This window comes from Mesoplodon densirostris, chromosome 18, assembly GCF_025265405.1.
Source record: "Mesoplodon densirostris isolate mMesDen1 chromosome 18, mMesDen1 primary haplotype, whole genome shotgun sequence".
NCBI lineage: Eukaryota > Metazoa > Chordata > Mammalia > Artiodactyla > Ziphiidae > Mesoplodon > Mesoplodon densirostris.
The window spans coordinates 60690123-60829871 of NC_082678.1; the positions used below are offsets into that span (position 1 = coordinate 60690123).

The window sequence follows — 139749 nt, forward strand, 5'->3', positions numbered from 1 at the left end:
TGGACTGGAGGCACTTGTTTAATAACAGCTTGTCTTTGATAGAAACTGTTCAGGGCATCATCATACAAAGTTCCAGTAGCAGTGACGCCTACACGGAAGACTGGGAACTGCAAACAGAGGCTGGGGTCACCTCAGCGACAGCTGACGCTGTCCAACCAGAAGTTCGATTCTTGTTTTGGGGGGCGAGGAAGTAGACTGTACTAAAGCACTAGAACAATTTTTTGTCTGTACTTTCTCTTTAATTAAAAAAAATATTTTTGTTGGCGGGAGAGGGGGGTGTGCGGTAGAATTTCACATCACATCTGGAGTTAAAGAAGAGGATGGGGAAGCTCAGCCCTTCACCCAAGAATAACCCAGTCCTGACACCTCTACGCGTGGGAAGTGCTTCCCTCCGCACAGGGAGGACCTGAGCCTGCACCCCAGTGGGACTCCCTGCTTGAGATGGAAGAGGCCACTCAGAGGTGGATGCCTATCCAGCAAGAGCGCGGAAGGCTTCGCTGGAGTCAAATACCAGAGGGGAGAGGCACGCCAAGTCGAGGGCGCTTCCCCCAGTTTGGAGGTAGGGGCTGGGCTGCGCCAAAGGGACTGAAGAGCCCGGGGGCCACCGTGGCCTGTGCCTTCCGCTGAGGGCCTGAGAGGGACGCGACGCTGCCGGGCCCCGGGTCTGAGTCACGGGAGCCGGCCCGGCCGTGCCCAGCGAGCCCGCGCCAGACCCTGGCGTCCTCCATCTTCTCTCCTGAGCTCCCCCTGTTCCAGCTGCCTGAGCCACGGACCGCAGCACCACACACCCCCGCGGGGGGGGACGCCGCGCCCCATCCCCGCCCCCGGCCCCACCCCAGCCCCCCCGCGGGGGCCCTGACCCCACCGCCCGCCGGCACTGGCTGAGCTCCGAGGCGGCGAGCGGGCCGCGGGGACGCCCGGGAGGGGTCCGGGCCACTGGGGGCGGCGGCGGCCGGGTCGGGGCTCCCCCCCCGCCCGCGCTCGCCGCGGCGGTGGTGCGTCCCGGAGGTTACCGGAAGTGGCCGCGCTCGGCGCTGCCATGTTGAGGAGCCGCCGCTGCCGCTGCCGCTGCCGCCGCCGCCGCCGCCGCCGCTTTGTTGTCGCCTCCTCCGCCTGAGGAGGCTCCCCGAGCGGGGGGAGTGGGGAGGAGGGGGGTCGGCCGCTGCAGCCATGGAGGCCAACTGGACCGCGTTCCTGTTCCAGGTACTGGGGGCCCCCTCCGGGGGGGACACGGGGGGGACAGGGGGGCCGGGCCCGGGGCTGGCGGGCGGGCGGGCGGGCGCTCCTCCTCCCCTCCCTCCCGGCTCCGCTCTCCGGCCCGGCCTTAATCCCCCTTTGTTTTTCCGCCCGCCCGCCTCGGCGGAGCGGGGCTGCTGAGGCGAAAGGAGGCGGCCTCACGGGGTGCGGGGAAGAGAGCAGGCCTCGGGGTGACCCCCGGGCCCCCCCAGCACACAAACACACACACGCGCGCGCACACACACACACACACACACACACCCTTCCCTCCCGCCCCGAAGGGGAAGGGAGGAGGCCGGTCGCTGTCACCACCCGCGGCCCAGAGAAAGGAGGGCGCCGGGCCGCTGGATAGCACGGTCCGCTCGGCCACGGCGCGCCGGGCCCGGGCCCGCACCGTGGGGTGAGGGGGGTCCCCGGGTCCTGCTCACTCCCCCCCCCACTTCATCCATCTTTCCGCTCGCCCTCCGTTCTTTTCACCTCCCTGTCCTCTTTTTGTGTGTGTATGTTGACTTTCTGACAAGCCCCCCCGCTCGAGTCCCCGCGAATAGCGGGTATCCTTGGGCTCCCCGCCACTCCCCCTTCCCGCCGCCCCCCTCACGTTTACCCAGTTGGGGGGTGTTGTAAACGTGTATCCCCTCCCCAAACTTTTTTGTTGGATTTACGTGTTTTCATTCCCGAGCCTGTGCCGAGCCTTGGCAGCTGACACCCTCTCCCTCTGTCCAGCTCTCCCGCCGTCCCATCCAGCCCGGGGAATCCCCCGGCCGGGGGTGGGGGGGCGGGGGGGCCGGGACTCCGGGAGGCCCCACCTTCTCCTGGGGCGCGTTTCTCTCTCGTCCCACCTTTAGCGTTTTCTCCAACTAAGTGGGGGAGACGGCCAGTGGAGAGAGCAAAGTCCGCTTACAGAGCCCCCAGATGAGTCATTCGTGGGGTGTTGGTCTTCACTCTTTGCAAGAAACTTGAAGGTGACTGTAGCCGATGCGTTGGCAGTCCTCTTGCCCGCCCATCTGAGGTGGGGACCCCTATTTGGAAGACCTAGAACTTATTTTTTCCCCGCTTCGTTTCTGTTTGAAAACGAAGCACTTAATGGGCAGTAGTAATGAGCTCACGGGGAAACTTAGGAACCGGAGGTTAGGAAGCTCGTCACTTTAAGTGCGTTCTTCCCGCCTCTCTTGAGTTATTTTCCTTCTTTGAATAACTTCGTGAAATCCCACATACGTAGCTTGGGCGCTTGAGAGCTTTTGGAACTAACGAGGAACGGATGCAGAATTTTCAAAAAAAAATCCTCCCAGCCACTGGACCCATCCCAGTGGAGTTAATATAAGGAACTGGGTAATTCAAACAGTGCCTACTGTGTAGAGATGGTTTATTGTTTGAAGACATATTCTTTCAAATGTGAGTAATTTGATTTTTAAGAAGTAATTGAAATATATTCGGGCTTCTTAAAATTGAACATACCCAAAATTACGGAATTCACTAACTTGGCCCTTATTGTGATCTAGTATTGTTTTAACAAGTGCTTTGATGAGCTTGATAATGTGATAAGTCAACTTTAAAATGCATTGGAAAAAAATGATACATAACTAGCTTGCATCCAGGTTGGTGTAAAGGTGGCAAATGCCCTCTCTAGAAAAAGCTTTCAAGTGGTCATTTTAAAATATGGGATTAATGGGCCACTGCAGTGATTTTTCACATGAGGAATGATTTAGATTTACCATATTAAACGTGCTGTCAATGGAGACTGAAAAAAAACGAGAGTTCTTTATGTAAAGGAAAATCCCGTAACTAATTTTTGGAAAACTAGTTGAAAAATCATTTGGAATACTTTTATTATTCTTTTCCTGGGGAAAGCAAATGCCAAGCATTTAATGATCAACTTTTTAATTAGATTTTATATTATTTAATTTTTTTCAGCTATTAAAATCTTTTTTTCCACCTGATGGAGAAGTGTGAGAGCTAATATTTGATCCTGGGCTTGGCAATGTGTGCAGTGAAAATTGTTGGAAAACTTATAATTTAGAGCCGAGGACAGTTGAATGGGTAAAGAGAATATTTCAGTCTTTTCTCTGGAAAGGTATGAATAGACTTACTCAGTTCCAGTTTTAAGTAATTTTCACTGGGGAAATGGAGAGTTAAACTCTCTCATTTGTTTCCTGGAGCATCCTGTTGAATTTATATTTTCAAACAATTTAATACCTGCTTGCTTTCCAGATAACCTGGTGGAAAGTGAAAGCCATATCTGTTAAAGTGTTTGATGGATGATTCTCCTAACAGGACATTCAAGATATGACTCACTGAGGCCAGTTTCCTTCAGAACAAAATCTTTTACCCTCTGGCACTGGAGATTTCATGGTGCCATATCCTACCACCCTGGGTGATGAAATAACATTTCTGTTTTGTTTTTTTTGCCAGCCCCAGAAGAGGAAAGCTTGGGCAGGGTTAAAAAAAAGCCTTGCAGTTGAAAGAGATGGGAGATAAACTTAAAACTTTGGTTTGATGATGCTAGTCAAATAAAAGTCTACCCAGAAGTTATATATTTTTAAAAATCACTTAACTGAAGGCAGGCCGTGGTTGTTATTTTACCCTGTCTCTCCCTCAGAGAACAAGTTGGGAAAACCCAGTTCCCCTCTTAGAAGGCTTCATGTAGAAGTGTGGGGATCCTAGGAATCCTCAGAGAGTGATTCCCGTAGTGGGCGAGGCATTCTACAGCATTTCACCGGAGAAGCAGGGACCTGGTGTGACCCTCCTGTGAGAGTGAGCTTCAGCAATGCTGTAAAAATACTTTATGTTGCCACAGACATCTGAATTGGTAAAATGGCAGTAAGTGCTTTTAGTACTCCCATCGAACTAATGGTTGTTTAGAATTGAAAAATGCCTCTCAACACTGTAAGTCTGAACTTTGTCCAGAAGATTTGCTTTCCCTATTATCTGATCTGTTAGCCTTTGCAATTGTATATCTTGAGCTATCTTCAGCTATTAACCGTTTGTATACTGTACGGAAGCTTGGGCATCCTACAGCCAGGTTGGAAAGGGGGTAAGATTAGAGTCCAAATTCTATAAAGTTTTGACTGAAGTCACTTGGGTAGACCCTGACAGTTACAGGAGCTCCATAAATTAAATTAAAAGTGGACTGTAATTCAGTATGAGCACTAAGTCTAGAAAGATACTCATAAGTAAGCACACAATTTCTATGAGTACTTCCAGGACTCAAAGGAAGATTCAGTCAAAATTGTTAAATTGAAAGTGGTTAACTCTGGATATGGCACCTCCTGGTGATTTAGGGAAGTCTGGTTCTAGGCTTAGCTGTTGTGCTGCTATCAAGTGAACATGGAGCTGTGTGTGGTAGATGTTCTTATTCGTCAGGAGAGGAGCCCTGTGTGAGTGTGTCTGTGTGTCTCCATATTTTTTTTACTTAATGGAGTGTGGTGTAGAACTTAGATTACAGAGTGAAAAGGGTAAATAAGTGTTTAGAGTGTCTGAGATGATGGGATGGGCCCTTCCTAGGACACTGTATGCTTAAAATATTTGGAACTCTTACCTCTGAGTGCATGTATCCTTTTAGGATGACAAAACTCAAGCACAGGGGCTCGAGCTCGCTGTCAAGAGTTTCAGAAATAATGTTGATCAGATACAACGTATTAGGAAGAACTATTTCAGGCATTTTTTTCCGTCATTCCCTAAATGTTTATCGGTATAGAGGTATGGAGAATTTTGGAAGAATCAAAACCAAGTGAGTAACTGACTCATAAATACCAAGAACCTGACCCACAGTGAAATTTTGGTTTCAGTGCAGCTAAAGAAAATTGCCAAACAGTGTCCAGCTCCCAGTTTTGGAGTGGAAAAGCACTTGATAACAGCCAATGTCCAATACTTTAACTAGCCCTACAACTGCTAGAAGAAGATGAAAATGAAAGGAATTTAAATTATTTATAGTTAGTTTGTTTTCTCTTACTAGTCTGGGTTTAGGGTTTGAACAACTAGTGTTGCTAAAGGCTGCAGACTTCTGGTGTAAGATTAAATGAACTGAGAAACAATTGGCAGGTGTTTGCTGGGGGCTGCCTTCACAGATGCCTTCCAGGATGATTAATAGCAGATTCCATTTCAACCAAATCTTTTAGTAGAGTTAAGTGGAAACTTTAAAAGTAAACTTAACCACTAGCATATGTATTCAGAGACCTAGATTCCTTGTATTACTTAGCAACAGCCTCTTTCCTCGGTCACTGAGAGTTTCTGATGGAAGGGGAGAGACATCTATTTTCCTAGGTAAAATAGACAAGCAGATGATTACATGTCTATATGTGTGTGTGTGTGAGTGTGTGGCTTGTGGATTACTGCAGTAAGGTACTGTTAAATAGTTAAGTCCGGAGTGTAATTTTTTTGACAGGTTATTTAAACTTGGTTTCAGCACTGACAGACTGATGCAGACTCATTTCATCAGCTGGTATGTCCCTTATGAACCAGGGTGGTGTGTCGTTTAGTCAGCTGTTTGAAAGCAAGATCACTGTCAGCAACCTACTTGCAAAAGTTTTGTGTCTGTGCAGTGATTTTAATGCTTTGTATGGGGAGCTCTGAGAGTAGCTAGGTGGTTGCTGGATCTCTGCTGCAGAGAGTAGCTTACAGGCTCCTTGATTGTTTCTTCGGGTCTCTGTTGTCTGAAGCATGTTGAATTTTGAAGGTCATCGTGAGAGGCTGAATTTCTGAAGTGTAAATGTTTGGTTTTAGGCCCACGAAGCCTCCCATCACCAACAGCAGGCAGCGCAGAACAGCTTGCTGCCCCTCCTGAGCTCTGCTGTGGAGCCCCCTGATCAGAAACCATTGCTTCCAATACCAATAACTCAGAAACCTCAGGCTGCTCCAGAAACGTTAAAGGATGCCATTGGGATTAAAAAAGAAAAACCCAAAACTTCCTTTGTGTGCACTTACTGCAGTAAAGCTTTCAGGGACAGCTATCACCTGAGGCGCCACGAGTCCTGCCACACAGGCATCAAGCTGGTGTCCCGGCCAAAGAAACCCCCCACCACGGTGGTTCCCCTCATCTCCACCATCGCTGGGGACAGCAGCCGAACTTCGCTGGTCTCAACCATCGCAGGCATCTTGTCGACAGTCACCACATCTTCCTCGGGCACCAACCCCAGCAGCAGCGCCAGCACCACAGCGGTGCCCGTGACGCAGCCTGTCAAGAAACCCAGTAAGCCTGTCAAGAAGAACCACGCTTGTGAGATGTGTGGCAAGGCCTTCCGAGACGTGTACCACCTCAATCGGCACAAGCTCTCCCACTCGGACGAGAAGCCCTTCGAGTGTCCTATTTGTAACCAGCGCTTCAAGAGGAAGGACCGGATGACGTACCACGTGCGGTCTCACGAAGGAGGCATCACGAAACCCTACACTTGCAGCGTCTGTGGGAAGGGCTTCTCGAGGTACTGCATTTTGCTTTGCTTTGTTTTCCATTATGGGATCAGTACGATCTCTGTGGGACCTAGAAGGTTTACGTGAGCGTAGATATTCGCAGGCCTGTGTTATTAGAAGAGATGGGTGACAGATAAAGTATTACACCTCCAGGTCTAATTCCAGTTCGGTGTGGCTGCCAAGTGGTGACATAGCGATTAACTGATGATTTCATTTAAGAAGTGCCTTGGTGGACTCAGGCCTTCTTTCGGCACATCAGTACTTCTTATCACTGCGAAACCATTAGTTTTCAATTCATTTGGGTGGCCGGACCCGAGATGCACTGCACAAATCAAAGAAACACATCCTGGAAGTTGGGATGACCTTGGAATCTCTTAAAACTTTTAAGAGAACGTTTTTTTCCATTTTTCTGTGGTTCCTAACATGTCACTAATCTTCATTTTTAAAGGCTTTTAAAGTTAACGTAGTAGCAGTTGTCTCTGGCAAGTGTTAGGACTTAAACTTTGGGTATTTTGTAATTGTAAAGAAGCAAGACCTAATATGATTTGATGTTGACTAGGAAAGAAAATTAACAGGTAAAGGACTAAGACTTTTGTTTATGGTGAGAGAGGTAAGGAGGCTTGCACTGGGGGGTGGGGGAGTTGGTAATTCTGCTGTCTTTCTTTAAAATGTCCCCCACCCCTGTCTGCCAAGCATGTAAGCATCACAGTAAGTAGCATTTCTCTATGTGTGTTCCATTACATCTCCTGTTGAAACTCTCTCTTTCACAGGCCTGACCACTTAAGCTGTCACGTAAAACATGTCCATTCAACAGAAAGACCCTTCAAATGCCAAGTAAGAGTTAAAATGACTTATCCTTAGTGTAGCACTTAATGCACATTATCCAGAAGGTCTGAGCCAGTCAAATCTCACCTTTCTTGAATAGTCTTAAAACCACTGACTCGAGTAAATGTGGTCCATTTGAATTCTGGTTTTATAAAATATAAATGACAGCTTCTGTTTCTGTGAGGCAAGATCATTTAAAAATGTAAATGTTGTTTTTGTTAAGCTACATTTCATTTTCCTTGGGCAACAGTATTTATTGTTATAAGAGAAAAAATTTATTGTCTTGCAAAGGTCGTTGTTTATTTGAAAAGAATGAATGAATGAAGTGCTTTAAATTAACTTCTGGGCTGATGATTGAGGTTGTTTTAACCGTAATCGAAGAAAATATGAACTTTCTCCCAAACGTTACCACTTACTGGATTTTTGTCTGCTGTCGCCAAATTGGAGCATTCTCTAATGACATAAGTTGTAGTAACGAAAAGGTTAAGAATCTTGCTAAATGAAATGACCGTGTTAGGCGTCAGTAATTCTGGTTTTTTGCTGGAAGTCTTTTTGTGCTCCTTTCAGTTAAATTTTGTTAATGACTGATTTTATTAAGTAAGTGATTTGAATTCTAAGAAAAATCCAATTGGAGGAAGGAAGCTAGTGTCATTGAGTGATTACCTGCCATGAGGCCTTGGGCCAGGCTCTTAATCCACCAGTAATTTTGTGAGGTAGGTATTATTTTCATTTTACAGATGAAATAAATTCAGATAGGTTAGCTAACTTGCTGAGTATTACATTGTTTAGTGAGTCAGGGAGCTGGATTTAAATCCGGGTTTAACTGACTCTACAGCTCACATCTTTTCACTACTCTGTTGATATTTTTTTCTTCCCCTCAAAATGTAAGAGTCTAAAAGTCACCAGGTGTTTTATCGTGAGTACAATTCTAGGTAACACATGCAATTAAAATTCAGCTAACTCAGTCTGCTTGCTGACATGAGTAGGGTAATACCCAGAATATAACGTACTTTAAAATGAGTAGAACAGGATAGTCTATATTTAAAAAAAGTTTTCCTCCCTCATGCAGACGTGCACTGCTGCCTTTGCCACCAAAGACAGACTGCGGACACACATGGTACGCCACGAAGGCAAGGTATCCTGTAACATCTGTGGGAAGCTCCTGAGCGCAGCATACATCACCAGCCACTTAAAGACACACGGGCAGAGCCAAAGTATCAACTGTAATACATGTAAACAAGGCATCAGTAAAAGTAGGTGACACTTCAAATTGTATTTCTTTGGCGTTTCAGATGGATGGAATCTAGATTTGTTTTTATAATATATTGAAGGTATTCTCACCTGCGTTCTCAGGACTGTATTAACGTTCACCTTACTTGTTTCCTCCTGTTGGTAAAGAATGCAAACACGCATCAATGGACGGTGTATATTAGTGTTGGAAATACACTTTACGTGCATGTATACAGGCAACAATGATACACTCTCCACTAAGTTTGCTTTTAATCCTGCACTGTCTACTGATAACGTCCGTGGTAGAAGAGCACAGTTTCCCTGCAGCTACTTTTCAGTGTGTCCCTTCGTCTATGGGGTTTGAATAAAAAGCCTTAGTGTGTTAAGCCTGTGGCAGCAGAAGCCATGCTGGGACGCTGCATCTCATGCCAGGCAATTTTGACTCTTGTTATTTAATGATAGGAAGATTCTCAGGCACGAGTGCCCCCTAACTCCTGATAGTATTAATAACATGTCCTTCATAACCTAAAGATGAAAGCAGTGTTACATAATTTTACTTCTCAAACCCAAATCTATAGAGAAAAGGGATAACGTACCCATTTGAACGTTTAAATGCTTTGCTTACCTTAAATTCAGAGTTGAAAAGGTAGACTATTCCAGGGACTTGTGGATAAAATTCAATACTTGCATTTACCCAGGCTTTTTTCTAAGATCTCCCTAACCACCAGAAGAAAGTGTTTTCCTAATTCTGTATTCTATTATATATGTACTTCATGCAGCAGAAACATCAGATTCTCAGAATAGGTGGCCAAAAGTGAATGGGAAAGAATGGTTAAATGTGTTTCAATCTCATTCGGTTTTGCTTCTTTGTAAGTACATTGGGTTTATTATCTAGCATGTCAAACTTTGTTAACTTTACAAAAATTTACTTTTAATGTACATCGTTGTGGTCAGGTAACTAAGTATGTTACATATTTTGATGAGCATTGATTATTCCATGCTAATATTACCCAAGTTCCATTCTAAAAGATACTTGCTTTTTAATGTGGCAAAGAATTCTTTTATGTTGGTTTTCCCTAGCTCTCTGGATTTTTAAAATTTAACTCTTTTGACCAGGAGAGACACAGCAGCACAAAAGATGTACTATAGTAAAAAACTATCTGGTCAAATGATAAAGATCGTAGAGGCATGAGGAGTCAAAGTATCTAAGTTCGAACTTTGAAAAAAGAGCCACGCTTTTTCCAGGTAAATAGAGCGTTTCTGTCTTTGTCTTTGGAGCAGCGTGCATGAGTGAAGAGACCAGCAGCCAGAAGCAGCAGCAGCAGCAGCAGCAGCATGTGACGAGCTGGCCAGGGAAGCAGGTAGAGACACTGAGACTGTGGGAAGAAGCTGTCAAAGCAAGAAAGAAAGGTAAGATGAGGCATCCAGTGCTCACAGCGTGGCTGGTGTTTTTATCTAGTATGCCAAGTAACAAAGTAAAACAGCCACAGCTTAGAGAATTCAGCTTTATGGAAACACTTTAAGGAGATACTGTATGCTGGGAAAAAATACCTGGTAAAGTTATTAGCAACAAAGCTTCCAAGCTTCCAAATAAGTTTTTTTTTTTTTCTTTTTTTTTACTAGGAAATAAAAATTCTTAGTACTTCTTGTCAGGTTCTTTCTTTTGACTTAATTTTGTTACACATTTGTAGCCAGATTTGGTCCTTTGCTATGTACGCTCAGAGTTCCTTTTTATGTCAACCTCCATGCATTAAAGGCTCCTTTTTGTGTTTCTAAAATAGTCCCACTCTTAAAGGTAGATGAAATATCCTTATGTGTACGTAAGTTCACTTTCTTACAACTGTGTTATTTTCTGCTCTTTAGTGTTCTTTCTGAATTGTATTATTTATTACATATCTCAGACTCTGTAATGCTGATGTCTTTTTTCTCCGTCTCACCCTTAATCTAATTCAGTCTGTCACTGGGGCTGGCATTAGCTTAACATGTATGTACTTCAGTTGTTAGTGACTTTGTTACTAAAACTGGGAATGGTTTGCTTTTCGCTGATATATATCTTGTAAAGAAGCAGTTGGAGTATCAGTTTTCGGCACAGTTTTTTAACTTAGTAGTTGTAGCTTTGGCTTCTGGACTACTGTGCAGCCATTTCAGTTAAATCATTTTGTCAGTGTATCATGAGCCACAGGACAGATTCCTAAATTCCATTTTTCCTTCCCCACCCTTGTCATGTCTTACTGTTTTATTTTAAATTCGTAAGGAATCCCCTGCATGTAGGCTCTGCTGTAATTCCTTTGCTGTGTAGTTTCTTCCATCCTTTGCGTCCATGTAGTGCAGCTATTCCCTTCCTCAGATCCCTTCTAAACATCCTGTACTTGGAAAAAGATAAAAAGAATAGCTTTTCCATATATCTACTGGCATTGGAGGAAAAGAATGCAGCAGTTCAGATAGGCTTTCCACTTTGCCTCAGGTGCTGCTTATTCCTATCTTCCAAATGAATATTTGTCCTTATTTTGATAAAATGTTTTGTGATAAAGAGAAGGGGTGGAGAATGGCGGGTAGGGGAGAAAAATTTGTATGTGTGTATGTGCCGTGATAATTGCATAGTGGGTTGAAAGCATATTACGAAGGGTGTGTTTTGCTCAGAGAAGAAGTAAGAGTAAAAGTGTTTAAGTTACAGAAAGGGATAGGGTTAGATTAAAAAGAAAACGACGGGGAGGTGGGGAGATGGCACACCCACCATGTAAGTGAAAGCTTATTTGGTGAAAACAGGAGGAGAATATTTTTAGCATGCTACGGTCACCTCAAAAGTGAGTTGGTTTTCTCCCTCATTCTTTTCTTCTGCACTCTTCTGTTTGGTATTGTATTTCAGTGTGCTTGCACAATAAGACTCAGTTGTTTAGCTCATCTTCTGATCTGCGTGAAACAAAATGCTATTGTATTCCCATTTGTTGCATGAATCTCTTTGGAAACGACCACTGATGTTAGAAACTTCTGTGTTCATGTTAGTAAATGTCACGTCTGGGGGGAGAAGAGACTCCTGACCTGAAAACCTGAACTTGAATCAACATGTCCCTTTTAAATATTGGGCTTAAATAAGGTAATACAAGTTTCCAAACCTGGATGACAATCAGCTCGTCATCTCAGGAGCTTTTTAGATAGATAGATTTCCCCAGGTTCCATCTAAATCTCACAACTGAACTTCCTGGGAAGCAGTTTTTTTCAAAAAAACCTCCCTAGGTAAATGATTTTGATCATCAGCCAGGTTTGGGAATCCCTGATATAGAGTAGGGAGCAATGCCAGGGTTACATCGTGCTCATCAAGGAAGGGCTGCTCATTGACTCAAGGGTCCACCTGAGGTGATTTGACCATGCGTGGCCTGCGGGCAGACCTCCATCTTTAGTCTCCAATGCATTTCTCCGTTTTGACAGCCAAGTCACAGCCAGCACCCCCATCTGTCTTCTTACTGCACTTTCCTGACACACCAGCAGGTGGTGCTGAATTTTGTTGAGGGGTGGTGTAAGGGGTGTCGCCTCTGAGGGAAGTTTTCCTTAAGAAGTGCCCAGGCTTTGCTGCTAACAAAGACCACGGTCGCCCAGCTCACTGCAGGGTTTCCTAGCCTGGCTAGTCCCCCTTGGTATGGCTGGTGGTGTGGGGAATACGTACCGTTAAGTGACACCAGGCATAAAGTAGGTGATTATGTGAGCCTCAGAAAGAGAAGAAGAAACGGGAGCGGGGGGGAGAGCATAAACCTACTGAGGGATACTTGTTCATTCTAAACAGCGTTAAGAAACAACCAGGAACAACAGGATTATTTAACGAAAACGATTTTTCTAAGATCGAAATAAACAGATGATATTAAAACAGCTTGTTTATCCATCCCTACTTAATGGATTTTTAAAACCTTAACAGAATGTGGCTTCACCTCTGAGAAGGCTTTAGAGTACATAGCATCGAGGACACACACCTCTCTCGGCTAGTTACAGTGTGCCTTGTGAGAAGATTTCTCTGATTATCTGTTACTGTGTAACCGTCTGCCCAGCTCTGTGTAAACAAGCTCTTCCAGCCTGGCCTGTGGGTGCTTGGTTCTTCCCGGGAAAGTCTTTAGAATTCAGAGGAACTACATGGAAGTGGTAGTGAGAATACTTAGCCCTACTTGATATCTCTGCCCCCCAGAGTGCCTTGCAGAAATTACCTGATCTTCCAGCCTCACTGTGAGGTAGGTAAGTAAATCTAAACTCCAAACCAAAAGCACCAAGGCTAAGCCAGTTGCCTCGGTCTTGTGAAAGGCACAGCATCCGAAAAGAGATCTGCTCTCATGCTGGGATTCCTGGCCCCCCGTCGTGTGCTCAGAAGGCTCCTCCCTTCCTGTTGACCACAGGGTAGAAAACTATAATTTAATTTATTAAATGTTTGTCTTTTTTAATTAAAAGAAGTTGATTCAGAAACTGAATTGCGTTCACTGTTTTGAGAGTCTTTTGTCTTCTTGTTTTAGAAGCTGCTAACCTGTGCCAAACCTCCACGGCTGCTACAACACCTGTGACTCTCACTACTCCATTCAATATAACGTCCTCTGTGTCGTCTGGGACTATGTCAAACCCAGTCACAGTGGCAGCTGCCATGAGCATGAGGAGTCCAGTAAATGTTTCAAGTGCAGTTAACATAACCAGCCCAATGAACATAGGGCACCCTGTGACTATAACCAGTCCACTGTCCATGACCTCTCCTTTAACACTCACTACCCCAGTCAACCTCCCCACCCCCGTCACTGCCCCCGTGAATATAGCACACCCTGTCACGATCACGTCTCCAATGAACCTGCCCACGCCTATGACGTTAGCTGCCCCTCTCAATATAGCAATGAGGCCTGTAGAGAGCATGCCTTTCTTACCCCAAGCTTTGCCTACATCACCACCTTGGTAAACAGTATTGTAAAATCAAAATATGGGTTCAAGTAAATATTTACCAGCAACTTACTTTCAGTTTATTAAAGCAAAAGGTAAACCATGAAATTGGGAGATATATTACATTAGTTAATAATAGTGTAGTAGCATTATTCTCCAATTTGGCTGGGATTGTTCAAAGTAGGGTGTGTATGTCACTTATCACTGGACCACTTTAGTTTAATCAGAAATTCCTTTTAGCGGACAGCATTGCTTAAACGGGATAGTAGTTGGCAAGATGAAACGCCGGAATTAAAACCAATCACAAAAAAGCAAAACCCATTTCAAAATTAAAAGGCAGCATTACTGTTTTTGATCCCAAGAAATCATTTTATTCTGAACACTAGCAGAACTCTTCTCCCCATGTATACAAGGTGGATGGCCGATTTTAACCTGAAGTTCTAAATCCACGGATTGAGAGCTAGTGTAAAATTGTCTGTGTTTATTGTTTTTATGAGTAAATACATGCATTGTCATAATAAAATGCATTTCAGAGAATATGCATTTTACCTTTGGGAATATGTTAATTTCAGGCAGCATTCCCTATGGGAAAGGTGATACCAGCTCTGATATGCAAAGCATATGATAATTTATCATTCTATCTTCAACATATAATAGGGATTGTGACCTGATATTTGGAGATGTAAATATTGCTCAGCATACTAATCCTGATGGAATATAGCATTGTAGTTGACTTTTTAAAAAAATTCAAAAAACAAACAAACAAAATATACACATTGTGTTTTGGTAAGAAAAGGCCGCAGCTGACAGAGGAGAAGTCAAGCGTGCGGACAGGCAGACTCCTAGCAAACGGAGGCCGATGGGACTCCTCTTCAGGGGTCAAGGGGTACTTTGGAACAGTTAAAATATATTGCTTTCATTGGAAGACGCTGGAGGCACTGGGATGTGATATGCCCCTCTCTCTCCCAATCAGAGCCTGTTGATGTTTCAACAGGGAAAGGTGTGTTAGTTGCGCACTAGAGTTGATGTCTTATATTAAATTGTCTACAGTTTTTATTCTAACCACTAACTAGGTAGTATGCCCCTTCAGAACAAGCAGAGTGTATCTTCTTTTTTTTTTAAATGTCTCCTTCTGTTTCTTAAGTATTGTGCAGATTTGTTCAACTTTGTAAATATGGATATCACGTTTTTTTCTTTGAGAAAACACTTGTATCAGCTTTGTCGGGTTTTCAGGGAGACAGCTGTCTGCACTCCCTGCGGAAATCCAGCAATGACTGTGCACGTTAAGACATGTGCTTTTTATTGCTTAGCAGGATGTTTTATCTCTGTACATAAAGTAGAAACCCAAAGCTAGGGAGACAGAGACTCTACAGCATCATGCCACACATTAGTGTTTTTAAAGCATTGTGTTTTGAAAGAAAGTTACTAAAACCAAGACGCTGTGATTTTTCTTTTTAAGTTGCAATATGTTTTTGGGTTTTTTTCCTTTTTTTTAATCTTGCAGTTAAGAGAAATGGACATTAGTTGTGTTAATCTTGCAGAATGTTTGCAGGACTGACTATCAAACTGGATGACTTCCATTTATACCCCACTGTGTCAGTTCAAGCATCAAAATACCTTGCATCTGAGGCAGACTTCCTACATCAGGGACAGGTATCTGTGTGTCATTATACAAAACAGTTCGAGGGGGTTGAACTACATAGTAAAAAAATAAAATAAATAGTACTTAGTGTAAAATAATTTTATAAATGATCTTTTGTACTTTAGGACATTAAATTGTACAACTTTTGTATATATAAAAGCTTAGGAACTTTCTGTTTAGCAGGAAGGCAACACATTCCTACACTTTTAATGTATATGTTTGTTATAATGTCCATGTAAACATGCCCTATGTTTGTGCCTTTTAATTAGTTTGTCTCAATAAACAAAATGTAGAGAAAAACATGTAGCTATGACTTTGTTACAACTGTTCCTATCCACAGTACCAAAATGGTTTGTTTTTAATATGTAGAGCATTATGTGTGGACTACTGGAAGGACTCGTGTAGGGAAGGCCCGTGCGTGGCCCTGCTGAGGTCTGGATTGGGCAGGTCTTGGCCACATTTGGAGGAAGCCAGCGTTTCCTGGCATGCAGCCCCAGGACCGGGTTCTGGCTCTGCCTGCTGGGACCTGCCGTCTCTCTCTGGCTGGGCTGGCAGTCACAATCCTCCATGAGTGAGATGGCCCCAGCTTCCTCCACAGTGACCCAAGGAGCAGTCCTCAGTGGGGGCAGGTGTGGACCCTACCCCCAGGCTAGAACCCTGAAAGTATTAGTTCTTTAAAAAAAAAAAAAAAAAAAAAAAGATATATACTAGGAATGATTGCTTTATCAAGTCATTGTATAATAAACAGGAGTGAGACTTCATTGTATGACTTCAGTTAAAATAATATTTTGTATGCATTCTTTATTCACTTAAGCTTGTCTGCAATAATAAACCCACGTCGTGTCTTCTTTTGGGAGGGAGAGAGTCGGCAGGCTGGGGGTGGCAGTGGGCCACTGAAAGCAGGGGCCGAGTAGGTTGTGTGGTGAAATTCTCCTGTCTTGGAACTGGAATGGAGTTTTGATGCTGATGAACTGATTCAACCAAGTGTTGAAGGCAAGACGGCCACCGCTCACGAAAAAAGCAGAGAGTTTGTTTTTCTCTTCTGGTTGTAACTTGGTTGAGAGCTTCCCCTTTATCAGATTGGCAGCTAAACAGTTGTATTAGATCATCCTCAAATCTGACATCCAGCCTGTTACGCTCTAGGGCTCGCTGCTTGGCCTACATTTGCCTTTTATTGTGTATCCATTTCCCTCCTAAGGTGTGCTCCTAAACGAAGGTTTCTGTGTAAGCAGATGGATGATTTTTCCTGTCAATACCAGCACTGTATTACTAACATGCAAAAACTGCAGATTTATTTTGACAAATTAAAGTTAACCGGTCACAAATGTTATGATGGATTGCTTAATACCTCAGAAGCTTCACCATTTCACCATGATGACAGAGACATTTTTGAAGCACTGCTTCTCCAGGTGTACACGTCTTGATATTGGGCTGCAGAGAGAGGGAAGGACTAACGTCAGGCCAGTTTGCCCAGCGAGAAGGGCGTGTGGAAATGCACCAGACTGGCTGCAGTACGAGAAGTAACCTCCACCAGTCAGCTTGAGTGAAGCCTAGAGCAGGTGGGTTTCAAACGTTTCTCTGCGTGCTCTACACCCAGTTTCTTTACTTGAAAAGGGTTTTAGGCTGGGTTGCCTACCCATTGATGTTCAACTAGATTCATCAGATGTCTGCTGAGGACCAACAATGTGCCAGGCACTGTTAGGCGCTAAGGGGCATACAAAGGTGATTAAGACATGGTTGCTGGGAGGCTAAGAGAGAGATGACAAGCACCCAAGTGACAGTGCCCCCAGACAGCAGATCAAGTTGGATCTGACACCACCTTTTAAAGTTTGGGATACCTACATCTGTTTCATATATAATTGAGGCTTTCCAAACTTCCTCTTGATAATTGCTTTAGTCTCTTTATTGACTCAGTGAAAACAGCTGGAGGAAGACTTCCTTATGTTGCTTTTGTCTGGAATGGGAAGTGTTATTTCACTGAGTTGCTAGTTAACAGTCCTGGCTGTCCAGGTGTTGCCACTCTTCTCAAGGGGCCCTGCTGTTTGGTCCTCTCTGGAGAGACCTGGGTTGGGGATGTAGAGGGGATGGTGGAGGTTTTCCCTGTAGTATCCTCACGTATCGTTGCATGGGATGGTAATCACTTTCCCCTCCCAGGCTTAATAAATCTGGCCTTCAGTCCTGCACTCTTTCCTCTCTGAAGAGTCTTGTAGCCTGAAAGAATGCCATGTGTCCCCATTTGGGCCTGTAAGTCTCTCCCACAACTGATCTGACCCTGGCAGATTACTGGATAATCTCTCCCTGTCTTGTAAAAGTAGGGGCCAGCCAGATCAGTGCGTTATGCTTCACGGCTGAATACTGACTGAGTTTGTGCATTGATCTAGACTCCCGCTTCTCTTGGCTGCTCACTTTTGGGCAATCAAAGGCCCATGTAGTTCCCAAGAAAGGAATGGAGGGAGGGTCAAGGGCTCTGCTTTGGATCTTTGTGTGATCTAGCCCTCCCCTTGGACCAGCCCATCAGGGGTTGACTAGTTAGCTCTCTTCTTCCCAAGATAGGCACTTGACCCAGATCTTGGCCTTGGACCGTGAGGGTCAAGTATTCTTTCCTTGACAAAAACTGCCCTGTCATGGGAAGGGAATGGAGTTTCACACTTCAGATTCTGTATCACCACTGACTTGCATCATAGCTTCAGAAATTTTCTTCATCCCTGATGATCTTTAAGTTGACATCCCACCTCTTTCCCAGCTGTTCAATATCTCTTTGAAGAGTACATAGAAGAAGAAGAACTTAAAGTCACTCTTCTTATTGGAGTGAATCCTTTCTGATGTGTATAACTGCCAACCATGCAAGAAGAATTCTCTTGGGTGTTTTGGTAAATTTACATTGTTTATGGAGTTTTCTCAAAGCGAGGTCCACCTGCATTGGGCTGTGTCAGCCCTTTCACCTGAATGTCATTTTTTCCTAAATACACCTATAAAGAGCCTGGGCAAGAACTAACAGGCTAACGATGGACATTTGAGGACAACTCTTCATTCTGCCAGTGAGCAATTCCTTTGGCACAGCAGCTAGAGAGGACAAGGAGACCAAGGGAAATGGAAGGGACGTGCCCTTCTAGTGACTGGTCCAGCAGCTCTGTCTGGCAGTCAGTGCCCAGGTCCAAGGCTGGGAGGAGTCATGTACCAATTCCAGAGGCTGCTCATGGAGAGGGGAGCCAGCCTCAGAGACTGGGACAGGAAGCTAAGTCTTTGTCAACCTCAGGGGCAACTGGAGGCCACCAAAGCCATGGTTCTTCCAGAGTCAGCCTAAATCCACTGAGAGAGCAGGCTTGAAGGAGCCTGGATCCCCAAGGCCCTTGGTCGTGAGCCAAGAAATTCCTAGCTTTGTTAATGGTGGGAAAAGAGCCAGAGAGAAATCAGCTTTGCTTATGAGGTGAGGGAGAGAAGGGAAAGGGGGAATTTGGAGGTTCGAAGGAGGCCCAGGGAGGGGGGGGGGGTTTGGAGAGACTGTCCTCGTGCTTCCTGTGGCGTCACCTACCCCTGTCCTCCTCCCCTTTCCATGCATCTGCCCCGAGCTGGACATGATTACTCAGAGGACCCTGAGACAGGCTGCTAGTCTAAGCCAGCCGTGATGATTTCAGCTCCAGTCGATGGGCAGAAAAGAAGACATGCTCTTCTTAGCCAGAAAAAGAACCAAATCAGTAGCTGAAGAAACAGGCAAGATTCAGGTGATGAGTAGGGAATCCCCACCTGTGGTGGGGACCCAGGAGCCACTTCCAGCTGAGGAGGTAGGGGTCCCCCTTCCTGAAATCCTAGAGCTTCTTCCCAGGAGAATAGGCCTAGACTCCAGGGTGGCCTGTCCCACACAAGTGAAGTTCTGCCACTTTGCCAACACCAGAAACTGTGGCTGTCAAGGATGTCTGAGGGAGAAGACTGGGGAGAGGGTGGAGTTGTGGAAAGAGGAAGGAGACAGAACCTTTGTATATTCTGTCCCTTAGGCCTAGAATGTCCTCCCCCAAGCAACCCTCCAACACATTTTCTCCGTTGTGAACCACTGGATATCCTTCAAAGTCTAATTAAAATGTTCCCTTCGAAGCCTTCCCTGTAACTTGTAGGCAGTTGGTTCATTCCTCCTTGGTGTACAGGCAGAATTGGGAGATACCCAAATAAAGTGGAGGTGGTCCAGGGCCCCGCAGAAGGGAGGCTAGTTCCTAAGTCAGACTGTATATTCCAAATGTTTTGCCACATCCCCTAAATCTCTGGTTCCAAATTAGTGGGACCATGGCAACCTGCTGCTGACTTGCCCTTGTATCAATGAGTCCCAATGTTCAGGAAGCCCGAAACACAAGGCACCAAGTACCAAGGCCAGAAACAGCAGCAACAGGTAAGTGAGGCCCCCAGAAGATCCAGAGCAGGGCAAGACCTGGCATAAGGGACAGCTGGGAGGTGCTGTAATACAGCGTTGCAATTAAGAGCAGGGGCTTGGAATCTGACAGGCTGGGGTGTAAATCCAGGCTATGCCAGTTGGAACTGTGTGTCCTCGGGCAAGATACGTAACCTCTCTGGCCTCAGTTTCCTCAGCCGTAAGGCAAGGATGATAATAGTTCCAACCTAGTAAAGTTTTTGAAGGTCTAATTCATGTAAAGTGCTTAGTACAGAGCCTGATATAGAGGAAGGAGCCTCAGATTCAATATACCCCCCTCCCCGACCTGGTCCTCCTATACCCTATGTAGTAACAGCAACGTCAATTCCCTCAGAGGCACCAACTGCGTTCTCCAAAAGAGCAAAGGAGCTGATTGCCTTCCTTCATGGCTTCCCCATCTCAGACGCTGAGATTTTGAGGATTGGCATCCAGCATGGGAGCCAGAACCTCATCTCGGGAAGGAGAAACTTAGGTGGGAGACACATCTGACCAGCAGCTAACTGAAGGCTGCCCAACATGTGGCAGGGAGGGCTCAAGTTACACCGAGGGAATGGTCACCAGGTTGGGAGACATGGGAAATGTCAGGATATGTGCCTATCAGAGACGTCGTTCCAGCTCACGTCATTCCCCGACAGGCACTATATATATCCAGAGAAGTCGCCTGTACAGTTTCCCTCTGCAATCTCACCATCCTGACAGAGTTAGTTAGTTCTTACAGCTTGCTGCTAGCCTGGCACGGGCCTGACCTCCTTCCTTCCCAAGAGGAGAGGGAGCGCCACCACCTACCCAGGCAGGATGTGGAAGAGAAGCCTGATACGCTTCTCAGACCTGCTCGCTCCTAAATCAGCCCTCCTCAGCTCCAACCTGTTTTCCCGAAGGCGTCCTGGACTCGGCGCTCTGAGAGAGGAGCCCCGCAGAGCGCGCGGCAAATGTGGGTTTTGTCAGGGATAGGTCAGTCAACCTACTACGGTGCCCAAACTGCCAGGCCTAACATCCGATGCCCTCCACCGTTTGGCCAAATCTACTTCGCCTGCCTCGTCTCCGCGGTCCGCGCCCCCGACCCCGCCCAGGGTAGACCAGGGTTAGAGCGGAGGCAAACAAACAACTCTGGGCGTGTCAGCCCCGTCCCGACTAGAGCGTTGAGGAGCCGGGATTGGTTGATGTCTCCTGCGTTCTGATTGGTCGGGTGAGGGTGCTCCTTCATAGGGAGCATTGCTCCGCTCCCGCTGAAGTTTACTCCAATGCTGCTTCACTTTCTACGCTCTGCACAATAGTTGTGCACATTCTATGTAAATAGATAAAATTAAGTTCTATGATGTGCCTCGCAATATAGTGTTGGCCTCCTGAAGGATGGCCGAATCTGTCAGTTTATTGTATTCCATTTCCAAACCACACATGTGCCGGTGAATGGACAGAAGCTGCGGGAGGGCTGGGTTTTGCCTCTCCGGGGTGAGGCTACGGCTTGTCCCGGGATGTCGTTTGCTGCGTCAGCTTTTCAGAAGAGCCATTTTCCCAGCACCGATCCTTTCTATCATCTACACTTACGTTTCACATTTCCTTGCCTTCTGTCATGCTGTTCCATATGGTAGGAATGCTTTTCCCTCTCGTTCACTTTTTTTTTTTTTTTTTTTTTTTTTAATGTGGTTAAATATTCCTGCTCACTACCTCCTCTGGAGAAAAAGCTGATTGCAGGCCTTGGGCAGGGAAAAAACAAAGTGAACCTGGAAGAGTTCTGAAAAACTTTTTATTTGGAAATAATTTCAAACTTACAAAAAGTTGCAAAAATGAAAATAGTGCAAGAGACACCCGTATACTCTTTACCCACATTCACCTATTGCTAACGTTTTATCCCTTGCTTAATCACATATGGGCTCTCTCTTTTTATATAATTTTTTTTTTTCTGAGCCATTCCATGGTTTTATACATCATGGACCTTACCCCTAAGTACTTCTGTGTATGTTTCCTAAAAATAAAGATAAGCTCTTACACCACAGTCGAGTTATTAACTTTCTACATTTACACTTATATAATACTTTTATTTAATTTACCATGCATATTCCAATTATGATCTCATTATGTCCTTGAGAGCATCTTCACTCCCAGGACAAGACCTAGTCTAGGGTCAGGTGTTGCGTTTAGTTGCTGTGTTTCTTTAGTCTCCCTAAATCTGGACCATTTATATAGCTGGCTTTTCTTAAAAAAATTACAGACCCCTGCTTTTTCTTTTTTTAATACAACATTCTTCATTTTGTGTTTGTCTGATGTTCTCCGTGATTAAATTGAGATTATTCATTCTCAGCTGGAATACTGCTGAGGCAACGTGTCCTCAGGATATCATATCTAGAGGCACATGACAGCCCTCTGTGCCTCATAGGTGATGTTACTTTAAGATCAGTCAGTCAAGACGTTGCCTAGTTTCTCCATCATATAATTACTGTTTTCCCCCTTGCAACTAATAAGGAGTCTGTGGGGAAACACTTTAAGACCATTCAAATATCCTCCTCCTCATCAAAATTTCCCTCTAGATTTAGCATCTATTGAAGGTCTGATGCAGTCTTTATGGTGATGGTGGAAACATCTCTGCACAAGAAAGGATGGGAATGTATCAAAGAAGATGGGAATGTATCAAAAGAACACAGGAGCCAGCAAATGGCCAAATCCAGAACAATCTAAGCATCAAAATAAATAACGATATGGGCTTCCCTGGTGGCGCAGTGGTTGAGAGTCCGCCTGCCGATGCAGGGGACGCGGGTTCGTGCCCCGGTCCGGGAAGATCCCACATGCCGCAGAGCGGCTGGGCCCGTGAGCCATGGCCGCTGAGCCTGCGCGTCCGGAGCCTGTGCTCCACGACGGGAGAGGCCACAACAGTGAGAGGCCCGCGTACCGCAAAAAATAAAATATTAAAAATTTAAAAAATAAATAATGATATTAATAAATTATAAGCTCTTGGGAATTCCCTGGTGGTCCAGTGGCTAGGACTTGGCGCTTTCACTGCCATGGCCCGGGTTCAACCCCTGGTCCTGCAAGCTGTGCAGCGCAGCCAAAAAAAATATATATATATATATAAGCTCTTGAAGGAAAGGAAGAATCCATGAAGACATAAGTAAATGGATTAGTGTATCCTGCTGCTCCTTTCATTCTCGGTTCCGCTTTCTGGGGAAGCAGCCCTGCGGTGGCAGCTGTACCCCTTTCTGTTGTCACACCAGCTGTGCTGCTCCTTTGACCAGCCACCGTCGGGTGACAGTTCCCTGACTAGGGAATGGAGCTGCACTGAGCCCTGGGCTCTATCTCCCCCCACCCCAAAGGGAGCAGGCCCTGCAGCCTCAGGTGTGGGCCCTGGGCTGAAGGTCTGGGCCCTAGGAACCCAGTCTGGTCAGGGTTGTCGTGCTCCGAGGGGCTCCGTCCTGCCCCTTGGGGAGAGGGGTCTATCTTCCTTCTTAAAGAGACACCTGGTGAGTGAAATCTCCCTCAAAGATGTCACTCAGCCCTTTAGGGTCCTCCCCCCACCACCCTGGCCCTAGCTGTGCTATAACCCCAGGGAGGCTCTTCCGCTGAAGAACACGACATTCCTGCCCTTCCTCCTAGTGCCCAGAGCCCGGCTCAGGGGCTGAGGGAGTAGAAGTACCAGCTCCCTCTCTCTCCTTTCCTGGCCATTTACTGGTGCAACAGAGGTGCCCTCGCCCGAAGCACGAAGGAGCCCTCCCCAGAACTGCAAGGTCCGAAGGCTCCTTCTCCACCCGTGGCCCTGCTTCCCAAGTCCCCCAGGAATATGCATCCTGCCCCACCCCCAACCTCTTCCATGGATCTTCATCACTGGAGAGAATCAGATCTGAACATCTGGATGAAACTGATCGCAGGCAGACCTCCTTAGAATTAAAAGAATGACAATAAGTAAAACAGGCATCATTCATTAAGTGTATTAGAGTGACAAGGAACAGACTTGGCAGCCAGACCACCTGAGTTCCTCTCCTGCCTCTGCGAAGAAACTTGGGCAAGTTACTTAATCTCTCTGTGCCTCAGTTTCCTAGTCTGTAAACAGGGCCTAATGGTAGTACCTAGCACAGGGCCGTTGAGGAGTAAATGAGTTAACACTGTAAATGTTAACTGGTATTTTATGGGTTTAATTTATAATTATTATAATTGTTATCTCCAGGGGTATAGTGAAGTGCATGGGCTCTGGAGTCACAGGCTGGGTCTGTGTCTTGGTTCTATCACTTATTGCTGGACCTTGGGAACACTTTTGACCTCCCTGTGTCTCAGTTTCCACATCTGTAAAATAGAAATGGTAACAACGCCTGCCCCTTGGTGTTCTTCTGAAGGCTAAATGAGCTAAAATGTGCAAAAATACTTAAAACAGGGCTAAACATTGTAAACGTTCAAGAAAATTTATCATTTATTATTATTATTTTTAACCTAGTGGGGAGAAAGGTGATATTCTTATCATCATTTTAGAGATGAGGGGCTCAGAGAGGTTAAGTAATTCGCCCAAGGTCACCCAGCGTGTAAACGGATACAGCTGAGATTTATTTGTACCCTGGTCTGACTGGCACGAAAGTCTGGGCGCTGAGCCACTACGCTAGACTTAGTGGGGTTAGAGGGAGTTTAGGAGGAAGAAGGAATCTGCTGCTTCAAGCTGGGATTGAACATTTAACCTCTGTGAATGTTTAACTCCAGGCTGGCTTTCCCCAGGAGCTGGTCTGGTGCAGGACCAGGGGACCTCACTGCCTCAAACTCTTGGTATTGTCAAGAAAATAAAAATAAATGTTAATATTCTATTTTTAAATTCAAGCTTGTGCCTTCTCCGCAGATTCTTTAGTGTGGTGTTCCGGGCCATCCACTCTCACGCCCTCCTCACCTTTCCAGCTTCATTTTGCTATGTTACCCACCACCCACCCTGCACTCTGGCCACAGTGGATATTTACCCACATCCAAATATGCCTCAACATTCCCTCCTCCGTGCCTTTGCTTATGCTGTGCCCACAGATGGGAATGCCCTTACCCCCAGGTAAAATCTTTTTCATCTCCTGCCTCTTTTGCACAGCGAAAAAGCCAACTGTTCAAAGGTGCTCTCTCTGACCGGTCCTCCATGAGAATTAACCTTTTCCTTCCTGGGCAGCACCAGAGCCCTCTGCTTACACCTTGATCTTAGTAAGTGTCACACTCTGCCTTGTATTATTTTGCTAGCTGCTCCATACCCACCTTGCCCTTAGATCTGGAGTGGGGGTGAAGAAGGGCTACATACTGCTCATCTTTGGGGTCTCAGTATGAGTACATGGGAAGTCAACAAAAATAGTCGTGCAACTGGATTGAAATAGTCTAAGTTAGACAAAATTATGGAGGAAAGTTACTTATATTTAACTTTCCTCTTTGCACTCATATATAATGATTTTGTAGGGGGGGCCACACTGCTCAGCACGTGGGATCTGAGTTCCCCCGCCAGGGTTCTGCCAGGGATCGAACCTGTGCCCGCTGCAGTTGGAAGTTAACCACTGGACTGCCAGGGAAGTCCCCATACATAATGATCTTGAAAGCTATATATATGTGTGTGTGTGTGTATGATTATAAAGGAATGTATGTTCAGTGTAGGAAGTTTGGAAAATCTGGGAAAATATGAAAAACACTAACAGTAAAAGTTATCTATAAGACCCTCATCCAACAGTTGTTAACATGTTGGCCTGTTTTTTTCTGTTTATAACTAACTAAATAAAAATTACTAAATAGCCTCACATTGCATATACTGTTTTGTAGCTTTCCTTTCCCATAACATATTTTGGATATTTTAATAGACATTTAATATTCTTTAAAAGCAACTTTAAGGGTTGCACAGAGTTCCATTTATCTACACCTAATCTCCACCCCACCACCTTGTACAGGACAAGCTGACAGCTTCTGAACAGAAAGGCAGGACCCCTGGAGCCTTACAAACAGTTACCAATGAAGGGAAGACACATGGTTTTTGTAAGGGCAAACCAGGCATGTCTCACCACCTGTCAGAAGTCAGTTCTTTGGCAAATATTTACTCACTCATGGGGCCAGCCAGGCCTTGGGCTGGGAGGTGCGGGCACTGAGACAGAAGACACCCCCTACCTCCCAGGAGCTCGTTCAGAGACCAGCTACAATACCATGTGCTTTATAGAGGCTGGCGGGATGGACAAAGGGACGGCATGGGAACAGTTTGTTACACAAGGGCAAGAGGGTTCAAGGGAAGTGCTACAGGTATGACATTGGCAGGGGCACTCTGGGAAAGGGTAAGGGTCCCAGGGAATCCTTCTCTCAGGTGGGAGTCAGACTGGCAATCCCACAGGCATCCATTTAGTTATTGTCCTAGAAGGGGGTCATTTACTCATTTTGGGGGGCCACTGTTTCCACGTTTCACCCATGTGTTCTTTCAAAACCCAGAAGTGAAATTACCAATTCTTTAAAAGTTTCCTCTGAGTTTCTTAGTCAAATCAGTGAAGATGGAGAAAGGGATAGGATGATGCAGATTATCTGGATGTTTACCCAACTTTCTTTCCCACTTTGGGCCTTGTTAAGCTGCCTTTGGTGGTTCGAGGAGGGGAGGGGGTCCCCTGACGGCTGGGACCATGTGGTTGCTTCTAAAACCTCAGCCACACGCTCTTGTCACCATTCAGGCCTGCCATTTGTCCTGGGCTGGGAAACTCCCCAAGGGAAACGTCCTGTTGGGGGAAGGGCCTCCCTAAGGCATTTAAATTTCATTCTCCCAGCCCTGGGGAGTCACTCACATCTTTTCAACAAAGCAGAGACATCACCAGTCTATGCTTTAGAAAATGACTGCAAGCATTGAGTAGGATGGATTGAAAGGCAGGGGACCTGGTGGCCTGAGCTGTGGGAATGCAGAGGGGAAAGAGTCCAGAGAAATTCAGGAAGTAGGAAGCCCAAGTTTACTTAGGGCTGTGAACGTGCGAGAGGAGAAAGGCAGTGAGTGAAGTTGGTGGCTTGAGTGAATGGGATGTGCCCTCTCCCAGGACAGAGAATTCTGGCACAGGAGATGCAGAGGTGAAGGGTTCCAGAGCAGCCATGCTGAAGGTGACGCCGTTGTGGTGCAGCCTGTCCAATCAGGAGTTCAAGAGACGGGGCAGGTGCAGGAATGGGCCATCAACACACTGTTTATTATACCAATACCAGCACTTATTGAACATTTAAGGTGCACGGCACTGTTCTGGGCACTTCACGTGTGAATTTGTTTAATTCTCAGCACAATCTTTAGAGGTAGGCACTGTAGTGAGCCCCAAATACAAATCAGGAAACAGGCACAGAGGGAGTTAAGTAACCTGCCCAGAGTCATGCAGCAGCAGGTGGCACGGTCAGGGCTTGGTACCCACCCTACTCTCTTCCCTCCGTGAGAGCGCCCTGGGAATTGCAGGATTTATGGAAAAGTGAAGAGGACTGTGCCCTGGCAAAGCCCCTGAGGCAGGCAGAGCTGAAGTAATGAAGGAGTTGGTTGGAATTCCCTGGCGGTCCAGTGATTAGGACTCGGCGCTCTCACTGCCGAGGGCCCGGGTTCAGTCCCTGGTCGGGGAACTAAAATCCCACAAGCCGTGTGGCGTGGCCAAAAGGAGAAAAAAAATGAAGGAGTCTGTAGGAAAATCAAGAGGATAGGAGGCCTTGGGGGTGAGAATCCCCTCAAGGAGGAGTTAACGGCATCCCAGGTGACAAGCGGGCCCAAGGGTGAGGTGGGGAGGAGGCCAGTGGGTTGAAATGACTGGGAGCCGCTGGTGCGTCCTATGGAAAGGAGTCTCTGTTATGATGGGGAAGAAAGCTGGATTTCGAGGATTGGATGGGGACTGAGGAAGCAGAGAGAGGATGGAAGGTTGGTTTCTTCTTAGAGGAAGTCTTCTGATGAGTGGGCAAGAGAGAAATAGGGCAATGGCCTGAGGGTAGGGCAGGGTTGGAGTACGGGTGTCTTACCAGGGCACATTTTGTAGTGTTTGTGGGTATGAAGCGGGGCGGGCTGTGAGGGGAGGAGAGAAAGAACTGGTGGAGTTTCCCGAGGCAGACAGGAGCCCTGGGCTTGAAAGCAAAGGGACATCTCAAGCTCTGAGATGAGCATAGACAACAGGGGCCCAAACCAGGGTAGAGCCAGGGAAACAAAGGAAGGGGAGAGTGAGGAGGAAGGAACAGGACTCCATAACCAGTAGATTTCAGGGGAAGGGGCACTTCGGACTGAGGTTTCCAGCTGTGAAGCCAGGGTTGGGGTGGGGGAGGCTTGGGAAGGAAATGCTCCGGACCTCTTGCCTCCTTGCATTTGGGGTGTCCAAGGGACCTGCAGGTGGAAAGCCTCTGTAGGCAGCTGGATGTGAGGGGCTGGAGCCCAGGAGGGTGGGCTGGCCTGGGGTCCTGGGGAACATTCAGCTCAGATGCAGTGGTGGGAACAAGCGAGGTTACCCAGTGGGGTGTGAGAGGCAGGGAAGGCATCTGAGGAAAAGCTTCCAGGAAGACAGCTCGGAGAGGAAGAGTATGTTACCAACGCCTAAGAAGTGTTCTTCAAGGAAGAGCGTCCATTACGGTGATCGGTTTCATTTGATGACTATATGAGTGATACAGGAAAAGATTTTGTGAGCACTGGCCTCCCAGTGTAAACAGCAAAATCTCCAAGTTTGCAGGTACATTTTCCCAGCTCCCAAATGCCAAGGTGACAGGGAGAGAAACTGCAGAGGGATCTTGCAAGTAAGCAGAAAAGTGAGAGATGAACTGCACTGTGGGCAAGTGTAACATAATCTAGTGAGCAGGATAAATCCTGAGCTCTCGGTTACCACTTTGGGAAAGGAGACAGGAGTCAGCACGGAGGCATGGGTCAGTCCCTCCAGATTAAGGGTCTTTAACCTGGGGTCTAGGGACCACCTCCTGGGGTTTCAAGGGCCCCCCAAACTGAATGTACCACCAAGTGAAGGGGCCTGGGGACAGGTGGGTGGGAGAGAGGAGATCCCCGGGAGGGGTTGGGAAACTGGCCCTGGAGCTCAACCCCACGCGCTAGTTACTGCCGGGCCTCCCCAGAGGATGTGCTTCTGAGGTGTCTCCCTCTCCCAGGTTCCCAACCTGCTGAAGAAACTTACCCTCGACATGCAAATGATGGAAACACATGGGTGTCTGGGGCACTCTGGTTTGTGGTTTTTACCTTCAGATGTCTCTGTGGCTGAGCACATTGATTTGTCTCAGCCGGCTAGGGGACAGCAAGCCCTCAGGGGAGGAGGGGAGAGGGAGCTGTACCCTAAGATCTGTACCCAGATGGGCAAGTGGGCCTCTAAGGCACGCTTATCCAGGAGGAGGGTGCAGGCCTTGGCAAGCTGTCTGGGGGCGGTGCTGGAACTGCACTCTGGCCTTCGTCAGCCTCAGATCCCTTCCTTAGGTAGCTCCTCTTCAAAGCTGGATGCTTGGCAGGTCACCCACCACCTGCCCCACCCTACCCACCCCCCAGTTGGAGTCTGAAACTAAACCACGTGGAAAAGAAGAGCCAAAGTTGATTTCCCATTTATTAAACAAGTTCTTCTGTGGGAGATCTCAGCGCTCAGACGCCCCTGAAGTGACCTGGTATGTTTGAGAGGAGATGGGGAGATGGCAGGTGACATCTGATGGTGTGACTGGGTACTACTTTGATTTCTTGACCTCCTCCCCACCATCTCCTTTGACCTCAGCTTTTTATTTTGTTTACTTTCCTGAGCCCTTACTCCCGGGGGGGGGGGGGGCTCCCTCCCCTCCACTACAGGTGTCCCAGGTCTCAGATGCGCGTCCACATTCTGCACCCTCTCGGGCAGTCCGGCTCTTAGGTCTCCCCCGCCCCCAGCCGAGGTCTCTGGTCTCCCTCCCGGCGTCGCTCCCCGAGCAGGGTGGGGCAGGACGCCCCGCACCCACTCTGCTCGGGACCGAGACTCCCCGCTCACGCCCTTCGGCCCGCCAGCCGGGAGTCCCCGCGGCTGCTGCGGGGGTCCGGCGGGGATCCCCCTCGTCTTGGCCTGGCAGCCCCCGCGACTGCGTTACTGGCGGACCCCGATACCGCTTCCCTCCTCTCTCCGAAGGGTCTGCATCGGAGAGGGTCTGGGGACCGCCGCCCGGCCCGCTCCTCCCCGCGCAGCCCCACTTGTGGCCCCGCGGCGGCCGCGCAGGGACAGCTGCATTTCGCGCCGCCCGCCGCTAGGAAGCCGGCCGCGCCTCGCTTTCCCCGCCTCCCGCGCCCCAGCCGCGCCGCCGCACCCGGCCCGCCGCCGCCGCCGCCGCCGCCGCCGCCGCGGGATCGCGCCCCTCCCCCAGCCCCCGGCCCGCGGGGAGCGGACGCGCGCGCGGCTGCTCGGTAAGACCTCCCTTCGCTCCCCGCCGGCGCCGCCCGGCCCGCGCGCGGCCCCGACCCGGCCCGGCCCCACCTTCCCGGGCCCGGTCTCCGAGGCGCCGCCGGGAGGGCCGGGCGGGCGCGAGTTTGATTCCCTGGGCGGCCGCCGCGGCTGCCGGGAGCCCGCGCCGCCCCAGCCTCGTGCGGCGGGTCCGGCCCCGCATCCTTCCCGAGCCGCCGCCTCCTCCCGGGCCGCAGGCGCGCGGGGCGAGCGGGCACCTCGGGGCTGGGAGCGGGGCGCGCGGGGAGAGGGGTGGTCGCGGGCGGGCAGCGCGGGGAAAGCGAGCGAGGCCTCGGCGAGCCGGCGCCGCCCGGAGCCCCTTCCCCGGCCGCTCCCCCTTGTGTGTGTGGGCGCCCCTCCCCGCTTGGCCCGGGCCGGATTGGGGGTGGGGGGGCCGCTGGCTGCTTGGCGACGGCTGGCCGCGGGGGGGGCGGGGGGCGGGGGGCGCCTGCCGGGGCCAGAGGTCCTTTTAGGAAAAGGGGAGGTTCGCTTCCCGTCCCCGCCGATGTCACAGGTCGGCTCGGCTTTTTCTGGTTCCACCCGGTCCCCTGGGAGCTGCATCTCTCGTGGCTCGGCCAGGGAAAGTTCACCAGGCACTGTCCCCGCCCCTGCTCCCCCCGCCCCCCGGCCCTAAGTGCCCGGGGCTCTTAAGCTCCAAGGGGGTTGGTGTCGGCGCTAATTCTCTCTTTCCTCTTCATTTTCTGGTTGCATTGTTGTCTTACACCTAGCACGGGCTTGCCCGTTTCTTTTCCCGTTAAAAGAAGTTTAGTTCCAAGAAATGAAATTCCTGGAGAGGAATTTGATTTAAGTGGAGGGAGGTTTTAGATTTTCCTTTTTGTGGTGAGAGTGGAGGGTGACTGGGAATTTATTAAGTTGTCCTAGATGTGATAGAGGATACAAGACCTCACTCCCCACCTGACCCTCAGGCAGGAGCATCGCTGAGCACGGGGAGGAGGCCTTCCTGTTAGTTATCCTGCAGCACCCTGAGCCACCCGGCTCGCGAGAAGGGACTCAGGGAGGTGCTTGGGCCTCTCATTCCTTTTCTTTGCCAGGCATGCTCATCTTTACAGCCTGGGTGGAGCTGGCCAGGTGTGCCTGAAGGAGATGAGGGACACCAGAAATCCTCTCATGAAGGAAGTTGTGTCACCATGAGATTTGGCCCCCTTGGGATCAAGTGTGAAATGGGTCCCTCTCTGTTGTTGTTGGCAGTCGAGGCCTTTGGAACCTCAGTTTGAATGGAGGATGGCATCCCTGGGCTGGAGAGAGAAACCTGGCTTAGGTCACCAGGAAGCTGGAGGGTGTGTGGGGGACCCCACCCCAGCTCACGTTCTGCAGCTGGAAGGGATCAGGAGTGGGGCCTCGGGCCTGGGCACATCCTTAAATAGGAGAGAGACCTTGGACAGCTAGGATGGTCTAGGGAGATGGTATGATGGGGTGGGGGGGAGGGGCTTGGGGCCAGAGTTGGGGTTATGGGTCCCCTTGAGAATCCGGTGACAACTCTAACTGCCCCCTCCCTCCCTCTGACACGTGCGTGTGTGTAAGGACACATTTTGTATGCAGTATCAGAAGGTCACTGTGCCCCTTGGAACTGGGGCCCCTGTTGAGACCCCTGATCTGGAGTCTGTGGTCCAGCCTAGGCCATTCAGAACAGTTCCCTCCTTTGTGTCGGGTCAGTGAATAGTCCCAGGGTGCGGAGAGCAGACCTCTCAAGAGGGCTTTTCTCATGACCTTCCAATGCAACTTTGGGCTGTGGCCATGGAGACCTGGAAACTCTGGACCAGATCCCAGCTCCCTTCAGCTAGCCAGAGGATGGGGGCCCATGTGGTGGCCCTTCTCCAGGGGCTGATTTTGCTGTCTGTGTGGTGAGAAGGCTCTGGGCACTAACTGGGCCAGGGCCACAGAACTGTTGAATTAGAGGTAAATACAGGGACTAGGGTGAGGGATGGATATTCTGGTGTTTCAACAGAAGAGGAGCCAGGTGCTTTAATAGCCCCAGCTCCTTGGGGCCATGGGGTTGAGGTGGGAGAAGGTGCTTCAGTGGAGAGTGTAAGTGTGAAAGACAGTCCTCCTTTTGAGGAGGTCTTTGGGCAGAGCTGTTCCAGGCCAGGATCGAGGTGTTGTAGGTTCCTTAGATCCTTCTGGAATAGGCACGTCGGGGCCAGAGGGGATGGCTGTCACAACCCCGGTGCACCCCCAGGACACCTGGCCTTCCTTTTCTTTCTTAGCCAAAGCTCACTGGGCCCTGGGCTGCAGCTCAGGTGTTGGTGGCATTTATACTTGGGGATCTGGAAGAGCCTTTAGTAGGGTCTGCTGTCTGTGACTTCTCTGCTTGGTATTGAGAAGCCCTTCTTAGGTTCGAGTGCCCCCAGACAACGGTAGTTCATGGAGATTTTTCTTTGCCTAGCAAGCAGTGTGGAGCACGTGGTAGCACTCAGACTAGTTTGTTCCTTCAGAGCTTCCTACATTTACTTTGTCCTGATGGCTTTCCCCGATCCTGGCAATAAGCAACACAGGCAGGTGTATTCTGGAGGCTTGCGGGGGCAAGAAGCTGGGAGTCAGACAGGGATCACCTCTGACTATACAAGGTGGCCTGGAGGAGGTGATGTCTCCGTTTTGTTGGCTCTTAGACTCACAGGAAGTGAGAACCATAAAGGGCTTTGGAGACACTGTGGTCCAGTGGTCCCTGACTTGGAACTTGGAAGTTGTGTTGGTGGGGTGTAAGGGTCCCGTTGTGGTGACTAGAGATTCACATTCATCGGTGGCCAGGACTTGTCTGTCGGCCGCCACACCGGCTGCCACAGGTTGGTGAGTTTAGAATGCTGGTTATGTCGGCTCACTCAGTTCTTCTCTGATGCTCTCTGCTTTTAACCTCCCAGTAGGCATCTCTGATGAGTCAGAGTAATATAATGGACTCCTAATAATGCAGCTATAGCTCTTATCTTTAAAACAGGTCATAAATAATAAATAGAGTAACAATGCCTGTCAACATAAACTCCCTTTTCATAAAATGTGAAATGCACTGAGGAATGATTGGTGGGATGAAAACTTTCCAAATCCCTCTAACCTCCACCCCCAGGAGGCAATCTGGCCACTCTGTGCCCATTTCCATAATAGCTTAGTGGTTTAGAATGCAGGATCTGAAGTTACATACATATTCCCGGTTGCAATTCCAGCTCTCCATCTACTCTATGACTTTGTAGATGCTTCAGTTTCTCAGCTTTAGAAAAAATGAAAGGAGATCTATGCCAGACAGAAGCTGCTATTATTATTATTATTTCTTCACTGGGGTGCTAATATTCTGAGGCTTCTTATTGCTAAGGAAGATCTTTGGTAAAAACTAGAGGCTGAGGCTGGCTTTTGGAGGGGTGGCATGGGGTAGGGTGAGGCTTAAATTTTGAGCAGAGAGGAGATGACGAGCTGAAATGTCAAGGGGTGACAGAGAAACATAGCTGGGGGCAGGATGACCCGGAGTTCGTAGCTCTGCTGTGGAATCAACTCTCTCCCTTCTCTTTGGAGAATTTGCCCCCTAAGCTGGTGGTGGGGGGCGGTGTGGGGAGGATCATAATCAGTAAAAAGGGTTGAATGGCTTTTTATGTTAATGCTAATATTGGTCCTGGAGGAACCGGCAGAAGGGGCCTGGAGGAAGGGGGCTAGTGCGGGGAGGGCAGGCCCAATGTCAGTCAAGAGTGGAAGCTGCCAGGGGCAGGTCAGGGGTTCTGTGAAGCAATAGGCTTGGGAAATAATAATTCCGGCTCTCACTGAGCACTTGCTGTGGGTCAGACCCTGTTCCAAGTGCTTCTTGTGGATCAGCTCATTTCATCCTCACAAGATCCTATGAGATATTATATCTATTTTTCAGTGAAGAAATGGAGATATAAGAGGTTAAGTAACTTGACCAAGGTCACATGGCTAGAGACTGGCAGAGCCAGGATTTGAACCCAAGAGGCCTGGCTATAGAGCTTACATCTTAGAGAAGGTGTCAGAGAGACCCCTACTGAGCCAAAGGCTGAGAGGCGCGCGGGGATGCTGGGTGGGGGGATTGGAGGCGTTACGTGCTCTGGGTGAAGGGATGATAATGCAACATTCGAGCATCATTGGGACGTGCCTGGAGGGTTCCGCCTAGCACAGCCTACTGAGAACCACTGGCTAAGTGCCAGACATTCTCCTGGGGCCTGACCCTGAGTACAAAGGTCACTAAGACATGCCCCCTGCCTGGGAGATGGCTATAGTCTGTAGTCTGGTTGGGGGGATACACATGTCAGCCTAGAACTCCAGCTGCCATGGCAAATGCTGCCCTGAGGCGAAGCGCTGAAGAGGGGGATGCTTTTCCAGCCAGAAGAGGGGCTGGACAGGGAGGGCTTCCTGCAGGAGGGGGCACTTGAGCTGAGTGAGGGTAAAGGTGGCTGCTGCCCCATGGGCTTCTTTTTTTGCGGTACACGGACCTCTCACTGCTGTGGCCTCTCCCGTTGCGGAGCACAGGCTCTGGACGCGCAGGCTCAGCGGCCACGGCTCACGGGCCCAGCCGCTCCGCGGCATGTGGGATCTTCCCAGACCGGGACACGAACCCGTGTCCCCTGCATCGGCAGGCGGACTCTCAACCACTGCGCCACCTGGGAAGCTCTTCATGGGCTTTTGATCTGACCACAGAGTATATCGCTCTCCCACTCCATGAATTCTGAGTAGAACCAAGGGTCGAATTTTCTGGATCCTGCAACGCCCTTGCCTTATTTGGCTACCTTGATGCTTTTGTGGTTTTTAAAGTCATCTCCTATACTGCCTGCGGTGAACATGCGGAAGAAGAAATAAAAGTCTTGTAAGAGTTGTTGCTCAGAACGCAGTGATTCACTCTTGTCTCTCCGTACGTAGAAGGAGAACCAGAGGCAAATGAATGTAAACTGCAGAGGAAGGACTCGAGGAAGGTCTGAGGACAGTGTTGTAGATAGGATGCGAGATGTGAGAACAAGTGACACAGGAGCGGAGGGGAACGGCCATCCCCGAAGGTCTTTAGAGATGGGAACAAGTTCCATTTGTCTTTGTGGTTTGAGAGGTTTCATCTGGAGACAGGAAGATGAAGAAGAGGCCCCTCGAGATCTGTGTCTGCTCAGCGACGGGAAGGGATAAGGAGCTGGAGTTTTTGAGCTAGAATGTTGCTCACATCTGGCCTCACCCCTCCTTTTCCCATTGAAGTGACTGAAGAAAGCCCATCACCGTAAGTGGCTCCTTCATTAGTTCATGAGCCAAGACACAAACCACATCTGCCCAACAGCTGTGTGCTGCCCCGTGTCAATCCCTGTCAGAGGGGATGCATTCTGGGGGCACTCCGCAGCCCTACTGGATGGAGTCCACGCCTCGTGAAGAGGGCTGCAGGAGACCTGCAAGTAGCTGACCGCTTGTCTGGCTCTTAGCACTAGAGAAAAGCTTCAGCTCCTACTCACAAGATGTTTCTGAGAATGGCCCAGTCGGAACTAGCGGTCATCTGATTCACCCTCCTGGCCCAGCACCTAGGTGAGCTTCAGGCATACCTACAGGGCCTTCGGTAAACTTTGTTGAATGAAGAGTAAATAGCAGACGATCCACAAGTTATTACTCTTTTACCAAACACTTGTTGGGCCAGTACATTTACCATTTCAATTCTGTTTTGCCCAAGCCAACAACTGAATCATTACACGATGCCCCCAGCCACAGAGAAAGGCATCCCAAAGCATGCTGGGGGCCAGAGTGATGAACAGAACAGTTTGGGATTTTTCCCAAAACGTATAATTCTTTGAAAGGTTTCAAGGGCAGACCTTATGTTCATTTATGATGACTTGCTCTTTTTGTTTGTTTGTTGTAGTTGTCGTTTTTGTTCCCAGCATGAAAGCAAAGGCTGCATTTTTCGAATTCAGGAAAAGCATGTGGTCTAGCCATCTAAGCTGTGTAGCAAGCAAGATGGCTGCAGAGATCTCCAACGGGAGCAAGGCTTGCTCTCAGAAGAGAATCTGCTAAAGAATGAGCCAAACATGAACCGATGCTGGAAAATGAATTTAAAATACTGGGTGGTGAACTTTACTTCCTGGGGTGAATTTAAATTAACTTGTGCAAATTAAAGAAAAGCAGCAGCAGCAGAAAACCCTGTGGAGGATCTCTTGCTTCCTCCTGCCTATTCATTAAGGAAGCATCGCGTCTTAGCAGGCACCTGCAGAACTCTGTTTTTTCCCCGGCGACCAACACGCTAGATCTGGAGCTCCGAGGAGAAGATTCTTTATGGTCGTGTAGGGTGATCAGGCGTAGGGTGATCAGACGTAGGAAATCGTTATTTCACTTCGTTCAGGTCTGAGGTTAGTTTCGGTTTCAGGCTGTGCCAGGAGCTGAGTGAGAGAGAGAGAGAGCACGCGCGGGAGCCAGGGCGAGCGAGAGAAGTGAGCTGGGAGTCTCACCATTGGCTTCCACTAGTGGCAAGGCGGGTGGGCAGGGAACTCTGTGCTGAGCAGGGGGAGGAGGAAGATGAATCGGAGCTGGAGTCGGGCAAGGCGGCCACTGAGCATGTGTGTGTCTGTGGGCTGGGAGGCAGCGTATGAAGGAAGATAGCAGCAGGTGTGCACAGGGCAAAACCCCGCACAATTACAGGACTACTGAGCTGGGAGGTTGTAGGGAAGCTGTAAAACACGGATTACCTGGATGAGGTGCGTTTTCCATGAGCAGGCGCAGAGCTGAGAGGAAAGCCAGGTGTAAGTGTGCCACGAGGCCTACACACACCTTGTACCAGTATCCGTAAAACTTGCGTCTTCTTGCGTTTGAGTTTCCTTAAAAAAAAAAAAAAAAAAAAAAAGACAAATGGAGGTTTGAGAGCTGATAGTTGGGAACTTGCAGACCTTTGCAAGTTGGAGCATCTTCTAAGACGCTGTCTTCAAGCTGTCGTTTTTCCTGAGATGGTTTGAGGCCAGCCTGGTGGTTTCACAGGGCATCATTATCCTAGAAAATCAGCACTTTTCCTCCCCTGACCGGGTCTGGGTGTGGCAGACACAGATGTTTCATCCCACCGTAGCAGTGCTAAAGCGTCATCGCATTTTATTCCTCGAAGTCATAAATTCATTTTATTTCTAAAAGAGAGAATCACTGAATTTCAAAGCCAGAAAGGATTTCGAAGATCATCCAGATGGCTCCTAGAGGAATTTGTGGTCCTGGGTCATTAAGCACCTTGAAAAGAACTATGGTATGAAATTAAGAACTGCAAGTCAGACTGCCTGTGTTTGAATCCACCCTTGCTAGTTGCTGCTATGTTCTTGGGGCAAGTTACTCAAGCTCTCTGAGTCTTAGTTTCCTGACCCATGCGATGGGAGTAATAATATCCCCTAATGGTTGCTAATGAGGATCACTTATTAAGCCCTTAGCATGTGCTTGGCAAATCGTAAGCTCTCAATAAATGTTAGCTGCTGCTCCTGCTGCTGTTGCTGTTATTATTATTGTTATTATCATCATTTCATGAAATCACGTGGCTAGTTAGTGGTAGAGCCAGTGCTCCAGTGCTAAACTCTTTTTATTCCTAGTTCTCTCCAGCATGGCCATAAGGTGATTTCATCACCGCCTTGAAATACACAAAGAGCACTGATGAAAGTACTTGTGTAGAAATCTTCTAATGAATGAACGTTCATAATAGAGCTGGAAGAAATGGGCTCAATCCATGTATTAGATATAGTTAGACTTTGGGCATGAGGGCATATGTTTCCCAAATAATCTGTGTCCACAAACATCCTTTACTAGTGTTCAGAGGTTTCCTACATGCCAGAATGGTTACCTCTGCTGGAAAGGTTGGGGTGTTTCTCGATATTTTTGTTGAGCTCTCCTCAAATTGGAAACATCCATTTCAATGAGTTGTGGTGGCAAGCAGGCTTTTGGGAGTAATGGAAATATTTCTGTAGCCTGGCTGCTATTTATCAAGGGTGAAGACAGTGCATGGTTTTAAAAACGACGGGCTTGGTGGAAGTCTACACGTCTTAGGCCAGGCCTGCACAAATGCCTTCCCAAATGATTGCGCTGACCTTTTTTGCAAATTGCTGACAGCCTGGGAGCCTCTCGAGGGAACCTGAACTATTGTTGAGGTGGGTGTGATCCTTGGCCTTGAGGGGTCTTTTGACACCTTTGGTGAGGTGGTATAAGGCCGTTTTGGTATATTTTCTTGGAATATGAAAACAAATGGAAATTAATTTTGTTTGGCAAATCCTGCAACATTCCCTTGAGATACACTGCTACTCTCTGGGGCTTATAGAATTGAACTCTGTTTTTGATGCTGATCCATGGGACTTCTCAAATTTCCATGCCTGAGGAAGGGAGCGTGTTAAAGTGTGAAATTTCTGAGTGTGCGATTTGGAGTCCAAGATGAGAGATCCAGGCTGAGCTCTGCCATGTATGGACTGTGTCATCTGTGTTGTTCTGAGCAGATCACTTAATGTCTTAATTTGTACTTTTCTTGAGGTTAATCTATTATTGTACCCCGGCAACAAATGGCTTTTGAACACATCTGTTAACTAGAACTGGTAATAATAATCCCTGTTGCACTAGATGGTTGTGAGGGTCTAATAATGATAACATTTTTGTTACGTGTTTATTGCATGCCAGTCACCTTCCTGTACATTTTAAGAGTATATATTTATTTACTCAGCCCCGTATAAGTATAGTATTATTTACCACTTTCCATATGAGGAGACGGAGGCTCAGAGGGTTAAGTCACCGTGCCCAAGGTCACACAATTAGGTAACCGAGGAGCTGGGATCTGAACTCAGAAAGCCAGGCTGCTGAGTCTGTAGATGGTGTTTCCAAGAGGGCTTTGTTGTCGTGTTGTACTTCTTACTCCTTGACTGTTCCTCTTCTTATTTGACAAGCTGAGGGAGGGCTAAGCTGAGCCTGGAGGTAGATTAAGTGTACAGATCACAGTGTTGGAAAGGATGAGGAGATGGAGCATATGAGAGCTTTTTTTGGAGTTATAGGGAAACAGCTGTTTCTAAGTTTGGGACAGAGAAGGACATTTTCTGGGTGGATTTTTACGCTCTGCCGTGAGGGGCTGCGCTGTGGATTTAAGGGCCATGTGTCTCTTTGCTCTCCTATCCCGTTTTATTTGGAAGCCTGTCTTTACATCCCAACTCAGCCCTCAGCTGTGACAGCTTCAGAAGCTTAGAACTAACTGCCATGGATACAGATAGCAAATTCTTGAGACATGAAAGGCAAGGTGAAGGATGGGCTTTTTAGTGGAAATTCTTCTTTGTTATTGCTTTTCTATGAAATGCATATGGCGGTGAGCCATGGAGTGGCTGGTGTTCAAAGGAGAGAGAATTGGGAACTCGGGTGACTTCCTTTCTTCTCATGAGTTGACTTAAGAGAATGAATCATCCTATTCGCTTTCATCTTGGAAAAGAAGAAAGAAAGCACGAGGGAGTGAGGTGGCATTTGACTGAAACCAGAGGCCTTCTGTGTGGGTGTCCCAAGGTAGAGGCCGGGCCGACACAGAGGGTCTTGGTGGCTCGAGCCAAGGGTGAGATACCCCCAGGGGATTTGGGAAGGGCTCCCAGCTTTGTGCCACCCCACCTCCAGCCCTCTCCATCCCCGTGAGGCTCTGGGGAAGGAACAGGCCTTAAGGGGAAATAAATTGGGGGGGGTGTCATTTTTAAACGGCAAACCACTGGTGAAATTCATACATAGCAGTGATAATTTTGAAGATAATAATGTAAAAATTCATCACATACAACTAGACACTGCAAACGTAGTTTTTGACCTTTAGGGGCGTGAATGGCCACTTGGACTCCACCCCATGAAGGGGGTGGGGCCCTCCCTGTGCTAATGCCTGACTCCCCTGGGACATCTTTGGGGACCTCTTGTTCTCTTTAGAACTCAGATAGGAGCCTTCCAGGTGTGAGTACTCCCTGCCTGCCCCGCCTCACCCAGAAGCCGCCCTGTTTGTCTCTGAGTTTGCGAGGAAGCTGGGGGACACATCCTTTTCTGAGCCCCTCTTTGTGACCTTTCTGTGGACTGTCACTTGGAGTGTGAGCCGAGGCTGGAGTCCCCAGAGGAATTCAAAGTCCACCTGGGAGGGAGGGATTGCAAGAAAACCCCCTCAGATCAGCCCCCCTGGAAGCCCGGTTTAGGAATGGTGATACGGCGGCTGTGTTTTCAGACACCCTCTGGCTTCATGGCGAACTTTCCCCGGAGCGCTTGCTTTTCTCCGCTGCCCCCAGTTTGCCTCGTTTTCCTTCTCGCCGCAGCCGTCAGCAGTAGCTACCGCTAACAGCCCCCATGTGTAAGAGGACTCACTCGTTTCAAGCATTTCACTTCAGTCATTTAACTTAGTCCTGTACCAAACCATGAGCCAGGGATTATTGTCTTTTTAGATGCGGGGGCCAAGGCTGAGGCCTAAGGGGTAAAGTAACATGCTAAGTAATACAGCCACTTCCTGAGTGGGGTGTGGGTTTTTTTAAAACTTTATTGTAAAGATGTTCAAATATACTCCAGACTGAGAGAGGCTAGTACAGTACATTCCCACGGACCCATCACCAAACTTCTTCGCTCCTTGTGGAGAAGCCCCCGCTCCAGTGCTTCTGGGGCCGCGGCACAGAGCAGACACCTTTGTGTGAATTAGACGAAGGGACCCTTTCTCCAGGGTATGCAGCTTGGTAAGCAGAGCATAGGCTGGATTCCGGCCCCATTTGCCCCTTTGGATGGATGGGCACCTTGTGCAGTGAACAGCCCGCACAGCTGTATGTGGTGGCCCTCCCTGCCTCACTTCTCTCCTCATCTAGCTTTCGGCAGAAAGAGACACAGTGATGATTTCTCTGGCTCGTCCTCAACTACATGGGCTCAGGGGAAGAAAGCTCAGCTCTTGGGGACTTCGGGGGCCAAACTAAATTAAGCAGGCGTGTAATGCCCAGAGGAGATAACTCTTGCTGCAGAAGAGGGTGAGGGCAGATGAGCCGCGTCTTTTGCTGCTCCTGCTTTCTACCAGCCACCTGCTCTCTTGATGACTCCTCCTTGATGCCCTCTCCCCTCTGTTCTGTGCCCAGGGCAAGGGAGGCACTTGTGTGTGGCCGCGTGGCTGGCAGGAGGGGAGCTGGTAGAGCCCAGGGTGTGAAAACCTGGTGTGAACTCAGGCTTGGCTGCTACCCTCCCGGAGTCGCTGGGACAAGCTGCCTTTGCCTCCTGGAAGCTTACCTTTTCCTGGGCTCAGTTTAGCCAGTGGCTGGGTGGGAGGTCCTGCTTTCACACCTGTAGGACTGCTCCTTTCAGGGCCAAGGTAGGGCCTGTGGGTCACCAGATAGGGCGCATCTTGAGCAGAGGGATTGGGTCTTTTCACTACTGTGCTCTTGGCTGTATGGACATGTTACAGCATCTAGTCTTGATGTTCTAGAAATATTTGTTGAACAAATGAATGTTAGACAAACAAATACAGCACCCTGCAGACCAGATAAATGTGCTGAAGGGCCCTGGTTGAATGATTGGTGTTTTTCAGGAGAGAAGCTAGACTGTGCTGCAGTAATAATCAAACCCTGACATCCCAGTGGCTTGATACCATCTAGGGTTCATTTGTGCTCATGGAAAGTCTGACGTGGGGCTTCCCTGGTGGTGCAGTGGTTGAGAGTCCGCCTGCCCATGCAGGGGACGCAGGTTCGTGTCCCGGTCCGGGAAGATCCCACATGCCACGGAGCGGCTGGGCCCGTGAGCCATGGCCACTGAGCCTGCGCATCTGGAGCCTGTGCTCCACAACGGGAGAGGCCACAACAGTGAGAGGCCTGCGTACCGCAAAAAAAAAAAAAAGAAAGAAAGAAAGTCTGACGTGGGTTAGACAGCCCTTCCCCACCTGTAGCCACACCATCTGGAATATGGGGCCATCACTGTTCCCCAGCCCCTGGCTTTTAACTGCCTTAGCAAGGAACTGACACCTGTTACTTCTGTGTGCATTTAATTTGTCAAGAACTGGTCACATGGCTCCAACCTAACTGCAAAGGAGGCTGGGAAATATAGAGGAGCAAAGGGTTGTCTTCATGGTTTCAAAGGAGAGGATTTTGTATTTCTTGTCTCTGGCTTTAATCCACCGGAGTGCCTCCAGCCTAATCACTTATCCTCAGTTATAATTTTTTTTTTTTAACACTAACAAGAAGGGAGCACCTGCCGCTTCCTTTAATCCAGGGAAGGAGGCAAGAGATGGCACTGAAGGAGAGTCACGTCGCAGGGGTTTTAAGCTCTCCTTTACTACATTTTGGTCATGTGATATTCATTTAGTCACTCCACCTTTGTGAGCCTCTTTCCTCATCTGCAAAAGGAGGATAATTATCCACCCATCTGTTAGTTCAGACTCTACTGAGTGCAAGTAACAGAAGCCAGCTTGAGCTATTTGAAGCCACAGGGGAATGGAGGAATCAAAGGCAGGAAATACGGCTGGCCTCCCAAGTGCCTGGAACTGGAGGATGCCCCTGCGTCTGTGGATGTGTGCCGGATGTCATGGGTCCCCAGCCCCCAAATATACCCATCCTCCTTCCAGTAACTATCAGACTGAGTTGTATCTCAGAACCTTGATTCAAATTCCTGAGGAGAGAATCTGATTGTTCCTTTGTGTCAGCTGTCTCCTGCTGGTCCAAGCAGTGGTGATCAGGAACACAGGGTCATATAGTACCACCTGGCTTGGGGGCTTTCCCCTGTGAATGGGGGTGGGGGCAGTCCTCAGAAAGGTGCCGGTGCTTACCTAGTTCAAGGGTTGTCGAGTTAACTGGATAATGTCTGTAAGAGAGCTTTGAGAACTATAAAGTGCTGCATAAATATGAGCGGGCAGGGTGGTGTGGGATTTCTCGTCGGGAATCTTGGAGATCGCACTGCCCTGAACGGGGATGGGGGAGATTATGATGCTGTGGGAGAGGATTTAAGTTTTGGTGGAGGCGGGGGAGCTGTTTGTTGGAAGGTCATGGAGCAGAGACTGGAGGGAGTGGACAGGACTAGCGTGGGGCATCGCCAGGGGTCAAGCTCCGATTATAGGCCACTAGACCGTAACATTGTAAAAGAGGGAGCGCTTTCACCTGTGTAAACATGGATGCCTCGGTCGTTGAAACTGTGATCGTGGAAAGGGTGTTCGCCCAGATGATGGCATTTCGGTCCTCGTCCGACACTGCCCCAGTGGGCTGTGGGACTCCGGGCAAGGCTCTTCCCCTTTTTGGCTGAGCTCGTTCTGCTCTTCGAGGATGCTGTGTGCAGCCTATGCATGGGCCGTGTAGCATGGGGATTAAGGCTTGGAGCCTGGAATGGGACAGCTGGGTGTGAATCCTCCTCCACTTGCTAGCTATATGACCTGGGGACACTTCCTGACCTCCTCCAGTCTGTTTCCTCACCTGTGAAATGAGGATATTCATAATACCTACCTCATTAGGTTATTGTGAGGGGTATATGAAATGAAAGCTCAGTAAAATATTAGCTAACATGATTAACGGAAGCCAGAGCTGGCCGACGCCAGGGACTTGTGGCCGTGTGGTAACACTGTGTGCTCCAGGCCTCTTGAGTCAGAGGAACATTAGGACTGCGGGGAGGGAGGGTGGGAAGCTGGGGTGGGGCGCTGGGCATCGCCCACTAGAGGCAGCCTGGGGGGCTGATGCTCGGGGCTTTCTAGTGATTCAGTTCCTCCCTGGAGGCCTGTGCCCTCCTCCCCACCTGCAGCCGCTTCCCAGCCCTGGCGCTGGGTGGGTGAGTGGCTGGATTCTGGAAGTTCAGTGACCCCTTCCCTGCAGTCCTGGGAGGCCCTGGGTCTCAAACCAGATCCACGTTTGGGATTAAAGTGCTTCCCGTGGTGAAACTGCAGATCCTGGAGAGTTAAAAAATAAATGAAGAAACCCTTCCGACCACAGAGCAATTTGAGGGCTGAATTATTCAGAGGCCCAGCTCCCTCTGGCTTCTCGGAGGTGGGGCGGGGGGCGGTGGGAGGGACCGGGAGGAACGTGGGTCTGGCGAGGCTGCAGCGGCCCGGCTGCCGCCGTCAGCCCCGGGGTCCCGGCGGCCCGCGGCTTCAGGGGCCGAGCCCAAGCCGGCCCCTCCCGACCTCCCCGGCCGCTGGGCCCCGGGCACGGCGAGGATGAATGACAAAAAGAGGTCGTGCGGGCCCCTGTCCCCGTGAGCAGACGGCCGGGCCCTGGAGGCGCCGCCGGCCTGCTCCGGGGAGAGCCTTAATCCCCTTTCGTCCCCTTTAGGAGGATGTTTTCTGATTTGAGGGAAATCGGCGCTTCCAGCAGCTGCAGGGTGCAGGAGCGGGGTGTCGGGGGGGCCCGCAGGGCCCCGGGGAGGGGGTCAGGACGGGTGTCCCGGCGCTGCGCCGGCTCCGGGCTGCCAGGAGGACCGTGGCCATGGCAACCCCGGCCGGGCTGCGGTCAACACGGGCTTTCAAAGGGGGCCTTGTTCCCTGTGGGAGCCCTTCAGTTCCAGCCACCGGGCTTTTCAGACCCGAGGAGGAAAGGGGGGCAGCGGGGAGGGGGTGGCCTGTTGGTGAGGAAGTGTCACTCCGGGTCCCCTCCTCCCCCGCCCCAGGCTTGTTTCCTGGAGGCCCCAGTTTCCACAGCTCCTGCTTCTGGAGAATGAAAAGAAACGTAAGCATGAGGAATGTGTTCAGTCTCCAGGCAACAGGGTGTGTGTGTCTGTGTGTAATTGACGGGAGGGAAGGAAGCTTGGGGAAAAAAAAAAAAAATCACTATCCTGCTGGCCTCCAAGAATGGAAGGCCTCGGTGTCCTGGACCAGCGGTCCCCAACCTTTTTGGCACCAGGGACCGGTTTCGTGGAAGGCAGTTTTTCCACAGACGGTTGGGGGGTTTGGGGCATGGTTCAGGCGGTTGTGCGAGGGATCGGGAGCCGCAGATGAAGCTCACTCGCCCGCAGCTCACCTCCTGCTGTGCCGCCTGGTGCCTAACTGGCCGCGCGGATGGCTACCGATCCGCGGCCCAGGGCTTGCGGACCCCTGCCCTAGACGGATTTTAGCAAGCTAGCCAGGGCCACCTGAAGCAGGTCTTTAAGACTCACTCATCCTCTGGGCAATGAATAGCAAATGAGAAAATATCAGAGAAAATACTAAGTCATTCGTTCAGTGTCATGTAACCAAATGGCAATTTACATTCTTATGTATTAGCCAGTGACATTTAGTGAGAAAGCTGATCTTGGGAGCTTGAATAGCCTTTGCTGTCTTTGGGGGAGCTTGGCCGCTGGATTTCCCTCCCTTCATTTTGTCTTTAACTCAAGTTTAAAAATTGGGAAGAATGGCATGTCTGCTCTCTAAGCACCTATATCACTTTTAAGGTATTCTCTATACATTTCTTAATGACTGTGTGAATGATGAATGCATTTCCACTTCGGGCGGCTAGGGGTTAATAGCCAGATCTTCTCCCTTGACACTCCGTCCCTCTTTGGCCTTGTCCGAAGAGGTGGCCAGCAGGGGCAGCCTCAGGTGTGGGGACATGCGGAGGCAGGACCTAGACTTGACTACATCAGTTAACTGTTAACTCTGGCCAGGCCTCTGCCAATCAGCTCTCCGGATCCCCCTGGGGATCCTTGAGCGACGTGTGGGGAAAGATCCTAACCTTTCCAGCTCAGAAAGGAGCTGATTCTGGGCCTGCATTTCTTTTCAAGTCACCGTCAGCCAGAGGAAAACAGCGTTCAGTCAGGTAGACTGGAGTTTCTACTGCTGCTGCCCGCATTCTGGTCAAGAAAAGTGGGGGATCAATAAGCTTGAGTGTACATAGGTGGGCGTCTTGGCCATTTAGCACATGGTCCTCACACCCACAGGAGAGCGTGAAGGGGGACTCATTCAGAGGGTGGACACTGAGACCAAAGTCAGGTGGCTGCATTCTCATCGGCCCCCATCTCCTGTGTTCCCTCCTGCTTTTGAGGTTTGGAGGTTGTAGATTCTTCTTGTCATCTACTATTGCATCTGGGGGAGATGGTGCCATTTGAAGTGGCTTCTTCATTTGAAGTGGGGGTGGAGAGGGCTCAAGAACTTTCCAGACTCTTCTGATTAGCATAAAATAGGCACTGCATGGAGCATTGTCTGGAGCTTTGTGGAGAGAGGGAAATAAAAGATGAAGTTCATGCTTCTGGAGAGAGTCAGTCTAATGGATGAGTCAACCAGCACATTAAAGCAACATTAAGGGCCTGTAAAGTGACAGACATTCTTGTTTACGTATAGAATCTTAGACCAGAATCAGAATGTGTGTGGGGTGGGACCCAGGCATGGGTGAGTTTTAGAAGCTCCCCAGGTATTTCTCACGCACAGCCAGGGTTTCCGGCCATCCCTCTAGGGCAGTGTTCGCAAATGGGGATGATTTTGTCCCCTGGGAGACATTGGCAGTGTCTGGGGATGTTTTTGACTATCACAATTAAGGGTGGTAGTACTACTGACATTGGTGAGAGCATCTTGTAGGGAAATAGCACATGGCAGGGTTTGGAGGTAGGAGAATGTGGTTTGCTTTCGCAAAGAAGAAAGAGCCTCGTGGTTTCATGAGAGTCAGCTGAGATCCGGAGTTGGATTTTCAGCCCGATTTTCCCCAGAGTTGGGTCTGTGTCTTGTCCAGACACTTTTGGTTTGGACGTCAAGCCCCTCTGTGTTTGCTGTGTGTGTCAGTAACCCTCAGGCCTTTCTGCGCCCTGTTGTGAGTCAAGTCAAGGAGCCCCCGTCAGGTACCATCGGCCTCAAGTGCCCAGCCCCACCCTCGGACTGACTTTCCCTAAGTCCATGCATATGTGAAAGCTACTGTGCAGAAGCTCGCCTTCCCTCTGGCTCCAGGAAGACGCAGTGCCCCTTGCCTTAGTTAATGGCTTGGCTTCATGGCCCCTTCGGTCATTTATTCCCTACTTCTTAGAGAAGAGTGAGGAAGTGTCCCTCGTCTTTCGAGTCCATCATGGTACCTGACACATGACAGTTGCCCCATAAATATTTTTGAATGAAACAGTGAATCCCTGAATGAGTGGGAGATCTGAGCCTTTTACTGTGAATTGCCCCTTTAATAAGTACATGGTCCTTCAGTCCTTGGGCCATAAGTTGAATTAGGAGAGACAGATTGGTAATGAGGAGGAAAGTCTCTACGGTCAAGAGCTTCCAGGGAATAAGACAGGTAACCTGAAGGAGGTGGGAACCATTTCCCCTTGGAGTTCCCCTGCTCGTGGCCCTTTCTGGCCACAGGAGTGGCCACTGAGGAGCCATTTCTGCCCTCCTGGGATGACCCAAACACGCGTGTGTGGTAATCCTCCCAGGGCATCACTGGCCGAGATCCAGCTGCAGGGTGGCCTGAGCAGAGCTGAGGCAGGAAGCACAGTTTAATCAGAACACCTCCTCTTCTCGGGTCTGGTTATAGGTAGCAAATGCTTCAGAGCCGCTCTTCTCTGCCCTTAAGGCCCTGTTTCTGCAACTCAGGAAAAAAGGGCCCCTGGTGTCCCGGGCTCAGGTTGGGGTGGGAAAGCTGTGTTGCTGGGGCTGCCTGTGATAGGAACCCGGTCCCATGCAGGGCTTTCTGCTCCCCTCACAGCCAGTCCCGGGGGGAGAGCCTGTTCTTGGGCCCTTTGCTGGGCTCTGGCTGCCTTTGTCCGGTGGAGTTTCTGGAACCTGCCTTATCTGCCCCTGTGTGATGTGCCGTTAGAAGCTTGTTCCTCGAAGTCGGGTCCCCAGACCAGCAGCACCCACGCCACCGGGTGAGAAGTGGAGAGTCTTGGGCCCCACCTCGGGCTGCCTAAGTCAGTCTGCATTTTAACAAGAGGCCCAGGTGGTCTGTGGGCACGCAAAAGCCTGAGGAGTGCCTTGCTAGGAGACTGCTCGCCGAGGGGGACAACTGCGGGGGTGGCCTCATTTGAGTGGCACAGATGCCCGTCTTTGCAGAGCGCTTTAGGACAGTGCTTCTCAAACTCTGAGGTGAAGGACAGGTGGTTTATTTCATTCTTTGGGGGACGGATATGTGGCCCGATGAGCATGACCCTCTGCACAAGTCTTAACTGGTCTATGTGCTTTCCCTATTCAAAGAGGCAAGTCTGCCGTCGCATGCTTGAATGTGGTAGCAATATCAAATTGCTAGAAACGTCTCTAAATCCTTACTTACTCTCTTTTCCTGTGTGTATCTTGCCAAGGACCCACGACTAACAGTTTCTGAATGGTCTGCAGACCTGCTTTAAGTGGCCCCATCTTTGGGTCACATAGACTTGGGTTTGGTTCTGTCACTTAACTTGCTGTGTGTTCTTGGGCAGCTGTTTAGCCTCTCTGAGTCTTAATTTTGTCATCTGTAAGTCAGAGATAATAATGCCTTTGCCTCATAGGGCTGGAGTTAGGGTTAAATGAGGTAAGCGTGGGTGAAGCACAGCATGCGTGCTTGGTAATACCGGCTGTCAGTTGTGGGCAGCAGAAGCAGCAGCAGCAGCGGCATTGTTACTGTTTGCTGTCTTGGAGCTTCTGAAAATGAGGACAGTGGCTCCAGTTAAGGAATACCATTGCTTTCAGACAGACAGCTGTCTTTAAAAGTGTAGAAAATTAGCTTGGAACAGAAACTTTCTTCCCCCTGTGAATTTCTGATAGTTTGGGGCTGCTGGTAATGTATTTTCCTCTATGTGAATCCAAGCAAAACCAAGGATCAGAATTGGGACAATGTTGGAACTTGTTTTGCAGCGGTGGAAAGAAGTCATAAGCAGTGGGTAGGAAATCCCTTATCACCCGCAGGGCCGGACTGTTAACTCTTCCCTCTCCTCCCCCACAGTGTATCTCTTGGATACCCTCTCCCAAGCAGGCCGGGTGGATTTTCAGTGCTAAGTTGCCTAATTCTAAACTGCCCGTGCATCGTCTCTTTGCGGAGAAATTCAGCTTCCCGCTTGGATGTGTCATCAGAACAAGGAGGTGAAGTGAAACAGTAGAGGACTCCAGTTAGAAGGTCTGTGTTCTGGAGTCAACTTAGCAAGCATTGATTGGGGTATCACCTCGCTGGCCCATGTGTGTTAACCTCTTTTTGGGTTCCAGACCCCTCTGATAATCTAAAGAGAACTTTGACACCCTCCTTCACCCTGAGGAGTGTATGCACACCCAAACACATTAAATTGTGCATTTGATGTCGTTGGGGGGAGATCCCTGGACCTCATTGAAACCTCAAGGACCCTTGGCTAAGAAGCTCCACAAGGCTTGTTACTAGTGTACTAGAATATCCAAGTGGCAGGTTTTGGAGTCAGGGTGCAGGGGTCTGAATCGTTCCTCTGCTGCTTGCTGGCTTGTTGAACTTGGGTAAATTAATTATCTCCTCTAAGCCTCAGTCTCCCCATCTGTAAAGTCGGGACAAGGATAGTACTTACCTCATAGGGTAGTTGTGAAATTAGATGAGGTAATATTTGTCAAATGCCTATGTTGCATTATTACCGTTTAGCTTACAGAATGCCCCATTGCCCTCTGGAGGAATCCCACCTTGGTAGCAAGAAGGTGTGCCGTGCTTTTTTGAGAGCAAACAGTATTTGGACTGAGACCATGAGGCTCTCCTTTGGATGGGTGGGGAGTGGCCCCCTGACATACCTCTGGGAGATTTGGAGAGTTGGACAGCTTTGGAGCAAGGCTTCTAGAAGCCCTTGGCGGCCCAGATGCTCCCGTTCAGTCATTTCCATGTGCCATTGTTGGTTTTGGCTCCAGGCTGAAGATCCCTGCCTCTGGAGCTTCCCTGAAACTAGACGCCCGACCCAGAGGAGCAGGGAGGAGGAGGGGAAGGAAGAACAGAGAAGCAGGCTTTTTTTTCTCTCCTTAATTAACTCTGGCTCTTTTGCTCCCTGGGCTTTTGGGCTCTCGCAGCCCCAGCAATTAGTGGGAGTGTTAACTGGGGTCAGGGCAGAGGCCGGCCTTCAGGGAACTCCTGGGGACAGTACTGGGGAGAAGGAAGTGCCTCTCCGGCAGGTGTGAGGGCTTCGCCTCTGGCCACCTGGGCCGCTGCCCCCTTTTAGCTGAGCCACCCCCAGTTCCAGCCCCACGTTCGGGCTCAGCTGTCCCGGGAGAATAGCGAGGAGCTAAAGGATTCCAAACCTCGGCCCCCACCTACCGGGCCTTAATTACATCAACGCACAAAGCCGGGGTTGCTGCCTAGCCTGTCCTGGTGAACAATCGCATCCTGTTCTCACGGCCTCTTCTCCCCCAGCTGTGCCTCTCTTTCATCTCGGCCTCTTTCCCAGGGACGCGGGGCTCGTTCCCAGGAGGCCAGAATCTGGGTTCTAACCTTCTTCTTCCCTAGTCTCGCTGGTTTTGTTTACTCCTTTCTCCCTTTCCCTTTCCCCTCCGGTTCAGGAGCCCCATCCTATGTTCCTGAGGCTGCCCCATCCAGTCCTGTTTTAGAGTGTGTGGGTGAAGGGCTTGGAAAACAAGGCATGTGTCTGTTTTTGCTTCTAATTTGCATGTTGTCATGAGAGAGAAGCAAAATGCCCCCGCTTTATAATGACGCCACTAGTCATAATGACACCTTCCATTTGTTTAGAATTTGATAGTCTTAGAAATACCATCGCATGCATTTCTCGTGGATCCGCACACGTTTTGATGCATTAGCGAGGATGGGTACCTCCTCAATTAGCTTACACCTAATTTAGGGGAGTGAAGCGGCTTGGCACCAGCCCCATGGCTAGGAAGCCACAGAACAGGGACAAAACCCGGGTCTGGACCCGGGCGCTTCCTACCTCCTTGGCTTCCTGAGTGTGGGCCTTTTTCAGTCCACCCCAGGGTCTCAGCAGAAACGCCTTGGGCAGGAGGATGTCTGGGGCCCACCCCCGCCCCGCCCCGTCAGTGATGGTGCACTTGCGCTCCTTGCCGTGATGCGCTGTGAGCTGCGAGTGAGGGGCCCCTGAGAACTGGCATTTCTGGTCTCTCCGCTGGACTCTGCCCCTCCCCCAGCTTCAAGGGACGAGGACATCTTTTTTTCCTATTTTACTGTTGCTATTCCAGATACTTAGGTCTTTAAAAGCTCCAGAGGGCTTCCCTGGTGGTGCAGTGGTTAAGAATCCTCCTGCCAACGCAGGGGACATGGGTTTGAGCCCTGATCCGGGAAGATCCCACACGCCACGGAGCAGCTAAGCCCGTGTGCCACAACTACTGAGCCTGCGCTCTAGAGCCCGCGAGCCACAACTACTGAAGCCCGCATGCCACAGCTACTGAGCCTGCACTCTAGAGCCCGTGAGCCGCAACTGCTGAGCCCACGAGCCACAACTACTGAAGCCTGCATGCCTAGAGCATGCAACAAGAGAAGCCACCACAATGAGAAGCCCGCGCACTGCAATGAAGAGTGACCCCTGCTCGCTGCAACTAGAGAAAGCCCGCGAGCAGCAACGAAGACCCAACGCAGCCAAAAAAAAAAAAAAAGAAAAGAAAAAAAAAACTCCAGAGAAGGAGCTTCTCTAGTCCTGTCCACATTCCACTGTCTCCTGGCCCTGGCCCGCAGCCCAGGCAACTGACCCTGTGATGGAGACGTCTCAGTAAGCAGGACCTGTGGAAGCCGCTTTCTGGACCTGGGCTTCCCTGCCCAACTGGGTGACAGGCCTGCAGCCCATCCACAAGGCAGCAAAGCACAGGCGGCTGGGTGACTGCCAGGCCCCTGGGAGGATCTTTGCTTGCAGAACCCAGCCTGGTTCAGGCGGCACAGCCCCTGTAATTAGTGTTGTTTTGGCGACAGCTGGTGCTGTTCCTTCACTTTAAACCTCTTCCCTCCTTCACATTTGCACAGGGCTTAGGGACCTGCCATTCCCCCTCCAGCCGGCATTCCCAGGAGGCTCCTGAGCCCCATATGGTGAAGCTCAGCTCTCTTCTGTCCTTGTGCTGGTGGGGCTTCGCAGCACAGGCAGGAATCCTCCTCGGCGGGAGTCTCGAGGGACACTGGAGCCTGCAGTGGCAGCTGTCTGCTGCCCCCAGCGCGGGGCAGGGCACCCAACTGCACGCCTTCAGTGGCACCGTTCACCAGAGTCCTTTAGAGCACTTCAGGGGTTAAGGGGCTTTCTATTATGTTCCCTGGAGAATTCCAGCCCCTTGGGAAGGGTCCCCCACTGGCCCGCTGGCCCAGGCCTGAGCACCATAGCCCCGTGGCCTTGGACTGCAGACGTGCCTGTTCCATCTCATTGCTGTGAGCTGCCTCGCCTGGGCTGTGCCCTCTCTGCAAGTCTTCATCCTGACTCCTCAGACACACGGACTTTAGTCAGAATGTGCTCCTCTTGTAAATCAAGTGTCCTTCAATTAAAAAAAACCAATGTGCTCCTTTGGCCCCTGTGTAGTTTACATTCTATATTACTTTCCAGAAAAACTGGAAAATGCTTAATTTCCAACAAAAATGATCATTCTGATCATTTAAATGGTGCCACCAGTAACATTTGATTGTATTTCCCTCTGCTCTTTATTTTAATGTGCAGAGATTCTTAAAAAAATTAGTTGTAATCCTACTGATTACATACTTCTGTATGTGGCTTTTTCATGTAACACTGTAGAATGAGCATTCTTAGTGAAATGGTGTGGTTTTAAAACATTTTCACTGGCTACACTGTTGCTTCCTTGGGCATCCCCTGTTGTTGTTGCTGTTCCCCCCCACCTCCAGTTTGTCTTTATTTTAAGCCTCAGAACTTCACGGAGCGGGATGGTCAGGAGCCACTGTAGGGGTTGTGTGGGTGTAATATTAATCCAGAGCTGCCAGGGTGCTGGGAGGAGGGGCCTGGGGCCCAGTGGGACGGAGGCTCCCAGCATGGCCTCTTTGGCCCTTGGTGCCGTAGTCCTTGAACGGCCCCTGGCTGTTTCAGGAAGCCTCCACGACTTATGCAGGGGTGAGGCGGTGGAGCACAGGTTCAGGTTGGCCCTCAGGACCCATGGGCACATAAGTTGAGTTTCATTTCCAGCCTTGGGCCTGGCACGGTGGCCCAGGTGCCGGGAACATGGAGCTGTGCCTCAGCTCTGTGTCCTTCCTTGAGCTGTTGGGTTTTTGGACCCTAGCTGTATCCCACAGCCGGGCCTTCCCCTGAAGGCTCCTGTACTCACCCTGGAGTCGTCAGGTGCATTTCACCCTCCCCTCAAGGGCCTGGGGACCGCAGGGGTCTGGGCTTAGACACCTGAATGTCAGGACAGACACCAACCTTTTCTCCCAGTATCTCTCTCTTTTTTTTTTTTTTTTTTGCGGTATGCGGGCCTCTCACTGTTGTGGCCTCTCCTGCTGCGGAGCACAGGCTCCGGACACACAGGCTTAGCAGCCATGGCTCACGGCCCCAGCCGCTCCACGGCATGTGGGATCTTCCCAGACCGGGGCACGAACCTGTGTCCCCTGCATCGGCAGGCGGATTCTCAACCACTGCGCCACCAGGGAAGCCCTCCCAGTATCTCTTAACTACACTTCTGATGAGGATGATGATTAATAACAATGCTAACAAGCATCAGCCTTTGTCCTTGGAGACCCAAAGCCACTTTCAGTTCTGTTGATTTATACCCTTTTCCCTTTCTTGTGAAAGGGTAAGTTGAGGCATCTAGAGATTTAAGTTTTGAGCTTGGCTTCCGATCCTGACTCTGTCCTCTGTAAGTTCCATTACTTATCCACTGAGCCTCAGTCTCCTCATCTGTACAATGAAAGCAGTGATGCCTGACTTGCAAAGTTGACGTGAGGATCAAATTAGAGTATTTCTGTAAAATTCTCTGGCACATAATAGGTGCCCAGTCAGTGTTGGGTTGTTGATGTTGTTTAGGGTCACAGAATGCACGACCCTCAAAGCCGGAGCGACTTGCCCGTCCAGCCCCTTCCCAGCTCATGTTTCCCTGGAGTCCCTTCAACTGTGCACTTACCTAGCCAGCTCCAGGCAGGAAGCTTTCCTGCTTGGCTGATCAGAGGAGGCAGGCTGACCAGAGGTGCAGTTGTTTTCAGCTTCTTCTGGATGGGACACGGTGCCAGGTCGGGCCATGCCCTCCTACACCCCGCCAATCTGAGTGAAAGTAACTAGGACCCTTTCCTTCTGGCTTTTGTCTTAGACGGTGTTGAGAAGGCAACTCCACAGGAATGCAGGGCGCAGTGTCATGATTAACTTGCTGGTGTTCCTTTGTGGCCACGCTTGTCTGCAGGCTCTTGCTAGATCACCCCTACCTGCCTCACCCACCACCGCCAGAAAACAACACCATGAAGCCAAAGAGAGAGTCATCTGACGACAAACTCGGTTCTGGGTCCTTGTGCCCCAGTCTGAGGGCATATAGTTGACTGTCTACTTCCAGGAGGCAGTGAGCTCTAGCTTGGCTAGACAGAGCCAGCCTTTGAGACTTCCAGAGAAGAATCTTATAAACTTGCCAGCCATCTGCCCAAGACCTTGAGTTTTGGGTCCCATTCCTCCTGAGACCGTGAAGCAGTTACACTGGCATCACCTGGGGGCTAGTTGAAAATGCAGAATCTCAGGCCTCATGCTGACCCTACTGAGTCAGAACTTGCATTTTAGCAAGACCCCTAGGAGATTTGTGTGCACATTAAAGGTTGAGAAGCAAGGATTTAGAGCACAGTTAGAGTCACATTTAGAGTCACAGGTGCACATTAGAATCACCTGGAGAGCTGTAAAAAATGTACTGATTCCCTCGGGCCTAGTCCACACCACTGAATCAGAGTCACTGGGGATAAGATCTGGGCACTGGTATTTTTAAAAAAGGAAAAAACTTTCCTTAGGTGATTCTAGTGTGTGACAGGAGTGGAGAACTGATTTAGACAGACCCCTGTCTTTGGGATGGATAGTCCTGAATGAGATGATTATGATGGTAATAGTTGCTATTTACTGAGCTCCTACTCTGCATGAAAGGCTTTATTCTTATCTAGAATCTTCTTTTTAAACCCGAAAGGTGCCGGTTCTCTCACTGTCTTGCATATGAGAAAACTGAGGCTCGGAGAGGTGAAGATAGGTGCCTGAGGCCACGTAAGTATGTTAGGGCTGGAACTGCCTGCGTGGAGGCTTCTTTTGCCATTACTTCACTGTAGCTGAAGCTCATAATGGTTTCGAAGGGCCTGGTTCTCATTGGAAAATCTGACAGGGGATTCTTTTCTGGCTCAGTTTCAATGATACCTTCAGACTGTGTGGTTTTAGGATCATTCAGTTTGAGGAAAAGCACAGCAGCTTTTATCCTTCAGATCTGTGCGTCTCTCAGAATGAGGGGACAAGTTGCAAAGGAATGATGGAAAAATCTTAAGGACAAGGAGGTATTTCCAAAGGTCACAGAGAACCCGACCCAGCTCTGTTTATGTTAAGCTAGCTTTGTGGGTTTGAGCGGGTGCCTTTATCCCTGTGGACTCAGACTCCACCCCTCCCCCAAGACAAGCTAGGGGAGGACTTGCTGCTCTTTCCAGTTCTAAGATAAAAGTGGGGAAACTAAGGCATTGGCCAGAGTGAGCCGAACTGTGGACCCTCAGAGCATCTGGGAGGCAGTGCCGGGGCTGGGGCCGTGTGTGGGGAGGCATGGAAGGCACAGCAGAGGGGAGCATCTGTGCCCCAGCATGGCACCCCCGAGGCCTGAGCCTGCCGAGAAACCCGGCGAGGAGCAAAGAGAATGGGCAAGATGCTGAGAAACAGCCCTTTTTCTTTCTGTGTCTTGAACCACGTCCAAACCTAACTTCTAAGTTCGAATAAGGATTTGAAACTCAGCCTGGGGCTCCCACGGACGCTAAATCCAGGTTGCTGCGTGTGTCTTCCTTATAAAGTCATGGACTGTCTGCGTTTGGGGAATGGAATGAGTGAGGGGGAATGTCTCACTGCTTTCTTCCGTCGCTTTTCCTCTCAAGAAACACAGCACCCTGTTCTTCACACAGGCCTCTGGTGCATTGCGCTGCGCGGTTGATCCCTGCACCCATGCTGTGGGGCTTGGAAGGGTGCGTGGGGCGACCCCCCTCTATCGTGGGGGAAACACAGGCCCACAGATGCCAAGTGAGAGCCCTGCTGTCCCGAGGCAAATTAGGGGCAGAGCCTGGCCTTGCATCCAGGTCTTAGGACTACAAGGCCAGCAACCCTTTTCTTCTACCAACACTTCCCTAGGGATCCCCTTCCTGGCCTCCCGGGGAACTGTCATGCTTTTTATGAAAAATTGTGTAACCAATCAACAACTCCATTCTCTTTATTCAAAATTTCAAATAATACAAATGGCCTGAGACTTCCCTGGTGGTCCAGAGGCTAAGACCCCATGCTCCCAAGGCAGGGGGCCCTGGATCGATCCCTGGTCAGGGAGCTAGATCCCGCATGCTGCAACTAAGAGTCCGCATGCCGTAACTAAAGATCCTGCGTGCCACAACAAGGACCCGGTGCCGCCAAATAAATAAATAAATAAATAAATATTAAAAATGAAAAAAATAAAACAAATGGCCCCCCTTCCACCACCCCTTCTCCCCATCCCCTACCACTCCTCAGAGGTAACCACTGATGAGTGTTTGACGTGAGTCCTCCCAGCCCTTTTTAAAATATACCTTTTGCATGTGTCACTGATGGATTATTGTAACCCCTAACCACCTTGCTTGCTTTACTTGCCAGCTGTGTATATGCACGTGTGGAGAAAGCAAACATTCTAATATTGCCTTCAGCAAGATAAAACCAGGTTGTAAATCAGCTGGACTGGTGATCTAGAGCAGGGATTCTCCAACAGGGATGTGCATGGGAATCAACCGTAGATTTTGCTAGAATGCAGATTCTGATTCAGTAGGTATGGAGTAGGCCCTGGGATCCTGCATTTCTAATAAGGTCCCAGTTGGTACAGATGCCGCCAGTCGGAGGCCGCACTTTGAATAGGGAGGGTTTAGAGCACGGGCTCTGGAACTGAACAGACCCACTGGGCCTTTAATCTCTAGCCGACGGAGCTGGGCAAGTGTGTAAGCTTTCTGTGCTTATAAATCGAGGAATAAGAATGACACCTTACCAATAGGATTGATGTGAAGACAAAATGAACTGGGGCCTGTGAAGCACCTAGTCCAGTGCCTGGCACATAGTAAGTGCTCAGTAAATATCAGTTACTAGTACCATGTGGAAACAGAGACCGTCAAGTTGTCCAAGCCAAACAGAAGACACTTGCTGGTTGGCTACTATTTGGTGCTGTTCGTGCCGTGCACTTCTCTGTTATTCATTTAATGTTATCATCATCACATCAGGATTTTTTTTTTTTTTTTTTTTTTGGCTGTGTTGGGTCTTCGTTGCTGCGCGCGGGCTTTCTCTAGTTGTGGCGAGCGGGGGCTACTCTTCGTTGGGTGCGTGGTCTTCTCATTGCGGTGGCTTCTCTTGTTGCGGAGCACGGACTCTAGGCATGCGGGCTTCAGTAGTTGTGGCTCACGGGCTCTACAGCGCAGGCTCAGTAGGTGTGGCGCACGGGCTTAGTTGCTCTGCAGCACATGGGATCTTCCCAGACCAGGGCTCAAACCCGTGTCTCCTGCATTGGCAGGTGGATTCTTAACAACTGTGCCACCAGGGAAGCCCCACATCAGGATTTTTAATATGTCTCATATGGTATTATTCCCATTTGCTTATGGGGAAGCTGGGTCTCAGGGAGTTTGGGTGACTTAACCAGATCCACACAGCTAAGAAGTAGCAGAAATAAACTTACACCCTGGGTCCAGGTCGAATGCTTGTCATATGCACTGCAGCTGCCTTCTCTTGATAACCTATTACTCTCATGGCCCAGTGGGTGGTGTGGAAGCTACAGCCTCTGAGTGTGGCTCCAGGGAAGTAAAGACACAGGCTTCAAACTTTTTTTGCTCCCACACCTGCCAAAAGAATTTTGAAAAACTGTATCTCCTTACACATTTAAAACTTCACATATAAAATTTTTTTCTCATAACTTTAAGCAGAGCGTATTTCCAGGCTTATTTTGTCAAAGCCTAGAACGGCAAACTCAGCCCATACAGTTATGGAAAATGTCTGCCGTAATTCCAAACTGGCAAAGCTGGACCTCGTTGTTAGACCATCAGCCAAATCATGCTTTGTGTTGGAAAAACTCTGACTCCGTTTTTTGATTCAGATAAATGTGTTAAACAGGTGTCCCTGTGTCAGCTTCCTTCCTTCCTAATTCTAAAATAAACAGATGGGTAGATAAGCTAGAGAAGGTCTTGGTAAAATAAGGCTGCTCCCTTCTCAATATCCATCCTCAGGAGACTCCTCCCAGGAGTCCCTGCATTCTTTTTTTTTTTTTTTTTTTTTGCGGTACGTGGGCCTCACTGTTGTGGCCTCTCCTGTTGCAGAGCACAGGCTCCGGACGCGCAGGCCCAGCGGCCATGGCTCACGGGCCCAGCCGCTCCGCGGCATGTGGGATCTTCCCAGACCGGGGCACGAACCTGTGTCCCCTGCATCGGCAGGCGGACTCTCAACCACTGCGCCACCAGGGAAGCCCAAGTCCGTGCATTCTTGAGTTGTCCCTTTGTTTGGTGGCTTTTACCAGGGCAAAGCACCAGGGTAAAGTTGGGTGGCTGGGGGAATGGACCTTTCTTCGGGGAAGTGTTGAGAAGGGCCACCTCGAAAGAGAGCTGGTGGGTTCCGATGGTTCCCAGCACATTGGTATGTGGAAGGACACCACGGGGAAGTGGAGGTTTTGGAAATTGATTCCCTGAAGGCCAACCATGTCAGGAAGTCCCCGAGTTTCCCAGGTGTACCTTGATGGGCAGACCATTGAACCAGATGCCTCCTGGAGATGCTGCCTAGGCTTTTGCTCTGTGAACATCACATCGCTCAACCCAGAGCCTGTGGATCTCTGTGAATCTTTGGAGCTGGGACTGAGCCTGTTCCTCCCGTGGGCTCCCTGATGACAACCCTGGACCTTGCCCCACGTTTCTTCCCAGTTCCTCTCTCTCAGCGAGGTAGTGGGGGACTCACACTATACTGATGAATGGCAGAGAGGTAAACTGAGGCCCAGACCTGGTGAGTGACTTAATGGCCACAGAGCAGTCCACGCACCCCACCAAGAAAGCTGGCTGGCCTTCCCAGGGGAGGTATCACAAGTCAAACAAGCCTTGGGCGTGTCAGGAGAGCTGGTCCTCAGAGTCCATCCCCTGCTTCAGTGCAACTCGCTTGCATTCTCTCCTCCTCGGCATCTCTGTCTGTGAAATGGGCTGATGTGGCAGGCGTTTAGCCTAGTGTTCACAGGCTTTGAAGTTGGGCAAACTTGTATCTGAATCCTGGCTTTGCTATTTACTAGCTGCATGACCTTGGGCAAGTTACTTACCTCTCTGTGCCTGTCTCCACATGGGTAAATGGGAATAAGAATAATGTCTCCCTCATGGGGCGGTTGAGGGGATACAGGAGACAGTGGCTAGTTAGCATGCTCAGGAAATATTCTTGCTGTTGCTACGCTTGTTTCTTGTTCCTCGTAGGAATTATGAAAAAGACCGAGTGGAGTGAAGGCCTGGTTGAGACTCTCCAAGTTTGCCTCCCCAGGATGGCAAACACGTGCAAAGAGATGCTTCATAAATGTCACCTGATAAAGGGTGACACCCCTGCCACTTGCTGAGCCAGCCGCTGGCCTCCTGCCTTCCTGCTGCCGCAGGGCACAAGGCTGCCCCTTACTGCTCCCTGCTTTTCCTCGCAGCCTGATGGCCCCACCCCGTGGGGACCTGTTGGAAACTCTGCTGCCCGCCTGCTGTGCTGTGCCCTTCCCGGGGGGACGGGCCACGGGCACTCGGCTCTCTTGCCTTCTGTTTGAAAGCTGTCCTGGCTCGATTTCTCGAGGGCCTCTCCCGGCAAATGTTTTGGAAGCACAGTCTTGTCTCCACCCCGTAGGAATTTTGTCATCTTTTCTAACAAACTTCCAGCTGCAAGTTACTCCCTTCCCCTCCTCCTCCTCTGGCCCACAGAAGTAAATAATGAAACAAAGCAAAGCTCCAGTCTACCTTGGGCTCTGGCCCTTTCAAGGAATCCCTTTGTCAAGCAAAGAATCCTTTTGTAAAGTGAATAATGATTCACTTCGGACTTCAGTTTGGGTTTTTTTTGTTCAGGGTCTCTCTCAAGAGTGGGGACCAGGCTAATGTGTAGGCCTGGGGGCTGGGGGGGTGGTGCGCCTCCCTCTCTACCTACTGAAAGGGCTTCCGGTTTGGCTGCTGCCTTCTGATTACCTGTAATCCTTCCGATGTCTTCCTGTCAGGGCTCTGGCCTGACGACATGGATCACACTGGCCCAGAAGGTGGTGATGGTTTGTGTTTCTCGCTCTGTTTTGCTTCGCCCATCGTGTCTCCATGGAAACAGGCGCAGCCTTTCTGTTGCCCTTGCTTTGGGCAAATTGATGCCTGCAGACTGGGGAGGTTTCCTTGCTCTCCACCCTCTTCCCCTCTTTGGGATCAAAGGGGAAGGTGGGAACTGCACAGGGAGACTTGCAGTGGCCTGGAGCTCCCAGGTTGGGGGAGCCATAGTCAGTCCTCCAGCTGGGGACCCGTGCCTGGGCTTGGCCTGTGTGGTGGAGCCTCGTGCGTCACGAGGCCATGCGTGGAGCGAGTGCGCCTTGGTTTATAGACACTCAGCCCCCTCGGGCCCCCCTCCCCCACCCCGTACTCACAGCACAGAGGCAGATGCTGGCCACTTGGGGCGGGAAGCTGGTGGGAGAGCTGGCACCTGCTGATCCTCTGGTAGGAACTCTGCATGAGGCCTTTAACCTTTCCAGGCCTTGGTTTTTGAACCTCTTTGATACTGTGACCCCTTTTACCCTAAGGAAGCCCCACATCTGGGTAAACTGCAAAATCATTGCCATATGATTGTTCTATGGTAAATAGTAAATTCTGTGTTTGACTCAAACCAGTGAGTTGCCTGGTTTGAAATGAAACTTCAGAATTGGGAGCCTCTCTTTAGACTAGACTGAGCATTTTGCATGTGATCCAGGCCCCCAGGTGCCCCCTCCTCCTGCCCAGGGTGTCCTGCATTCCCGGGCTGATCACGGCAGGGAGACTGCTGTTCCAGGTCAAGGCAAAAGTGTTGGCCGGAGCAGCCCAGGGCGACAGCAGATGTGCTCTGTGTCCTCACGGACCCCCAGCAGCTCGGTAGCAAGTAGGCGAGGGTGGCCCACGCAGGACCGGGCTTCCTGAGCAGTTTTCTGCCTGAGCGGCTTGCCTGCCACGCTTCCTGTGGTCATCTCGGCCACTGCTGGCTCGACAAGCTGTGTCATCCAACAGAAACAGTAGGCTTTTATCACTCAGTACCACGCTCGTGCCAGCCTTACTTGTTGATCAAATACGCCAACTCCACGCTTCATTTCAATATCGGAACTCTCCACCCATCTGCTTGTCAGATTTAGCAAAGGATGTGTTTAACCTCAGATTTGTGTTGTCCAAAAGCCTCCCTTGAGACTGGAGCTGGAGTCAAGATGTCTGAGGGGAACTCCGAGTGCGTCAGGTGATGCTCTCGTGGTGATAGAGGTCAGGCGGTCCAGTCTCCTGCTGCAGAACAGGCACTCTCTGGAGGGATGCGCTGTTCAGGGGTCTCTCCTGGGAAGTGCTCTTTCTAACACCTCTTTACAGTCAAGAAAGTTTCTTCTGGAGTCTCACCTAAATCCCATTTTATTTGGTCTGCCTTTAAGAAAGAGAACAAAGAGCAGGTAGCCTTAATGCTTTACCCAAAGACCCTTACATCCACTCAGCCTTGGCCAAACACACCTGATTTGGGAGGCTTGCCTCCCTGCCCTCTCTTGTCCCAGCAGAACAGTGCCCGGGTTTCCTGTTGGCAAGACGAGGAGACTGGCAGCTGCCTCACTGGGTTGGTGTGAAAATTAAATCCCGTGGGGACGCACGTCACCAAGTGCCTGGCGTGTGGTCCATTTTCAATCATTCCGGTTAACTCTGAGTGCATTTCCTCTCCTGCCTACTTTTATGCCACCCAGGGTCCCCGCTTCTCCTCATAGCCTGTGCTGAATGAAGCCCTCTGGGCTGGTGGGACATCCTCTCACTAGCCCAGAGCAAAAAGGCCCTGGATGGCACCATCCCTGTCCCTGTTTCTAAACTGACCTCCGGGAGCTCCCAGTTGGGACTGCTAACTCCCGGGCTCTCCCAGGGGCTGCAGCAGGGTCCCTGGCACCTCACGGAGAGAGGCCTTCACCAATTGCTTCTGCTCCCGTGGGCAGCAGCCTGAATCTCTGCTTCGTCCGAAGGGTGACCCCCAAGCCACAGGAGCAAGGACTGCAGGGGGAGCTCTTTTCTCCAGGTTTTACTCGTTTCTCTTTTCCCTTTGAACCACAGGTACCATGGCAGAGTGGTTGAGAGCAGCGACTCTGGAGCCAAACTGCCTGGGTTCTCACCCAGTTCTGCCACCGTGGCTGCCCTTCCCTCCCTGTGTCTCAGGCTTCTCTGTGGCACATAGGCAGCGCTAAAGAAAATATTTGCTATCATTTCCCTAGAGTTTTGAAAAGTGTGCCGTTGTTTGATTTAAAATTTCCTCCCCTCCCTTTCTCCTGATCAGCATAAATGTACAGGCAGACCTCAGAAATGTTGTAGGTTCGGTTCCAGACCGCCACAATAAAGTGAATATCGCAGCAAAGTGAGTCACACACGTTTTTTGGTTTCCTAGTGCATATAAAAATTGTGTTTACACTATACCGTGGTCTATTAAGTGTGTAATAGCATTATGTCTTTAAAAAAACAATGTACATGCCTTAATTAAAAAATACTTCACTGAGAAAAAAATGCTAACCATCATCTGAGCCTTCAGTCAGTCACCGTTGTAACATCAAAGATCACTGATCACAGATCACCATCTCAAATATAATAATAATGAAAAAGTTTGAAATATGGTGAGAATTACCAAAATGTGACACCGAGACACAAACTGAGCCAGTGCTGCTGGAAAAATGGCACCAGTAGACGTGCTCGATGCAGGGTTGCCACAAACCTTCAATTTGTAAAACACTCAGCATCTGTAAAGTGCGATCACGTGAATGGCCGTGAAACGAGGTCTGCGTGTACGTATTGCTTACCTGCTTTATGCTGGGCACTGAACCAGGCGTTGGGGACAGAGAGCTGAATGCGACCCAGAAACGCCTGCTCGGCCAGGGCCACCACCTGGCACATCGGTACCTTTGATATCATGTGACTAGTACTGCCGTCTTGATGGTGCCGCCCAGGCCGTGTGGGGGAGAGCCAAGGAGTGCATCTGGGAAGGCTTCCTGGAGGAGGAGGTCTCTGTTCTGAACCCTAACATTGCAGTTGGTCAGGGTGAGGCTCTTAGGGCCGAGGCGTTAAGAGCTCAGGACTAGGGAAAAGTGCTGCGATGGTATGGTGGCCAGAGGAAGGAGCAGCCCAGGACTCGGCCACGCGTGGCTGAAGCAGCAGGTCCCTGGAGGACTGGTCAACCTGTGGGAAGAGGAGGTTATCTCCTCTCCAGGACCAGATTTCTGGAGTGGGGAGCAGAAAGGAAGGGCACCTCAATATTGACGTTGCTTCTCGCCTCCAGCTTGTCTCTGAGCTCCCTTGATGTTTTCCCTGCGGCCACTGTCCCTCCCTCCCCCTCTTTTAGATAATAATTTGCCGTTCACCTCTGAGATAGTCTATCTATCCCAGATACACTGGGAGCGGCCCAGAATACCCCTGAGCCTCTTTTTTTTTTTTTTTTTTTTGCGGTACGCGGGCCTCCCACCGCTGTGGCCTCTCCCGTTGCGGAGCACAGGCTCCGGACGCGCAGGCTCCGGACGCGCAGGCTCAGCGGCCATGGCTCACGGGCCCAGCCGCTCCGCGGCATGTGGGATCTTCCCGGACCGGGGCACGAACCCGTGTCCCCTGCATCGGCAGGCGGACTCTCAACCACTGCGCCACCAGGAAAGACCCCCTGAGCCTCTTTGACTTGCTTGGGGTTTGGGGGACGAGGATTGTGTGCACCGCAGGAGATTCTGGTTCAGTAGCGGGCCCTGGACCTCTGCCTTTCAGAAGCTCCCTGAGACCCTGCTAGACCCCTCCACCTGAGAATCCTGGCTTCAGGGATGCCCGAGTACCTTTAGGGTTTCCACACTGAGGCGCCAATGGATCTCCCCTGCCCAATCTCCTTGTACTTCCTCTTACAAAGTGGCATTGTTGTTGTTTGTTTTTAATCTGTCCTTTTATTCTTCCGACGGTGATCTCTATCATCTTGTTTTTTGGCTTCACTTACTTTTTAAAAAGGTATTATTAGATAGTGGAACTGGGGCACAAGGAAGTAAACGTTGTCCAAGGTCATGGAGAAGCCAGAACCTGCCTTACAGAGTCCACGGTGTCTTCAGCCTGCTGAGCGTCTTGCTGGGCAGAGGGCCTAAGGGTCTCGAGCCCCGGGTGTTCGAAGAAGCGGCGTAGGGGTCTGCTCCTCAGACACTGCGGTGTCTTCTTGCCTCCCTCCACTGGGTTGCAGGCTGGCACAGTCACGACCACTGTTCCCAGTTGCTCTGCCCGCCTGCCTGGACATCTGTTCTCCTAACAATATCTACCCATAAATCCTGTCCCTGACTCCAGGGTGGCTTAGCTGGGGGACAACGAAGCCTGTGACCGGCAGTCAAGCCTTTCCCATGGCTGCACAAGGGCGCGTCCACACCTGTGTGTGCTTACCGGCGGCACCAACACCTGCCTCTCAGGCCACAGTTTTGTGTGCGCAGCGGTCTCCGGGGCTGCAGTTGGAAGGGCTCCTCACAGAGCCCTTTCTGCTGTAACCCACGCTATTATAATTCTTGTTCTTTTTATCTTGTGTATCCTGGCACACAGTAGGTCCTCCCTAAGTGTTTTTTGTCTGCCAGTGAATGAATGAGTGAATCATTAGAAGTCCGTGTGTGAATGTCACTGGGGTGTCTGTGAATGAAACACACCCAGTTTGCCTGGTACATGCAGAACACCCCCTGGGTGGCATGGGGGCGCTGAAGAAGTGTCCCTCCCTGAGTGTGCCCTGAGGTCCGATAGAGGGAGGCAGCAAATGATGACGTGCCCCCTTGCCCATCATGACGGCCACTCAGTGCTCTCTCCCGTCTTCGAGGCCACCAGACCGCTTTGAGTGCTGTGGCTGATCTGGAAGAGAAAAGGGGATCAATATTGGCCGAAGTTTCCAGAAACTGCCTCATGGAAAAGGGGAACCTGAGAGGGGCTTGAAAGCTGGACAGGCCTTGTTTATGAGGACAGAGGAGAGGTGCAGGCGGCCGTGCTCTGTGGTCCCTGAACCAGTGGCATCGGGGGTAGAGCCCAGCAGTGGGTGTTTGACAAGCCCTGCAGGTGACCCTGATGCTCGCTGAGTGTGGTGACGGCTGATGCAGAAAAAGGAAGGGGTCTGATCTTTACACAAGAGACCGAGGGGCTGGGAAGCGACCTGGCGTGTTTTAGATGAGTTCTTCTGTTGGCAGCACAGAGAAAAGACAGGAGGGAGACGGGCTGACCAGCCAGGAGGCATCAAGGGAAGCAGGCTTGGGATGCTGAGGACCCCAGCTGGATTGGGGGTGGCCGTGGGAGCAGAGAGCAAAGCCAAGTGGTCCTATGACAGGAGAGTAGACAAGCCTGGTGACACATTTGATCTCGTGCCACGCTCTCAGAGCGCTCTTTTCTTGAAAATTTTTAAAAATGATTTGTCCCCTATCACATTGTTATATGCTAATTGTGGAAAATACAAGAAAGAGAAAGGGGGGTACAGAATTCCACCACCATCCAGGACAACTATTGATACATTGGAGTATTTCCTTCTGCTTCTTTTTCCTATGCATCTTTCCTTTATGTAGTTGAAAGCATACCATATGTATCAGTTTGCATCCTGCATCCTTTGCTTAACAAAGTATCATAAGCATTTCCTGACGTGCTCTGAGGCTGTCTCTTTTTGTTGTTGACAGGAGTGCCCTAAGATGGGCAGGGTGGCACCGGTAAGGAAGCAGTGACTAAGGCTCAGGGAGAAAAGGAGACTTGTTCCATGAACTTCAGATAGTAGGGAAGTCTGAAGTTAAACAGCCTGGGTTGTGCAGCTCATAAATTACAAGGAACAAAAGGGATGAACGGGGAACCTGTAGATTAAAATAGACTTTAAAGACAACGTGCAAGACTTAAGTATAGCGTTCAGGCATGCACATTTGAGGGTTAAGGAATGCAAGGAAGTGATTACCATGCACACAGTTTGTGGCACGTGGAGAGGGTTTTGGAGCACCTGGCAGAGTTTCATTTCTTGACATGAGTGGTTGAAAGGTGTTTGCCTTATGATAATTCATTAAACTTACATGTATTTTGTGCAGTTTTCGGTATCTGTTTTATTTTTTAAAAAAGGTTGAAAGGAGAAAGGAGCTTGCTCAAGGATCTGTGTGGCAGAGTCAGAACCGGAACCCCTGTTCACCGGTCCTCCCTTGGGCTTCATTTCCAGCTGTTCCCACCCTTTGTGGGTTGTCTGCCCACCCACCTCCCAGCCCCTAGCCCCCAATCTGCAGCTTGCAGGAAAAACTGCAGATTTACAGCTCATTTTGGTTGACTTTCAGGGCCAAGCTGAGACAGCCTGGGGGGAGGACAGGGATTCCCCTTTGACTCAAATGGGGAAATTCTTGAGGAGATCAGTTAAGTCAGGAGTGAAGCTGTCTCAGCCATTTCTGTCATTGTGTGCGGTGTGTGTGTTGCAGGGGCAGGAGTTGCCTTGACAGTTTCTTGAGATACAGGCTCAAGCACCCAGGCTTCTGTGTGCTTTCAGACTCCCTTTTCATTCATTTCCTTAGCCTGGTGCATTGGGTTCCTGGAAGCAAATGTTTTCTTTTTTTAATAAGCACTATCCCTCCCGTACCCCATCACCACACACCCTGCCTCAGCTGCCCTCTTCCTCTGACTCCTTCCCAGAAGCCCAAGGAGGCAATGCAAGGGCCACCATGGGGCACACCCAGGAGAGGGGACAACGGATGAGCCCTGCCGATGCTAAGCACCCCCTTCGTCCTGGCAGGGCAAGCGGGAGAGACTTTTCTGAATCAGGTCCTTGAGCCCAGGGCCCTGAAGGTTCTGAAACCAGACTTGGGCTCCTAGCTAGATTCCTGCTTCTCCCTGCCTGGGTGTCAAGTTTCACCATGGGAACCGGGCCAAAGCTTTGATCTTGGAAGAGGCCAAGGACACCAGTGGGGAGTGGGCCTAGTACTCACCCCAGCTCTGCCTGCCCAGGAGAAGGGGGTCTTTGCACTTACCTGCCCTTCCCAGAAGGTTGTGGAAGGGCTTTTCTGTTGGGGATCAAGTGCCCACAGTCCTTGGTTCCCCCGAGATCATTGTAACGAAGCCCCCCAATTACGGTACACCAGGACTTCATGCTGCTGAGGAGGGGGGCTCCCCGTAGGTTCTGGAACAGCACTGTCCGATAGAACTTCCTGTGATGTTGGAAATGTTCTAATATATGTGCTGTTCAACGTGATGGCCACTGAACACTTGAAATGTGGTCGTGTGACCGAGGAACCGATTTTAAATTTTATTAGTTTTAAATAATTAAAATTTAAATTTATCTGGCCACACGTGACTAGTGGCTACCTTCTTGGGCAGTACAGTTCTGGAAGGAGCGCATGTCTGAGAAGGCTACACTGCCTGCTCCCCTCTTGCCTCTGCGCACACATACACACATTACACATTTCAGGAAGGCCCTGGATACAATGTCCTTTTTTTAAAGAAAAAAATTAATTAATTAATTAATTTTTGGCTGCGTTGGGTCTTCGTCGCTGCGTGCTTTCTCTAGTTGCGGTGAGCGGGGGCTACTCTTTGTTGTGGTGCGCGGGCTTCTTATTGCGGTGGCTTCCCTTGTTGCGGACCATGGGCTCTAGGCGTGCAGGCTTCAGTAGTTGTGGCGCGCAGGCTCAGTAGTTGTGGCGCACGGGCTTAGCAGCTCCGCGGCATGTGGGATCTTCCCGGACCGGGGCATGAACCCGTGTCCCCGGCATCGGCAGGCGGACTCTCAACCACTGCGCCACCAGGGAAGCCCTATGGGTATATTTTTTGAGCAAGGTGGGTGGTGGGGTGAAGGTGCCTTAAGGTCTTCACCAGCTGAGTGGGTCCTCTTATCCCCCTCTCGCCCTCACTTCCCCACTGGCTAGCACCTGGGGATGCTGTGTGATGTTTGTTGAACGAACGAGTGAAGAAGTGGTTTCTGCCTGCCGGAGCGCCCTCCAGCACAGAGCTCTGCTCATCCTCTCTCTCTCCTCCTCTTCCTTTCGCCCTGCAGTGCAGGCCAGCCATCTCTCCTCTCCCAGCTCCTATCCAAGGCTCTCAAGATGTACGCTCCATGTTCTGGCACACTAACCTTTCCTAATAGCTGTTTCCTAGTGTATCATAACTCAACCGTTACAAATGTCCCACAGAGTATCCCTGCACGGCCATCCCCGTGGCATGTGTGACTCTGCAGACCATATGAACATTCCTCATCAACAGGGCTGTCATTGTCCCCTGGCCTCCTCCATGCAGATGGCGAAAGAGCCCCTCCGTGCAGGCAGGGTTTCCTGTGTGCCGTTGGCCCTCTCCCTGCATAGCCCAAGGAGAGCCCCCTTCTGCCCGGTGAGTCTCAGTCTCTTCTACAACCCAGTGCCTCATCCTGCCTGATTTGTGTCTTTATTTATTTTCATTGTGATAAAATGAACATAACATACCATTGTAACTATTTTTAAGTGGCAATTCAGCGACATTAAGTGCACATACAATGTTGTGCAGTCATTAAAACTGTCCATTTCCAGAACTTGTTCTTCATCCCAAACAGGAACTCTGTGCCCGTTAAACGATCTCTGTACATTCCCCTGTCCCCCCAGTCCCTGGGAAACTCTGCTCTAATTTCTGTCTCTAAGAAGTTGCCTGTTCTAGGTGCCTCATAAAAGTGGAATCATACAGTGTCTGTCCTTTTGTGTCCGGCTTATATCACTTAGCATGTTTTCAGGGTTCATCCCTGTTATAGCATGTATCAGAATTTCATTCCTTTTTGGGGCTGAATAATATTCCATGGTTCCATATGTATAGACTACATTTTGTTCATTCATCCGGTGACAGACACTTGGGTGCTTTCTACCTTTGGGCTATAGTGATAATGTTGCTATGAACACTGGTGTTCAGATATCTGCATCCCTGCCTTCCCTTCTTTTGGGAATATACCTGGGAGTGGAACTGCGTTATCGTACGGTAATTCTGTGTTTAACTTTTCGAGGAACCACCAAACTGTTTTCCACAGCGGTACATTTTATGTCACAGCGTACCTTTTAAAATAATTCTTAATTTTTAACTAGAAAAACAATGCATGTTTGTTATAAAAACTTCAAAGGATGCAGAGGTACATGAAGTAACGATGCAGCCCTCCCTTTTAGACAACTGCTACTTAGTGTTTGCTGTGTATCCACTTGGACCCCTCCCTGTACATCTCCAAATATACAAGCATAAACTCAGACATTTCAACAAAAGTAGTGCACGGGACACCTGGCCCTGCCACTTGGTTTTCTTCCATGTCATCCCATGTTGCACCTGAAGTTCTCGGCTGTGTGCCTCTCCGTTCTGTGGATGCACCTTGTGTCATGTATCGGTTCCTGGGTAGTGAGAGACAATTTTCACAAACCCTATGCACTCACAGCTTTGCACACGTCGGCTGCCAGAGCTGACCTTGGCACTGGGGAGGCCATACGGCCCAGAACCACCTTCCACATCAGTCTCAGCTTTTCCCAAGTTGCTCTACGCTTGGGGCAGCTAAACTAGCTGAGCTGTGTTTTGTGAAGGAGGGCCACCCACCTGGCCTTATCGAGCTGCAGCCTGGCGCGGTACACCCTCCCCTCTGGGAATTCTGGGAGTCAGCCTCCTTTGAAGTGAGGAGGTAACTTAGAGCTGGGCAGAGAGGTGAGCTGCGGCTGGAGAGAGAGATGAGTCCAGACTCTCACAGCATGGGGCAGGCGGGGTTTCTCTTCGGGGCTCTGAGAAGGAGCCTGTGGGACCATCAAGGCGTGCTGTGCCCTCACACACTTGGAAAGACCCAGCTTAGGCCTGGCAAAAGGCCACCTTTCAAGCCAAGGACCAGCCTATCTTTTGCCAGCACCTTTTTCTGCAGAGCCCCAGGCAGCTGGTGGGAGAGTACAAAGAGGCCTGGAAAATCCACAAACTGCATAATCAGCCCCTGCATCTTGGACGCTTGACTCTGTTTATTGCTTCCTGTCCCCGAAAGCCCTTTACAAACAGAGGGGCTTTGAGGCGGGGGGGAGCTGGACCTGGTGGGTGGCCTGCCCCTGCCAGACGTCCCACAACTCTGGGAGCCGGCAGCTTCCCTAAACCAGTCCACTTTCCTTTCCACTTCCCTCTGCCACCCCCAAAGGGAACAGGGGGTTGTCCGAGAGTGTGAGAGGGCCCTAATCGACAAAGGACAAGGGTCTCATTTCTACCAATTTCCTTGAAGGCCTGGAGGTTGAGCTCTAATGAGGTGCAGGAGGGCAACAGGGTAAAACCTTAGCCTCTGGCTGACCCCTGCGAGGTGGGGAGGGGAACAGGGGGTCTGTTCCCTGGGATCTAGGGACGGTCCTGTTCCAAGGGCCGTGGGACTCGCTCAAAGCTGTTTTATTCTTGTTTGTATTACATTTTTTTTTCTTTTTGGCCATGCTGCGTGACTTGCGAGATCTTAGTTGCCCAACCAGGAACTGAACCCGCGTCCTTGGCAGTGAGAGTTCAGAGTCCTAACCACTGGATCACCAGGGAATTCCCTGTATTACATTTTTAAAAAAATAAATTTATTTATTTTTTGTTTATTAATTTTTGGCTGGGTCTTCGTTGCTGCGTGCGGGCTTTCTCTAGTTGCGGCGAGCGGGGGCTACTCTTCCGTTGCGGTGCGCGGGCTTCTCATTGCAGTGGCTTCTCTTGTTGCGGAGCACGGGCTCTAGGTGCGCGGGCTCAGTAGTTGTGGCTCAGGGTCTCTAGAGCGCAGGCTCAGTATTGGTGGCGCACGGGCTTAGTTGCTCCGCGACATGTGGGATCTTCCTGCACCAGGGCTCAAACCCGTGTCCCCTGCCTTGGCAGGTGGATTCTCAACCACTGCACCACCAGGGAAGTCCCTGTATTACATTTTTAAAAACAGGGTTCTCCTTGTTGACTGACTTTTCTCCCTTCCCTTCCTCTCACCTCCCCAACCTTCATCCAACCTGTCCCAGAATTAACTAATTCACTTCACAGCCTTTCCCACCACTGCCAGTGGCTGAGATGTGACTCTTTCAGGGAAGAGCTACAGCCCTGAAACGTTCACCTGGACACTCACGGCTGGGGGAGCTCGTGAAGGCTGTTTGCTGTGCTTTCCTTGCATCTGGGAGACATGGGCAGGGGGGGTGTGGGGGGCACATGGTTGGAAGAGCGATGCTGTGTTTTGGGAAGAGGGGCATGTGGGAAGGCAGTCGCCCAGAGCTGGGGCTGCCCCTGCCAGCCAGACGTGGGGCAAACTGTCCCTCTCTGACCTGGGGCTCCCGCTGTGGTCAGGCCGGGGTCGGAGGCCTGAGTTCCCACCCTCCCTCTGCTGCCTGTCTGCATCCTCCCTTTGCTTGGCGTCCCTGACTTAGAAGCCGATTGACCACATAGCCCTGATTTACCCCTGTTGAAAGGCCTCTCTGATTTAAAAAGCAGAGGGGATGAGTTGGCCTGCGCTCTCTGTGTGGACCTGCCGTGTGTGAGGGTCGTGGGTCTGCTTGTACTTTTCCGCAGGGGCCGTCTAAGCAGACTGTCCACGTGGGACCTCTGTGTGTCTGAGCCTGTGCATTTGGTTGTGCAATTCTGATCCTGCCCCACCCTCCCAGCTCCTTCCTGAAAGTGAAATGCTACAGTCCTTGCTCAAGAACAAAGGCTTGAGCTCAGCCCTGCATGTTAATGATTTTCAAGTGTGGCCACTTCCTCCTGCTGGGCCTGACTCACTCAGCTGCTGCCCGCTGTGGCTGGGATGGAAACCCAACTTGAAGAGCCCAGGGACGGACAGGGGGGCCCTGCTGGGGGTGGGAGCCGGAACCTGGCAGGGTCCTGTGGGCCCTGGGACCCCTGTGGCAGAGGAGGCGTGTGGCAGGACCAGCCTGCTCAGCTCTGAGCTGGGGGGCACCCCCTTCTTTGCTATCTCCCTGCTCCTGGCCAATCCATGCAGCCGCTTCTCTCCTGCCCCAGGGTGACCCCACGTTCCCAACCCTTCTGGAGCCTCAGTTTCCCTCTGTGCCCCATGCAGAGATCAGAGGCTCCCCATTATAAGTGGGGTGACTGCAGTGAGTGGTTGGGAACATGGGCTTTGGGGTAGAATCCTGACATAGCCGCTTGGTATTTAATTCCTCTGTGCCTCAGTTTCCCCATCTGCAAGATAACACCTCCTACCTCGTAGGGTTGTTGCTAGGATTCCATGGAGGTGAAGTGCCCAGCATGGTGCCAGCTGAGCCCCTGCTCTCGGGGAACAGGCCCAGCCTAGAGCCTGGCTTGTGGAACTCGCCCCCAGCACTGGAAACTGTAAAGTGCTGTGCACATGTAAAGCACAATCATTTGGGGGCAATCATCACCGTTCAGAGTGAGAGAATGATCTATTTCAGGATTTTTAAACGGCTGGGATCAGCAGACCTGGGCTACAATTCACAGATGTTTCCCACTGTGGAGGCTGGGTTTTCACTCCTGCCTTTCCTGTCGGTCTTTCCTCTTTGGTTATTTTGCACACGCACACGGGTTCCCCCCTTTGTGCCACACAAAGGGAGCAGGAATCTGGATTCACCCCGTGTCTGTGGGTCTGAAAACCACCACGGCTCCTCTGTCAAAGATTCATAAACCTTGAAGGATGAGTCAGTCCTGTTTGCCACCAGCAAGAAGTACTTGAGCACTAGCTGAATCCCTCGTGTTTTAACAGCGCTCATCAAGGAGCCATGGGACTAAGGAGTGTCCAGCTGCTTTGGAAAGGTCCCAGCAGTTGCTGGACCGTCCCCATTGTTGCCTCATACCCCTTAAGTCTGGGTGACTTGCAACCCACGTGTAGGCTGGGGCCATTCCGGCTACACCCTCTTTCCGACCCAGCCCTCGTGCCCATCCCACACTGGAAGGGAGGGAGTGCAGGGTCCACACATCCCTGCCTGGCGGCTTCCCCGGGAGGGACGGAGCGGCTACGAGTTTGGGCTTGTGGGGTGATTTGGCAGAGCATTTGTTTGATGACTGTTGATTAAGCCCAGGTGTGTGGGCCTAATGTTTACAGAATCCTGATTGGTTCAGGCTGGAATGAAAAAAATGGATATTCAGGGGAGTAGGGAGGTGGCATGGATAATCCAAAAGCCATTTGTTCAGGGCTTGGAGCCAGAGATAAGGTATTTTTGCAGATCTCCCTAAATCAGCCAGATAGGAATTCTTTTTAATGTGTGTCTACAGTGTACATTGGCTGCTCCAGTGACTGAACAGTCCACGAAACTCAGCTCAGACAGCTGTGGACCATCTGGGGACTCAGGGCAGACACAGAGGATGCCAAGAACGAAAGGATCTTGAAGGTCATTTAGTCCTCCTTGTCCATTTCTCAGATGGGTACCTGAAGGCTCAGGCAGCAAAATGACTTGCTGGAGTTCACTTGGCTGGTCAGTGATGGAGCTAAGGTCAGAATCTGCGGCTCCAAACCGCATCACTCTGTAAGGTCGTGGTCCTCACACTTTACTGGACATTCGAATGATCTGGGGAACTTGTTAACATACAGATTCCCAGGCTGTAGCCCCAGAAATTCTGATCTCATAGTGGGGTGAAGAATATGTGATCCTTAGCAAACCCCTCAGAGGAGTCTGGTGAAGGTGGTCTCCACCATCCTCTCAGATACATTGCTATAATGCAACGGGCATTTGCTTTTAGACTGATAGAAAAGCACATTTGCACTTCCCAGAGCCACGTGAGCAGGCCGGTAGCCGTGTGGGGAACAGGCAGAGATGCAAACAGCTCTGGTTAAAGCTAGGCTTTAAAGCAGGTTGCAAGAAACTGGTGTGTCAGAAGACTTGACACACACTGGTTTCTTTCCTGTGAGGCCATGCAATTTGGAAGTGGTGCAGCCCTGGACGTTTAGGTCACACATGACGACTCCTTGTCCCCACTGTAAAATGGCTCTGATATTGGTAGAAGGTAATAATCTGCAGTACTAGACTATCGTGAGGATTAACACAGTGCACGGGAAACACAGCCCAGCCCTCAGTAAATGGCAGGTTCTCTGATTCCTAGTTGCTGGGGGAGGGAGGGGAGGGCAGGCCTCTGCTTCGTGTCTTTATGGAATGGATGTCTGCTGAGGACAAGGGTTCCGGTTCTGCAGCTGAAGAAAGGGCACAGGTCCTTCCGGCCCTGGGGGACCGGGATGCAGCCGCCCCCTTCTGCAGACGTGTCCTCATGGTTTGTACCTAGCTTGGTGGTGCCTTTCTCTGGCTCTGACCTGTCCCCCAGCCCAACTCATGTCCTTGCATCTCTGGGAGGTTTCAGTGATGGGAAAGGTCAGACTGAATAGGGACTCTTTCTCTCCATTTTCTAGGGATGGAGACTGAGGCCCCCTGGAGGCAAAGCAGGCTGGTTCTGGGGCCGCCAGGAGCTCCCGCCCCTTCCCATGACTGTCAGATTCGAGGGCCAGGGCTCACCAGCCCCAGCGGGCCTGCAGCCCTCCTTGCAGTCCCATCTGGGAGTTGGCTTTGCAGGGAACCAGAAAGCTGATGCCTTGGCCAGGGTGTGCCACTTCCCGCTTCTGGTTCTGGCCAGATTTGCTGCAAATCAGGTCAGCCTGACTTCACCCCTCACCACGGATGCACCTGATGCTGTAGAAACCATTCTGGGCACATTTGGGGAAGAGAGAGAGGGATCAGGGCCTCGTGTGGCCCTGCCGTCAGCCCGGCGAAGGGAGGGGCTTGCAGGGTGGGCCGTGGGGAGGCTGAGGGTGCGGTTAGTGCACGTTGGCGTGTGTGTAGGACAGTCTGGCTGGAAGAACACAGCTTCCAAGTTGGGTGAAGACAGGAGTGGACTGAGTGCCTGGGCTGGGCGGGAGGGTTCAGGAAAACCTAAAGGAGGAGAGCGTGGCCCCTGGCTGTGAGGGCCTGAGGCGTCTGCGGCATCCGCCGTGCGGTGAAGGCTTTGAGGGAGCTGGTGTACGTGGCACGTGCAGGCGCGTGAGCTGTGCGTTGCTGCGCTGGGGTGCACGCCCGCACGGGGACAGGGCGCTGGCCCAGGAGGCCACAGTCTGGGTTCAGATCCCAGCTCTGTGGCCACTGAGCTCTGACCTCAGGCAACACGCACCATCTGGCAGGGAGAGCATGGGGTTTCTCCCTGAGGGCATGTGTGGGCGCGTGGGTACTGGAGTTGGGCAGTGTGGGTGAGGGAGGGCCACCGGTGGGGAGGGATACCTAGCCCAGCGGTGGCAGAGGAGGGGCGCGGGGGAGGGAGCAGCCTGCGGTTGGGGAGAGTAGCAGGGGCCTGGTAAGTGGCTCTAAACAATCCCATGTGCTGTCTGGGCCGGGTGGAATTCCTGATGGTGTCCAGGCTGCCTGCCTGAGGCGGGTGATGACCCTCAGGTTACAGCTGCCTCCTGCTGTTTGAAGCTGGGCCCCTCCCCAGGCCCCTGCTCCCCAGCCGGGACCTGCATTCCCCAGCTGCTATGCTGCTACAGGAAGCACTTCTGAGAAGGGCACTCTGTGCGCCTGTGCTCCTGCTGCCCAGCCCGGAGCCCCTCCCCGGGGACAGGTCCCTGTCAAACCAGCCCGGCCCCCAGCAGCAGCGGGAGCTCCACGCAGGGGTCCCAGAGCACCCCAGCCTGAGGTCCTGGAGGCCCTTGAGAAGAGCCTTCATGCACATGCACACTCTCCCCGCTCAGGGCCGGATCCAAGATCATAACCCCAGGGGCTTCCCTGGTGGCGCAGTGGTTAAGAATCCGCCTGCCAATGCAGGGGACACGGGTTCGAGCCCTGGTCCGGGAAGATCCCACATGCCGCGGAGCAACTAAGCCCGTGCGCCACAACTACTGAGCCTGCACTCTAGAGCCCATGCTCTGCAACAAGAGAAGCCATCCAATGAGAAGCCGGTGCACCACAACCAAGAGTAGCCCCCACTCGCCGCAACTAGAGAAAGCCCACGCAGCCAACGCAGCCAAAAAAAAAAAAGATCATAGCCCCAGGCCTGACTCCTGGGCCAGGCTCTAGACACAGACAGTCTTACTGACAGCTGCCCCGGCTGAGAGAACGTGATCCCCCTCAGGAACCTGTCTGAGGAGATACAGGTGTCCCTGTTCTACACATGAGGAAACGCTCTCAGAGGTGTTCCACTCACCCAAGCAGCAGTGATCAGGATGGAAGCCGGAGTTAGCCCGGAGCTCAAGCCCATACTTAACCGCTGCGCTCTTACCCCAGACACAGCGCCGGTAAAAACCAACTTGTGGTTTCCCCTCCACGGGGAGCTTCCTGGCTAGACCCCGCCCCACCGCACTGCTCCGGTGGGCCCTCCGCACTGTGGTCTGACCTCTGAAACAGCTGTGGCATCAGCCATCACCTTGCCCACCGGGACTCTTTGTGTACCCTGCAACCCTACCAGGAGATAGGTGGGGCCCTGGCCCTGAGGCTGAGGCTCTGGAAGCACGTGCGAGGCCGGTGCGAGGCCGGCCCCGGGGAGGGCTTGCCCAGATAGTCCGGGCAGGAAGGATGGAGTTGGGATTCGAAGGATTACAAATGTTTTAAAGCCCTGGAGACTCTGTGCTTTTAAGATTTTTTTTCTATCATCATTCAGGTTTTTTTGGTTTGGTTTGATTTGGTTTTTTAAAATCAGAGAACAGTATAAGACGGAGGTTAAGAAGAGCGTGGACTCTGGGGACAGATTGTTTGGATTCACATTTTGGCCCTGTCACTGACTGTGTGACCCTCAATAAGTTATTTAAACTCTCTGAGTCTTAGTTTCCTCATCTGTAAAATGAGTACGATAATTGCTTTACTGTGGGGCTTTGATGAGATGATGCACGCCACATGTTTAGAAAGTGTGTGGCACATAGTATGTGCTCATAGATATTTGCTATGACTATTATTAAAAAGTAATTCATGTCAATTGTAGATAATATGCATATGCAAAGAGAACATAGAAAATCCCTGGCAGAGCTATCATTCTGATATTCTTTATAGGTTATCTGCTTATTTTATAATTTTAAATTAATGAACATGAATCAAAATTTAAAAGGTACAAAAGGATTTACAGAGAAAAGTTTCCTTGATCTGTCTCTTATGACCTAATCCTCCCCCGTGGAAGCCTATATTATCAGTTTCTTATGAATCCTTTCAGAGCCCTTTCCCTCACCCTCTCCATATGTAGACATACACATACCATAATGCACTATAGTATAGAGACTATACTTACTTTTCTGTGCCTTGCATTGTTCCCCTAAGCAATAGGTCTCGGGCATAGAGACATACAGAGATGCCTCATTTTTGTTTACCATTGTAAAGTGTTCCATTAAATGTGTTATATGAATTCCATAGAAGTGGAATTCATGGATCAGTGGGTGGGTGCCAAGTGTGTGCTAGTGTGGGGTAAGGGGACAGGAGTTGAGACTTCGGTTCCCAGGACCCTCCTCTGCTCTGAGCACCCCTCCCTAATCTTGGTTCCTTGGCCTGGACTCCCTGGGCATGCTCAGATACTGAATTATGTGGCATCACTGACTGACCACCTGTCCCAGGGGCCCAGAGACATCTCCTGCCTAGACTCCTTCCTCCTCCCTTCTTCCCTGGACATGAGCACCGGGCACCCCCAGCCTCTCCAGGGGCAACTCTGCCCCATTAGGAGTCAATTCAGTTCACAGTTACTGAGTTCTTGCTGTGTGCCTGACTCTGTGCTCAGCTTCGGGAATGCAGAAAGGGGGTCAGGCCTGATGGATTAAGAGTGTCAGATCTGGAGTCAGATCAGTTTGGCCGCTTAGCTGTGTGACCTTGAACAAATTCCTCGACTGCTCTGTGCCTCATTTTTCTATCTATAAAGTGGAAATAGCATTGGTAATAGATACCTCTTAGGGCTGTAGAGAGGATGAAAAGAGTTATTAACATGCATAATGCACTTGGAATAGTGGTTGGTACGTAAAGAAGCAGGCGATAAGTGTTATGTTATCATTATTGCTATCATTACCGTCATTCTACCAAGATGCGCCGAACAAGTGACATGTTACTCATGCCTGAGGAGCTTCATCTTGGATCTTTTCAACTGGAAGGCAGAGTCGACTTCTCAGCCCTTTTACAGCAGCCAAGCCCAATGTCTGGGCCTCGGGAACAAAGATGAGCAATGGTGTCCTTAGGACTGAAGCTCTGGGTCCCAAGGTAGGGAGGGACCTTATTAACTTCCTTTGAAACCTCTTGCCCTAGTCCATACCCAACAGCCCCCATCAGCTATAGACCTGCCCACAGAAGTTGAAGCAAGAGAGAGAAAAAGTAGGAAAGACAATATCTTTTTTCGGTTTTTTTCTTCTATAGATTTTAAAAAGATATTCCTGGGGTAGGTGGATTTCTTTTCTGCCCCAGCCTCAGATTGGACTAATTGATGGGGGATGGCCCAGAGAGGTAAGTGGCTAACCCAAGGTCACACAGCCGGGCAGAACTGAGTCTGCCTCTCCCTCTCTTCCTCCTCCTCTTCTCTTAGGTCCAGTAAGGCCTCCTTTTCCCAATGGCCGTGCCCGAGGGTCCTCTCTGCCCTTCCTGACACACCCCTCCCCGGGAGGGGGCACAGGTGTGGCTGCCCAGCAGCTCCCGGTGCCTCGGGAATGAGGCTGGCTTTGTTGTGGCCCCAGCAGCTGTGGCCGTTTGAGTTTCCATTAAGCCGTTTCCGCGGCTTGGTCTGGAGCAGGAGGCTCGGCATTTAAAGGTCACCCGGCTTTTGAAGCTGCAGTGACATTAATAGCTTGGGAAGAAAACAAGACTGTGCGGGGGCCGGAGGACAAGGCGCCTCTGTCAGGGCTCCCCCCCGCCCCCCCTGCCCCGCTGGGTGCTCACGCGCATACACACACACTTACACACTCGGACACACACACACACAGACCCTGACAGCCTCTCTCTGTCTCTTGTCCCGCCCTCCTTTCTCCCCTTTTGGGGCCTCTCCAGCTCAGAAGCCAAGCAGCTCAGGCAGACTTCCCTGGGCCCTGCCCCCATCACGTCTGAGGTGACAATTGGACAAGGATGCAGCTGCCCCAGGCCCAGCAGCCTCTCCATTAACACTGCCGTTACCCACCTGAGGTTTCCCCAGGACTTAACCATGGTTACACAAGCATCCCAGGGGTCCTATGACCTCATTCTGGCCCTGCTGGCTTTTGCAGCCCGGATTCCTAATGAGACAAAATAAGCCTGGGCCTGGTCTTCTCATACGGGAAACGAAAGGGCTGGCAAGCAGGGTGTACCTTGCTTGCCAGTTCTAATCACTTGGTAGTGGCTTGCCCAGAGCGCCGAGTTGAAAAGGCTTCTGAGGTGGTGTGGGTTCCATAGGACAGTACCTAGATGGATTAGTGATGTCTGCCAAGGACACAGGATATAAATTAGTGGCATGTGTGCCTTGTATTTCGCACCTTGGGAATAAATTATTTTGAAACATTTTGAAACTCTTCCAGTCTTGGATTCTAAGATCCCTGGAGTGGCTGGGTGGCTCCTCTTCCTTTTAGTCAGCCCGAGAGTGGGGGGTGGGGCTGATTTCTGAGTTCTTGGAGAGAAGCTGATCTGTATGCCCTTTCCTGGGAGCAGTTGTGGCCTGAGCCCTGGGACACCACCTAGTGGCCTGCAATGGTAGTGCCATTGGGCTGGGCCCAGATCTCATGCAAGAAAGAAGTCCCTCTGCAGGCTGTGATCACAGCAATTACAGATAGATCACAAGATCCGGTCTGTCCCTGTCCCTGGGAGTTTTCAGAGGAGGGAGCCAGGGGTGTGCAGGGACAGAGCTGGCCTCGGGTAGTCACTCCAGAAGAATGGGGAGGGGGGGGCGTGCAGAAAAGTGCCGGCATTTGGGACCTCTGGCCTCCCAGCCCCATACCTCCTCCTGAAGCCTCCTCTTCTTTTTTTTTTTTTTTTTTTTTGCAGTGTGTGGGCCTCTCACTGTTGTGGCCTCTCCCGTGGCGGAGCACAGGCTCCGGACGCGCAGGCTCGATGGCCATGGCCCACGGGCCCAGCCGCTCCGCGGCATGTGGGCATCCTCCCGGACCGGGGCACGAACCCATGTCCCCTGCATCGGCAGGCGGACTCTCAACCGCTGCGCCACCAGGGAAGCCCAGGCCTCCTGTTCTAATCCCCACCTTTTGGGGTTGAGTCCTGGTCCTCCTGGGAGGCAGGTGTTGGAGGGGGTCGACCTCCCGCCCGCTGGAGCTGTCGCTGGCTTGGAAAGAAGACCAGCAGACCAGCCTTGTATGCCAGCGACGAGGCCCTCAGGCCAGGTGGCAGGGGGCTCAGGCACCTTAACCGTGTCACTGAGCCGCCTTGGCCTTGGTCGCTTCGTCTGTGAAGTGGGGTGATAACGCACACCCTGTATAAGTGATAGGTGTGCTGTGAGGACTAAGTGAGAAGCAGAGAAGACAGGGCTTTGGGAACGAAGAAGGCACCCCGTCCCCACCGCGGATATGAGCCGGAGAAGGAAGAGGGGGGAAGGGACCCCACGGTTGCTGCACTCCAACGTCTCTCCTTCCCTTCTTTACTCATCCGCCTGATACGTTACGTTGGAGCTGCTGTTGGACATCCACGTGGAGGCAGCGGGTTGGCTGTGCACGTGTGGAGTTGAAGGGCGTGTTCCCGGGAGACCTCAGGGCGAGAGACACGTGGGAGCCAGTATTCGGCGTGTAGACAGTATTAAAGCTGTGGGACTGGAGAAGATCACTCAAGGTTTGAGTATAGCTCAGGAAAAGGGCCAAGACCTGGGCCGGGGATCGCACCAACCTGTCTCGTTGGGTGCTTCCTATGCTGAGGCACCCCTATAAGTTCTATCACAACACCCCTTCCACGTAGGTATGATCCCAACTTTGACAGACGAGGAGGCTGAGGTTCAGAGAAATGAAACAATTTCTCCAAGTCCCACAGCCTTACCAGGCCCAGGCAGAACGGGAATCCATTCTGGCTCTTGGGCTCTCAGCCCCGCCATGTGGGCCCTACCTGGCCCTGCAGGAGACTGGCTGGGATGACCTTGGGCAAAGTCGGGAGAATGACTCTCCGATCTCGGGCAGCTGGCCCACCTCCCTGGGCCAGGCCGGGAGTGACTCAGGCCTTGGCTGTCTACACGCGCTTGGAGGGAAGCTTGGCTGTCTGCCGCCCCTGTCAGGCCTGGATTCCTTTCTGGGGAGGCGGAAGGCCTGGCTCCCTGGGACCTGGGGGAGGACAGGTGTGGGGTTTCTGCTTCCCAATCCCCAGGTTGCTCACAACCTGTGAGTTCAGGAGAGCCTCTGAGTCTGCCTCCAAGAGGTCTAATGGGCTCAGCAGGTTAGATTCACTTCCTTTTTCAGAAGTCAGGGGTTATCTCCCTCTGTTTCCCTGCCAGTGCCCAGCAGCCAGGGTTCAGAGAGGCAGAGGAGTGATTTCCCCAAGGTCAGAGAGCCAGTTCTGGGGCACAGCCAACAGACCCCCTCCCCGCCCTCCCTCCGCCAGTGCCGTCTGGGTCACATTTCCTCTGCTGGAATGTCAGCCAGGCTGTACCGTCTCCTGAGCCTTTCTGAGGTTCCTTCCCCCCCCCACCCCGGCCCTGCAAGCCTGACTTGGCATTTTTGGCTCTTAGGAAATGGGTTCCTAATTCTGGCTTCTCTACACACTGGCTGTGTGACTTTGTACAAGTTACCTAACTTCTCTGAACTGGTTTCCACAGCTATAAAGTGGGGACAATAACATCTATCTCTGGAGTTGTAAAAAAAAGGTTACATGTGAAAGCGCGTGGCACCAGCTCGTACACCTAAGCTGCCTACTTCATTTTTTCATGTGTTTTAAATCTTTTGTCATCTGAGCTGTGCCGGTTGTAGAAGGCAGCCTGGCACGGATGATGCTGACCCTGAGGACAGTCCTTCCGCCTGCTCCCAGCCACGCTGGCCAAACCTCAGCCCTGGCCTCAGCCTCTGCCCTTGAGCTCAGCGAGGGCTGGGGAGATGGTCCTCTGAGAAGTGGGGGCCCTCAGAGCGGCCCCTCCTGGTGTTAATTGTAGGCAGCCTGGCTTTGGGAGTCCGTGGGTCCTTGCAGAGTCCTATGAAAATGGCGTTTCTCTACACTGAATCCTGTTTCCCACTACTGTTTCTGAGCCCCTTTCTCCTCATCCACAGAAACGCTCTCTGATGGAAAAGTCAAGGCTTTACTGCTCCTGCTCTGTGTCCTGGGCATCTCCTCTGGTCCTGGGTCTCGTCTCTTCATCTGTAGTGTGCAGCAGGCTGTAGAGGTGTCGGCCGTTTTCATGTCGCGGCAGACACACAACGTGCTCTTTTTCAAGGCTTTGTACCTGGGGTAAATGGAAGCAGCTGCTGCGGCCCAGCCTCCCCTGGGGCTGTGAGGATCAGTATCTCCTTCCCGAGGGCTGACAGAATTTCGGGGGTTGATATCCAGATGCTGGGGACGGATCGCCTAGAATCCCCCGCCCCATCCACTCCAGGAGCAGCTTGGCCGACATACCAACGGCCCCTGGCTCTCTGCCGGCCTCGTGGGGCAGTGGCAACAGCAGTCACGCAGCTAACCACGTGCCAGGCACTGTGCTGAGGATTGTCCTGTTTAATTCTCGTGGAAGCCCCGTTCGTATAGGTGAGGGATTGGGCACGGAGAGGACAGGGGCTGGGTACCAGGTCCCACAGCTGGAGCGGCAGAGCTGGAGTTGCAGCCTGGGGCTGAATCAGGGCGCTTACTTAAATGGTAGGAGGGCAAGAAGGTTTCTTGGGGGCTTCCCGACACTCAGGCCCGGAGCCCGAGGGACCTGTAAAGAGGGCTGTTAATGGGGAAATCGTGGACCCCATCATCTTCCTTCTTCCTCTCTCAGGGGTGGATCAGGTCCTGGCCTCTTTCTCCAAGGGGCTGCCCTTGGCAAAGTGAGAGCCAGGTCCCTCAATCTCTCTTACGAAATTACTCGAAGGGGAGGGCAAAGGTGGTGAAGGTGGCCGACTCCAGAGGCGTTAGCACAAGGCACTGACCCCCATGTGTGACGACACCAGATTGCAACCCGGGGCACGGCTTCTGGGGCCTCCTGGCCCTGAGGTCCTTGTTAGGAGCCTCAGGGCAAGTTTCCAGAACGCAGGACAAAGGCAGACACCAGGGTGGAGCCCCACTTTGGAGGGTGTTTTGGCAGCATCCTCTGACCTTACAGTGTGTCAGGGCGGGTGGAAGGTGTGGGTGAGGGGAGTTGGGGTGTCTAAAGCCAGCTGTGGGAGGCCACGTCACACTTGACTGCCCTCCTGTGTGCATCCTCATAACACATTTGTTGGACGGATCCCTTGAGGTCACTCCTCTGTGCTTCCTTGTGCACTGGCTTTGGCCTCTCTGAGCTGTGACTCGCTCATCTGGGAAGCGATGGGGTGGAGGAGGTTGGATAATAAATCATACTTCACCCAGTCATCAGAATACTACTCAGGCATTAAAGACCATGAAGGAGATCTCTATGTTCTGACATGAGAAGATGGCTACAATCAATCATTAAGTGGAAAAAAGGAAGTTGCATAGTAGAATTTATGGTCTGATCACATTTCAGTAAAATGAACTCATCCATATGGTAGTATGTGCGTAGAAAAACGTATCTGCATGTAGATATTCCAGTGTTAAGAGGTTTTCTCTGGGGGTGGGAGGGGATTATAGTTCTGTAACATCAGTGTCCGGAGGCTGCATGGGGCCCATGTGCTTCTAGTTTCCTACTCTTGAACACAGCCCGCCCTCCTGGGACTAGGCAGACACCCACCCAGCAAGCCCCAGAGCATAAGCCCCGGACAGTTTCCACGTCCCTCGAAGGAGGTGGAGGTTTGAAGGAGATAAGAATCTCAGCATGGTGGCACTGGAAGGCACTGGGGGACAGTATGAAGCCCCGTTTTCACCTGTGAGGGGACTAACCTTTAGGGACAGGAGGAATCAGTGGTAGTGATGTGTCTTCTGGCCTCAGGGTGAGGGAGGGCGCTTCCACTGCACCTTCCACACCCTCTGGTCTGGTCTTCCTTTCATCATCAGTTAACTGTGGAGATCATGGCAAGGAAGACCATCATGCTGATTGGCTCACACCAGCTTTTCTCTATCATCTGTTAAGATGATGACCCCGAGTACTAGAAAAGGACTTAAGAATATCCTTTGCTGGAACAGCCCCTTAAAATAAAGCTGCCACTTTTCTACAATTAGCAAAACTACCGTACATCCTGGGATAAGCATGAGAAAGTCAGAACCTGATGTTTTCAGACACATTCAACTCTCAGTTACCTGCACTAGCAGAAGCGCTATACCTTGGAAGTGATTTACAGGCCTGGTTCTGAGTGGGCTGCACTACGTTCTGCTGCAGATTTACTGGAGCTCTGCACAAGTGGATGCCATGATGGTGGGGCCCTGAGGTGAGGGAGCTAAGGAAAGCAGAGACTGGATGGGGCTGGAGACCAGAGGGGGAGGACATTGCCTATACAGAGCCCCTCCTGCCCCAGTCCAGTCTCTCGGAGTCCTTGGCAGTGTGTGTAGCGGTTGAGACCTGTGGCTCCGGGGCCATAGTGCTGGGGTCAGATCCCCGCCTCCTCCACTTCCTCAGGTCTGTGCCTCTGCATAAGGGGGATAATAGCACCCACCTCATAGTGGTGTCGGGATGTAAGCCCTTGCTAACTGGTAAAGAGCTGTGGCTGTTTACCGCAGCCGGAGAGAAAGCAGGAAGAAGCTGTTCTCCCGTGGGCTTGGCGGGGGTCGCCCGAGTTCGTTGCATTCTGCCCCTGACTCTTGTCTCCTTCGGTTTCAGGTGGGATGGTCCGTGGAGCCGGACCCAGGATGCTCCCGGGGTGTGGATGACCAGCCGCCCAGCCCCGCACGGCCCAGGCCCGGATGCCGCGCCCTTGTCTCCTGACCCGGGGACCCCGCCCGTCGTGGGACTGAGCTTCCCGAAGCCGCCGAGCGAGCGGCGACGGCGCAGGGACCCGGGGGAAGGGGCTCGGCGCCGGCGGGAAACATTTTCCCCCAGCGGCTCGGCAAGATGACCAGCCTGTTCCGCCGGAGCGGCGGGGGCGGCGGCGGCGGCGGCGGCGGCGGGGGCGGCTCGGCGGCGGCGCGCGGGGCTGGGGGCAGCGCGGCCGCCTCGCAGGAGCTCAACAACAGCCGGCCCGCCCGCCAGGTGCGCCGCCTCGAGTTCAACCAGGCCATGGACGACTTCAAGACCATGTTCCCCAACATGGATTACGACATCATCGAGTGCGTGCTGCGGGCCAACAGCGGCGCCGTGGACGCCACCATCGACCAGCTGCTGCAGATGAACCTGGAGGCGGGGGGCGGCAGCGTCTACGAGGACAGCTCGGACTCGGAGGACAGCATCCCCCCGGAGGTAGGGGCACGGCCCCGATAATTCCCAGGAGCTCCAACAACTGTTTGAACCTCTTAGAGGACTTGGGTTATACTCCTGTCTGGGTTCTACCTAGCAAGCAGCCTTATTTCTCCTAGGGAAACGTACCCAAGTCAGCCTGTGGCCTTATTTTATGGGCAAAATTCATGCGGTCACTAAACAAACACTGAGCACTACTCCGGGGCTGTGCCAGGCACGGTACTAGACCCTGGGTCAGGGGTCATCAGAATGAAGGAGCCTGTTCAAAATGTAGACACCTGCCCCCGCCCACAACGTCCCGAACCCCACTTCCGGGCTGGAGCTGTCCGGTCTGTATTTTCTGAACCTCCAGGTACCCGCTAAGGCCAAGTCAGAGTTTCTGTCCTCACAGAGTTCACAGTCCAGTGAGGACTGGAGGCAGGTGTCAGGCAGTGGCAGCCCGGAGGGGTGAGTGCTAGGATGGGAGCAATGGAAGCAACAGAGAGGAAGGGATGGCTTCCCAGAGGAAGAGTGAAGAGTGAGGGAAAGGTGTGCGGGCAGAGGGAACAGCTTGTGCAAAGGCTCAGAGGTGAAACGGAGCAGGAGTCGTCAGGGAACTGGCATCAGGACCTCCTGTCAGGGTCCTAGAGTGAGCAGAGACCAGGAGGCCTTGCGGCTGAGAAAGAGCGTGGTGTGTTCTGGAGCGCAGGGGCCCGTGGAAGAGAGCGTGCGCGTTCAGTTCCTCTGACCGAGGCGCGAGCGATACCCAAGCAGTTCCCTCCTCTCTCCAGAAAGGTGGCTGAGGGCGAAGGGACCACCCGACTGCATCAAGGCCCACTTGCTGGGCGTGGCCAGGCCTCCTCGGCCCCTCCAAGAGCTCAGTAGATGTCTGAGCCCCCAGTCTCGGCAGGACGTGCAGTGCTGGGCACAGAAGGGGCACTCACAGTCTTTCAACGAGAGGGTCACTGCCCACAGGGGCATCTGGGACATGCAGCCATGGACAGGACGGAAGGACCCAGCAGATTGGATTCAGCTCTGCCCTTCACTGAGTCCCAGCCTGGGCCAGGCACCATCCTACATGCTTTAGGTGTATCATCTCTTCGAATCTTCATAAACTTTGTGAGGTGGTGTTATTATTACCCCCGTTTACAGCGGGAAACCTAGACCCAGATGTGGCCTCAGAGTCCTTCTCAACACAGCCCTGCAGGTGGCCATTCTCCGTTAATCAGAGTCATCCTGTAGGGCAAAGCCCGCTTGCTCTTCCTCCTATGGGGCTGCTGCCTGGGAGTTCTCTGTCCGGATGGAGGAGAAGCTCTGTGGGCAATGGCATCTGGCTCATCCCTGTGTCACGCGCAGCGCCCAGGACAGTCACTGCACGTAGCAGGCGCTCGGGGAGTATTTGTTGAATGAATGAATGCTGCTGCTGTCTTTGCGCAGCTTTCTTTAGTCTCTTTCCCGGAGAGCACTCCTTGGCTCTGCCTGGATTAGCCAGTGGAGGGAGTTTTGGAAAAACCAGATCTTCTTTGTGAAAGGGAGGTGTGTGTATGTGTGTGCAGATACGTCCTTTAAGCGCGAGCTGGAAGGAAAGTTCTCTGCAAACGCTGACCCCTTCCACAGTCTCATTTGTTCTGACAGTCTGGCAGGTAGGATCGTATTTCCTTCTCTGTTCATGGCACCCGCAGCCCTGTGACCCTCCGCAAAGCTTGCCTGATGCCCTAGATGGGCCTGCACTGTGTGCACCTCTGTTTTCCCAAGAATCTTGCTTTCCAGATTGAGCCCCTTCTCAGCACCCCTCCTTGGCTGTTTCCCCCACCCCCCATCTTTGGAGCTCTGCGTGGGCCCATCGGCAGGCGGTTCCTGAGCCAGCGCAAAGTGCGGCGGAAAATTTATGAGCAGCAGCTGGGATGACAATAAGTGCTGACTGAAAAAAGCCCCCTCTCTGGGGGCTGATGGATGGTGGGCTGGCCCGAGGGGTATCCTTGCCACAGAGAAATATCTCCTGTCAGATAAATGGCCCAGACCTTGGCCCCTAGAGCACCTGGCAGGCATCCATCACCCACATGGAGTTAAGCCAGGAAGCCACAGAACCAAAAACTTCAGCACCTTTAGAGCCAGAAGAACAGCCTCACTGTGGCTGGTGGGGGAGGGGGAGGGGGAGGGGCGGTGGGGGAGGGGGAGGGGGAGGGGCGGGGGCGGAGACCAGAGACATGGCTGGGGTTACTTCTCCCTGGAGACTGGGGATCAGCCTTTCCGGAGCGTGCCTGGCCTGCTGTCTGCCTCCTTGGTGTTTCCTCATTCTGCTCCAGGAGCCTCTGATGAGCGTCTGGCTCTTGTAGCCCCAGGAGGCCGCGCTGAGGCAGGAGCGGCTGAGAGGGGAGGAAGCCCCCCTGCGCCGCTGTGGAGGCCCGATCGCTCTGAGCCCCAGGGGCGGCTGCTATGGGCCCCAGTCAGAGGAACCCCAAGCGGCTTCCTTCTGGGAGCAATTCCTACTGAGCCTTCCCCTCCTCGCCCGTCTCGCGCAGACCGGCTTCGGGGTGGGGGACAGTCCAGGCCAGCCACTGAGGGGGAGGGGCTCGGCCTACAGGCCCCAGCGTGGAACCCTGTCCCTTAGAGCAGTTGTGTGCCGGGCACTGGAGGTTGTGCAAGTGTGTGCCAGTGAGCAGGGCTGGAGTTGACAGTGTTCTCTCTCTCTTTTCCTTGTGGAAGTTTGGGGTAAGGAGAGCAGTGGCCCGAAAAGCAGCTGCATTCTTCTTTTTCTGCAAAAGCATCTGTTTAAGTACTTTCTGACTCAAAGGAAAGAACGTCAGTGCATTCCAGAGCAGGAGGCCTCCTCGGGTCAGGCTGGCTGTGCGTGTACAAAGCGTGGCAGTGTGTGTGTGCTGGTGGTATAGTGGAGAGCACAGCCGCCTTCCAAAGCATGGCTGTGTGTGTGTGTGTGTGTGCACACGTGCACGTGCGCACTCACTCACCCTCCTGCCCACCCGCCGTGGTGTCCCTTTGAGACTGGGTGCCTGGGCATGGCTGGGCTCAGGCAGGGATGTGCAGAGACATCTTAGCAGTGATTTCTGCAGATTCACTTGGGGTGCAAATTTTGGGCCAATTGACAGCCTCTGAGCCCTTCCCACGTTCTTTAGTCTTGGAGGAGATGGGCACAGAGCTGGAGAGGAGGGCGCGGGGGTGGGGTTGTGTGACCTGGGCTCTCCAGGTTGATGGCTTCCTCCTGCTCCAGACTTCTTTGCAGAAGGGCTCAGGTCAGTCCATATGGCAGGAAGCCTGGCCTTTGCCCAGCCTTGGCCTCTCCTGCCCCTTTCTCTGGCTCCTGGATGAGGAGAGGAGGCCAAGAAAGAGCCTGGGCTCTCCCTTTGCTGCTGTCTGCCCTGAGAATCCAACCTGGGTGTGCAGGCATTGTGTCTGAAGGAGGCACTCTTGCTGTAGAGACCACATCTAAGTTAAAGACTCAGTTGTGGAAACAGTGTGTGGCTCTTGCCATGTTAATCGGTCAGCCTGGGCCTCAGTTTCCTCATCTGTAAAATGGGGGTGATGATCCATAGCCTACTTTGCCAAGTTGTTTGAGCTTAAGATGAGATAATCGATGTGGAAGTACTTTGAGAGGTAGGAATGATGTTAAAGTTATTTATCAAAAGTAACACAGGGACAGAAGAGTCCATGAGTCACAAGTACGCAGCTCGGTGAAGTTTCTTCAGCACCTGGATCAAGAAACATCAACAGAGCCTGGAATCCCCCTTGTACCCCTTCTCAGCCTTCCCCACCCCCAGAGGTCACACTGTTCCAACTGCAATCCCTGTGAATTTGTTTTGCCTGTTTTTTACCCCCACATGTTTACTTATTTATTTATTTATTTGGTTGCGCCGGGTCTTAGTCACGACAGGTGGGCTCCTGAGTTGCGGCTCGCTGGCTCCTTAGTTGAGACACTTGGGCTCCTTAGTTGTTGCCTACGAGCTCTTAGTTGTGGCATGCATGTGGGATCTAGATCGAACCCAGGCCCCCTGCACTGGGAGCGTGGAGTCCTGACCACTGTGCCACCAGGGAAGTCCCATGTTTTGCCTGGTTTTGAACCTTACTTGGATGGCTAATGCTGCATGGAGCATTCCTCTGGGGAGAAGTGCTTTCACGTCTACTGTGTATGTTGGAATCGTGGGCTCAGAAGTAGCCCATGTGCTGAGCGTTAGTACAGGAAGCCAAACGGTTTTGCAGAGTGCTGGTTATATCACTTTACACTCCCACCAGCAGCAGCAGAGTTCCCTTACTACACATCCTCGCCCACACTTGATTTTGTCTAAATGTTATTTAAATTCAAGGAAGGATTGTTAATATTTCTTTCTTTGTCGTCTCTGATACAGATTTTGGAAAGGACCTTGGAACCTGATAGCTCTGATGAGGAGCCCCCGCCTGTGTACTCCCCTCCAGCCTACCACATGCACATGTTCGACAGGCCTTACCCTCTGGCTCCCCCGACTCCACCTCCCCGGTAAGAATCCGTCTCCTCTCAGAACGCAAGGCAATGGGGAAGGGAATCAGGGCTTGGGATTGAGTACAAACACAGTGGGAAACTTGACTGGACCCTTGGGTATACTAGATACCAAAGAGAACTTTCAAACTGTAAGGATTGCAAGCGCAGACATCCACTAAATTCCTACTCCAGACTAGGTGCTATGCTGAACACTGGACAGGACATAGAGATAGACGACGCTCAGCCTTTGCTTTCTGGAAGTTTATAGTCAAGGGAGATGCACAGTGGGGATGACAAGCACATGGAATGTGTCCTGACACTTCCGCTCCTGAGCCCATGGCAAACATTACTAATTGATCACTGTGCTCTTTCCTGCTAAGCTGCGACAGAACCTCAGAGTCCTCCTCCAAACAGCACTCCCAGCAGCCATCAGTAATTGGTGGAATGGATATCTATTCGCTCTCCCTGTTCCAGGGATGCTGTGGGGATTTTTAAGCAATGGGAGCAAGTTGGTCTCTTTTTCTGGGGTAATTCAGTCACTGGAAGCAGAAGAATTGGGTCCCTGGAGGCTTCGTCCAGATCAGGGGCTCTGTGATTTGGAAGTTTAAAATGAAGCTGGTTGCCAGCTGGGTCCCTGGGTCTCTGAAGTGCTTGTTTTTTCTGGGCTCTGTGTTTGAGGAGGGCCGTTGGAGCCCAGGTGCCTCTTTGTCCTGGAGCTGCTGGTCCTGAGAATAACACAGGCCTGGGGCGGGGAGGGGTGGGGGGACATGATGGGACAGGGACCTCGTTCCAGTGGATCTTCCCTTCTGGGGATCTTGGGAGCCCCAGACAGTGGTGGTGGAGAACTCTGTGATCATACAGGTATAGATAATGATAACACCTACCGTTTACTAAGCACCCTTCAAATGCCTGAAACTGACAAGGTTCTTTACCTACGCCGTCGCATTCAAACCCTCTGACAATTTGTGAGGCAGGTACTGCTGTCATCCTCATTTTACAGATGAGGAAACTGAGCCTCCGAGAGGTTTCATAACTTCCCTAAGACTACAGAGCTGGGATTTGAACCCAGGTCATTTCTGACTCCAAAGCCAACAAATGCTCCTCCCTGCTGTGTCCTGTCATCCCCCTAATGAGAAAACCCTCTGTGATTGCAGCTCAGGGAGCTGACAGAGGCCTAGAACGTTATGGGGGGAGGAGGAAGCATTGTTTCGAGCCAGGGGCAGGAGTACAGCTGAGGTCCTCCGTCACAAGTGATGCCAGAGGCTGTAATGGGGCAAAGCAGGGGGAAGCGGATAGGTCTGGGTGAGACCTTGGCAGGACTTGCAGCCCAGGATGGGTCATGATGCCCAGGGCTAAATGATTTTCCTTTGACATTTTTTTAATATCCCAAGATGCTTTTACAAAAAGTACAGTTTCTATTAGGCAGAAGAGTTCTACCTATTTTTCCGAAGGGAAAACCGAGCCCATGAGAGACAGAATCCCTTTGTAAACCTGGCATGGATATCCTGGCCGCACCCTCCCTCCCCTCCTCTGTGTATGCTGGGGTGAAGTAGGGTAGGGGTAGTGTAGCCCAGTGATGGGAGCCCCGGTTGGGGGCAAAATGACCTCAGCACTAGACCAAGGCTCAGGAGGTCTTGCTCATACCTTTGGACAAGTTACTGCCCTTGCCTCAGGTTCAGGGGCCTGACCCGGAAATGAAGGCTTTGCTGGCCTGGGGGTGGATACAGGGAAGAGAACTTAGTTGTGAAGTCGGACAGAGGCGGAGTGTCCTCCCCAGCCCGCCTCCTTTAGCTGCCTAACTTCCGATTCTTGAGGTGCCTTTGGCTCACTGCTTAACGTCTCTGAGCTTCATTTGCCTCATCTGTGAAGTGGGAATACTAATCCCCGCCTCCGCACTCTTGTGAGGGTTGAATGAGGTATTGTGGGGAGGGGGGGCCCTTAGCACAGTGCCGGGTATGAACCAGACCTGTCACCAGTGCTTTACTGCTCCCTCCTGCCCCTGGCTGCACAGTGGGCCTCTGAGGTCAGCTCTGACCGTGAACATTGAGACCAGGGGTAAGGCTGCCCTCAGAGGCCAGCGCTCAGAGGAAGCAGGGCCAGCCTCTGAGCACGTGCCCCTTTGCCCCGGGATGGCCCTGCTAGGCCCAGATCCACCCCCAGCCCATTTCCAGGGCCTCATTCAGTCTCTCCATCCAGGACATGCATTTCCAGCGTTTATGGAGTCACCTGAAGCATGCAGGTGCTGAGCCATGTGTGATACAGAGATGAATACAGCCCCGCCTTGATCTCCCAAGGAGATCAGGGTCTGGGGGAGGCTGAGACGCGCGGCAGGGTACAGGGAAGGCAGCCTAGAGGAACTGATGTCCAAGCAGTGAGCTGGTAAAGCGGAGGACAGTCGGGCGCTCCAGGCAAAGGAAACAGCATGTGCAAGGGCCTGGAGGCAGGAAAGAGGGCACCATCTGAGGGAACTGCAGGACGTATGGAATGGCTGGGTGAGGCTGGAGGGGTGAGAAGATCTTGGAAGCCCTTGAGGGTCCTCCGAGGAGCTTTGACCTTATCCTCCAGCCGGGGGTTTAAGCTGGAGAGTGACGGGGTGAGGTTAGTGTTTTAGGAATCTCTCTCTGGCTGCTGGGGCCAATCAGATTTGAGTGGGGGGTGGGGTGGGGGCAGGAATGGCCTGGCTCCCCTCTGCCACCTCCAGTCTCTGGGGTGCCTTTGAGAGTGAAGATGGAAGAGGGTTTGGGAGCTGGCCCTGCTAGGGCACAGAGAGGCAGGCTGATCCCAGGGGAGCGCGCCTGGAATGCCAGGATTCCTGGGCCCAGGTTTTACCAGGATGATCTCTGTGTTCCAGGACAGGCCTGACCCCATCTGGGCCTCAGTGTCTAGTCTTTACCAAAAATCTTGCCTGGAAGGCTTGTTGCTGAAATCCTTCTGGGCTCTGATATTCTCTGGGTAAGCCTAGGGGTCTGATGGGGCATGCAGTTCTAGTTCTGGGGTCCAGAGAGCCCCCCCAGCCTTCTCTCTCCTTCCCCTCGCCCAGCCTGTCCTTTCCTGAATGAATGACAGGCGCTGAAGCCCAGAGGCACCCCTCCTCACAGGCCACCTGCTGTTCTTCCATTGAAATTACAGCCTTGGAAGTTTTTTATTTGCCTCTCAGCTCATTTCTGACATTCCTTTCTGACCACAGTGGAGTTGCCTGGGCCGCCTGTGCTCAGGGTCCCCCCTGGCTCTCACAGCTGTGGGCTGACCTCATCTCAGCCGGTGCCAGGGCAGGGGGCTGGGCCTGCCCCTCCTCCAGGACCGCGGGCCCAGCAGCGAGGGACTCTCAGCCTCCTACTCCTCGTCCCCTCCCGACGTGGATTCTCAGTAACAAACGGCTAGAGGGGTCCGGCTGCAGCTCCGGGGCTCTCTCTCCATGGCTTTCCTGGGTAGCTGTGGGTGTGATTGAGTTGGGGTGGGCACCCATGTCCCAGATGAAGACCCTGAAGCTGGAGGAAGGGTGCCGGGGTCGACCAAAGAAGGCCCTCGAGTCCCAGAGGGATGGGGTATCCACCCCCTTGACTCTCTGGGCCTCGGAGAAAAATGAAGCCAACAGCAGTGAGAGGAGGTGGGTGAGCGCTGGAGAAGGAAAGGCGCCCAGGAATGGGAGTCCCGGGCCCTGAGGCAGGCTCTTCTCTGGACCACTCCCGCATCTGTACAGTGAGAGGGGCCCCGGGGTTTCTTGGCTCCTGTCTGAGAGCTGAGCTCCCACCAGGCACTTAGCGGCTTGTTATCCTGTCTGCTGCCGCCCCCACCCTTCGCCCTCGGCCGCCGGGCCACCCGCCCAAAATAGAAAAGGAAAGGAAGTTATTTCCATAGTCAGGGGCAGCCCGGAAAAGCTCCCCTCCAGTGAGGGGGCGGGCGGGATTCCTGGAGCTTGAGACCAAATCGGAGCCAGGCCCGAGAGAGAGTGGCTCCCGGCCCTCGGCTGCCTTCTCTGTGTGTCATTTCCCTGATTCAGCAGAACACGTGTCCTGCGGTTGCCACGCTGCAGGCTGCCGAGGAGCTGTGGGGAGCTCCTGGCCAGGCCCCAGGCCGCCCGCAGGCCAGGACGGCAGGGCGGGAGGCTGGGGGTCAGGGAGGCCACGTGCCAGGGTCTCCTGCCTCTCCTCTCCGCCTCGCTGTTGGCCTCCGCCTTGGCCCAGGGGAGCGGTTCCCCAGCGCCACTTGGAACAAGGACCCTTCCGATCCCACACCTCCAGGTGCCTTTTCAGCACGTTGTTCAAGACAGCCTCCCAAGGGCCTCCCACGCGCCTGGGCAGGCAGACAGCGGCTTGTAGGAGACCGAGCCCCAGAGGGGACAGGGGCTCACCCAGGACCACGTGGCTGGCCTGTGGCTGCGCCGGAACCGGAGCCTAGATCCGCTTACCCTCTAGGGATCCTGGTGTCCCCATGTCCCCCGACCCTAGCGAACCAGCACGGGGGCGGGCTGGGCTGCTTTCGCTCGGAGCACGCCTGGCACTCAGCAGCCAGGAGGAGCTCGCGTCATGCGAGGCGCCAGGGGGAGAAGCATGAAGACCATGACTACCACGTCCACGTCAAAATCCACAGCGCTCTCTAGGCCCAGAGACCCTGAAGGCGCCGAGCAGTTGAACATCCAGTGCGGCGGAGCCCAGGGCCCAGAGGCTGGGGGTCAGCCGAAGCCTGGTTGAGAAGCGGAGCGAGCGTGCTGCGGCTTTGTGCCAGAGGCAGCGGGGGCCGCGGGAGGCCCTGGAGCAGCAGTGGCAGTCTGAGCGGGATCTTGGTGTGCTGGGCCAGGACACCTGTGTGTGGGCCTGACTGTTCCCTCCTGCTCGTCACCTCTCACCCTGCAGCATCGACGTGCTGGGCTCGGCGCCCCCTTCCGGCCAGAGGCGCTATCGGAACTGGAACCCCCCGCTGCTAGGCAACCTCCCGGAAGACTTTCTCCGCATCCTGCCCCAGCAGCTGGACACCATACAGGTAACGGAGGATTCCCCCGCCCCTGGCCTGCCTGTGCAGCAGCTCTGCTTGCCCACCCCGCTCATGCCAGCCAGGGTCACTCCCTGCTGTTTGAGCCCAGGCTGAGCTATTTCTGTTGCCCTGGGTTTGGAGGGAGAGAACACTGAACCAAAAGCCTCATTTCCTGTCTGGGCCGGGAGGTTCCCTCTTCCACCCAGGAAGGTGACAGCCCTGAGGACGCTCCCTGGCTGCAGCCATCACCCCAGGCTGGAGGGAGGTGGGCAGGGGCGGGGGGTGGGGAGCTGTCAACGGCACAGGACCAGAGCACCTTCCTTCCCTCCCCTGGGAAAGGGCCAGGGTGCTTCTCCCCAGAGGCTGGCCCTTGGCAAGGGGGTCTCCCCTGAGACAGCTTAGACAGGGAGAGCTTTGAGTTTGGGGACCCCGAGCAGTTCAGATCACTCTTCAGGACTATTCAGGTTTTGATGAAGGAAGGTGGGGGGCTGGGGTCCAAGGTGGAGGAGGTGGGGAGTAGTTCTTAAGCCCTTGCTGCTTCCTCAGCAGAGAGGGCTCTGGCCTGTTAAGTTAGATAGGAGGTGCTGGCCACAAGGTGCGGCCACAGCATCCTGTGAAGGACACGTGTACCCCCAGGTGTGTGTGGATGTCTGTGCAGCGTGCGTCCTTGTGAGTAGGCGACCCACATGCTCGCTCCCCTCCTCAGGCTACCTCGGGGGGCTCCAAGCCTGCGAGCACAGAGGGAGGCCGGCCCCTCACGGCCGGGCCCGGACCCCGGGACCAGGAGAACCGCTGGAAGCAATACCTGGAGGACGAGAGGATCGCGCTCTTCCTGCAGAACGAGGAGTTCATGAAGGAGCTGCAGCGCAACCGCGACTTCCTCCTTGCCCTGGAGAGAGGTGGTGCCCCGGGTGGGGCGCTGCGGCTGCTGCTCCATGGCTAAGGAGGGGCTGATGTTGGCTTTAACCTTGGGGCTCGGGGTGGCCTCTGTGCTGTTGAGTTATTCTGGTGGGAGCCTCAGAATTCTGCCAACAGGGACCTGAGTCACCAGCCACCGCTTCCCTCCTCTGGAACTCAGAGAGAGAGAGAGCGGTGCCCTTCCCTTGCTCCCCTGCCTGTCTGCTCTGTGCCAGGCACTGGCTTTGGCACCATGTGTCTGGAGCTCCAGGAATAGAGGGATTGGGTCCGTGGGTGCCTCCCTGAGCAGAGGACATTAGAGCAGGGGCTCTTGAGTTTTTTGGGTGTTTGAGTTGTCCTTGGGCCCAGCACTCTACTGCCCCCAGCCTGGCTGCCTTCCCCCTTCAGGGTGGGAGTGTTTGATGGGGGTACAGCGAGGGGCCTGTGGGAGGGTGTGTGTGTGTGTGCACGTGTGTGTGTCTGACTGTGTTTTGGGGGAGGGAGCACGGTGCGCAGGGAGAAGTCTGGCCTGAGACAGAGGAGGCCCAAGGCTGGTCCCAGCTCTGCATTAAAGGTGCTGGGGGTCTCGGGGTCTTTCCTTTTAAATGAAGGGCTGGACTCTCCGACTTCCCAGGGTCCTTCTGATTTTGACGTCTGACACTGCAGGTGGTTGTCAGGGCAGTAGTTTCTGTATCTTTGAGAGTTCTGGTTCTTTGTTGTGTTTTTTTTTTTTTTTTTTTTTTTTGCGGTCCGCGGGCCTCTCACTGTTGTGGCCTCTCCTGTTGCGGAGCACAGGCTCCGGACGCGCAGGCTCAGCGGCCATGGCTCACGGGCCCAGCCGCTCCGCGGCATGAGGGATCCTCCCGGACCGGGTCACGAACTCGCGTCCCCTACATCGGCAGACGGACTCTCAACCACTGCGCCACCAGGGAAGCCCAGTTCTGGTTCTTTGAGATCCCGTAGGCGTCGTGTGTGCACGTATTTCGTGTGTGCATGTGTGTGTGTGTGATTCTGGGGGTTTGGCCTCTATAACAGCCTCCTGCATCTCAGCGCAGGCTGCCCCTGGGTGGGAGCTAACTTCCCCGACCAGAATGTGGTCCTTTTCCAGATCGATTGAAATACGAGTCCCAGAAATCTACATCCAGCAGCAGCGTAGCTGTGGGAAATGACTTTGACTTTCCCGCTCCTGTCCCAGGTAACCTTGCCTTCCTAACAGAGAGCTTGGAGGGTGTAGGGGCTCACACCCCACTGTGGTTTGCATATTTGGAGTTTGGGGGTAGGCTGAGGAAACAGGCTGGTGGGGAGGTTTCTCCCTCTTCTCCATCCTCACCGAGAGGGAGACGGCCCCTCCACTCAGCAGCCCCGGGTTCTTACCAACCCAGCGGCTGCTGCAACCCACACCCGGGATTGGCCAACGGACTGGCTGAAGTCCTTGGAGGTGCCTGGAGCACGGGCAAGAAGGGGACACACCACACCACGTAATGTCCCAGGGGGTGTCGGAGGTGGGGTGGCAGGGGACTCAGAGACTGGGTCACTGCCCCGGGGGAGCTTATGGTTTTACTGGGAACAAACACTGGAGATGCATCCAAGAAACAGGCAGAATGAAGCAGCAAGGCTGAGGACACACTTGTTAATTATGGCAGAAACATGTTGGCGGGGAAGGGCAGGATCAATCTGGGAAGAGTTCATTCATTCATTCATTCATTCAGTAGCTAGGGAATATCTGCCACGGGCCAGGCTCTGCCTTAGTGTTGGAGGAATAGAATTGGAAGCTTCATGTCCAGGGTGGTGAGAAGCAAGAATTGCCTCAGTGGCTGAAGGAGGGCCAGGGGTGGACAGCAGGCTGCTGGGCTGCACGGACGAGGGTCAAGCTGGAGCTGGGGACACGCTGAAGGTCCCGGTTCCATACTCGACATCTGGACTCTGCCTGTGTGTGTGCACAGTGGCCCCTGGTCAGCCAGTGCCCACCACACACACACAGGCTGCCCGCCTCAGAGGAAGAATCCACAGCTCTTGCCCGAAACAGAATCGCGTGGTAGAATGGGGGAGGGGGGGAAAAGGACGGGGAGCTCAGCTGATCCCAGCTTGAAGAGAGAAAATCCTGTCGAACTGATTCATACGCGACAGGCTGGGAGCTTAGGTCCCCCCAGATATGCATCTGGGGGTTTAACAGCAGCCTCTTGTCCTTGATCCCAAATTAACCATAGACACCTGGACCACTGAGGTGGATCAGAATGTCTCACAGGGGCTTAGCAGGCAAGGTGACTCGGGATTAGCATGGGAGATTTAGAAGGGCAGTGAGGGACCCAAGTGGGTGCTGAGTGAACGGGGAGACTCGGCGCACCACGTCAGGACGCAGGCAGGCTGGCCACGTGCTGGTGAATGTGTAACAGCCTGTCAGGGTGCAGGGGAAGCCCCAGTGCTTAGCATCTGGTAGCTTCCATGGTGTAAACACTCCCATCGTGGCTGATTTCAAGCTACCAAAGGGCCTTCACGGAATGCAGAGGGGTCAGAGGAACAGACAGCTGGGAGCCTGCGGGAGCTGGCCCTCCACACGTACAGACCAGACCACTGACCCTTTTTACAGAAAAGGGGAGAGTGAGGCTTGGGTGGGGAAAGAAATGCTCCTTGAACCCTGGCGTCCTCCTTGCGTTAAGCTCCCTCCCCGTTAGGGCAGGAGCCTGCTCTTTGCTCCCTTCCTCAAGTGGAAGGGTGGGGCTGAGCCCCTGTCCTGTGGGGACAGCCCTGATCCGCCTCCCCGGGCCTTGGGCAGCCACTGGCCCTCAGAGGTGTCTTCCCCCCTTCCAGGAACCGGCGACAACAACCCCGCTGTGTCTGAAGATGCCTTATTCAGGGACAAGTTGAAACACATGGGAAAATGTGAGTCCAGCCCACGCCCCCTCCCCAGCTCTTCTAAGACAGGCCTGTGGCCTCCTGGGAGGGAGGGAGCCACCGGACTTTTAATGCAGCTGACTCTTGGTGAGCCAAGGTGACATTTTAATCACGGGCTGGCTCCCTCAGCTTTCCTGCCTCACTTCCCTGTGCAACTGAGTCTGGATACAAATTAAGTTTTAAATCCTCTTGAGCCATCTGTCTGCAGAAAAATAATGTGCTGGACACCACACCCCCCTGTCCCCTGCCGTTTTAGAGTTCACATTCTCTGTGGCTTGAGGGGGCTTGGTCGGGCCGGGCCTGAGTGGGGAGGCCCAAGCTAAGTCCACGTTCTGTGGGTGGGCGGTCCACCGGGTCAGTGGCCCCTTCCCACAAAGTCCTGCCAGCCGGGTCCCGCCTTCCCCTCCACCCCACCCCCCCAGACACACAACCATGCGTGAATGAGGCTGCCATCCTCTCAGGCTCCATTTCAGAGAAAATCTCGCATTAGTCATGGAAATCCCAGAACCAGCCCTGGAGGTGGAGAGGGGAGAAGGGGCGGTGGCAGGAGGAAAGCCAAGATGCGAAGCCGTCGGTCACGGCTGGGGAAGGAGGAGCAGCCAGATCTCAGCTGCTGGCTGCGGGCCCTGGCCAGGCTCTCGGCGGCCTGTGCGGCCTCTGCCGGCCGACCCAGGATGGCAGCCTCACTCCGCCAGGGCACCAGCCTGACCCCGGCCTGCGGTGGCTGTCGCCCCGTCCCCTCCCCCACCAGCCTGCCCGCCTGCCCCAGTCCTGGGGGGCAGCTCGCTGCCGCTCTGGCTGCCGGCTCACAGGTCTCTCTGCCCCTAGCCACCCAGAGGAAGCTGTTTGAACTGGCCAGGGCCTTCTCGGAGAAGACCAAGATGAGGAAGTCAAAGAGGAAACACTTGTTGAAGCATCAGTCGTATCCTTTCCAGCCCGGCACTGGGTGGCAGCGGGTGGTGCTAAGGGTGCTGAAAACCCTGGGCTGGGCCCCCCGAGGCCGCAGCCTCCCCCGGAGCGGGGCCGGGCCGTGCGACTCCCCCCTCCCCGCCGTGGGCCCAGCTGCCAGCCTGGCGCTGCCCTACCTCTTGACGCAAATGTTGACCCCCGTCACCAGGCATGGGGCACAGGCCAGTGTAGGCCCCCTGTAGGCTCAGAAGCTGTCCTACCACTTTTTAACTTTTTGTCTGGGGTAATCTGCATCTGGAGAGAAAACTTCGTCCTTCCATGGAAATCAGCAAACCTTTTCCTAATTTCTTTCTTTTTTAAAATTAATGATTTTATTTGATTAATTTTTGGCTGCGTTGGGTCTTCGTTGCTGCATGCAGGTTTTTCTCTAGTTGCGGAGAGCGGGGGCCACTCTTCATTGCGGCGCGCGGGCTTCTCACTGCGGTGGCTTCTCTCGTTGCGGAGCACAGGCTCTAGGCGCACGGGCTTCAGTAGTTGTGGCTCGCGGGCTCCAGAGCATAGGCTCAGCAGTTATGGCGCAAGGGCTTAGCTGCCCCACGGCATGTGGGATCTTCCTGGACCAGGGCCCGAACCCGTGTCCCCTGCGTTGGCAGGCGGATTCTTAACCACTGTGCCACCAGGGAAGCCCCCCTAATTCCTTAAGTTGAATTGATCCACAGACCTTTCCACCTCCTCATCTCACGTGTTGGCCCTGCCTTCTCACTCTTAGTTCCTCCAGTAAAAATATGGTTTTCCACAATTTTACCCAGACTTCCATCCATGCTTGTCAAACAGGGCCCAGGATATTATTATAGAAGCTGAGCAGCCAAAGGAGAACAGGGAGAAAGTTCCTTCTCTATCTCCAGAGGTGGGAGCCGGGTGAGAGAGTCAGCGCCTGGCTGCTCAGTTGACCCCAAGAAAAGGAGCCTGCGGGAGGTATTGGGGAGTTTGGGGGGATAAGGCAGGTGCGGTGAAGGCCTCCTGAGCTTGGAGCGGGGGTAGAAGTCCAGGGACAGGGAGCGCCCCCCCCATCCCTGGGACAGTTTTCCTGAATGGCCCGGCAGACTGGGGGCTGCGGCTTCAACAGCCAATCTCCTGGACGACGTGGAGGGCCACACGTGTGGTGAGGCGGGGAGGGCAGGGAGGTCGGGGCTCTGAGTTGCCTGTGATGGGTGGTCCCCCAAGAGGAGGGCCTGGGTGTTTCACAGGTGAACCCAGACTGTAAAGGAGGGGACACCCAACCTGGGGGACATATCAGGGTTGGTGGGCAGGTGACCCAGGGAAATGGGTCCCCCCCTCTGACTTGGTCCATATTGCCTCTCCCTTCCACTCCTGAAAAGGGGCCCAGCCACATCTCCACCTAAATCTTTACCTGGAGCACAAAGCGCCGAGTGCTGTTTCTGGGGAATATTCTCTGGGGTGTGAGGGGACAGACAGGCCCACCCACATGGAAGGGCCTCCCCTTGAGAACCAAGCGCTGGGCAGTTTCAGTGTCGGGCCCCAGAGGCCCTCCAGCGTTCATTCAGTCCCTCCCAAAGGCATGTGGGCCAGCAGACACTGCCTCCGACCTTCCCAGGCCCACAGCTGAACCCTGATCCTCAGGCCTCAGAGCAGAGGAACCCTTTGGCGCTCAGGAGGCCTCCAGAAACAAGGGCTAGAAGGGCCGTGGCGGTCATCTGGACAGTCCCACGTCCCCGTCGCATTTTATAGATGAGGAGACTGAGGGGAGAAGTTGTCCACGGCCTCAGAGCTCATCAACAGACAGAGCAGCAGCCAGGGGTCCTGACCCCGCACCGGGCCCGGTTGCCCCTCACCAGACCCACGCGTCGCTCCCGGGGATCAGCGTGGGCCCCGGCAAACAGGGGTGGAGAGAGTTGGGTCAGCCGTCTTGCCCAGCCTGGGGGACGGGCCTGAGTGACGCCCTGCAGGGCGGAGGGTGAGGTGCTTTCCTCTGCTTTTCAGACGAAGACTTCCGGGGAAGGCGACAGGAGGTGCCCAAGGTGGAGGAAGCACTAAGGGAAGGACAGTAAGAGGTAAGGCGCAGGACGGCCCTGCCCCACACCCCAGAGCGTGGTCTTCCCCGTGGGCCAGAGGCATCAGGCTCAGGCAACTAGATGGCGCAGGTCCGGGGATTTTTCCCTTGTTGTTATGGCGGGGGACGTGTGCGTGGGGGAACTAGTGTTTTGCATTATTGATTCATTTGACAAAAGATAATCACACCTGCCTAAGCCAGATGCTAGGAACAGGAAAAGAAAGATCCTGCTTTGACCTTGAATCATTTACAGCACAGTTGAGAAGAGAGTCCAGGATCCACACAGCACACTAAGAACAATTTAAGAAAAACTGAGACGGCCTCACCCGGCCGTGTCCGCACAGAACTCTGCCTTTGCCTCTTGGGTTTCGGTGGTGGGAAGACGAGGGAAACGGCCCCTCTAAGACAGCTCTGTGTCTGGCTGGAGCCATGGACCTCCAGGCTGCTTTTCCTCCTCTTGCCCAGTGCATCCCTGGGGAAGAAGCAGGGAATGTCAACACCTCCTCCAGGGCTCAGGGGAACCTGTCCCTCTTCCAGCCCCTCCCCCATCAGCATGCGGCCTGCCCACCCTGCCCCCAGCCGCTGTCCTGGTCCCAGTGGTCAGCTCTCTACAGGGCTTTCTTGAGCTCGCGGTGTGGCAGGTACGGCCCTGTTTCCGGCTATGGAGAAATACTTGCTACCCTCGGGGTAGCTGGAGTGGAGCGGAGACACCCGGCTGGGGAGGACACAGCCAGGAAGAGTACAGGCGCCCTCTCCCCTCAGCCTGGGCGGCTGGCCTTCACGTCACCTCTAGCTGACTCGCCACCCTCCACCAGGCCCTTCCGGACCTCTTGTGTTCTCTCAGGCTCTCCCCGCCCCTGTGGCTGCACCCACGCTTCCCGGGTATCCGGAATGCTGGAATCAAGCCGGGGTGGGGGGAGGACCCCCGCCTCCTGCGCAGCGTCGCTACCACGTCCTTCCCACTGGTCCCCCGGGAAACGTGCTGGCCCAAAGCCACCCCTTATCGGGACCTTCCTCATCCTTTCTTTCTTTCCTGAATCTTCCAGCTTTTCCCTTTCCTTCCTCAAGTCTACATCCTCCTCGTCCCATCTTAAAAACCAAGAGTCCTCAATATTTTCCATCATCACCCGGTTTGCAGAAAAGTGCATCCTCCTTCACCCATTGCCAGCTGCCCACCCCCACCCCCAGACTGACTCAGGATCACCGGCCAGGTCCTGGGCCTTTTCCTGCTCCACATCCTCTGATGCTGTCTCTGCACGCCATGCCCATCGTCGCCCCTGAAACTGCCCTCCCTTGGCTCCTGTGGCCCCAGGAATCGTGGATCCGCGTTCTCTCTGCCGTTGATTCTCTGTGCGCTTTTGGGCTCCCGTGGCTCCTTCCACTCCCTCAACCCCAGCTCTCCCCGTAGCTCTGGGCTTGACCCTCTTCAAAGTCTCCTTACTCCCTCTCCCTAGCGGTGCCACCAGCCTCTTACAGCATCAGCAATACTTTTTTGCAGTTGGCTCCCAAATCTGAATCTCCATCTTAGTTCTCCAAACCCACTCCACAGCCCCAGCTGTGCCCACGATGGTCTTTCTAGCCCTGGCTGTGAACTCACTGAAAGCTGGACAGTCCCACTTCTGATTTCCCCAGTTCATTTCTCTGCTTTATTCCTCGCCTCACTGCCCTGGCAGACTCTCATCACCTGGGTGATAGCTGCTGGTCTCTTCACTGCCCCTGCTCTGTTCACCCATCACCAGGACACCACTAGAGTTCCACTTCTCCCTTGCTCTCTGAATGGGTCTTGCAAGTGAAGACTCCTCAGCTTGGTGTGGGGATCCTGCCAAATTCTGATCCCATTTTACTTTTCTGCCCCTACAGGTGCCCTTGGTGTGCTCAGCTGGGCTACCGCTGTATCACAGAACAGGCCGGGCACCCAGGCACCCAGGCACACCTCTCAGCCCTTCACAGACAGCTGCTTCACCCCCCGCCCCACCACTCCATCTCTAGCTGCCAGAGTCCCTGCTGTTTTGCAAGTTGGAATGTTTCTAGGAGCTTGGATTGGTGGGTGTGACCGCAGGCAGATTTCCAAGGCTGACATAGAGTCCCTGGGGGAAGGAGAAGGCTCCTGTCTTTAGAAGCTTCTGCCCAGAACCATCTCTCCAGGAACCAGTGGTGAGGAAAACCCCTGGGCTCCACTGAAAAAGACGTCTCCCATCCCTTTTTCCTGCCAGACGCAGCAGTTTCTCCTCGCCGGAGACCATCTGACCCGGTAGAGGCAGCCAGAGAGCAAACCGGCCCTCCGCTGAAGAGCCCAGCTGCAGCCGGATGGATGGTGCTTCAGTTCTGAGGCCCAGTGGTTCTCCGGCCACAGTCCAGCCCAGCCACTGCCACTTCCCAAGGGACTTAGAACTTCGGAGTTGCATGCTGTGATTGGAGGAAGGGCCTGAGGGTGGAAGCAACAGCCAACCCCAGTCCCTTTTGTAGCCAGGCTGTTCTATGGGGGACGAGTGGAAACGTAGGATCTAACCCCTCTTCTTAAAAAAAAAAAAAAAAAAAACACCCAGAAAACTGGCAAAGGTTGGAGTACCCGAAAGGGGAGGATGATCCTACCAGAGGCTCGTTGGCCTGATGGTGGAGCCCCTGCCCTCCTCTTGTCCTGGTCTCTCCTGTCGGGCCACAGACACTGCCTGATCCCCTACCCCCATCCCCAGCTCCCTTCTGGGCACCTAGGGTCCTTTATTCACATGGCCTTCTGCATCTCAGTCTTTCCCCAGGGGTGCTGGTCCTTGGCACACCCCTGCACGGAGCTCTGGGTGAGAGAGTCCCGGGCAGTCACTCGGGCCCGCTCTGAGGAGTGATGGGCCACCGCAGAGAGGTATCTGCTGAGTACCCTGCCTGGGCCCCTCGGGCTGCCTCTGTTAGGGGCTGGCAAGGGCCCCCAGCGGGGACGGGGAGGCTGGCCACCCCGGAGCTGGTGGATTCTAGCTAGGCAGGGGTAGTCTTTACTCTGACAGAAGACAAAAGTCCGTTCTGGATGGGATCCTGTAGTCCCACGACAGTGGGGGCTCCAGGGGCTCTGACTCCCCAGTTGGACTAGACGTTCTGCTGTCATTAAGGGTGGGCAGCGGCCAGGTCTTTAGTAACCCTGAGAAGGTGCAGGACTGAGGGGCAAGAAGGAGAGGCTGCCAGCCGGGCCCGGGCCCCTGGGGCAGAAGGGCTTGCTGGGTGCCCCTTGCCAAGCGTGAGAAGGCAAATGGCCAGGAGGAAAACAAGGGTCCTACGAACCTGACCCGGCACCAACCACTGCCAACGGGAGGGAGGGAGGGAGGGAGGGAGGGGCGGCCGGGCTCCTGTGGCCCAGCTGCAGACGGGAAGGCGCTGCCCTCGGGAGAACCGGGGAGCCGGGCAGGCACGGGGCCAGGGCCCGAGCGGGGAGCCAGCCCAGCGGCACGGCGGTGGGGCGTTGGGAGCGGGCCCAAGCCTGGCGGGGCTTGGTGGCCGGAAGCCACCTCGAGGTAATGAGGGCGTGACGGGCTCCCCGCGGTGCTGGAGGGGGACCCTGGCCCGGCTCAGCATCCCGAGCGAGTGCGGAAGTGCTGCCGCCCCCCAAGGGCTCCTGATGACCGGGCACAGAAGAGGGGGAGCGCCAGTCGCCCCCCACCCCCCACCCCCCGTCCGTGTGTGTGGCTTTGTCAGTTTTTTTGTTTTTGTTTTTTTCTCCTACGTGTGGGTTTTTTCTTGGAGCAGTTTCATAGGAATTCGTGTAATAAACACTTGGTGTTCTCTTGGTGCTCTGACGTGGCGGCGCGTGGGCTGACCCTCCCCCTCCCCCCGGCACCCCGCGCCCGTGGGCCGCCTGCCCGGCCCACCCGCAGTGCCCGCGGGGCCCCGGGGCTCGGCGTCCCCGCAGCGCCCCTCAGGTGGCCCCTGTGCCGCACCGCAGCCTCGCCCACCTGCTGGCGCTGTCCGCCTTCCTGTTTGCCTGGGAAAGTAAGTAAACCGCTTGCTGACAGGCCAGGGAAACACCAGTCTGTTGCGAGAGCTCCAGCCGGTCACCTTCCTAAATAAACAGAAAGCTGCCAGAATAACGTCTCGCCTGGAGCTGCGGGGATGTGTAGTCTCAGGCTTCAAAGGGCCCGCAGACACCTTCCGGTTCAAACCCCTCTCGCTTTCCCTACTCCCAGGCTTCGGTGAACTACCTCCCGCGCCAGGGAGCTCACTGCCAAAGGAGGAGGCTGGTGCCCTCTTCAGACAGGGCGGTTTTCAAGGTTAAAAAGTTCTTCCTGGTGTTGAGCTGTGGGCCTCCTTGTGGCTTCAACCCACACAACTTACTTCTGGGCTCCGAGTCACCCAGGCCAAGTCACTGCTCTTCCCCTGATGCCATGTTTTTTTGTTTGTTTTTGTTTTTAATATTTATTTGTTTATTTTATCATTTACTTGGCTGCACCGGGTCGTAGTCACGGCACGCGGGATCTTCGTGATGGCATGAGGGATCTTTAGTTGCGGCATGTGAACTCTTAGTTGCAGCATGTAGGATCTAGTTCCCTGAGCAGGGATGGAAGCTGGGCCCCTTGCATTGGGAACATGGAGTCTTAGCCACTGGACCGCCAGGGAAGTCCCCCCTCCCCATGCCATGTTTGAGTTCAGTGGCCTTTCTCCTTCTGGATAAACAATGCAGGTTCTTCCTGCCTCCCCTACAAAAATGTTTTGCCCCCACCCCTGCCCTGCCCCCAGCCCAGGTAGACCGAGGTGGGCTTGTAAATTGACGTACCTGGACAGCTGGTGAAGCTCCAGACCTGGTGTTTGGACCTCAGCAACCCAAGATTATCCTCTCATCCCTGCTCTGTGCGTTCTTTACTGATAGCTGTTGATCAGTGTAAATCCCCCCACCGCCAGCATAGCACCAGCACCTGGGACCTTGTTAGAAATGCCAATTCTCAACCCCACCCCAAACTGAGTCAGAAACTCTGGGGGTGCAGCCCAGCAGTCTGTGCTTCTGATATGCACTAAAGTTTGGGAGCCATGGTGTTAGGTCAGTACCTAGTACTGGCTGCAGAGTAGAATTACCAGAGTAGTTTAAAAAATCCTGATGCTCAGTACCCTACACCAATGAAATCAGCAGTTATAGGTTGGGTTCTTTGAAAGCGCCTCAGGTAATTCAAGTTCACACTCCAGTTTGCAATCAAGTTTGAGGACCAGCACAGCTAAGCAGTCTGTTAGGTGTTTCATATTAGCCCAATTAATCTTGCCCAATAATGGGCACTTTACAGATGATGAAATGACAATTCAGAAAGGTTAAGTAACTTACCTAAGAGCTAGCAAGGTGTGAAGTCAGAAAAGGGGCCAGGGCTACCTGACTTCAAAACCTGTGCTCCACCCTCTATACCCCTGCTGCTCAAAGTGTGCTCTACCGGCCAGCAGCATGGGCATCACTCGTGAGCTTATTAGAAACGAATGTCATCAGGCCCTACTCCAGACCTCCTGAGTCCGAACCTGGGGTGTAGTTGAACCAGCCTTCCAGATGATTCTGATACGTTTGAGAACCACAGTTCTACTACCTTGCTACTCAAAGTTTGGTCTGCGGACCAGCAGCATCTATATCATCCGGGAGCTTGTTAGAAACAGCATTTCCGGCTGTGCTCCAGACCTACGGAACCAGAATGTGCATTTTAAAAAACTCCTCAGTTGTCTTCTGTGCACAGTAAGGCTTGAGAAACACTGAATCATCTCTGTTGCTTGGGTCCCATTCCCAGAGATTCTGGTTTAATTGATTTGGGATTTAGCCTGGGAATCAGATTGTAAAAGCTCCTAGGTGATTCTAGTATGCGGCAAAGTTTGAGCACCACTCACTATTACGCCTATTAGTGTAGATGAGGCTGAAGGTGATTGGAACCGGAGAGGGGGGTGTGGGGAAAGAAGGCAAAGAAAGCTTACCAGGTCCAACAGGAGTGCAGAAGATGAAGCCCCTGCTCCATGATGAGCCTCTCCCAGTTGAACAGTGTGTAGAGGCCCCAGGAAGGAGTCGGGCTGGGTCAGGTGACTGCCTCAGCCACCCACCCTCACACCATGCTCATCTGCGAGTCCTGGGCTCTCGGCATCCACAACGTGATACTTGCAGATTTATCTTCTGCAAAAATGCTGAGCTGGGCTATCCGGAGTCTGGTCCAGCCAATGCCCCTCCCCCTTTGTATGCTTTGGTGTCCTCAGGGCTCAGTCCCAGCTGGCGAGGAGCTCATGGGCCTTGGGGAATGCTGTGCCCAGAAGAACTGGCCTGGTTATTACCATGCTGGGGCCTCAACCCTCCCTCTGTTCTCCTGAAGCAACTGGTAAGGGGTCGAGGTTGGAGGAAACACAGGAGAACTTGGTTTGAAGCAGGCAGGTAAGGTGTGGGACGATGATGATGAGAGCTGCTTATCAGTGCTTACTGTATGTCAGTCACTTTTCTGGGGTGCTTTACAAACGGTATTTTATCCCACAACTATTATATGAAATCAGTATTTATACTCCCATTTCCCAGATCAGGAAACTGAGGCCCAGAGATGTTAAGGTCCTTACTCAGTATCGCCGTCAGTAAGTGGTAGTGCCTGAATTTGAACCCAGGCAGCTGAACTCCAGAGCTGGTGCCTAAACACTAAGCTGTATATTGGGGTGGGGGGAACAGGTGATAAGACTTAGAACCTCTGCATAAATGCAATTTGTAGAGCACGGAAAGGTCCACCTGCTTAAAAACATCTTCAACAGCATGCCCGGAAGTCACCTATTAGCATTCTTTATCTGATTTTAAAAACAATCTCTTAGCATTTCCATTAAGTGGCAAATATCTGCTGAGAGACGCACATGAACCCCTTTTGCCCATTATCACAGCATAGATTAATATTCATTGGATTAGTTGGCTAGACCAGCTGGAGAAAGATTTGGAAGTTTCTGGAGTTGATGGTGGGGTGAGGGGGCGGGGTTGGGTGTTGAAGGGGGCTGTGTAGATCTACTGCCACCTGGTGGTGATCTCTCAGAAGCGGCAGTTGCTGGTCACCGAGAGGCCCAAACACCACGTTGCCAGAAGGAAGACCCCAGCACCTGTGTGGCCTGAAGCCAGACGAGGAAGTTTACTCTGTTCACATGGTCTTCTGTTTGGTAAAATTTGCAAAGCAAGGATATTTTTGTACCATTTTCTTAAAAGGGCCATTGAGATTACATAAGCTTCAGGCCCCACAAAACCAGCATCTACCTGGCCTGTCATTTCTATAAAGAGTCAGAGTCCTTTATCGGGCCAGGAGGATTCTTCCAGGGACTCTGCAGGGAGGAGTTGTGAAGCTCAGTACAAACTCAGAACGAGCCTGCCTTGCTCTGACCTTGCCATTCAAAGCGTGTTCTGTGGATACGGTGACCAGCCATTCTGGTTTTCCAGGACTGAGTGGTTTCCTCGGATGGGGAACTTTCAATGCTAAAACCAGGAAAGTCCGTGGCAAACTTGGGTGAGTCGATGACTCTGTCTGCAGACCCGCAGTATTGGCGTCAGCCTGGAAGTTTTTTTAGAAATGCAGTTTCAGGCCTCACCCCAGAACTACTGGGTCAGAATCTGCATTTTCCAAGAACCCCATGACCTTCAGGTACACATTAAAGATGGAGGGTTCTGCCTCCCCCAAGAGAAGAAGGGCCTAGCCCAGCCCCGACATGTGTGCCTGCAAGGGTCTCATCTTCTGCTGGGAAAACTCCACAGCGTGGTTCCCACTGGACTTCAATTCTGATAACAAAAGGCCAGACCTAGCTGGCTCCTGTTTCCTTGGCTACAACAAGAGCCACAGTGATACAGACCACCCAGGGCAGGTAGGCACAAAGTGCTTCTCTCTCCTCTGCCTGAACTGGATTCTCCTTGGGGGCAAGGCTGCTGTTTGCTGAAGAAATGAATGGGCAGCCTTGTGAAAATGCTTTGAGGGAATTCCCTGGTGGTCCAGTGGATAGGTGTCCACATTTTCGCTGCTGAGGGCCTGCGTTCATTCCCTGAAAAAAGAAAGACAAAGAAAATGCCTTGAAAATTGTTAGATGAGATTTAAGTGTAGGTGTGATTGAATACATTGTGATCTGTTGCTCTTAGGCATGGAATGGTCAGAAATTGTTATCATCATTACTCCTATTTATTGAGCAATTACTATACACCAGGCATGGTTTTGAGCACTCTACAAGTATTAACCCACTGGTATTAACTACACTGGTTAACCCACTGGTTAGCTATAGGTATTAACAAGGCTACGTGGTGGGTGCTATGATAATGCCCATTTCACAGAAGACAAGCTGAGGCTCAGAGGTTTATAAAAGGGATCTATCCTATCAGTGAGGCACAGAGGACAGCCAGCACGGGAAGTGACCAGGGGCCCTGATAGGGTGGAGGATTGCTTCCATTCCACCACAGCTTTCTCCCTATGGGTGTATCCAGGGAAGGCCTCCAGGAAGGAGGGCTGAGGTCACTGCACCCTCATTTGCTCTAACTTGGTTTTATTTCTCCGTGCTGTTCAGCTAGAAAATTCTTTCTATGAGCCAGCTCTGGGCCAAGCACCAGGCTGGGTGTGGGGAGGCAGAGATAAGAATCCTGGTCGCTGCCTCAAAGAGGCCCAGCTAGACAGACTCAGACAAGCAGACAGTTACAACACCAGGCCTGCAAAGTGAGAGAGAGAAGGTGAGGCAGCCAGCAGCCCCGGGGCACATCTGTGCAGTCTGGCTGAGTGTGTGCTGGGGCTGAAGCGCCTTCCCGACTGACTGTTGAAAGGAAGTGGAGGTGTGGGCCTCCAAGGAGGGAGGGTCTGGGCCAGGAGACAAACAGCATGGAGGTGAGAGGGGGCACGCCTGCCTCTTCCTTGAAGACGCCACCCCCCCCCCCCCCGTGCCCTTCCTCTTCCTGGGCCCTGTCCTGTGGATTGAATATGTATTACTGCTTTCCTCCCCTTTTAAAGCAACATCTAACTGCTCTCCGGTCCTGGCTCTCTGCCAAAGTTGAGTAGCAGTATTCGTGATTTCATCAGCATGCTGGGGGGTTCACTTGCCAAAGCTCTTCTGCTATTGGAGATGCTCTTGTTCTTTTCGTCAGACAAACTCCTGGGCACTAATTACAAAGATGTGGGCAGACTGTAGGGAAGCCGCGAGGGATGGCCTAGACCCTACGGGTGGTACAGAGGGGCACAGTTGGCCGTCTCTAGGCCTGAAGAGAAGGGAGGAGACTGGAACCTGGGGAGAGAGCTGGGTGTGAAGAGGCCGCCCTGCGGATCTAAGACTTTAGATGGTCCTGGATTGCATAGGGAGGAGGGGTGGGAATGACTTCTGTCTCCGCCTTCTTCCCAGTCCCTGGCCAGTGCCTCCCACTGGTGAAACAGAGGGCAAGGGGCTGGAGGATGCAGTCCCAGAAGTCAGCCTCCGGGGGCGGAAGCAGAGCTGGGTGACGAAGGGCACAGAGTGGGTGTGGCTCTGGGCAGGCAAGTGGAAGCCACTCAGTGCCAGGCCTTATTGATCAGTGTTGGGGGCTGAATGGTGTCCCTCCAAAATAACCCCCAGTACCTCAGGATGTGACTGTGTTTGGAGATAGCATCTTTAAAGAGGTATTTAGTAAAAATGAGGTCATTCGTTTGGGCCTGAATCCAATATGACTGGAGTCATAAGAAGAGGACGTGGACACACACAGAGGGAAGACCGTGTGAAGACACAGGGAGGAGACAGCCATCTACAGACCGGGGAGAGAGGCCTCTGAAGAGACTAGCCCTGCCAGCACCTTGATCTCTGTCTGACTTCCAGTCTCCAGAACTGTGAGACAATAGATTTCTGTTGTTTAAGCCATTCAGTCTGTGGTATTTTGTTATGGCAGCCCTAGCTACCCAAGAGTCAATAAGCTATTCAGCACGTAACTTGTCAATTATGCATTTGCCTCTCTGTCTCCCCCTCTGGACAGCCAGCTTCTCCAGGACTCAGCACAGGGTCAGGTGGGAGCCAAAATGTTTGTGGGATGAACGGATCATTTAGCGAGAAAATAAAACATTAAGGCCATCTATGAAATATCATCAAAATGTTGCCGTCTCGGGTGGCAATCAGTGGGTTACAGGACACAACAGCAGAAGTGATGCTGTAACAGACACTAGACTTGCCGGTTACAAGCACTTACTATGTATAGGCACTGTGATGTGTGCTTTACATGAATGATCGTTTTTACTCTGGCAAAGAACAGACACCGCCAGATGTTACATGGGGAAAGAGAGGCTTGAAAAGTTATGTAAGTGCCCAAGATGACAGGATTAGTGGGCACATCTACAGTGTGATGCAGTGGGACAAAATGGGGCCAAGCGGTATTGTGGAAGGAATATGACCTTCTGGAGAGATTACAAGCTCTGTTCCTTTATCTGTAAGATTGTCAGGACATGATCTATGGCCTCAGGCAGTTGAACTATTGAAGGAGATAATCCAGGTCCCTGGTGTGGTGCATGGCATGAGTGCATCAGCTTCCTGCAGCTTTGAGAGGCCCGGATGAGAAGACAGAAAACCTCTACTGTCCATTCGGCAGCCCCCAGCTCCCTCCTACGTGATGAATGAATGCTCCCTGGGATGCAACTTTCTGTTGCAGGTTCAGAGGGTTCCCAATCCATCTTTGCTCCCCCATCTCCATGGTTCCTTACACTACCCACAACATTCCGCTCTCAGTCACAGAAGCATGAAATAGGATGCTGGAGGGGAAAGTTGAAAGGCTCAGAAGAGGAAGGGACTTGCCCAAGAAGACCTAGAGAGAAAACTGCCACCTTGCAATTCCTCCCCCATCGAGCGTTTGGGTCTTTGGCTCCCCTCCCTGAACTTGGAATAAGCTCTTCTAATTCTTTAGCAGTGGTAACTGGGTAACAGCAGTGGCCTACAGGGCAGCCCCGAGTGGGAGAAGGGAAGTGTGTCTGTGGTCTGGGCTGGCAGCTAGTTCTTACTTGGACGGAATTAGAAACTTGTTTTGAAGCCTGGGAAGACTATATTTAGCTGCAAGTATGTTTGCTCTCCCTAGAGCAAAGTCTTGTAGACCTGCCTAGGACTCCACGCTTGGCCTGGCAGCCAGAGCTGTGCTCTCTCTTCCCTGCTCCAGAGGGTCTTGAGGCAGCATTGAAACCCACCTCTTGGCCCTCAGGCTCAGATCACCCTGTCCCCTGCCCCTGGGGCCAGTTTTGCCTGAGTTCCTCAGCCCATCAGTCTCCAGCCGGAGGCATGGCTAAGGAGGCATTGTGGGGTCCTAGAAAGTGCCCAGGTGGGGCTGGAAGCCTGGCTCTGTCAGTTACCTATCAGACAAGTTACTTAACCCCCTGTGGCCTCACATTCTCATCTATAATGGGGATAACAAACAACAGCCAGTTGTGGGTAGGTGTGTGGATTCGGTGAGAGAACACAAGCAAGCATTAACTGCTCATCAGACATCCCCCTCCACCTCACCGGCCTCCCAGAGAGCAGGGAGGACTCTGGGATGCTTTGACACTCTTTCTTGATGACAAAGATAATGGGCTCCCGGGAGATATTGTGTGTGTGTATGTGATTCAGAACATTTCTCTGGATTAAAAAGTTCAAAAATGAATACAAACTCTTCACAGGTCAAACTCTGAGGGATACATAAAGAAAAAAAATTCTCCCTTCCCCTCCTGCAATCTCACTGGAGATAATCAATGTTCACAGCCGTGGGTGCCCTTCCACATAGTTTCTATCCTCATACAAACACGTCTAAAAGATTTCTTTTTTCTTTTGATCAAAGACCTCTGCAATTTCCTTTTTCATTTAACAATAAGTCGTGGGCATTCATCTAGGTCAATACGTATGGATCTAGCTCGTTCATTTCAATAGCTGCATAGGACTCCATAGATTTTATGAAGCATAATTTTCCAGCCATCTCCCATTCGATGGATGGGAGGGTGCATTACAAACAATGCTGCAATGACGACCTCTGCACAAATATCCTCGTGAAATTGTGTTTTAATTTCTATGGGGTACTTTACGCAAAGTATGACTGTTGGGACAAAAGGTTATCCTGAGAGGATACTTCCCCAGATTTTTGAGTTTCCTTCTCGGAATTTGTTTGTTCCGGACACTTTCACTTTTCAAGCTCTAAGGAACAGCTAGCTAGCGACGCCTCCCGGGGAGAAAACACTAGCTGCCCGCAGCATCCCTATTAGAGCGCATGCAGGTGGCGCTCCAGGGCCAAAGGGTTTAGTGGGGAGCGCTAAACAGTAGGAGACGGAGGACGGAGGCTTGGGCTCTAGGGTGACCCTGGGCGGGTGACGTTCCTCCCCGGGCCTCGGTTTCCTTCCGCGCAGTCTTTGACTCCAACCAAAATTAGGTGCAGCCCGTACCTAGAGCTGGTGACCTCTTATCTCTGCCTTACGAATTCCTAGCCTAGTTGGCTCTCCCAGGACCTAGGCTGCGCCTCCCTCCTCTCTCCCCATCATCTTCCCTCCGCACGGCCCGGTCTTCTCGGGCGGAGTTGGCTCAGTAAGGCCAGAAAGGGTAAAGCAACCACCACAATTAACCCCTCCCCTGGATCGGTCATTTATTGCTTCTGCCGGGCTTTGGCTCGCTCCCTCCCTGGCGGCTCGGCTATCGAGTGCTCCTGTCTGAACTTGGCGTGTAGCCAATGGCGTGCCGATGCGGCCATCCTTTGCTTCTGCCTGGCTCCGCCCTCCCGTTGGGGCCGGGGCGGTAGCCCAGGGATCCGCGGCTCGGCCCGCGACTTACAGTCACTTTGCCTGCTGCGGGCGCTTCCGGTTCCGGTACGAGGAGCCGCAGGGGATCCCAAGCGCCGGGCATGGCGGGGAGCCGCCTGGAAACCGTGGGGAGCATTTTCTCGCGGTGCGTACTCGGAGCCGGGGTGGGCCGAGGGCGCCTCCCCATTTTACGCCCTTTCTTGGGTGGGTCTGAGCCCGGCCAGGCCTCTCTTGTGCTCTCTCCTGTTTCTGAAGAATGTGCTTGACTATGTCACCCCTTGAATTTCTTAGCTCTCACGTTCAGTCGCACCTCTCCGCTCCCCGAGTGGGGGTCTCTAGGAAGAGGAAGGGAGGAAGGGGCTGATGGGCCTGGCGGGACCGTCTTTGCATTTTCCTTGACGGGACGGGGATGGGGCGAGGGGGGTGGGACGCACATAAGAAGGTGGAAGATTAACTCCCGAACACTGTTAGGTTGGTTTGGAATATGGAAACATCTTACCTGTAGGTAGGGGACCTCCTGCTCTGCCCTCCTTCCGGTGGTTTTCCGGACTCTGTGACCCCGTCGGTGTCCCAGGCTGCGGCTACACTGATTCACTGACTGACCTTGGTTTCTTTTTTTAAATTAATTAATTAATTTATTTTTGGCTGCAGTGGATCTTCTTGCTGTGCGCTGGTTTTTTTTTCTGGTTGCGGCGAGCAGGGGCTACTCTTCGTTGTGGTGCGCGGGCCTCTCATTGCGGTTGCTTCTCTTGTGGAGCACGGGCTCTAGGCGCCCGGGCTTCAGTAGTGTGGCACGTGGGCTCAGTAGTTGTGGCTCGCAGGCTGTAGAGCGCAGGCTCAGTAGTTATGGCACACGGGCTTAGTTGCTCCGTGGCATGTGGGATCGTCGCGCACCAGGGCTCGAACCCGTGTCTCCTGCATTGGCAGGCGGATTCTTAACCACTGTGCCACCAGGGAAGCCCTCTGACCTTCGTTCTTTACCCTTCTTGCAGGACGCGGGACCTGATTCGGGCTGGTGTGTTGAAGGAGAAGCCCCTCTGGTTTGACATATATAATGCCTTCCCGCCACTGAGGGAGCCGGTTTTCCGAAGGCCCCGCTTGCGATACGGCAAAGCGAAAGCTCACATCCAGGACATCTTCTACCACGAGGATCGGATTAGAGCGTGAGTACCGGGCCCGTATGGTGGACAGGAGGCTGCAGAACATTAGAAGCAAAGATTTAGCCAGCAGTCTGACAACGTAAATAGGAATTGAGTCTGGGCTTGCTCTGTGGAGCTGGTCTTGTCTATCTAGCCGGATTAGGGAATCAGAGCCCCTCCCCGATGTGAGAGAAGCAGAAGTTCGGAGAAGTAGAATCTGGAGCCCAACAACTGACTGATCATTGCAGTGATAGCTACCTGTTTCTGCACGTCTGTTTGGTGGCTGGCACCGTGCTAAGCCCTTAACCAGCGTTATCTCATTTAGGTCTTACTTCAACCCTGCAAGGTCGGTATCCTCCTCTCCATTTTAGTCATGAGAACAGTGAGGCTCAAGGTCAACTTCCTGGGAATTCACTGACAAAGCCCTTTCCCTCAAATACAGATGTCAGTTTTTAGTATCCAGAGTGTGTACAGTTTCTTTTCTCTTTAAATGTTAAGATCAGAGATTGTGCCTAATTGAAATTAAAACATATACCTTATTCTTACCCCTATTCCTGGATGTAAGAAAACAATTTATAAAGTCATTTTCTCTGTTGAGGTCCAGGCACCTTTCTCTTGACGAATCTTTTTTTTTTTTTTTTCCTCCCACGACACTCCTTTGAGGAGAACAAGTACGTTCTGGCTCTGCTTGTAAATTTTCAGAGATCTTTGGGGCATTAAATACTTTTTCAGTACTTTTCTGCCCAGGTCCATTGCATGCTCTCGGTCAGGATGCTTTCAAGGTCATTTACACATTAAAATCATTGGTGCTTCTACTGTGTGCGTAGCAGTGGAACTGGGTGATGCTCACTGGAGAATGTGGAATAGTTTACTGCTTCCTCTTGTATTGCTGTTAAGGCCAAAATAATAACACCTTATACTTAAATAGTTTTTTGAACCTTTATCTTTTTGGCCTTTTTTTTTTTTTTTGGTGTTTCTGATATTTTTAAGAACTTAAAACAACAAAATAAGTTTCATGTGTATCAAAACCTAAATGTAAAAAATGAAGTCGTAAAAGTTCTAGAAGAAACTGGAATAATTTAAAAAATAATCTCTGTGATAAAAGCCTACCTAAGCATGATATAAAAACCCAGAAGCCATAGATGAAAATATTAAAATTTCTGCACACAAAAACTACCATAAGCAAAATCAAAAGTCAGGTGACATACTGGGAAAAAATTTTGCAACATGTGTGACAGAGGGCTAATTCCTGTTTATATTGCTATAAAGTTTGCTTATGAGGCAATAAGAGAAACACCAAAAGGAAAAATAGGCAAAGAACGTGGACAGGTCACAGAAAAGGAAATTCATTTGCTTTTAGACATGAAAAGATGTTCAACCTGTTTCATAAGAAATGCAAAACTACAATGAATTATAATATTTCACCTGTCAAATGGACAAAGATCAAAAAGTCGGAAGATATCATTAGGTGCGGGTGTATAGAAATAGGCGGTCTCTTGCCTTCCCGGTGTGGGTATAAGTTGGCACAGCCCCTTTGGCAAGCATTCTGGCAGTTTGCAAGGCCAGATTACAAAGGCACATACCTTGACCCAGCAATACCATTTTTATGAAATTATTCCACAGGCTTATTTGCACGGTACACTAAGAAATATAGATAAAGGTAATCATTGCAACACTGTCTAAAGTAGCAAAGGACTAGAAACAATCTATGTGCCCTGAAATGATCTCTGAGAAATATTAAGTAAAAAGGAAAGATGTGTTTACTCTCCTTGGGGTTAAACAGTGTGGCTGGGGATAGGGAATGAGAGATGCATGTATGGTTGTATAGTGATAGAACATTCCTGGGTGGATACACAAGAAACGGGTTAGTGTTGCTTAAGGGGAGGGGGCCTGGGAGTTTAGGGTACAGAGGTGAGGAGGAGTGTTACTTTTCACTGGGTACCTTTCTGTAACATCTGATGTATTTACCATGTGCGTGCATTGCTTATTTAAAACGAACAAGAAAGGTCTGTAGGTCACATTATACTCAGTTCCTCAGGGCCCAGCAGTTACTCTTTCCTCCATTCTTGGCCATGATCTAGAACTGGAGATTTATATTGTGTTGTTTTTTACTTTCTAGGAAATTTTATTCAACCTATGGATCTGGTCAAAAAGCTTTTGATCTGTTCAATCCAAACTTCAAGTCTACCTGTCAACGGTAAGCCATTCCGTAAGTCTTTGGTTACCTTTCTTTTTTTAGGATTTAGTTGTCAATTTGAGGGGTTTTGTTGCATTCCACTTGAGGAAAAAGATGTTCCTATAGGGGCTTCCCTGGTGGCACAGTGGTTGAGAATCTGCCTGCTAATGCAGGGGACACGGGTTCGAGCCCTGGTCTGGGAGGATCCTACATGCCGCAGAGCAACTAGGCCTGTGAGCCACAACTACTGGGCCTGCGCATCTGGAGCCTGTGCTCCACAGCAAGAGAGGCCACGATAGTGAGAGGCCCACGCACCATGATGAAGAGTGGCCCCCGCTTGCCACAACAAGAGATAGCCCTCGCATAGAGATGAAGACCCAACACAGCAAAAATAAATAAATTAATTAATAAAACTCCTACTCCCAACATCTTCTTTAAAAAAAAAAAAAAAAAAAAGATGTTCCTATAGGAAGCTCTCTTTTTTTTTTTAATTAACTCTTTTTTTTTTTTTTAAACCATAGGTCCTTGTTGGTTATCTGTTTTAAATAGAGCAGTGTGTACGTGTCAATCCCAGACTCCCTAGGAAGTTCTCTTAAGGGAATACTCGGGACTGTGTAATAGCATGTCTTGACAACTCTCAATATACAGACTGAAGATGTGACTGCTTGGAATTCTAGGTTTGTGGAGAAGTACACTGAGCTACAGAAACTTGGAGAAACAGATGAAGAGAAGTTATTTGTGGAAGCAGGGAAGGCTTTATTGGCAGAAGGTGTCATTTTAAGACGAGTAGGAGAAGCAAGGACTGTGAGTATTTTATTAGCAAAACTATTACTAGGATTGGTTGTCTGTTTGTCAGAGGTTAAAGGAAGGCTTGGTTTTCTTTCCCCAACCGTGGCTCCAGGTCAAATACTGTTAGATTGAATAGACTAGAATTCTGTGGTAAGGACTGCTGCTTGGAACAAGTGAGTTGTCATGAGGGCTTTTAAAATTGTGGTTCTGTAGAGACTTTTTATCATGTTTATTATTTGTTGTAATCAAATTTGACCTGAGATATTAATGTTAGATTTTTGAGTCAGTGATAGAATGTGCTAGTCATATAGCTTCAGCTGATTGAGTGAAAGTCATAACATCTGTGTGATGTACTTATATCTGGTCTTTTAAGCAACAGGATGGTAGTCACATTTCCTGGAAATCTGAACCCATGGGTGTTGAGCCCCAGACTGTGTTGGAGGAAAACCAGTCTCTGAAAGAAGATCCACAGGCCCAGCATTTGGGGGCACCTGGAGAACAGTCGACAGGTCTCTCACCTCCCTGAAGACCTTGTATGCTGTGTATACTGGCATCCAAACCGGATTCACTACATGAATGTTGTACTGTTTTTAACAGTTGAACTGTGTAAATGTTTCTTGATCTCTAAGGCATCACGTTTGCCTTCTTTTGGTTCCCACTTCTAGGTTGTCATAAAGCTCTGTATCGTGGTTTGAAGAAGCAGTTATGTGAACTTTTATGTTAGGGCGGTATTAAAGAATTCCTTGGTGCTTATAAAGTAAATTTACTTTAAAATTGTAAATAGCATGAGGAAACCTTTGAAAGTATTGTTTGAATGGGACTCATTCTGAGTAGGTTTGCTTGGAGTTTTGTGTTCACATTTGATTCTCTGGTATGTTTCTCTTCTCTTGATCCATCAGACTTTTACTTGCACATCAGGTGTGGTTCCCTGGCCAACTGTGTCTGCAGCTAATCTTTGTACTTTTTGCTTGAGAGGCCAGGCTGACTTGTGCTTTGCAGTAAGAATGAGGACCTATCATTGATGATGGACCAAGGCCAAAACTATAATCTCATGGATTGAGTGCTGGAGATGGTTAGCATAGACCTGCAGGTAGTAGGCTGCTCAGGAAAGATTTGCTGAATGAATGAATGATTACATCCTGCTGAAGACCGAATTCAGATGACTTCTCTGTAGGTAACTGGGTTGCCAAGAGGGATGACGCTCTTCACCGGCATCCACCTTCCTCCCTGGTGTCAGGGTGTGCTTACGAGTTGTTACCAACTCTCCTGCTTTCTTCATTTCCTTATCTTTTACTGAATAAATAAAACACCCTTCAGCTATTAGTTTTCAGCTATCAGTAATTTGCTGCTCCAGAAACTTCTTACTTTAAAACTTGTGTAGCTTTCCCCCCCTGTTCCTGTGTGCAGTCCCTTCTGTCTCCTGGCATGTCAGGGGCGGGGCCCACACCCCACAGACTGTACACCTTGCACATGGTGCTCGGGTAATGGAAGGTCAGTGAGTACATGAGGCAAAAGCCATTCTCAGCCATGCTGCTTCCCCACGCCCGCCACCTTTATCACTGTTGTACAATTCCTCTTGTTTAGGGAATGCTTTACATTTAGATGGGGAACTAAATTACATCCATTCGACATTAGGCAACCATTGGGTGCCAGATACCGGGCCTGGCCTTGGGAGGAAGACTGTGGCAGGTGGAGCAGTTGGTTCTGTTCTCAGAGGAGTGATTGTGGTTCCCTCATTCTCAGAAACCTTATCTTTCTGGGATTTAAAAGGTGTTTTTTTTTTTTTTTTTTTTTTTTGCGGTACGCAGACCTCTCACTGTTGTGGCCTCTCCCGTTGCGAAGCACAGGCTCCAGACGCGCAGGCTCAGCGGCCATGGCCCACGGGCCCAGCCGCTCCGCGGCATGTGGGATCTTCCCGGACCGGGGCACGAACCCGTGTCCCCTGCATCGGCAGGCGGACTCTCAACCACTGCGCCACCAGGGAAGCCCAAGGTGGTTTCTTTGTCATAGTAATGAAGATGTTTAAAAAAATTATTTGTTGCATAATTAAAGAAAAAGTTATACATGCTCATGGTTCAAAATTTGAAGGTGAAAAGTCAATCTCCTTTCCACTCCTGTCCCCTGGCCCTCCCATTTTCCTTTCCCTGCGGCCACCACTATCACCTTTCTTTCCAGAAATAATTTTGAGTGTGTACAGGGGGACACAATGTATACTGTTCTGTACCTTGTTTTCCACTTAATGTCTCAGAGATCTTTCGTATGGACGCGTAGCAAACCTTTAGGTTGAACCTCAGTGATCAAAACATAGTCAAAGGGAATGTCAATGTGAGCAGCTGGGTGGCGGCTGCCAGTTCAAACAGAGCCGGGTTGGGTTGCACGATATGAGGAGAGGTCTGCGTGCTGCGGGGCTGGGTTGGGAACGTGCCCCCGCCTTCGCTGTCCCCCACCCCGGGCCAGAGAGAGAACCCAGGAGCCCCAGCGCCCCAAATAGAAGGATCCCTGAACAGCCACCCCCCTCCCCACTGGCAGCTGCTAGGGGGGTGGGTGAGCAAAGTCTAGGCTTCTGAGAAAGCCAGGATGGGAAATCTTTAAAAAGAAAAAAATAAAACATTGTCAAAGGTGTGAAGCTTCCTTGGGGAATTCAGAACTCTTCCCATGGTCAGTGTGGGCAAAAGCCATCACCAGGTCCCTGTAGTGTTTGGAGAGAATGGAAGTGTGACCTCGTTCTTGGCTTTCTTTAAGGAGCTTAACATCTAGTTGGGAAGATAAGAGTGACTTTCAAAACAAGAGGAACAGGAATCCTTTTAAATTACGGAAGTGTAGAGAGTCGGGGAGAGGGATCAGCCCTGGACTAGTCTAGGACCACTGCCTGGAGAGCCTTGAAGGGCAAGTGGGATGTGAAGTGTGTGTGCTGTTTCTTTTGCCAGGAGCACCTCCCTGCCACTGCAGTCTTTAGAAACCATACCTTCACAGCCCTTTCAAAAGCTATCTCTGCTTGCGAGATTTACCAACATCCAAATTGAATCTCAGGTCCCTGTCGAGACACTTCCAGGCTGCACTCACTGCATTCGCACCCTGGGTCCACTGTACTCCTGCCTGGTTGACCCTGGTCTTCCATGCCAGAGGTAACTATCCTCTCCCTGCTGAGGGTGTGAACAGCAGCAGAAATTCTTATTTGTATGCACTAAATCATTAAATCAGGAGTAGACCCTCCATGTGGGTTTGCTGAGCTGAAGCCAAGGAAGGCATGTGTCCAGGTTACAGTGAAGTTTGCACCAGACAAGTCTGAAGGTCTGGGTTCTAGTTCTGGTGGTTCCAGTTTGTACTGGTGTGACCTTGTGCCTGTCACCATCTCTCTGACTACAAAATAGGGATGACGTTTGCTTCTTTGGCTTCCAGTTAGTACTGTGAGAATTCCTTGAGATAATGAATGCAAAATTCACTTGTAGCATGTGTGACAGGTGCCTTTATTACTCTCTTGAGGAGCAGCGGAAGACAGGTCTGAGCAGATAGGATGGGATCAGATCATGGTGGGCTCGATAACTGCACAGAGGACTTGAGTGGGTATAAGGAAGTCTGAGCAAGGAAGTAACGCCTAGTGAAAACTGTCAGGTCAGAGGGAGGTTCACCCAGATGTGACATAAAGAATAGGGTTGGGGGAGTGGGCAGGGAGGGAGGGAAGAAGAGACATGTCAGGAAGACTTGACTCTGTAGCCATCCCACTTGAAGGCAGGGATTTCAAGGTTGCAAACCTGAGTGACCAAAATAGCGATATCACTAACAGACAGCAAGGTGGGGAAGAGAACTTCAGTTCTCAACATGCTGAGTTAGAGGTCATGGCTCAATGTTCAAGTGGCAGACAGAGATGGGTTGGGTGTCTGGGAGATGCGGAGGAAACCTTAGCACAGGTAAGGGTTGGAGCCAGGAGACTGAATGAGCTCTCCAGGGGGAGGGTAGAGAGATACAGGGTGTGGGGACTGAGCCAGGATGGGGGAACAAGAAAGTCAGCAGATGATACAGGTCCTGCATCATCCATCATTTAAATAGGCTTGTTTAAGTGGTCCCAGATTCACCAGGTTTTACAGAGTTCTCCTTTTGCTTTTGTTGGGTAGAACCGATCCTTGATTGTGTGTCCTTAAAAGGCAAGCACAAGGCTTTTTGTAATTTTGTGTAGTCTTCCTCAACTTACGATGGGGTTAAGTCCCAATAAACACATCATAAGTTGAAAATATCGTAAGTTAAAAATGCATGTGATACACCTAAGCTACTGAACATAAGAGCTTAGCCCAACCTACCTTAAACATGCTCAGAACACTTCCATTAGCCTACACTTGGGCAAAATCATCTAATGAAAAGCCTATTTTTATATAAAGTGTCAAATATCTCATGTAATTTGTTAAGTACTGTACTGAAAGTGAAAGACGGAATGGTTGTCAGTGTATCAGTTGTTTACCCTTGTGATTTCATGGTTGACTGGAAGCTGCCCTGCCCAGCATCACAAAAGAGTATCACAGTGCATATTGCTAGGTTGGGAGAATATCAAAATTCAAAAATCAAAGTGCGGTGTCTACTGAATGCATATTTTTGCACCATTGTAAAGTCTAAAAATCGTCAGTCAAACCATTGTAAGTCGGGGACTGTCTATATAATATTTAATGTCCTGTTTTCCTGATAGTGAAAGTGGTATTACAGAAAACCTGTGCCTCCAAAGGATTCCTGATTTTGTTAGAATGATACCCGTCCCCCTAAATAAATGATGGCTTGCCACTTGAAAACATTCAACAGATTCTTTTTTTAAACAAAGTCATTCAGGTGGGATGATGAGATTTTCTCTGAGGCTAGCACTGGTGCCTGCCTCTGTTCTTGGTCATCCAGATGAGGCATGCTAGCCTTGTGCGGCCTTATCCATCCTTCTAGGCTCTCAGCTCTGACCAAGCCTTGCTCAGAACCAGCCTGTTTCCCTGACTATCTGGGACCTGGGGCATGTGACATGGTGTGGCTCCGATAATGGAAGCAGGCTGGCACTGTGGAGCTAGGAACAAGGAAAGGTGAGTCGTGTGTGTTTGGGGGGTGGGGGTGGGGGTGGGAGGGGGCAAGGTTATTACTTTGTTCCTGGTCCCTGTGTTCTGCGTTCTATTCCAGAATAGCCAAAAGGTGGAGGACCGGCTGGCTGGGTTAATCATGCGTTTTGAGCCTTTGATGGTGCTCGATGAGATGGATGCCTGAGCATGTTGTTCAGTGAGCAGCTTGGTTGAGGTCACCTTAGCTGATGGAGGAAGGGCACCTGCCCTCCTGTGGAAAAGGCAGGAAATGGTTTTCCTGTCACTCCTAGGGTAGCGTTCAGTGTGGCAAGTGGGTCTCCGATTGGATGAGCCCAGCACTGGAGCAGTTTCTGTGGAGATGCTGAACCAGACAAGTGTTTATTGCTGCAGCATGAAAATGAAAAGGTTGCTAGGGGAAGGCAAAGGAGGCTGGAAGTGAAGTGCTCTGTTCCCTACGAATGCCGCCTCCATGGCTCACCCCCTAGCCCCCACCATCGGGGCAGATGACAGAGAAGGGATTTTCGTTAAATGTTAGCTGACAATGAAATTACATTTGGGGTATAGTTTTACCCTTGATTGATGCTCTTCCTGGACTGGAACTTAAATGTCAGTCACCTGACCTTCTAGTTGCTCAGTTCTTTTAATTAAAAGATGATTCTAAGTAACATCCAGTAGTGGTCTATTTATTATTTATCAAGCATTTTCTTTCCAGCAGTTAGTGAAAGGTCAGTCGCTTCAGTGGATGCTTTGTTTTTGGTGAGCAGCTTAGATGAAAAGACATACAATCAATCTCTGCTCCCTCCTGTTTGCTCATGGGCAGGACACTGTTTAATAGTCATTGTGGCATTTAGGATCGCAGACCTCTTGAAACATGCAGAAAAAGTGCACTTGCATCACTTGCTGCTGAACAGTTCTCCAAAAGTAAACATCAGGTTGTGATTATGGTTAATAATGAGATATTGATTGTTTGAAAATGTCACCGCCTGGGACCTTGGCCCCAACACCGCTAGATGGCGCTGCACTCTCAGGCTGATCGGCCACAATCATTTTATTTCCTTGCCTCGGGGTACCTTGCCTTTCAAGGTTGGAGAGTGTCCTTGTAAAATGGTGTTCTGCCTGAGATTTAGGAAGCTGAGGTCCTGGGGTGCCTGGGTTAGGGTAGAGATGGGAGCGGATGGGCCTCAGGGCAGATGACAAAGACTTACCGGGCAAGGGGGGGGGCCCAGCACTGTCTACATCATAATAGCAGCAGGAGGGGAAGGACCTAACTGGAGCTGAGCCCCCGGGGACCCTGCCCAGAGCAGTGTTCTCTAACCTTCTCCAGTCAGTGACACATCTGCGAATTCGCTGTGGAGGATGGAGGGGGAGAACGGTGCAGGCAGGCGGGCAGCGCGGAGCAGTGGGAAAAACCCAGGCCTTTGGAGAGACAGACCCGGGTTTGAAACCCAGATAGTCGGCTTTGTCTTGTGACATTAGGGGAGTGAGTGAATGAATAGCTTGTGCCTCAATTTCCTTACCTGTAAAACAGGAATACTCACATCTACCTCTTGGAGTTGTGAGCAGATAAGCGTGAACAAATCAGATGTGTCTTTGCTCTCCCTGCTTGAAGGCCTCAGCAACTGTTGATTCCCACTGGGTGGAGACGAACGTGCTTTAGATCAAAATGCAGAAGAAACCAAACAATGGTGTCCGCTTGCTTAACCATTTATCTTTTCTCCACCCTTCCCCGCTAATAGTTACCATCTCCTTTATCTTCTTCCGGCCTTCTAGCACCCAATCAATCAATCAGTCAATCAATGAATCAATCAAAAAAGACAAAGGAGGAAACCAAACACCAGCCTGCAAACTTGTCCACTATTGGAACTTACCCAATGCTGGTAGGTTTCACTGAAAAACTTGCTTTTCTTTAGTTATTGCTTAGGCAGGTAGTGTGTGTGTATGTATGTGCGTGTGTGTTTGTGTGTTTGTGTGTGTGTGTATGTGTATGTGTGTTTGCGTGTGTGTGTATATGTGTGTTTGTGTGTGTGTGTGTATGTGTGTATGTATGTGTATGTGTATGTGCGTGTGTGTTTGTGTGTGTTTGTGTGTGTATGTGTTTGTGTGTGTTTGTGAGTGTGTGTGTTTGTGGGCGTGTGTGTATGTGTGTGTGTGTATGTGTGTACGTGTTTCTGTGTGTACGTGCGTGCGTGTGTGTGTTTGTGTGTGTGTTTGTGTACGTGCGTGCGTGTGTGTACGTGTGTGTGTGCACGTGTGTGTACGTGTGTGTGTGTGTGCGTGTGTGTAGAAACCGGTGTCTTAATGGCCTGCCTTCTGCCCCTTCTTTCCTTCCTCATCGTTGCTCTCCTGCCCTCCTTGTGTTAAACTTTTCTCCTTTCTTTCTCCCCCCTGCACCCCAGATTGTGGAGGGAAGCCAAGAGGGTCACACCCTAGAGGCCCAGCAGAAGAAAACCTCAGAGACATTGTTTCTGGGACCCGGGGCTGCTCAGCAATTGGGGCAGGAGTTTCTGGAACTCCCTCTGGTCCTCCTCCCAGTGGAGGGCAGGGGGTCGTGGGCGCCGGGGCTGAAACGGTGGGTCGGACGGGAGTGCGGTCCGGAGAGCCAGAAAGATCTGTTCATTGTCCTTCCCCCGTCCAGTGCCCCTCTCCCTCCATGTGTCCCTGGCTGGTCTGCAGGTGGGTCGTGGGACCCCTCTGCCTCTGGTCACCCGGGATGCTAGGTCAGAGGAGCACAGGGCTTAGGGTGCCACCTGGGTGCGATGGGAGGAAGAGCTCTCTGCCTTCTTTCCTCTCGAGGCCTCAGTCAAAAGAACCGTGTTCAAATCGTGATGCTCCCTGTGCGACTGCGGCTTTGGGCAGGTCACTTAACCCTTATAAGCCACATTCAGTCCCAGCACAGGGTCTGGAGCCTAATAGGTCCTTGAAAGTGTGTTTGTTGAGTGAACGAATGAACAAAGGAATGCTCCCCCGTCTATATTGTGGGGATAATCGTATTGGCACCAAGGATGCTTCGGGGGCCGAATGCCAACAGGATGCTGGTGGGGCAGAACTCTGTAAACCCTCAAGCCTTCTACAGTTACGCGAAATACAGGTGTGGGAAGATGGCAGTGGGTGTGGAGCCGCAGGGCTGGGCTGCTCCCGGGAGCACAGAGCCGGAGACTGTGGCCTCGGGAGAGGTGCGGAGCAGCAGGAGAGCATGATGGTCCCGTCTCTCCTGCTGAAGAATTCTGCAGCGGGGCTTCCCTGGTGGAGCAGTGGTTCAGAATCCGCCTGCCAATGCAGGGGACAGGGGTTCTAGCCCTGGGCCAGGAAGATCCCACATGCCAGAGAACAACTAAGCCCGTGTGCCACAGCTACTGAGCCTGCACTCGAGTCCGCAAACCACAACTACTGAGCCCACATGCTGCAACTACTGAAGCCCACGTGCCTAGCGCCGTGCTCCACAACAAGAGAAGCCACCACAATGAGAATTCCGCGCACCACAACGAAGAGTAGCCCCCGCTCGCCGCAACTAGAGAAAACCCGTGCGCAGCAACGCAGACCCAACGCAGCCAAAAATAAATAAATAAATAGATAAAATTAAAAAAAAAAAAAAAAAGACTCCTGCAGGAAATGCCCACTGTTCCTCAAACCCCCTCCCGGCATGCTCTGTTTAAACTCCAGACGTGCTCAGGATTATCTTTAGAATATTAAACACGGGGAGGGAGGAGGATCCTGAGCTTTATCACCAGCTTCCCCTGGCTCCTGCCAAGTGAGGTGAAATGGCCCTGCTCCAGCTCATGGCAGGGTCGCGGCTCCCTCGCCCTCCTGGAGCGCAGCCTCTTCCCGGGGCCTGGCTTCCTGCTGGGACCCACCCCCCGCCATGGCATACGTGTCACTTGGGCTCCCTCCCAGCCGCCTGAGGGTGTCATTCAGGGGACAGTGGGCTTCTGCTGTCACGGCTGCCAGCCTTGGGCTGTCACCTCTCACAGCGAGGCAGGGTCCCAGCCCAGGGCCTGGCTGACCTCAGTGACTGTGCCTGAGCCCTGGCTCCCGGTTTCGCTGTCCAGCCACGCTCATGGGGCCCCTGAGGTTAGAACAAGAGGCTTCATGTCAGAAAAATTCCACATTAAACCCTAAGAAGGCAAACTTGTCTTTGGCAACCTTGCCCCACCCCTCACTTTCCCAATTTTGGATGTGTGAGAAGAGGAAGGGGCCCTGGGAGACAGGCCAGGTGAGTAGGAACGGTCGGGTAACCTGAGCTCCAGGCAGATAAAGGGCACCAGAACATTCCATAGTCCTACAGCATTCCAGCCGGGTCTCTCCTGCCCTGGGCAACCTAACCTCCAATCCAGCATGTTCTTAAGGTTGGACCTGTTTATTCCTTCCCTTTTGATTGCTGAAGTAATCAAAATCAAATTCAGACTGGCTTCTGCAAAGAACCACTTTGAATACCTGTAAAGTCAGGAAGGTTGAATTTAGGAAAGTCTCATCCACAGGACTTTGTTCCCCTGAGCTGTTGGCCACTTAGAATTAATATTAATGAAAGATAGATGACAGATGCTTACTGCTCAACTGGCATGCGTTGCCAAACCCCAAAGGGGTTACTTGAAGATCTAAAGGACTTGAATGTACTTTACTGTCACGTTGAAGAGAATAAAACTTTCAGGGTATAGTCAAAATTTCGTATGTATGAGAACTCATAGGCGATGTCTGCCTTAACAACACAACACAAGACGAAACAAAAGAAGAACTCAGTGTGCGGCCCCTTCTTACTGACATTTAAAAATAGCTCCTCCCTTAAGCCCAAAACCGACGCAGGAGAAGACCTGAGACAGTATATGGAGCACAGGCTGAGGCTCCTGGAGACCCCGGCCCGGCCCCAGCTCATCCACTACTTGGCTGTGACTTTGGAAAGTCATTAAACCTTTTCAGCCAGTTGTAAAATCAGGGGTTGAACTACAAGACCTCAGAAGGCCTATTCTTTGGGTCTGTGGGTCTGAGAAGAGCCACAAAGATGGGGCGAGCAAGCACATTCCAAGACTTACTAAATACTTATTTAAAATCTTTTCACTTTTTCAATTTTGATTATGGAAGCACTCGTAAAGGTAGAGAAAATAGTGTAATGATCCTCCATATGTTCATCGTGCAGACTTAACCCTTATTAGTATTTTGCCATATTTGCTCGCCTATATTTTTTCTGAAGAATTTTAAAGCAAGTCCAGACATGACCTCCCTCACCCAAGGCTTCAGCCTGCTTCTCTGAAAAAAAAGACCTTTACTTACATCAACACAATACCATCATTAAGCCTAATAAGATGGTAATTAAAAGTAATTTAGCGACTTCCCTGGTGGTCCAGTGGTTAAGACTCTGCATGTCCACTGGAGGTGGTGCGGGTTCGATCCCTGGTCGGGGAACTAAGGTCCCACATGCCGCGCAGTGCAGCCAAAAAAATTACTTTAATATCACCTAATACCCAGTCCATATTCAGATGTCCCCAGAGTTCCCTGAACAGGCTCTTAGCCTCGTCCTACCCCAGGTCTGTCTCTCGGGTCAACCACTGTTAACTACTTCGGGTTTTAGTGCCTCTGGTGATTACCTTCCCAGAAATCATAGTTTATACCACCACTTCTTGTTTACCAACTGCAGTCACAGTGTCTGGGCTTCCTGCTATGATAGATGAGGGTTGAGCTAACTTAGATTCTCTCTTCCTTCCATTGGGGTGTATTTCCACCTAGTTCTTCTGTATAGTAACACCTACTAAGGTTCTACTTTGGGTTGAATTGTGTTCCCCCCCAAAAGGTATGCTGAAGTCCGAATTTCCGGTGCCTGTGAATGTGACCTTATCTGGCAATAAGGTCTTTGCTGATGTCATCAAATTAACACGCGGTTGTACTGCATTAGCGTGAGCCCTAAATCCAGTGGCTGGCACCCTTATAAGGAGAGGGATATTTGTTTTTATTTAATTAATTAATTAATTAATTATTTTTTTTTGCGGTACGCGGGCCTCTCACTGTTGTGGCCTCTCCCGTTGCGGAGCACAGGCTCCGGACACGCAGGCTCAGCAGCCATGGCTCACGGGCCCAGCCGTTCCACGGCATGTGGGATCCTCCCGGACCAGGGCACGAAGCCGTGTCCCCTGCATCGGCAGGCGGACTCTCAACCACTGCACCACCAGGGAAGCCCAGGAGAGGGATATTTGGAAACAGACACACACAAAGAGGGAAGACAGCCATGTGAGGACGGAGGCAGAGATTGGAGAGATGCAACCACAAGCCAAAGAGTGCTGAGTTTTGCTGGCAACCACCAGGCGCTGGAAGAGGCAAGGAGGGATTCTCCCTTCCAGCCCTCAGAGGGAGCACGGCCCCGCAGGCAACTTGATCTCAGACTTCTGGCCTCCAGAACTGTGAAAGAATAAATTCCTGGTGTTCTAGGTCACTCAGTTTGTGGCAGTTTGTTATGGCAGCCCTAGGAAACTAATATGGCTCCTCTATCTTTGGAGCATTGCTGTAGGGGAAAAACTCAGTTTTCCACCTTCCCATGTAGGGAAAAACCCCGTTCTTCCCTCCTGGGTTTTTCTTCTTGTCAGTTTCCTTCACTACTCACATAAAACACTTCACTTCTGGTCACCAAATAGGTGGAGGCTTCCCCCTACAACAAGCAATTCTCTGAGACACCAGCTGAGTATCCTACAATTTAATTCAGTTCTCACACTATCTACCCAGAGATAGCATCAGATCCCACAGGTTAAGAGCCCAGCCTCCCAGTCTTATAAGACTGCCCACCCTCACCCCGCATACACACACACATACTTCGGATGCCAGTCACAAGCCCAGGTCATCATCTGTGCTTCGGACCAAACAGCTGTAGATCAGAGCTTCCAATGACCCCCTCCTTGGGTTTCATTCATTTGCTAGGGAGACTCACAGAACCCAGGGAAACACTTACTTAACGTTTACCAGTTTATATGTGACAAAGGATCAGATGGGGCTTCCCTGGGGGCGCAGTGGTTGAGAGTCCGCCTGCCGATGCAGGGGACACGGGTTCGTGCCCCGGTCCGGGAAGATCCCACGTGCCGCGGAGCGGCTGGGCCCGTGAGCCATGGCCGCTGAGCCTGCGTGTCCGGAGCCTGTGCTCCGCAACGAGAGAGGCCACAACAGTGAGAGGCCCGTGTACCGCAAAAAAAAAAAAAAAAAAAAAGGATCAGATGAACGGCCAGATGGAGGAGATGCCTAGGACAAGGTATGGGGAAGGAACGTGGAGCTTCCATACCCTCCCCAAGGCACCACACTCCCAGCACCCCGACATGTTCACCAACCTGGAAGCATTCTGAACACCATACTTTTGGGATTTTACGGAAGCTTCATCATGTAGGCATTATCAATCATTAACCCCATTTTCAACTCTTCTCCCTCCTCCAGAGAATGGGGGCGGGGCTAAAAATTCCAAGCTTCTAATCGTGGCTTGGTCTTTCTGGTGACCAGCCCTCATCCATCCAGCTGTCTAAGAGCCCACCTAGAGTCACCTCATTGGAACAAAAAACACTCCTATCACCCTGGAAATTACAGGGGTTTCAAGAGCCCTGTGTCAGGAGCCAGGGGCAGAGACCAATACATATTTCTTGTTACAAATCACAATTACATAAAATGCTTATGGCTGTATTTCTTGTTCCGTCAACTACCTCGATTCTCTACTTTGTGAAATGGGGATAAGAACCAAAGATTTCAACAGACAGCTGAATGGACCCAGGGTCCGAGAAGTCAGAGGGATCATGGGCTGCACCAGGCAAAGGGTGGATGCTTCTGATTCAGGGCCATAGCTGCTCCAGCTTGAAGGCTGTAGAAAGTCCCAGCAGGAGGTGAGGGAGGGCCCTGCCAGCCCAGAGTTGATGTTATCTCATATGCCTCCAGGCACCAGCCCCCAGAGTCTGCCTGCTTCCCTCTCGCTTATCACAGACCTGTTCCTCTGGAAAGGTTCCAGACGCCGGCTATGAAGATGGGTCCTCCCAGAGCAGCTTCTTCTGAGTCCTGTTTTGACATGAAGCACTGGCACGCATTGGGGGATGCTAGCAAAATTGCATGATGCTCCCCCGCTTTTTTCTGTAGGAATGTCATTAACCATCTTGCCAATTCGGTCTTCTAGAACAGTTGTGCTGAGTAGGCGGGTGTGCCCATTTCTCCCACCCTGGCCCATTCTTGGAGGTGTTTTTTTTTTTTTTTTTTTTTGCGGTACGCGGGCCCCTTGCTGTTGTGGCCTCTCCCGTTGCGGAGCACAGGCTTCGGATGCGCAGACTCAGCGGCCATGGCTCACGGGCCCAGCCGCTCTGCGGCACGTGGGACCTTCCCAGACCGGGGCACGAACCCGTGTCCCCTGCATCGGCAGGCAGACTCTCAACCACTGCGCCACCAGGGAAGCCCCTGGCCCATTCTTGGAGGTGTTTTGTGTACTGCTTTTGCTTAAACTTTGCTTGATCTTTCTTGCCCTTTGTCCAAATGTCCCCATCTACTCATTTTTATCCTCGTATACTTTCTGTAAGCATTCTTTTGTCCATTCGCCCTCCTGTTTTCTTTTGAATGAAGCAGGATCTAAATACATAAGAATTAGACAGGGCCCCACAGAATGGAGATCACAGTACACGGGCTGCCTGCTACCCCAGCCCTGGTCCTGCAGGTGTCCTGGCTCTCGGGATTTGTTAAGGTTGCTATCAGTTGTGGCTAATATATGTTCAGTGCTCGCTACATGATAGGTGCCCTGGTTACGTCCTCTTGTTCAGTCTCAGAGCAACCCCATGAAATACCACCATTATTCCCAGAACCTTGATTCAAAGGAGGCAGTGATGCCAGAGTGTCTGCTCTTAACCAAGGCCTCCAACAGGGCTGCCGCGTGGGGTGGCTCAGGCTGCACGTCGCACATCCCCAGGGGACACCATTTGCACAGACTGCCTTGTGAATGGCGCCCCCTGGAGTTGTGCAGTGCAGTGGCCCTGGCCTTCTACTAAGTAAGAGCTTAAGGAAAATGCTTTCTACCTATTTGACAGGCTTAGGAGGGTAGATCTCACTACCCACCGAGGGGCTTTTCTGTTTTGGATTTATAGGACTTTCTTAAGGTCATGGTTCTTCATGTTTTAAAAGCCTATTGGTGGGCTTCCCTGGTGGCGCAGTGGTTGAGAGTCCGCCTGCCGATGCAGGGGACACGGGTTCGTGCCCCGATCCGGGAAGATCCCACATGCCGCGGAGCGTCTGGGCCCGTGAGCCATGGCCGCTGAGCCTGTGCGTCCAGAGCCTGTGCTCCGCAACGGGAGAGGCCACAACAGTGAGGGGCCCGCGTAAAGCAAAAAAAAAAAAAAAAAAGCCTATTGGTGTGGAAGCCCTCCCACCTACATAAACATTTGTTTAGGGAGGGAGTGCCCAGCGTGGGCCCCGTGCGCTGACACCAACCATGTAAGGGCATGGACTCGGCCGCTGTTTGTGGCTTCCCCGCTTGGCCACCGCAGACTTATTGAGCGATATATTATGAGCGTGCCTCACTTTGATGATGTGTTATAGATAAATCATTAAGGAGGCTGCTCACCGCGGTGATGTATTGGTGTAATAGATCATCAGAGTGAAGTCTTCTGCCGACAGACGGCCTGGCTCAAAGGGTGGTGTCATTCAGGGAAGAATTAGCCCAGCAGCAGCTCTGGCTTAATTACAGGATAAAAGGTTTGTGAATGATAGGTTGAAGTCTACAGCACCAGCATTTTGATTCTTGATGTAAAAATATAATTGGGCTTCCTGAGAGAATTTTTGATTATTTTCAAACAGCCCTCCGCTTTATCACAACAGCACAACTTGCCACGTGGCTGCCGGGGTACCTTTTATTGGGGGAATCTCCAGGCCCTTTCCGCATCTGAGTTACTGCGGTCCTTTCAATTTGTAGGCCACAGAATGGGTTAAGGGGAGATAAAATCCAGGAGGCCTGCCTTTAAGGCCTTCAGAATGACGTTCTTAGCAAGCAGACCGTTGGAACTGAGTGATTTATTCAAATCATCATTAGCTAAGGCAGTGGTTCTCGACTCAGTCTGTGTGCACGTGTGGGGAAGAGGGCACTCTGGCGAGTATGCGTGTGCACGTGTCTGAGAACATTAGCATCTCAGGGATAATAACCATGTTTATCGGACACTTAACATTGTGCTAAAGGCTTTGCATGTGTTATTTAACCTCATTTAACCCATAGGACAACACTGTGAGACAGGCATTCTTCTTCTTCTTCTCATTTTCCAGATGAGGAAACCAGCCAAGAGCCGGCATTACCGGCCAAGGTTGCACAGCTGCTCGGGGGCAGAGCCCGTGGCCCTGGCACTGCAGGTGACTCTTACCACCTCCCCTCCCACCTCGAGACCCCCCCCCTTTGAGAACCCTAAACCAGCGCTCTGTGGACCACAGACCTCAGTGAGCACAGTTCAAGATGTGTTTGTTGGAAAAGTAATTAGTTTATTTTAAGACACAGAAATCAAACATTCAGTATTCGTAGGGCCTCACATTTGGTCTGAGTTGGTTATTTCTTGAAAAGCTTGTAGGATGAGACTTCTAGCAATAGTAGGTGAAACTATTTGGCCCAGCTCTCCCGGGAGACAACTACAATAGATGCATACATAGTTTTTGAAAGATTCTTAAATAGTATTAACTTGCTGATAGGAGAGTAAGAATGACTAGGTTGACAGAGATGGAAGAATAGGAACCAGAGGGCCTCCCTGGTGGTGCAGTGGTTGAGAGTCCGCCTGCCGATGCAGGGGACACGGGTTCGTGCCCCGGTCTGGGAGAATCCCACATGCCGTGGAGCGGCTGGGCCCGTGAGCCATGGCCGCTGAGCCTGCGCGTCCGGAGCCTGTGCTCCGCAACGGGAGAGGCCGCAGCAGTGAGAGGAGGCCCGCGTACTATAAAAAAAAAAAAAAAAAAAAGAATAGGAACCAGAGAGGTGAATGAGCACAGAGGCTGCTTTCACCCTGAGGGTTACTGATCCTGATGGCCCTACAGCTACTGGAAGAGAGAGGGCAATGGAGGCGGGAAGGCAGCCCTCTTCACAGTATGTGGGGAGCCTCAGGGCTATACCCCTGGGGGAGGTGACCTGGAAGTGGAGCAGCCTTCACGCAGAATTACAACCCAGGTTCCAATTACCCAGATTGTCCAGGTCCAGGAAATCTCAGCCTTGGATGTGGTTTAAGGTGGGCCCTTGGGACTTCCCTGGATGTCCAGGGACGGGTTAAGACTTCGCCTTCCAATGCAGGAGGTGCAGGTTCAATCCCTGGTCGGGGAGCTAAGATCCCACATGCCTCGTGGCCAAAAGAAAAAATACCAAAAACATAAAAAACAGAAGTAATATTGTAACAGATTCAATAAAGACAAAAAAATAAATAAAAGGTCCACATCAAAAAAAAAAAAGGTGGGCCCAGACTGGTATGGCTCCAGCACATTACAGAAGCAGATCTCTGGACATCTGGACTCATATTACTCCTATAAATAATTTTTAAGATACTGGACTATGGTCGATGAGAACCAGGCACACAAGGAAACTCGACCCCATGAGAACCAGCAAAAACAGACAATAGAAACAGATCTATAAAGACTTTAGTTATTGAAACCATCAGCCTACAGACAATAAATGACTTTTCTTCCTTATTATGTTTAAATAAATAAAACATGAGCTTGAAGATCTCTTAGAAAACAGAAGACAATAAATGAGAAGTTGTTATGGGACAAATATGCAGCTGTCTATCCACCGCTCTCGCCTCCCATTCCACCCTCAACCCTCGTGCCTCAAAGAAGGAAGAAATTCTGGGCAGCAGGATTCAGTATGGAAATCTCACTTAGCTTGGTACCAGGAAAACTAGGAAGGACATTGTCTTATTCTCAGTATGTTTATTTTCAATAAAAAATATCAAATATAGAACTTCCTTATTTGGCTCTTATTTGTGACTTAAAAAAATACAATTTGAATTTTTATTTGTTTGGAAGTAAGAAATACTTACAGACAAATTGACTGAAAAATCTTGAAAATAGACAACCAACAATATACTACAGCCCTCTCCCACAATAAAGGGGGGTATACAACCTCACCTTTTTAAATCATCATAGAAAATATACTATTAAATCTGATATGTAAGTGTTAAAATCTGAAACGTAAGTGGCTATGATGCTATGATGTATAGATGACATTGCTAAAAATCCTTAGGAATCAGAGTTAAAAACATGGGCTCCACCTCAGACAGACTGGGTTGAAGCTCCAGTTCTGACAATTAACAACATTTTGTAGTCTTGGGCAAATTAGTTAATTTCCCAGAGCCTCAGTTTGCTCATCTGCAAAACGGGGATAGTAATAGCACTGCATCTGCTTCAAGGTGTTGAAAGAGTCAAAAGAGATCCAGGATGGAAAGAGCTTTGCACTCTGCTGACCCAGGAAACTTGCCATTGTGACTTTAACTTCCTGGAATAGCACTACCACACCAGGGGAAGCTGGCATTTGCATTTTGCTTGCATTTAAATCTAGGAAGGCTTTACGTAAAGAGACTGATTCCATATGTGTAACTACTCAGAAAAACTCTCTTACCATGAAAAGCTGATGAGACTTGGGTCCTGGGGACCAGCTCAGGGCTGCTCAGGCTTGGCCGTTTACGGGGAACCTTTTGATAAAGAAGCCACTTATTCTGGCCTCTAAAATCAAGGCCATCTCCTTGTGAAGGGTAGAAATTCAGGTGAGATAAGATTGATAATCCTGCATTGCAGAAATTTATTAAAAATGTCCAGATTAAAAATTGAGTTGTTTGTCAATCAATCATCCTGTTTTCTACCTTTTTCTCTGTCATTTACTAAAAATATTCCTGTATGGCACTGAACCCCCTGTAGACATCCTAAATGCTAATCTCCCTTCCCTTGCCTTTGGAAGGACAAGCTTGGTTGTGTTCCTTGACAGAGGTCCCTGGGTTTGTCCTTGTCTTGTTGAAGGCTTTACTATTATTAGTTCAATTTTTCCCGAGTCATATGATTTCAAGTGAGGAAGAAGTGCACAGCAGTGGATAAAGTGTGGTTCAGGCTGCATTCCCCTAGTTTTGATAATTTCCTTAAACCCCAGTGAGAGGGGACAGGTTGCAAACAACCAACCTAAAGATTGATCCAAGGCTTAACTATTGATCAGTAGGTTGCTGTGAAACTCTTGGGGTTCCTTGTTTCAAAGAACTAAGTCAGCATCATTTGAATTTTCCAATATCTCAGCATGCACTTGGGGGATGTCTTAGGTTGGGTCCCTGTAAGCAGACTCTGAGATGGAGAGCTGCATGCAAAATTTTAGTTAGGCGCGTTCTCAGGAGATAAACCTATAAGGGGACAAGGCAGGCAGGACCTGGCCCCCAGTGTGGTTGCCGTAGAGACCTCAGCTAATTGTATGGGGAGCTCTGCAAATGAGATGGTCCTTCAGAGTTGTCCCTAGGGAAGGGGGCTGGGCCTTTGCTTCCCCCCATCAGCCAGTCATTGGCCAGGGCCATCCCAGGAAGAGGATGTACCTTGGGTAAAGCAATTTCCAGTGAGGGATGAAGCTCCGAGCCATAAGCAGCCCATATTCTCAGCAGCTGGGAGATGGGTGGGTGGCCCTGAAGAGGGGGATCTTGGCGGACGGTATTCGTGACAGATCGTCCATTGAGCTGCTCAGACCCACTTGCTTTTCATAGTAAGTTTGCCCCATCTCTGATGGTTTCTCTAGGACTGTGCGTTGTTTCGTAGGGAAACTGACAAGAGAAGGCTTAATGGGGCAAACTGCAGCCCCTGATACTGCATTTGATCTCAAGACTCTAACTGATACTCAGATGCCCCCTTCTCCACCACCTGTACTAGATTCTTCTTACTCTTGGACAGCATCTCTGCTGGTCTAAGTGGCTTGCTTGGTGGGATGACCAGGCGCTCATTCCTGAGGATTCTGAGGGGCTTTGGTTACCACTCTCATTTCACGCCTTGGTTGCCATTTATCATTAAAATTGGGTATAACACCAAGACATGCCCCGGTGGATCATCTGGGTGTCAAACGTATCGTTCTCTGCCTCCACTGAGAACCAGCAGCCATGGTTCACACTGACATATACTGAGCTGACCCATGTATGAACTTGGCTCGGCTTTTTTCCTCCTCTGTCAGCTGGCCCTACAGGACCCCCGTGCAGCCTTAGGCCTGGAGCTGGGGTGACATTGGTGCACGACCTGGGGTCTGGGCCACCTGTTCCTGACGCTCACTCATGATGATCCTGAGTGTACCACTTCCATCTTACAATGGATCACTGCTGGGCCCGCCTTTGACTGGGTGGATCTGACAAAACCAAGTCCACGATGGGCATCTTTGGTTGCCTGTCTGATCACTTGGTGTCACTTGGTCGGAACGTCATCTCTCCCAGGTTCTGTAGCATCTGGGAACTGCTTTTGAACTGGTGTGTAGTTCTTCCTGCAGATGTCCTGTCTTGCTTCAGAACCGTAGGTGTCTATACTATTTTTTTTTTTTTTTTTTTTGCGGTACGCTGGCCTCTCACTGTTGCGGCCTCTCCCGTTGTGGAGCACAGGCTCCGGACGCGCAGGCTCAGCGGCCATGGCTCACAGGCCCAGCCGCTCCGCGGCATGTGGGATCTTCCCGGACCGGGGCACGAACCCGTGTCCCCTGCATCGGCAGGCGTACTCTCAACCACTGCGCCACCAGGGAAGCCCATATACTATTATTCTCTTCCTGGGGCTTGCCAGAAACTCCACGTGGCATCTTTTCCTGCTGCAGATCCTCTGGTTCCATGGAGCCTGCCGGGTTATACAGCGCAAGAGGCAGGGTCGCCTGAGCTTGATCAGAGCCCTTTCCTGCCCTCGTTCCCACTCTAAGCTGGCCGACTTCTGTGTTACCTGGTGAAGCATGGCCTACGGTGTCTCCAGAACCCGACGAGGCCTACCAGGCCTTATGCTCCCTGCTAGGCGGTGGGAACTGAAGCTCCGCAGCTGGGATAGTTCAGGAACAAGGTCGCAGGGCTCACACCCCTGCCGCAGCCGGTCCTTGGCCACAAGCTGCCCCCTGGAAGGGATGTAATTTTTTTTTTTTTGATTTTTTTGGACTATAGTTGCTTTACAATATTGTCTTAGTTTCTACTGTACAGCAGAGTGAATCAGCTATGCATATATATATCAGCTATACATTTATCCCCTGGGATGTAATTTTGAGCAAGGCAGTTCTGTGTGGCCAGAGGAATTCCCAGTGAGGGATACAGCTGTGAGCCCTCATCAACGGATAGCTCCAACCGCTGGGATGTGAGCATGGGGGTTCTGGGCAGAGGACAACAGTATCCACCACAGGAATCAGATTCCAGGACTGGCACTAGGGTGAGGCAAGTGAGGCACATGGGGCCCAAACTTGAGTCGCTCCCTCTCAAAATGATACAAGTGCAGACTTGGCGCTTGCCTTACCCTAGTCCTGGCCTGTCAGATGCCCATGGAAATCTAATGTCAGGAAATGGTAGAAATTTCCGGTTGATCAGAATAAAATTCCCAGTCACCATGAAGTCAGCCTCTTTCTGGAGCTGGTGGAAAGTTGGACAGCATAATTCTAGAATATTTCCTTTCTACTTCTCGGCAGGGGACGGGGAAGGGTGGACACTAGGTGAAGGTGTTACCTGTAATTACTGCTAAAAAATTCAGAGCACCTTTCCAATGTGCCAATTATTCTATGACTTTATTTGTCTAAGCCCATGGTCATTACCCCATGATCTCTGCGTTATGGAAACGAAGTCAAAGGAAGGAAGAACTGAGCATTTCAGTTTCCTTCTGTTATTATGACATTGATGGCATTGTCTAATCCTGACCCTACAGGCCAGCTTCAGTGGGTGGGACCACTCACCTGCAAGAGAATGCAGATTATAGAACGACCATAACATGCTAGGAGAACAAGAGGTGGTTGGAAGGCCAGAGAAACACATAACTCATATACAAGTAGAAATCAGAGTTGGAGCCCAATAGGAAAGAAAGCAAGAGTTGAATACAGAGCAGGCTGAGTGGAAGAGGACATGGGTATGGGGCAGGATCATTCTGGGACTGATACTGAACCTGCTGGATTCCAGCCATGGTATCCTGGGAATGTGTGGGCATCGATGGATAGTTTTTGTTTTTCTTTTTTACCCAAAGCATCTTAGAGCATCCATCCCAATCATATAGTTAAGGCAACTCTAATCAGATACCATTGCAGTTTTTATTATTAACTTAACAACTTGAAAATAAAGTTCATCAGGAAAGATAAATGCATGAGAAGAGCCAATGAAATTTGAAACATAAGAATGTGATATACCTACTAACTATCAAATGTATTATAGGGCAACAATAATTAAAACAGCAGGATACAGGTGTAAATAAGCAATTAGACCAAGGGAGTACAACAGAGTTCAGAAAAAAACCCTCTGTATGGGTATTAAGTATATGACAAAGCATTTCACATCA

At 51.4% G+C, this 139749-nt stretch overlaps 3 protein-coding genes and 1 long non-coding RNA gene across 10 annotated transcripts; all 4 read left to right on the forward strand.

Annotated features, from left to right (window-relative positions):
• The first annotated feature begins 917 nt into the window (after positions 1 to 917).
• VEZF1 (vascular endothelial zinc finger 1) lies at positions 918 to 16563 on the forward strand. 5 transcript variants are annotated; one of them, XM_060081011.1, is made up of 6 exons: positions 918 to 1203; positions 5956 to 6650; positions 7410 to 7473; positions 8516 to 8717; positions 9973 to 10104; positions 13185 to 16563. In XM_060081011.1, exons 1-6 carry the CDS (start codon positions 1171 to 1173, stop codon positions 13610 to 13612), a joined length of 1554 nt encoding a protein of 517 aa, XP_059936994.1. In that variant the 5' UTR covers positions 918 to 1170; the 3' UTR covers positions 13613 to 16563. The 5 variants fall into 5 exon arrangements, with proteins under 5 accessions (XP_059936994.1, XP_059936995.1, XP_059936997.1 ...); XM_060081012.1 differs by having other exon boundaries at positions 9976 to 10104; XM_060081014.1 differs by having other exon boundaries at positions 8534 to 8717.
• A 13315-nt stretch (positions 16564 to 29878) lies between these two features.
• Positions 29879 to 104767, forward strand: CUEDC1 (CUE domain containing 1). 3 transcript variants are annotated; one of them, XM_060082168.1, is made up of 12 exons: positions 29879 to 29958; positions 54801 to 54874; positions 84712 to 85287; positions 89625 to 89752; positions 94588 to 94714; positions 95412 to 95604; positions 96711 to 96797; positions 98411 to 98482; positions 99323 to 99416; positions 100507 to 100565; positions 101405 to 101475; positions 103688 to 104767. In XM_060082168.1, exons 3-11 carry the CDS (start codon positions 84943 to 84945, stop codon positions 101470 to 101472), a joined length of 1173 nt encoding a protein of 390 aa, XP_059938151.1. In that variant the 5' UTR covers positions 29879 to 29958; positions 54801 to 54874; positions 84712 to 84942; the 3' UTR covers positions 101473 to 101475; positions 103688 to 104767. The 3 variants fall into 3 exon arrangements, with proteins under 3 accessions (XP_059938151.1, XP_059938150.1, XP_059938152.1); XM_060082167.1 differs by lacking the exon at positions 54801 to 54874 and having other exon boundaries at positions 29887 to 29958; XM_060082169.1 differs by lacking the exons at positions 54801 to 54874; positions 103688 to 104767 and adding an exon at positions 103335 to 103598 and having other exon boundaries at positions 29887 to 29958.
• Positions 104768 to 114142: 9375 nt separating this feature from the next.
• MRPS23 (mitochondrial ribosomal protein S23) lies at positions 114143 to 119575 on the forward strand. Its single transcript, XM_060082514.1, has 5 exons — positions 114143 to 114296; positions 115144 to 115314; positions 117410 to 117487; positions 118144 to 118270; positions 118629 to 119575. The coding sequence occupies exons 1-5, from the start codon at positions 114253 to 114255 to the stop codon at positions 118779 to 118781; spliced, it is 573 nt and encodes a 190-aa protein (XP_059938497.1). The 5' UTR covers positions 114143 to 114252; the 3' UTR covers positions 118782 to 119575.
• Positions 119576 to 123220: 3645 nt separating this feature from the next.
• LOC132479092 (uncharacterized) lies at positions 123221 to 125938 on the forward strand. Its single transcript, XR_009530453.1, has 3 exons — positions 123221 to 123303; positions 125068 to 125174; positions 125694 to 125938. It is a non-coding gene; the product is annotated as an uncharacterized LOC132479092 (long non-coding RNA).
• Positions 125939 to 139749: the final 13811 nt, after the last annotated feature.

What these genes read in the sequence shown, in the direction of transcription:
- VEZF1 (XM_060081011.1), top strand. Translation starts at nt 1,171, where the DNA reads ATGGAGGCCAACTGGACCGCGTTCCTGTTCCAG. An exon ending in AAAGACCCTTCAAATGCCAA is followed by an intron (nt 7,474 to 8,515) that starts GTAAGAGTTAAA and finishes ATTTAAAAAAAG; the next exon opens with TTTTCCTCCCTCATGCAGAC. An exon ending in TGTCAAAGCAAGAAAGAAAG is followed by an intron (nt 10,105 to 13,184) that starts GTAAGATGAGGC and finishes TTCTTGTTTTAG; the next exon opens with AAGCTGCTAACCTGTGCCAA.
- CUEDC1 (XM_060082168.1), top strand. Translation starts at nt 84,943, where the DNA reads ATGACCAGCCTGTTCCGCCGGAGCGGCGGGGGCGGCGGCGGCGGCGGC. An exon ending in AGGACAGCATCCCCCCGGAG is followed by an intron (nt 85,288 to 89,624) that starts GTAGGGGCACGG and finishes TCTCTGATACAG; the next exon opens with ATTTTGGAAAGGACCTTGGA. An exon ending in CCTCCTTGCCCTGGAGAGAG is followed by an intron (nt 95,605 to 96,710) that starts GTGGTGCCCCGG and finishes GTCCTTTTCCAG; the next exon opens with ATCGATTGAAATACGAGTCC.
- MRPS23 (XM_060082514.1), top strand. Translation starts at nt 114,253, where the DNA reads ATGGCGGGGAGCCGCCTGGAAACCGTGGGGAGCATTTTCTCGCG. An exon ending in CACGAGGATCGGATTAGAGC is followed by an intron (nt 115,315 to 117,409) that starts GTGAGTACCGGG and finishes TTTACTTTCTAG; the next exon opens with GAAATTTTATTCAACCTATG. An exon ending in GAGTAGGAGAAGCAAGGACT is followed by an intron (nt 118,271 to 118,628) that starts GTGAGTATTTTA and finishes TGGTCTTTTAAG; the next exon opens with CAACAGGATGGTAGTCACAT.